The 137274-nt window shown below is 37.2% G+C and overlaps 21 protein-coding genes across 36 annotated transcripts; 8 read left to right on the forward strand and 13 right to left on the reverse strand.

The window, feature by feature from the left end:
• The first annotated feature begins 4423 nt into the window (after positions 1 to 4423).
• On the forward strand, positions 4424 to 11235 carry ARF6 (auxin response factor 6). The gene is made up of 14 exons (XM_021978546.2): positions 4424 to 5593; positions 6181 to 6293; positions 6506 to 6604; positions 6680 to 6736; positions 6819 to 6974; positions 7138 to 7222; positions 7479 to 7569; positions 7842 to 8006; positions 8087 to 8209; positions 8365 to 8437; positions 8594 to 8741; positions 8871 to 10000; positions 10156 to 10346; positions 10822 to 11235. The coding sequence occupies exons 1-14, from the start codon at positions 5551 to 5553 to the stop codon at positions 11015 to 11017; spliced, it is 2670 nt and encodes an 889-aa protein (XP_021834238.1). The 5' UTR covers positions 4424 to 5550; the 3' UTR covers positions 11018 to 11235.
• Positions 11236 to 14218: 2983 nt separating this feature from the next.
• Positions 14219 to 17696, reverse strand: LOC110774030 (Remorin family protein). 3 transcript variants are annotated; one of them, XM_021978553.2, is made up of 7 exons: positions 17440 to 17696; positions 16574 to 16742; positions 15743 to 16429; positions 15134 to 15569; positions 14888 to 14969; positions 14751 to 14795; positions 14477 to 14618 (listed from the first exon to the last, which is right to left on the reverse strand). In XM_021978553.2, exons 1-6 carry the CDS (start codon positions 17467 to 17469, stop codon positions 14793 to 14795), a joined length of 1407 nt encoding a protein of 468 aa, XP_021834245.1. In that variant the 5' UTR covers positions 17470 to 17696; the 3' UTR covers positions 14477 to 14618; positions 14751 to 14792. The 3 variants fall into 3 exon arrangements, with proteins under 3 accessions (XP_021834244.1, XP_088108044.1, XP_021834245.1); XM_021978552.2 differs by lacking the exon at positions 14751 to 14795 and having other exon boundaries at positions 14219 to 14618; positions 17440 to 17694; XM_088251918.1 differs by lacking the exons at positions 14751 to 14795; positions 17440 to 17696 and adding an exon at positions 17164 to 17321 and having other exon boundaries at positions 14219 to 14618.
• A 5819-nt stretch (positions 17697 to 23515) lies between these two features.
• On the reverse strand, positions 23516 to 25466 carry LOC110774037 (uncharacterized). The gene is made up of 3 exons (XM_021978560.2): positions 24984 to 25466; positions 24836 to 24901; positions 23516 to 24246 (listed from the first exon to the last, which is right to left on the reverse strand). The coding sequence occupies exons 1-3, from the start codon at positions 25155 to 25157 to the stop codon at positions 23725 to 23727; spliced, it is 762 nt and encodes a 253-aa protein (XP_021834252.1). The 5' UTR covers positions 25158 to 25466; the 3' UTR covers positions 23516 to 23724.
• An 894-nt stretch (positions 25467 to 26360) lies between these two features.
• LOC110774034 (Metallo-hydrolase/oxidoreductase superfamily protein) lies at positions 26361 to 30842 on the reverse strand. Of its 2 annotated transcripts, none has more exons than XM_021978558.2 (10): positions 30518 to 30842; positions 30293 to 30428; positions 29943 to 30070; positions 29378 to 29525; positions 29183 to 29288; positions 28476 to 28534; positions 27659 to 27694; positions 27473 to 27582; positions 27214 to 27275; positions 26361 to 26653 (listed from the first exon to the last, which is right to left on the reverse strand). In XM_021978558.2, the coding sequence occupies exons 1-9, from the start codon at positions 30679 to 30681 to the stop codon at positions 27218 to 27220; spliced, it is 945 nt and encodes a 314-aa protein (XP_021834250.1). In that variant the 5' UTR covers positions 30682 to 30842; the 3' UTR covers positions 26361 to 26653; positions 27214 to 27217. The 2 variants fall into 2 exon arrangements, with proteins under 2 accessions (XP_021834250.1, XP_021834249.1); XM_021978557.2 differs by having other exon boundaries at positions 26361 to 26702.
• A 1447-nt stretch (positions 30843 to 32289) lies between these two features.
• Positions 32290 to 36308, forward strand: LOC110774027 (Tetratricopeptide repeat (TPR)-like superfamily protein). The gene is made up of 3 exons (XM_021978547.2): positions 32290 to 35001; positions 35148 to 35215; positions 35837 to 36308. The coding sequence occupies exon 1, from the start codon at positions 32435 to 32437 to the stop codon at positions 34904 to 34906; it is 2472 nt and encodes an 823-aa protein (XP_021834239.2). The 5' UTR covers positions 32290 to 32434; the 3' UTR covers positions 34907 to 35001; positions 35148 to 35215; positions 35837 to 36308.
• Positions 36309 to 39597: 3289 nt separating this feature from the next.
• Positions 39598 to 42859, forward strand: LOC110774001 (Chaperone DnaJ-domain superfamily protein). 2 transcript variants are annotated; one of them, XM_088251920.1, is made up of 7 exons: positions 39598 to 40385; positions 41014 to 41555; positions 41640 to 41716; positions 41820 to 41894; positions 42089 to 42178; positions 42298 to 42474; positions 42599 to 42859. In XM_088251920.1, exons 1-7 carry the CDS (start codon positions 39907 to 39909, stop codon positions 42641 to 42643), a joined length of 1485 nt encoding a protein of 494 aa, XP_088108046.1. In that variant the 5' UTR covers positions 39598 to 39906; the 3' UTR covers positions 42644 to 42859. The 2 variants fall into 2 exon arrangements, with proteins under 2 accessions (XP_088108046.1, XP_021834211.2); XM_021978519.2 differs by having other exon boundaries at positions 39599 to 40385; positions 40993 to 41555.
• A 69-nt stretch (positions 42860 to 42928) lies between these two features.
• On the reverse strand, positions 42929 to 50301 carry GPS1 (geranyl diphosphate synthase 1). Its single transcript, XM_021978556.2, has 12 exons — positions 49867 to 50301; positions 49690 to 49785; positions 49245 to 49325; positions 49032 to 49103; positions 47400 to 47528; positions 46889 to 46975; positions 46185 to 46256; positions 45547 to 45632; positions 44592 to 44724; positions 44201 to 44290; positions 43637 to 43735; positions 42929 to 43457 (listed from the first exon to the last, which is right to left on the reverse strand). Exons 1-12 carry the CDS (start codon positions 50008 to 50010, stop codon positions 43278 to 43280), a joined length of 1269 nt encoding a protein of 422 aa, XP_021834248.2. The 5' UTR covers positions 50011 to 50301; the 3' UTR covers positions 42929 to 43277.
• A 468-nt stretch (positions 50302 to 50769) lies between these two features.
• Positions 50770 to 52116, reverse strand: LOC110774036 (Mitochondrial transcription termination factor family protein). Its single transcript, XM_021978559.2, has one exon. The coding sequence runs from the start codon at positions 51859 to 51861 to the stop codon at positions 50929 to 50931; it is 933 nt and encodes a 310-aa protein (XP_021834251.1). The 5' UTR covers positions 51862 to 52116; the 3' UTR covers positions 50770 to 50928.
• Positions 52117 to 52428: 312 nt separating this feature from the next.
• Positions 52429 to 58562, reverse strand: LOC110774024 (IAP-like protein 1). Of its 3 annotated transcripts, none has more exons than XM_021978544.2 (8): positions 58402 to 58562; positions 57727 to 57994; positions 57150 to 57273; positions 56165 to 56511; positions 54286 to 56062; positions 53707 to 53960; positions 53402 to 53503; positions 52429 to 52752 (listed from the first exon to the last, which is right to left on the reverse strand). In XM_021978544.2, the coding sequence occupies exons 1-7, from the start codon at positions 58455 to 58457 to the stop codon at positions 53432 to 53434; spliced, it is 2898 nt and encodes a 965-aa protein (XP_021834236.1). In that variant the 5' UTR covers positions 58458 to 58562; the 3' UTR covers positions 52429 to 52752; positions 53402 to 53431. The 3 variants fall into 3 exon arrangements, with proteins under 3 accessions (XP_021834236.1, XP_021834235.1, XP_021834237.1); XM_021978543.2 differs by having other exon boundaries at positions 52429 to 52758; XM_021978545.2 differs by having other exon boundaries at positions 52429 to 52876.
• A 587-nt stretch (positions 58563 to 59149) lies between these two features.
• On the reverse strand, positions 59150 to 65038 carry CIPK23 (CBL-interacting protein kinase 23). Its single transcript, XM_021978555.2, has 15 exons — positions 64180 to 65038; positions 63085 to 63147; positions 62653 to 62724; positions 62447 to 62554; positions 62234 to 62314; positions 61931 to 61984; positions 61736 to 61861; positions 61529 to 61618; positions 61295 to 61414; positions 61084 to 61209; positions 60808 to 60924; positions 60591 to 60647; positions 60422 to 60496; positions 59720 to 59798; positions 59150 to 59606 (listed from the first exon to the last, which is right to left on the reverse strand). The coding sequence occupies exons 1-15, from the start codon at positions 64357 to 64359 to the stop codon at positions 59578 to 59580; spliced, it is 1377 nt and encodes a 458-aa protein (XP_021834247.2). The 5' UTR covers positions 64360 to 65038; the 3' UTR covers positions 59150 to 59577.
• A 1735-nt stretch (positions 65039 to 66773) lies between these two features.
• Positions 66774 to 71172, forward strand: RH1 (RNA helicase 1). The gene is made up of 9 exons (XM_021978554.2): positions 66774 to 67021; positions 67144 to 67378; positions 67480 to 67734; positions 67951 to 68102; positions 68302 to 68479; positions 68878 to 69065; positions 69662 to 69866; positions 70474 to 70579; positions 70835 to 71172. Exons 1-9 carry the CDS (start codon positions 66903 to 66905, stop codon positions 70924 to 70926), a joined length of 1530 nt encoding a protein of 509 aa, XP_021834246.2. The 5' UTR covers positions 66774 to 66902; the 3' UTR covers positions 70927 to 71172.
• Positions 71173 to 72483: 1311 nt separating this feature from the next.
• Positions 72484 to 73194, reverse strand: LOC148295262 (galactosyltransferase family protein). The gene has a single exon (XM_088251921.1). It carries the CDS (start codon positions 73074 to 73076, stop codon positions 72780 to 72782), a length of 297 nt encoding a protein of 98 aa, XP_088108047.1. The 5' UTR covers positions 73077 to 73194; the 3' UTR covers positions 72484 to 72779.
• An 11730-nt stretch (positions 73195 to 84924) lies between these two features.
• Positions 84925 to 90387, reverse strand: LOC110774045 (LEM3 (ligand-effect modulator 3) family protein / CDC50 family protein). Of its 3 annotated transcripts, XR_015835165.1 has the most exons (10): positions 90247 to 90387; positions 89673 to 90024; positions 88887 to 88948; positions 88722 to 88796; positions 88498 to 88614; positions 87647 to 87717; positions 86545 to 86842; positions 85700 to 85989; positions 85458 to 85526; positions 84925 to 85320 (listed from the first exon to the last, which is right to left on the reverse strand). XR_015835165.1 is itself a non-coding variant. In XM_088251771.1 (8 exons), exons 2-8 carry the CDS (start codon positions 89746 to 89748, stop codon positions 85696 to 85698), a joined length of 993 nt encoding a protein of 330 aa, XP_088107897.1. In that variant the 5' UTR covers positions 89749 to 90024; positions 90247 to 90387. The 3 variants fall into 3 exon arrangements, 1 of the variants encoding a protein (XP_088107897.1); XR_015835166.1 differs by lacking the exon at positions 88887 to 88948; XM_088251771.1 differs by lacking the exons at positions 84925 to 85320; positions 85458 to 85526 and having other exon boundaries at positions 85696 to 85989.
• Positions 90388 to 90664: 277 nt separating this feature from the next.
• LOC110774044 (pentatricopeptide repeat-containing protein At1g11290, chloroplastic-like) lies at positions 90665 to 92866 on the forward strand. The gene has a single exon (XM_021978567.2). It carries the CDS (start codon positions 90665 to 90667, stop codon positions 92753 to 92755), a length of 2091 nt encoding a protein of 696 aa, XP_021834259.2. The 3' UTR covers positions 92756 to 92866.
• A 362-nt stretch (positions 92867 to 93228) lies between these two features.
• LOC110774088 (Transducin/WD40 repeat-like superfamily protein) lies at positions 93229 to 95711 on the reverse strand. Its single transcript, XM_021978618.2, has 3 exons — positions 94977 to 95711; positions 94256 to 94553; positions 93229 to 93542 (listed from the first exon to the last, which is right to left on the reverse strand). Exons 1-3 carry the CDS (start codon positions 95631 to 95633, stop codon positions 93472 to 93474), a joined length of 1026 nt encoding a protein of 341 aa, XP_021834310.2. The 5' UTR covers positions 95634 to 95711; the 3' UTR covers positions 93229 to 93471.
• A 1094-nt stretch (positions 95712 to 96805) lies between these two features.
• On the forward strand, positions 96806 to 98650 carry LOC110774020 (uncharacterized). The gene is made up of 3 exons (XM_021978537.2): positions 96806 to 97162; positions 97654 to 97766; positions 98289 to 98650. The coding sequence occupies exons 1-3, from the start codon at positions 97036 to 97038 to the stop codon at positions 98367 to 98369; spliced, it is 321 nt and encodes a 106-aa protein (XP_021834229.1). The 5' UTR covers positions 96806 to 97035; the 3' UTR covers positions 98370 to 98650.
• A 373-nt stretch (positions 98651 to 99023) lies between these two features.
• LOC110774019 (endoplasmic reticulum oxidoreductin-1-like) lies at positions 99024 to 103542 on the reverse strand. Its single transcript, XM_021978536.2, has 10 exons — positions 103132 to 103542; positions 102621 to 102752; positions 102120 to 102375; positions 101781 to 101891; positions 101408 to 101526; positions 100886 to 100990; positions 100522 to 100724; positions 100304 to 100427; positions 99587 to 99765; positions 99024 to 99497 (listed from the first exon to the last, which is right to left on the reverse strand). Exons 1-10 carry the CDS (start codon positions 103276 to 103278, stop codon positions 99494 to 99496), a joined length of 1380 nt encoding a protein of 459 aa, XP_021834228.1. The 5' UTR covers positions 103279 to 103542; the 3' UTR covers positions 99024 to 99493.
• A 1686-nt stretch (positions 103543 to 105228) lies between these two features.
• On the reverse strand, positions 105229 to 106616 carry LOC148295263 (glutaredoxin-C9-like). Its single transcript, XM_088252694.1, has 2 exons — positions 106071 to 106616; positions 105229 to 105967 (listed from the first exon to the last, which is right to left on the reverse strand). Exon 2 carries the CDS (start codon positions 105909 to 105911, stop codon positions 105483 to 105485), a length of 429 nt encoding a protein of 142 aa, XP_088108820.1. The 5' UTR covers positions 105912 to 105967; positions 106071 to 106616; the 3' UTR covers positions 105229 to 105482.
• Positions 106617 to 110353: 3737 nt separating this feature from the next.
• On the forward strand, positions 110354 to 113869 carry INT2 (inositol transporter 2). The gene is made up of 6 exons (XM_021978497.2): positions 110354 to 110803; positions 110964 to 111034; positions 111600 to 111935; positions 112026 to 112133; positions 112420 to 113022; positions 113135 to 113869. The coding sequence occupies exons 1-6, from the start codon at positions 110671 to 110673 to the stop codon at positions 113615 to 113617; spliced, it is 1734 nt and encodes a 577-aa protein (XP_021834189.1). The 5' UTR covers positions 110354 to 110670; the 3' UTR covers positions 113618 to 113869.
• A 7054-nt stretch (positions 113870 to 120923) lies between these two features.
• LOC110774069 (transcription factor TCP2) lies at positions 120924 to 129427 on the forward strand. 8 transcript variants are annotated; one of them, XM_021978596.2, is made up of 4 exons: positions 120924 to 121254; positions 121594 to 121761; positions 122241 to 124237; positions 129159 to 129427. In XM_021978596.2, exon 3 carries the CDS (start codon positions 122713 to 122715, stop codon positions 124189 to 124191), a length of 1479 nt encoding a protein of 492 aa, XP_021834288.1. In that variant the 5' UTR covers positions 120924 to 121254; positions 121594 to 121761; positions 122241 to 122712; the 3' UTR covers positions 124192 to 124237; positions 129159 to 129427. The 8 variants fall into 8 exon arrangements, with proteins under 8 accessions (XP_021834288.1, XP_088107806.1, XP_021834287.1 ...); XM_088251680.1 differs by having other exon boundaries at positions 121594 to 121695; XM_021978595.2 differs by having other exon boundaries at positions 121607 to 121761.
• A 2938-nt stretch (positions 129428 to 132365) lies between these two features.
• LOC110774052 (F-box protein At5g46170) lies at positions 132366 to 134964 on the reverse strand. Its single transcript, XM_088251531.1, has 2 exons — positions 133459 to 134964; positions 132366 to 132789 (listed from the first exon to the last, which is right to left on the reverse strand). Exon 1 carries the CDS (start codon positions 134685 to 134687, stop codon positions 133479 to 133481), a length of 1209 nt encoding a protein of 402 aa, XP_088107657.1. The 5' UTR covers positions 134688 to 134964; the 3' UTR covers positions 132366 to 132789; positions 133459 to 133478.
• Positions 134965 to 137274: the final 2310 nt, after the last annotated feature.

The following is a 137274-nucleotide window of genomic DNA, read 5'->3' on the forward strand; positions in this document are numbered from 1 at the left end:
CACTTTTAGTCATTGTAGAAGTACTCCCAAACAGGCCCTTAAAGTGATTATATAGAGAAGCACGGGGTAGGTAGTTCTCCCAATAAATGATTATGATCCTCCCAAAATCACTCCCAAATTATTCGCTTTTGTTACAAAATAACAAAAATGATTTTGCACCTATGTAGGTATAATCCGAGAGTTTATGCATGTAATAATCTTGTGAAATAAAGGTGAATTAGTTTATTTATTTATAAATAAATCATATTTTATATTTGTCACATCTTGGGCTTCATTGGACATATATAGGGAACATATACTTTTTGAATATTCGGATGAAATTAGAAAATTTTCAAGAACAAACTCTCTCCGCAAAGGAAAAAGTTGCTTAATTTTCTTTTTGCTCATAATTTGAGAGGATGAAACAAAAAGAAAAACTTGGGCACCTTGGTTTTCTTTATTAAATTGCGTGCTTCATTGGATATCAAAAGCTAAACATGATTTGATTAGGAATATGATTACAACTTGACAGGGACGGGATTATTCTCCACTTCAGCTACAATTCAAATCCATATCATTTTGAAAGAGTATATATGTTATGTTAGTGTGATTTGGTCTAAACCTTTTGCATTTACAGCTACTCGGCAGTACCATCTCTTTTAAGCAAAATGCCACCCTTTTGTGATTTTTTATTATAATAATTTCCCGCTTCTAATCACAAATAATAATGAAACTATATATATATATATATTTTGTATAATGAAATTAAAGTGAATGATATCGCGAGAATCCTCCAATACCACATAAATGCATCAGGTAAAGACAAGGCAAAACGAACTAGTCTATGAGCGCCTAATTCGCCTCTCGAAAAACAAAACCAATAGATGTACCATTCATTTGAAATATTTTTGTAGTTAGCTCTCACTCTCACATGGGGCAAGTGGAGCAGTTTAGGTATGTATACTTATCATGAGAGACTAACTTAATGGCGAATGGTCAAATTTGCGTTATGTTGGGTGGAAGATGAACATGTATATAGATTTTGACATTCTCTCAGATATTTCAAGCTGCAGTAACGCATTAATTGAACACCGTTTGATATTGTTTTGTTTTTCAAAGGTGTCGGTTGTGTGTCAAGGGTTAAACTTTTGCTAGCTGCTTCTTGGCTGGCTCCTAATCTCCTGGAAGTATATGTATATATAGATATGCATGGCCCATTGCATGCATCCAAAGCTCGTACACTCTCCCTCTCAAGTTTTGTACTTTTTCCAGATGAAATCGGATTAGATATATAATGGACCTGTTTATATGCCAAACTGAAAATGATGGGAATTTAATTGAAAATCTGAGGTGCCGACTTTCTGACGCTATATGAAAACCTATTTCTATTTTTTTATTATATATTTCTCAAGAGAAGAGATGAAAGGTTTTAATTTCAGATTCAGATTTTTTTTCCAGAAATAAAATCACGTTTTATGCATGCAATTGGAAATTTACATGGAACAATGAGTTTGAATGCGTGAATAAAACCAACATCCTTTCAAATCATACAAGAGAAAGAAGACATGCCATGTTCCTTGAACACAAAGGTCTCCCTCTTCTGCCAAAATCTGCATATATAGATGGCCTTGGCTTTGGTTTCTTTGCCAAAATTAGAACAATGGTGGCTTGAGTTGTAAGTGAAAATGAAAGATTTAAAGGGCACATCTTATCCTTCCATGAAGCTACAAATGCTCACATGTATACTAAAGAATCTGTAGTTTTTTGAAGGCGATGTTTTAACGTATCCTATGTACAGCAAAACATCACTTATTTTGTAATTCAAATGGTTAATAACAGTTATTTATGTATTCGAAGTTTCGTATTTAATTCTTCATCTCCAATATCGTTTGTTTTTAGTGATTTATGATGTGGCCAGTTTCTGTTCAATTTTTTTTGTTAGTGGAACTTTCTGTTCAAATTGATATCATTCTTTTTACGTATTGACTTTTCTTTTGACAAATGGAGTCATCAAATTAACACTAGGGAAAAAAAAATTCCTATTTTACAGGTATTATTGCCGTGTGAAATACCATGATATTGATATATCCTTAATACATGGGATGTGGGGTCAGTGGATTCGGGTCGGGTCAAACTGGTGTGCCGGACTCATAGGTTAATATCCGATGTATATGTTTTGGCATAATATAACAAATACAAGCAAGCAAGTCTAAAGTGTTCTATAGATGCAGGAGTTTCATCCTCTTTTTATCGAATATGAGTCCTCACTAGAGAGTAGAGAGGTAGGTCACGCTCTAAATTATCGAATATGAGTCCTCACTGGAGTGACTGGATCGAGTCGAATGTTAGCTGAATTTTTATCGAGTCTCGAGTTAAAATGCCAAATCATAAGCTCTAACTAGAAAGATCCAAAGATCTTACACGCGCATATAAAATGTATACAATATGATGATAAATTTATAAAGGCCTTCATAAGGCTAATATTTTGACATTGTTTTTTTGAGTCATATGCACTTTAAATTGAATATTTTATAATTTGTATGCACTCACATAAGGAGTGTACGAATTTAAAAAAGAACGAGTTACGCATTTTAATTAATTAAGAAATTTTATTTATTTATTTATTTAGTAGTATTTAATGGGTTTATCCTTTGAAATCTGAAATTATAAATTTGGAGATGAAAAGGAAGACAATGTCGACCAAAAATAAAAGAAATAAAAACGAAAGGAAGACAAGGCAATGATAGATTTATCCTATTCTGTGACAACCATTTCATAGCGAAGATCGATTTTACAATTTTGCCACTAACGTCTCCTGTAGCTGTAGTAGTAATAATGTAATAACGTGTGGGGTAAGTTATTGTCTGTGGTAGAGTTCACGGTACGGATGACAGTGACCAATAGGAAACGCAATAGTTTTTCCGTCACGTCTCATCATAATCCCACTGGACCCATTTTCTGCCCAGTGAAAGGTTAGGATTCGTCCTTTTCCCTTCTGTTTATGTACGCGATTCCCTCAGTTATCCGTACGATCATCAGATTCCGTTAAACACCCCCAAAATGGATCGGAATTACGAAGCTGAACCAAGGCACGTGAGTCATGCATGCATGCTCTTTAATAATTACCTTTTTTTTAAAATACCCTTTTTGTTGTTCAGAAATTATAACAAAAATTAATTTAAGGATGAACTACACTTTGCACCCATATGATTTAAGGCTTAAAGAGTTTAGTCTTTGATTCCACCAAAATAAATAAATAGAGTTTAGCTCCCGTATGTCAAAGCTATAAACGCTCATTCGTTTGACTTTCGACGTAACACTTGTGTATAATATGATCATATTAAAACTTATTATCAACCACGTTAAAAGAAGGGATTTGCCAACGAGGTCTATAGTTTAGTAGAAAACGATCTTATGTTCTCTTATTTATCTTTTCAGTGCTTTCGTGTAATTTTTTTCTCTTTTTTAATTAACATTTTTTGTCTTATAGCCGAGCCCATAGAATTAGAATGGGAGTGAGATTAAAGTCAAAGACGAAGACCATGAATGAGGAAGCGCCAAACATTCCCTTCTTGTAAATTCTAAACCAACATCTCCTCTAGCCTTGTAGACCTTATTTTAAAGAGAGTCACAAACGATCATAGATACCTGCCCACTCCACTTGGTCCACTATAGTTCGAGACGTAATCTCCCATTGTTATGATTTTCTTACTAAACATCTCTCGTATATTTCCTAAAAGCCTTTAGGAATTTTTCATAATCACATTATATGTAAGGCGAATAAAAGCACAATACATAATAAGATCGTCTATACAAGTACAATACATAATAAGATCTATCTATTTACGTCGTCGTCGCTTAATAAGATCGTCTATACAAGTACAATACATAATAAGATCTATCTATTTACGTTGTCGTCGCTTAATGTCGCACTCTATAATGGCGGTAGATGCCATATTCACTGTTTTCCAACAGGAATAATTTTTTTTTTATCGAAGAGTAAGATGTCATGAAATGCATGGACTTTCACATACTAGGGCTAGGCCTATAATTGCAATTTTTTGTTATTGCATTCACTTTGCAGCCAAAGTCGAAGTTTGGTCGTAGACATAATATGGGCACAAATTAAATTAAGCACTTAAAAATATAATGTGAAGATGGAATCCGTGTTGGCCCATCTCGACCAACTTGCAAGTTGAAAAGCCACAGCTATCAGCTATGAGCCTATCACCATACTTTAAGTGTATAGTGCTATCTAATCAATCCATGCAAGTTAAAACAATTTCAAACTGTTTTCTCCATGCTTCAACATTTTCCACTCTCTCTGCTTTTCAAGGGTATTTCTGCAAAAACCATCACCATCGTGCCCATTTTTATTTCATTGCATAAATCACCGCTAGCTGGGAAAAATAAAAATAAAAGAAAGGGTAACCCACCATCAATCAAAAGGAACAAAGAAAAATTTGCAAAACCTTCTCTCTCAAAAAATCTGACACTTTCTCTCTCATACTGTCTCTAAAGTCTTTCTTTAATTACTTGTTCCCATGGTATAAAAAAGACAGCCAAAAATAATGGCGGTTGTGCTTTGATTGATTGGGGCAGAGCTGAGAGAGAAAAGAGAGAGAGGTAAAGCAATAGTGGCAAAGCCAGCAAGCACTAGTAGTGTACTAGAACAATCACCACCACCGCATACCAGACCGAGAAACCTTGTGTTTCCATCCATTACTGGAAAACTGGAAACCAAACCCAACTTTCGGATTCTATTATATGCATATATTCTTTCTTGAAGAGTATCTGTTTCTGTTATCTGGTAGGCTGTTTATGCAGAGTGATCATCACGTAGCTTTCAATTTGCTCTCAGAATAATGCATAGGCTGTGTGCTTGTGTCTTACTTTCTTTTGGGTTCCTTATGGTCTGAGATCTGGTCCTTTCTGGTTTTCATTGGTGGCACAAGCTTTGGTGTTCTGAGGCTGAGATCTGGTGCTTCTGTTAGCACTATTGGGTCTTTAGGCTCGTGGTTTTTGTTGGGTTGTTGCTGTAAATGCTTGGTTTTTGAGATTGAGCTATCTAGGGAGTGTAAAGCTTTGACTATGAAGCTTTGTGCTAGAGGTGGGAGTAAGTGAGTCTCAAATGTTGAGGTTGGTTTGTTAAAAGATTGTGGCATGAAGACTTTAATTAAAGATTGGACATTTTGGGGGGTGTGGTTGAGGTTGACCAAGTGCGAATGAGGCTGAAATTGATTGTGTTTTGTAGTGAAACCGGTTTCGGTTGAAGTTACAGAAGTGGGGGTATTGAGGGTTCTTATGGTTATCTTTGCATGAATATGAAGCTTCATGCTTTAGTAGTTTCCTGACAAATTTGTGCATGAAGTTTGTTTCTTTTGGGGGTTTGAAGGGATTTTGGCTGGTGAAGATATGATTTTGTGCAGTAAAAAGAAGGGAGCTGAAGAAAACGACTGTCCAGCACTTTGGGTGAATTTTGGTGTTAAATTATTGTGATTGAGAGTGGGCTTGAATCGTTATTTGTGCGCTCAAATTTGAGGCTTTCGACGTTTTTGAATCTCTGCATAGATGAGGCTCTCATCTGCTGGTTTTAGTCCTCAATCCCAGGAAGGTATGTTGAATGTTGCTTGCAGAATTCTTCTGTGTGTATTTTTCTTCTCTTTTGTCAGGATGTTAAAATGAGTTATATGGTTAATATGTTGTATGAATTAGGATTTGGGATGTTGATAACCCAAATTAGCCAGATAATTCCAGTTAGTTGTGTTAAGCTATCATCTCTCTCTCTCTCTCTCTCTCTCTCTCTCCCCCTCTCTCTCTTCTACTTCTCCTTTGCTCCTGGAGACCAAAATTTCATCAAGCTTAATATATACTGTTCCGTATCTTCTCTTTCCTCCATTTTCTCAGCTGGCAGTGGCTTAATTTGGATTACTTTATCAGTTTCTGTCTTTTTCTTATGCTTGGGGTTTAATTTATATCATGTCACAATCATCATAAACTTAAAAAATTAGTGTGAAATTTGGTCGTTTACCATGAGTTCCAGAAGGTCGTACTGATGAAAAATTTATTTCCCTCTTGGTGAGGCCCTTGAATGCCATTTAAACATTCTTTAGATTCTCTATTTTGGTGGCTTTATAATCATATTCTGAAACCAAGTCTTGTTCTTTATGGGTATTTATATTGCTGAATTGAATTTTGCAGGGGAGAAGAGAGTTTTGAATTCTGAACTTTGGCATGCTTGTGCGGGTCCTCTTGTTTCTTTACCGGCTGTTGGGAGCCGTGTAGTTTATTTTCCCCAAGGTCACAGTGAACAGGTTTGTGTAATAATTTCGTCTGTTCTGCTTTGCAATAACAGGTTGAAGCAGATTTATTTACATATCGCCAATTTACCTTAGCGAAAGGATGAATTTGTTTGTCCAATTTTTTGGCAACAAATGTCATATTTTGTGAGATCAGTCTTCTGTAAATGTAATATATTTTTTTGTTCTTTTTCCTCCTATGCAAACTGAAGTGCTTCATAATGTAGGTTGCTGCATCAACCAACAAGGAAGTGGATGCCCATATCCCCAACTACCCAAGCTTACCTCCACAACTTATCTGTCAACTCCACAATGTGACAATGCATGTAAGGCTTGCTTATAATTTGGTTTTGAAAATTCCTATATGCAGGTTTCTAAAGGTTAAATATTGTTAACTTCAGGCCGATGTTGAAACTGATGAAGTATATGCACAGATGACCTTGCAACCGCTAAGTCTGGTATGCCACTTTGCCTTAACTGGCTTTTGGAGTTATTGGTCTTGTTGATTGCTCTCATTGTAAATAACCTTCATCTCTGCAGCAAGAGCAAAAGGATGGGTACCTCCCAGCAGGGTTGGGCAACCCAAACAAACAGCCAACAAATTATTTTTGTAAAACCTTGACAGCCAGTGACACAAGTACCCATGGTGGTTTCTCTGTTCCTCGTCGGGCAGCTGAAAAAGTTTTTCCTCCTTTGGTAAATTCTCTAATTACTACGTGGATTATGGCCATCAATTTTAAGCTAATTGCTGTAGTTTGTGCAATAGTTCTGGCACTTGGTTCCTGTCTACACATTATAGAATTTTCCCTGGTTTTATTATCTCCTTTTTGTTTCTGAGTTCATGAACTTTGACATGCAGGATTTCGCCCAACAACCGCCAGCGCAAGAGTTAATTGCGAGGGATCTTCATGATAATGAATGGAAGTTTAGACACATTTTTCGTGGTGAGTATTCTAAGTATTTTTCATTAAAAATGAAGAAAGTTTTCAATTTCCCTTCAAAATCTTGAATGAGTGAAGTAGACAGTGAGAATCAAGTTTGATTTGAGATGAGTATGAGTTTACACCTCATTAAACATTTGTTGATGCTCTCCAGCCATTCTGCTGGTTTTCCAACTTGAATAATGGAACTACCATGTTGACAGGGCTTTCATTCTATAATATGCATATTGGAACGGTTGTTGACTTTTTTATATTTCAGGCCAGCCCAAAAGGCACCTCCTTACAACAGGGTGGAGTGTGTTTGTGAGTGCTAAAAGACTTGTTGCTGGAGATTCAGTTCTTTTCATCTGGTAGGCTGTTCACTTATTCTCTGCTGTATATCTTTCTCGGCTGGCACGATCCAGTGTTCTGCTTTTGTCTAGGCATTTTTGAGTTATTAGATTTTTTCTTCTCTGTGTTTCTCCCTCTACTCAAACTATCTTGCTGCAATGGATGGTATTTCTATGACATGAAAAACCTTAACTTTTTATCTTGGCTTGTCATATTTAGCTGAGCATATGATTCACCTTAAGTTATGTGATGTTTTGCCATGCTCATTGTACTTGTTTTTTGCCTGCTTCAGGAATGAAAAGAATCAACTACTCCTTGGTATCCGGAGAGCTAACCGACCACAAACTGTGATGCCTTCATCAGTTTTATCAAGTGACAGCATGCACTTGGGACTTCTTGCTGCCGCAGCTCATGCAGCTGCAACAAATAGTCGTTTCACCATATTTTATAATCCAAGGTATGAGTCTGTGCAGACTGATGATATCAAATCTTTTGGGTTCATTGCTTCCCTTAATATTTACAGCACCTTTCATGTAGGGCTAGCCCATCAGAGTTCGTTATTCCCCTGACCAAGTACATCAAAGCAGTCTATCATACTTGCATTTCTGTTGGGATGCGTTTTCGAATGTTGTTCGAAACAGAAGAATCAAGTGTCCGCCGGTAGGGAATTATCTATATAATCTATATAAATAGAATAATTCAAAATAACAAGATGGGATTTCAATATATTAAAGACTGCTGTCATCCTTGATATGAATTTCATTGTAGAAGTTATAAATGTTATTTATTGATAGCTGATGATTCTATGTTATCAGCTACATGGGAACAATAACTGGCATAAGTGACCTAGATCCTCGGTGGCCTAATTCACATTGGCGCTCAGTCAAGGTTTGTTGAGATTAATTTCATATCTATGTATAACTTTGCTAGATAGATTAACTGTAAAGTGACTATTTAGTTTGATAGATGTAGTTCTTTTCAGGATATTACCTAATATCTTTTATAACTTTGCTGGAAATTTATGATTTTTTTCACTCAATTCAGGTGGGTTGGGATGAATCCACGGCTGGGGAGAGGCAGCCAAGAGTTTCACTGTGGGAGATTGAGCCATTAACAACATTCCCCATGTATCCATCTCCGTTCCCCCTTAGGCTTAAGCGACCATGGCCTCCTGGACTACCCTCTTTCCATGGTATGCTCATTTGCTGCTACATCTAGGGCTAGTTTCAGCTCCTCTAGTTTATACCTACTTGCATTGAGGCACTACGAAAATCTTTTAATAATGTATTTTCCTCTCTACTTGCCTCCTTTGTTCTCTCAGGTATCAGGGATGATGATCTTGGCATGAATTCTCAACTTATGTGGCTTCGAGGAGATAATGGGGACCGCGGAATCCAATCTCTGAACTTTCCTGGCATTGGGGTCACACCATATATGCAGCCAAGGCTTGATGCCTCCATGATTGGCTTGCAAACAGACATGTACCAAGCTATGGCTGCTGCTGCACTTCAAGAGATGAGGGCAGTGGATCCTTCCAGACCGCTTCCTACATCCCTTCTGCAGTTCCAGCAAACCCAAAACCTACCTAGCAGGTCTACTGCCTTGATGCATCCCCATATGGTGCAAGAATCTCAATCTCAACAAGCCTTTCTCCAAAGTGTTCAGGAAAACCATCGTCAGTCACAGCCCCAGACTCAAACTCAGTCACACCTTCTTCAGCAGCAACTGCAGCATCAGAATTCTTTCAGTAACCAACAGCAGCTAGTTGATCATCAGCAGATTCCAAGTGCTGTCTCTGCCATGACTCAGTTTTCTTCTGCCTCTCAATCCCAGTCACCGTCTTTGCAAGTCGCCACCTCACTATGCCAGCAACAGAGTTTTTCTGATTCTAATGGGAACCCTGCAACCAGCACCATTTTATCTCCCTTGCACAGTCTCATGGGTTCATTTCCACAGGATGAACCATCCCACCTTCTCAACCTGCCTAGAACCAATCAATTAATATCATCTGGCGCATGGCCATCTAAGCGGGCTGCAATTGAACCTCTTCTTTCTTCTGGAGTTTCTCAATGTGTTCTGCCCCATGTGGAACAGTTGGGACCTCCCCAGACTACTATATCTCAGAATTCTATTTCGTTGCCGCCGTTTCCTGGGAGAGAGTGCTCAATAGACCAAGAAGGGAGCACTGATCCTCAAAGCCATCTTTTATTTGGTGTCAATATAGAGTCCTCATCTCTTCTAATGCAGAATGGGATGTCAAACCTTAGAGGAGTTGGCAGCGATAGTGACTCTACAACCATGCATTTTCCTCCAAATTACTTGAGTACTACAGGCACTGATTTTTCACTTAATCCAGCAGTTACGCCTTCCAGTTGCATTGATGAATCAGGTTTCCTGCAGTCTCCAGAAAATGTGGGCCATGGAAACCCACTGAACAATAATTTTGTTAAGGTAAGTTGCAGTGGTCTTTTTAAGTTTTGTCTCTTTGATATCTTTTGGTTTATTTAGTTTTGTGAGGAGTTTTTCAATTATAAGTGATCTGATAGTGGCCTTAAGCAGTCTGTCTTCATTATCGTCCTTTAAACAAACTCCATAATTATTTGCAGGTTTACAAGTCAGGGTCTTTCGGGAGGTCACTGGATATTACCAAGTTCAGCAGCTACCATGAGCTGCGCGGTGAGCTTGCTCATATGTTTGGCCTTGAAGGCGAGTTGGAGGACCCTGTGAGATCAGGCTGGCAGCTTGTATTTGTTGACCGGGAGAATGATGTTCTTCTCCTCGGGGATGACCCCTGGCCGTGAGTTCCCACTTCTATTACTATTTTTTGGTTGAAAACTTGGGCATATTCTCCTAGCTATGAATTGTAGGATGCTTGTCTTAAAATTGGTGATCTAGTCTGAACTTTGAAAGACTTAATACAAGAGTTTGTATTGCTATAAGTTGTGAAGAGTTAAGACTAAGGGTTGTAGAGAAAACTTTTTAGTATTTGTCTTTGTTTTATTATTCTGCTAAGAAAGAAAGACTTATTTCCGTGTTGCTTGGCATTTGCAAATACGACACTCCCCACAAGACCACAGTTAGCTTTCACGTTATCTAGGACTGTGTAGCCAATGACTTGCATCTACTTAGGCTCGATTGAAACATTGACCACTTGACAGTGAAACTTTCTGGCACATCATAAAAAACCCAAATTGTTTGTCTTTATTTTGGAATTTGCAATTTAATTCGGTTATTAGCTGTCTCTTGATTCATTGTTTTTATGCTGATACCAGGGAGTTTGTAAATAGTGTGTGGTGTATCAAAATACTCTCACCACATGAAGTGCAGCAAATGGGAAAACGAGGCCTAGACCTTCTAAAGTCAGTCCCAACTCAGAGGCTCTCAAACAATAGCTGTGACGACTATGGAAGCCGGCAGGACTCAAGAAATTTGAGTGGGATAACATCCGTGGGGTCACTCGAGTATTGAACTTCTTAACCGGTTAATATACCGTTCTCTCTTATGTAATATTTGCATCTCCTCCAACCCTTTTTAGAGTGGGAAGGGATGCCTAATACTTAGCTCAAAACCTTAGTTTATATATAAGCTAATACTGTAATTAAGTGATACATATATATTTTTTGTTATTTCCTTCTGTCGAAATACTACAATACATATATGTATCAGGTTATTAATGTTTGCGAAAATAGCCTTAACAAGCATATTGCAGTATGTTTCAGATAAAGTCTACATAATTTTGAGACGTGAAGTACTGGAAAATGTTATAGTTTACTTTGACCCTTTCTTGATTCTGACAGTACTTCTAAGACTTAAATGCCATGTGAGGGTCTATATTACCAGCTAGGCGTGGAAAGCAACTCTCTTTGCTTCCATTAATTTGACAGCCTTGTTGGGTTCGAAAGTTATGTGGAAGACAAACGTATGAAGCCCCACGTTTGCTTTCAATTACTCATCTTTTTTTCCTTTTTTTTTTCTTTGAATGTCCCTCTCTGATTGTATGTGAGCCGTGAAAAGTACCATGTCTGCATGTTTAAGTTTGCTTCATTTTGTTGTAACTTCTTCCTCATGTTCGTATCTACACATGATCCATCCACATGTGCATTCAAAAATCGAATATCATGACTACTTTTCGTAATGTTTTCTTTTTCTCCACAATTATTTGAGGACCCATGTGATGTCGGTATTGCATGTTGTCCTAGAGTGTTGTTTTTCTAAATTTTTTTTATTTTTATGCACATTGTTCTTACTTGAGTTAAAAGTCCCTTGCAAACTCTTTGCTTTCTCAAATCTTACAAATTGGGATGGAGTATCATTTCCAATTCTTTAATCACGTTGGGTGAGGAAGAGCAGAATAACTTGCGTGAAAAGCTATGCCCAGTCAATTATGATGTCAGGTCAAAAATTGTCATGCGTGATATATCGTGATTGACCGAAAATAACAAAACAGTGCTATTTCCGTTCTACGCAAGTGTTTCTCGAAAAAGAGAGGCAAAGTCATAGTTGAGCACTCTCTTTTTTTCAGTGCGGGACTGGACTGGATGGTCAGTGGTCACTGTGTAAAGGTAAAATAGATATGAAAGGTTTGGGCTTTTTGATGCATGTTGTGGGGTTGTCTGTGTGTAGTGTGCAGAGACGGGATTTCTTGAGGGATGGAATGGTGACAAAGGTAGGGCACACCATCAACAATAATGGGAGAGGACCAATAAAAGGTAGGTTGGTTGGCAATGTAGACAAGCCCCTACAATTCAAACTCACTTTATATTATGGGGCAGGGACTTTTTTCTTGATCTGACATTGTAATAATTTGTATGACTACTCTTTTTACATGACCCCATGCTCTGTCATCCACAGTATGACCAAATCAAAGTCCCCATCTTCTTCAACACAGACAAGATGAGCTCCACTTTTCTTGTGTCGACCTGAATTGAACCTCAGTCCAACTTGTGGAGGAAGAAATTAATACCAATACTTCTATGCACTATGATTTGAATATCTTTTATAGGAGTTTTTTTTTATCTCTTCTAATATTATGGTAATGCCAAGTTTTCATAGAGGCATGATCCTGATAGTTTCATGATCACAGGGAGACTGTTTGTTATTGGTGCCTAATTCATGATTATGGATACATTATTGTGTGACGGAAACACCACATGATAGTATGTCGATATGATGTTACAATACAAGTCTACCCAAATGACATAATATATACAATTATTAAAACAATATACTTGGTTAGGGTTCATATCTTAATTCATAACACTGCGTAAAGTACGCGCCAACGTGTTACTGTGAAACAAAATTTCCCTTTTATAATTTGTAGGGATTATCCTCTCATGGAATTGGGCATCCCTTGGTCCACATGGTGGTATGAACTGAAAGCCAATTTTTGCTCCTGCAAACATAAACAGAACTCACAAAAAGTAAGTTTCTGCCGTTAATACCAAATTTGTAATTTCCGATTCAAAATCAATAATGTAGGTGGGTTTTGTAGACCCACAGTTTATGCAGGGAAGTATTCTTAAATTTAGTTGAAAACATGTTTCAAAAAGTGAATGCTTACTGGATGTTTGGCATGTTTGCAGCATGCCTAGAGGTGTCTAGGTTATGTGGCCTGGCCTGGGCCATTGGGGGTGACAAATATAAAAAGAGGTCTTTCAAGTTAAGGTACCCAATTTAAAAAGAGCTCCAACACTAGGGGTGTGCACAAGCATGTGGAGTTTAATTAAATATTACACAAAGGTAAACCCTATGTCATATGAGGTGGGAATAATTATTGCATATAAAGTCGGATTAACAAGAATCAGAAGAAACAGTGTGAGAAAAAAGAAAGAGATGTGCATGAATGAATTTCAAGTGGAAATGGGCACCAAAGGGCTTAGGACTTGCAAGATCAAGAATACTTTTTTTATTTTTGGGCTGCCTTTCAATGCTCTTTATGTCCAGAGACTAACCCAATCTGATGGTGGTGGGCTGAACATGAGCTAAACTAACCTTGAAGAATTCAAAGCTACAAACACACTAGCCAATCTAGTGACAAAAACAATCATTCCCAGAAATGGTGATGATAAATTTAGGGCACTGTTGATATTGATAACCATTTCAATTTTAGTTTTTATTTTTTGTGTTAAGAGTATAGAGGAAAAAGAAGAAGAATGGAAGTGAGAATGAGAGTGAAGATGAGATTGAGAGAGAAGATGAAAGGGGAGGGATGAGAGGAAGGATGAAGGAGTGACAAATTGAAAACAAAAACTAAAAACTGAAATTCATTTGAAATTATTTTCACTTTTGTTCCTCCTCCCTCCCCTCTTCCCCTCTCATCCTCACTCCCATTCTCACTCTTATTTTCCTCTATACTCTAGCACAAAAAATTGAAATTGAAATAATTATCAAACGGGCTTAACTTCATGTTGGTTTCTCTCTCTCAACTCTTTGATCACTCTCCTGTTTCTCCTTTGTCTCCTCTTTCTCTTCGTATTAAAGAAAAAAACATATTTAACCGAATCCACATATCAAATTATAGGCTAAAATTTTCATTGCAAGTATTGTCATTCACTCAACTTATACTATTTATTATCTTCTCCCCAACACAAACCACCCCCCCCCCCCCCCCCCCAAAAAAAAAATCTCTGTCAGAAAGTAGGGAAGAGAGCTTAGAAGGCGTGCAAACAATGATGGAAGATATATGCATCTTTTGAAAAATTCACTTCATGTAACAAGTAACACACTGTGGTTGCTCTGTAGATACAAATTTGATTAGCATACACAACAGCACTCCTTGAAGCATGGTGTGTCCCGAACACATACAAGAGGTCACTTCCGTTGCATGAAAAAGCAATGTCTTCTGCTCTGTATGTTCTCTGGTTTATGACAACCAACCACAACAAATGTAATGAGATGATGGCATTCGTCCAGTCTGGCGGATGTATTCTGCTTGAGCCGCGGTTTTTTCTGCGTTTTGATTTTTCTTGGCTTCAGCTGCTGCTCGTTTCTCTTCGGATCTTTGCCTAGCTAATGCTATCTTCTTTACCATCTTGGATTGAGCTTGTGATCTCATTTGTTCAACTTGGGCCTAACAAGAGGTCCTCTTAAATTAGTTATGACATATAAAAGTTTCCATCTACACAACCCTCCATATTATAAAAACATATCTTTGGAAAGTATGAAACACAATTAACAGAGAGGTCAAGCAAGAATAATTTACAAGACTGTTCCAATCGCCGGATAAAGAATTAATAAGTGGAGCTCACTGCACCAGTTACATTACACAATTAAACAGGAACAATGGTAAAGGTTCCAGAGTTAAAGATAGAACAATTGTGCTGAGTAAAGATGCAATACCTCTATTCTCTGCATCTCTGCTTCTAGTTTTGCCTTCTGCTGAGATTCCCATGCTTGGATTTTGATTTCATCACGCTTATATCTGAGAAATATTAGCATTCTCTAGTTATGTTAGGATGGTAGAACATATGTACATGGTTTATACTTATAGTACAAAATCAAAACAGTTCTCTATTAGGAAGAAAAGGAAAAAGTGATCCAATCGAATTTCTCAAAGTATGTGGGTTATTGGGTTAAAGAAGAAACCTTGCAGTATGTCTAGATTTCTCAACTTCCTCCCATGCAGCTGCACGTTTTTCAAATTCAACCCGCTCAAGTTTCGCCATATCAATTTTTTCGGCAGCAGATTTTTTCTCCTGCTCATCTTTACTTGCCCATGCAGCAATGTTCATCTTACCAAGCTGAACACCTAGTTCTACAATCTCCCTCCTTGTCTTGAGCTTTAATTCTTCTTCTGACAATTGTTTCTTGTTGTTTTCAACTTGTGGTTGTGCTTCCCCATCAGTGGTAGGTGTGGGAGCTGGTGCACCACTTCGAGGAGTTGACGGGATTGAAGAAGTTGGACTGCGGAGCGGGGTTGTTGCCCCTTCAGGAGTAGCAGTCCTTGAAGGCTCTTGACTTGGGATAGGTGTCATTTCTGTTCCCATATCTCTCATTGAGACTGATCTTATGGCAGCAGTGCCTGCATAAACAGAAAAACAAAAGGTTAAATTCCTGTGTCTCTGCTTGCACATTGAACATGTTATTGTAAATTTCCCATGAATCCTTCACCCTGTAACTCTGCTAAAGAAAGACAAATCTTATATCAAATAACAAAGTAACAATGTGAAGTTATTAAAGCGAATGAAAGTGAACCTGTATTATTTTCGACAGTACTCTTCGAACAGGGAAAATTCCTGTGGCCCACTTCCATTAAATCTTTACTTTGTGAGGACGCATCAATCAAAGCATTCCCACAAGCTTGACCTGAACTCGATTGAGGCACAGAAGGAACAAAAGAGAATTTATCGAATCCAATATGTGATGCAGGCTGACAGAAATCGACCCGCTTTGTGTCTGCTACTCTTCCATTTAGCTTATAATCATAATTAGCAGACTCGGGAGCCACCCTCACCATATTTGTCACAGGCAACCGAATTGTTTGGTTTTGTAAAGCACTCTTTCTAGGAAAATTAGCTTGTACAATTTGCTTATTCATTATCCATTTCTCAGCATCATTCCACTTAGACGGCATAGTTCTTGAGAGTGCTCTTGAAATGTGCTTATGTACTGACTTCTCCCCTTTATGAAATTCAAAACTGGATGAACTAGCATTACTATCATAGTCAAGATTTTCATCTTCCATTACTCTCATGGGATGAATAGCACTCGAACTACCACTGTCACCCTTTGTACATTGTTGCAATCTAACACGAACGGCATCACCATTTTCTCGTGGCAATGACTCCTTCATTTGGCAAGAAGTTTGATCACTTTCTCTCAGGTCCAATGCCGGTTCACTAGACAAATTTGTAGACAGAACTTCTAAACTGGAAGATGCAACTGGACAGCATAACACTTAATGAGTAAACAGTTTAGACAACATACGCCTGAGAAATGCACATAAAACCTATTCAACAGATGCTCTAGGGTTCTGATGGCAAACAAAGTTAATTACTATCAAAACAAATAAGAAGAGAGACCGACCTTCCTCGTCTCCATTCATGGGGTCTAACAAGCTGTTTTTGAAAAACTCGGAATCATCAAGCTTGGAAGGAGAAGTTCTTGAGGAGTTACTGTTTGATCCATCCTTCTTTCTATGATGGTGAGGCCCCATGAGCTTCATCCTCAGCTTACTAGGGGAAATAATACCAGTCTGGAAAGGAAAAGAAAAAGGAGACAGAAAACATTATTACCCTTCAGCCCACTACTAAAAATAGATGGTAAAAGTTACAATCTTTGTGAAAGAATCAACTGATAAAGCAAACTCTATTAATCATATCACTTCATTCATTCTAAATCATCTCAATTTCGAACCAAACATCAAAATGGTATCATGATTTTGAGTTTTTCTTTTTCTTTCTAAAATCAACAATCTCTGAAAACAGTATAAAGGCCATAATCAAGTCTGATAAACATTTCACAATCTATTCTTCAAATCACCCTAATTCTTAATGTCAAGTTCTTTTCTGTTCCCGCTAGATTCATACTGTCAAGTTAAACCTCTCTGAACACAATAAACACAGGAAAAACAAAAACAAAAATATCTAATTAATAAATGATAGAAATAGAATTACCTACTAATTAAATATTTTAATGAAGAAGCAAAGGGGAAACCAAATTTAAGTAAGGACAGTGGAGGATGAAACCAGTCAAAATTCATGGTTTTTGTGTGCATTTTCTCATTTCCCCACCACCCCATTTTTAGAAACAACCACCACACCCAAAAAAAAATCATTCAGGAAAAAAAAAAAAAACAACCACCCCATAACCAAAGAGAAAACAGAACATGAAATAAAAAAGGGGAGCATGGGTCTTTGTTTTTCTTTCATGCACAAAAGTTAGCAACTAACCTGAACTTTGTGTATCCTCTCGTACTCCATTAGATCTCTCCCTAACTCTGTCTCTCTCTGTTTCTCTCTCTGCCTCTGTGTCTGTCTGTCTGTCTCTCTCTAAGAAGTTTCTTTTTTTCTCTACAATATTATCATATTGAGAGGAGTAACAAGAAGGAAAGCGAGACCTTTAAAATGGGTGGAAACATGAGTCTCAGTCTTCTCTCTCTCTCTCTCTCTCTCTCTCTCTCTCGCTGTGTGTATTTTGACTGTTTTTGTAGGCAGACAAAGACAGGCGAGTTTCACAGTTCCTTCTTATTAACTTGGATGATCTTTTGTTTAGTTGAGCTCCCCTGCAACACAAGCCGTGCTGTACTTATTTCTGATCTTGGCACGTCATCACTGGGACCCACGTATGGTGGGCCTCATATGACGTGGCAAAATCTGCAGCGGGTAACTTCCATTCTTTGCCGACCTCTTTAAATGGTGGTTAGCGGGCTTTTCCACCGGACCAAAACGAGTAATTGCCGATTTTGCCCTTTTTGTTTTTTTTACTCTCTAAAATAATTTAAATTTTTGTGTTCTATTTTTTCTTTGATTGTTTTTTACCAAGAGGACAAAGGTAAGCATGGAAATGATTAAAGGCAGAGAGGGTTTTGAACAGTGGCAATGATGAAAAGTAGAATTTCAATTTTCTCCACATAGTTACTGTGGAAAGCAAATGGGCCAGACTCAATCAATCACAAAAAATTACCATTATGTTTAGTGGCCAATCTAATCACCTAATTAGTGGCCCCCTAATTTTGCTTTAGTTTATCATAAATCAAGCTTTCCCTTAATGGATTATCACCTTGATATTTGGACTGATTGTCTATTTGAACTTTCGATGGTCCCCACCTTCCTCCCAATTATTCCACCTCTGAAGTTTGAACAAAACCAAATTATATTAATAATGCATTTGCAAATCAATTCTCCCAATTGCTCTGTTTCATTTCATGCGAAATTTGAAATTGGTTGATGAACCTAACCAAGGGCAGGCAGCCAATTAAACAAGTTGGTGATTTGAATCTAGAGGCAAATTGTGTAACTAAACTCAGTCTAAGTCAAAATAGTAAGTATGATTTTCTTTTAAAAAAGGGTGGAATCTTTGCAAGAACAAACTTACGTAATCGTAATAGACTATAGATTGTTTATAATCAAGTATTAAACTCATTACAAAAGATATTATTCAATTAAATAAAGACGACTACCACTAAACCAATTGCTAGATTATAAAACAATGGGTATCATCGGTTTTGCATAATGTGCTAAAAATCAATCACGGTTTATGTTATCCTAAACAAAATCACATAATTAAGTTAGGAACTAGTTACTTCTTACATTAATTTTCAGTAACCCTTTGGAAAGCTTCATGGGACACTCTACTAATATGGTGAAAGGTTACGTTTTTTCTTATTGAATGATCATGTGAACAATCTCTGCGCGTTGTCTTTTTCTTTAGCCCAAAAAGGATCTTAAGTTCATATTTGTGTGTGTTCTTCCCCTTGATATATACCAAATAAAAAAGGAAATTATCAATTAATAATCACGGGAATATATTTTGGATGGTTGTTTGTTGCTTCCTTCTTCTTCTTCCTCCTTCCATCAAGATCATGTGTGTATTTAGCAGAAGATTTTCTGCACATATGATGTGAGACTCTGCCACTTTTCTTAAAATCATATCATACATCATTAATATTATAGATAAATAAATAAATAAATAAATAAACTTGTATCTTTTATTTATAAATAAATACCTAATTGGTGGGAAATAAAAAAAGAAATGGCTCCCCCCATAACAGCGGCATAATACCAGTGGACATAGTTGATATAAAAAGAAATGAAAGAAGAAGAATGCCAAAGGGCGATTAGTTGAAGAGATGTGATTGGAGGAACATGAAAAATGAATTTGTGTAAGAAAAAGAATGAACATTATTCCTGAGGGTGAAGGTGAGGTCAGCAGTCAAAGTGTCAAAGATACTTTTGGCAAACACATGCTCCAGTCTAATGCAGACTCATTTTTATATATTAATGTGAATGTGAGTGATTGCGCATTGAATAGTGTCCAGTCGGAGTCAGATGGGTCATTGCATTGGGGGTTGTCTTGTGGGGTTCAGAATTCTATAAGCTTGTCTTATAAATTAATGGTGATAATGACTACCCTTTATTTTGCCTTCACCCTCCTAAGAGCATCTCCAACCGATATGTCAAAAGTGCCACATAGATATTTAACGGCTAGAAATAACATCTCACATCACTCCAACCAAATTGTCAAAGCTGATGTGGAATGAAGGTTGGAGGTTCAGCTGTTATTTTTGACAGCCCAAAAGCAAGATGTCAAATGAATATTTTATTATTTTTTAAAGACAACTGGCTGTAACTTTCATTTATTATTTTCCTTTCTTATTTTTTTTCCTTTTTCCTCTTTCCAATTTATTTCCTACGATGAACAATTGTTTTTAAACACACAACCATTTCCTCCTATCGTACATGTAATTTTTGTTTATCACCTCCTTCGTTTCATTTTCTTCAAAAAGCTATATATATATATATATACATAAATAAAAGAACTTGTGCTCAAACACAGTTCTTCTTTTATACCAAAAAAAATTCTTTTCCTTTACAGACTACAGTGAATTGTGAAGAACCCCAACATGTCTCATCATTTTTCCAATTCATCTTCTGATTCGACAGATGAGCATTTTTGGAATCTTGTTGATTCAGAGTCTGATGAAGAACTAGAAATGTTGGAAGTGGTTCCTTTGCAAAAGGAACAAGAGAATTAGTCTCACAGTATTATGTTATTTCAAGTTTTAGTTGCATATGTATTGTTTTAAATTTTAGTTTATTAAATCAGAAGTGTATTTGGTTTTAATTTGGACTCTGAGAAAACGTTGGTCCATATCCATTTGTTTGTTCTTGTTGTGATCAGATCATTGCTCTATCATATACAACATTAAGAGTTTGTTTCATTTACGTTTGATTAGTCTCGACTCATCTCAGTCCATATTAAAATCTAATTTCTTTAAAAAAACAATATAATACAAAACAAAACAAATTATAAAATATTACCGTTGCATATCACTTTGAATCGTTTCATTTATGCTTGCACAAGTGAACTAATTTGTTGCTATTTTTATTTTCTTTCAAGGTCATGCATGCATTGTTTCAATACAGATGCATTGTTTATTTTCTTTTCTTTTTAATTAAAAATATAAAAATTATATTCTAAGAAGTAGTAAATAAATCAACATTGAAATGTAATAAAATAATAATTTAATTTGACATATCGGGTGGAGTGTAAAACTATATAAGATGTCAAATTGCCACATCAGCCATCAAATTTAAATTTGATGTTTGGTATTTGACATCTCCCTTGGAGATGCTCTAAAGGAGCGAGCGAGACTTTCATGTAATGGGAATATCGCTTTTTGCTATCTCAGTTAATAGCGCAATGATATCACCGGAAAAAGTAAAATAGTGTTATTCCCGTTACAAGAAAGTTTTTTCCTACCCTTAAACCCTATTCCTTGGGCCATTAATTTACCTAATTCTTGACTTTACCTACACATACATAACAAATCACTTAAAAGAGACTGGTTTGAAACCCTCCTCTGATCGATTAGAGTAATTTCTACAATTGCTTGTATACAAAAATATTTAAACAACATATTTATTAACTAAAAAATTATACTAATATCTATGTAAATAGGACTTCGAATCCCAACACTCTTGGTTTTCCCCCTCACTATATATAACCCTACTACTCCATCAACAAAATACATTAACATTATCCCCTAGGAGGCAAAGTAAGGGGGTCCCCCCCCATCTTTTGTTTTTGTTTCTATAATCCTTGTGGTCCTACACTTACGATTCTTCAATTTATTAAGAAAAGAATTTGAGCCCCAAAAACATTCTTCAAGCAGAACTTGAAATGTGGATGTGTGAATTTACATTTGCAATGGATCCATTGGATTGTGACTTGTAGCCCTACTCATCACATGCTGTGTTTTCCTTGTCAAATGGTCCAAATGCATAATCAATCCATGGATGAAATGTGAGCACTTGGCTCTTCCAAATGTTTGAAAAATTGACTGAAATGTTGCTTCATTAGCCTACTTCTCTGACCACATTCTCCACATGGCAGAGATAAGAGAAGTCGGCTAACCACCCCGTTTTGCTCTTTTTTTCTTGTGTTCATCATGTTTGTTTACGCCTCATTCGTTGGGTGGCAAATCATGGGAGTATTTGTGCTTTTAATATTTCATTAAAACGTGTTTACCTTCAACTCTTTTTTTATATATTTATATATATTTTTATTTGTAGTAATATGTACATGTATTTTCTTATGTTGATTGTTTATGATTTCCCTTCTTATGATATGTGATGCTTATATTGGATGAGATTCTCTAAAATTTACATGAATTGTGATTGTTGATGCATCGTGAGTTTTATAATTTTCATAATACACAAACAGCTGACAATCACTCATGCACGTATAGATAATTATCACTTCAATTTACACTCAAACGGATGACGGATTGTAGGATCATAGGGTGAACCCACAATTAGGCCTAGGAAACACAACTCGCTATCAATGCACTGATGAGAGGTTTTGTTCTGTAAAAGCTTAGGATCAATGGTATAGGTAGAGGACCTAGCAAAAGTAAATTATATTCCATATTGTATAGGCAAAAAGACTGAAGTAGTAGTCAATTTTAAATTGTGCCCTAGTTTCCTTTCCTTTAGTCACATAATTCAAACTTTTACCAACTTTTGGCTGTAGAACTTGTAGACCAGGGTAAAGACCTAGCAAAAGCACCCACATGGCTGTCCACGGAAAACTACATCAGCATCAATACTTGCACATATTGCGGCATCAAAAGAGATTTAAATACAACAAAAAGAAGAACAAACTAGGCAGAGGGAGAGGGAGTGTGTTAGGCCTTTTGGGGCAGAGGATACTAAGTTTGTTTTGACCCTATATGAAATGAATCAAAAGGGCACAATGACCTTTTGCCTTTCTGATTTATGGGTCCCTTAAGCTTGCCGCTTTGCCTCTAATCTTTGAAATTTTTAATAGCTTTTGTTTTCATGTGAAGCACTTTTTTTAAAAGCTAATTCTTATTCGATCCCCTTATTATTATTTTTTTTTTCCCTCAACACAAGGATAAGGTTGGTTTAGCTTTGATTTTCAGTCATTAGTTTATGGTTTACAACTTGTTTTAAGGAACTTAAAGTTGGATGCATTTCATTGCAGGCCATTAGTTTCTTAAAGAGAGATAGAGATAGAGATAGAGATAGAGAAAGCAAAGGGATATATACCTAACAAAGGTGATTTGTCTTGGAAAGTTTGACAATTTGTTTGGTTATAATTTTCTTCGAGAGATTTTAAGCCAATAGGGTCATAAAATCATTGAAAAGTCATGCAATATTGGCCTGCACTTTTGACTATCCCAAACTGTAAGGGGCATCAAATGTTAAAATATGACACAAGCAATATGCATGCCGGCATCAAACCAAGCTTTAGTTTAGTGGATGCCTTTAGATTGGCTGGCTAGCTACCCACTACTTAATTGGGTCCTTAAAACAATTTCCATATTGATGTCGAATTGTCTGCAAAACAATGCAGAATTTGCTGGCAAATTTTTTGTTTTTTGTTTTTTTTTCATACCGGCGATATTAGAGAGGAGGGTTCGAACACAAGGCCAAAGTTTTCCCTTGTTTATATTCTAATCTTAACGAATCAATGCATTCACAAACTTTGTCATATTTTTATTACTTGCCTTGCAAGTTAAAGAAAAAAGATTTTGTAACAATGGTATATATTATTTATAAATATGGGAGATTCACTATTATACCCAATATAGGAGCCCGAATTATAAAAATACCCTATATGAAATAGACTTTAGAAACACACACAAAGTCCATTTACAACATAACAAAAAGGCTTTTAACTTCTTTTAAATTACAAAACTGCCATTGATTTCTTAAAACAAACCCAACCCCAAAACCTCATCATAAAAAAACCCAAAACACTCAATAAGGCATCAAAGTAATTTAATAATCAAAATTAAATTCAATAGGCCAGTTGTCATTTTTTGGGTTTGTTTATAGAAATTAAATGGTGTAGGGTTTGTCTATATTATTAGTGCTAAGAATGGGTATATGACTAAATATCTTTATAAATAAATATCGATGGGTTTACAAAAAAACTATGATATGATCAGTGGCCAGCTAGTACTCAAATTAATTAATTAAGTACGATCATAATATGGAAGTGCTTTGCATGAGCTGCCCTTCTTCTTTGCTTTCTCCTCCAGCTGTTTGTTCCAACATTTGATGAGGAGGATAGAAGAACTGAAACTTGAGATCATTGTCACCACTAACATACACCACTCGAAAGATGTCGTACTTCATCTCAATTGACACGCTTTCGAGATAGGGCAGCATTGCTTTTCTCTGGTCTGAATTTAGAATCCATGAGTAACAATGTTGCAGAGACTTCCACACAAAAAGAGAAGCAATTCTTGGCTTGGTTTGGCATTTCAAGCAAACACCGGCAGCCACGCCTTCCATCTTCTGGAAACCGGACTTGAACATCGCTAAGCATGCGTAAGAGACGTTTTTCATGTTGCCGCCATTGACAACCGCTGTGCTCATTGACACTGTGTCGCCTCTGCAAAATTTTGCAGCACAAGACCCGTCTCTTGATTCTCCGGCGTACGCGTCAAAGAAGGAGTGTTCGAGTAAGATAGCCATGCCCGACATGGTCGTTAACATTGAGAGCTGAATGGGAAGAAAAATCACTGGCTATGAGAAACATGGGGGAAAAAAGTTATTTGCAATGAATGGTTTTGATGACTTTCAAAATTGTGACATGATCAAAAGCGTTTCGTAGCTTGTTGGATTTCAACAACGCACTCGTTGGCAATCCAGCAGGCATGAAGAAATGTGCACACAAATGCACACACATTACTTTATATGCATATTAAGAGGGAACAATTTTATAGAGGAATGCAAGATAGAAGCACTAAAATCCTAACCCTAATTTCTGGCTATTAGATATTTTAAACTTTGTTCTTGATGGAACTGACTTTGGATTAATTCCTCAAGTTCAATTAGTAAGTCCAAGTTTAATAAAACAAGTTTTTGGAGTAAAATCCATTGATTGCTTAGTTGGTTTGCTCCATCTCCAAGTAATATGCATATGTCAAGATTAAAACGACACCGTAATGGCATACACATATGACACATCATACATATACATGGAGCAGAGCAAGCAAGCTACCTTTTTTGTCTTGAAAAAAAAGAAAAAAAAAAGAACTGGAAAAGAATTTATAAGAGCAAGATATGAGTAGCTAGTAACTGGACTTACAAGGCTTGCAGTCAATGAGTCCTTGTTTTCACAAGATCTCTTCAGCCATGCTCCAAACCATATGATCTGAATATCAAGGGGAAACCAACCAGATTAGTTTCAAATTATTGAGATGAAATTAATTTTAAAAAAATTGTTTTAAACATACCATATTTCCATGGATGCTCTGCAAGATGGAGCTTTGTACACAGCCAAGAGACTCAGTGCACAAAGAGAATTGTTTGAGGGCATTAAGAAGGTCATCAACCAGCACAACAGTTGGTCTGAACACAAAGATACTTATGTCCAAATTCCTGTTGTTGAAAGGCACAAAGCATGCCATAAATTAATCTCTCTCTTTTTTTTTTTCTCCTCTAACTTTCTCTGTGTGTATGTGTGTTTGGTTGGCAAGAAAATAATCAAAAGCAGAAAACTAGAAACTTCGACGAGAAAGTGTGGGAAAGTTACGGGCCTTATTAAGTAAAGGGTGGTTGGAAAGCTTGAAAAATGAAACTTGATCGACGGGTCATTGCAGTTTGCCTGGTCTTCTTCTTTTGGCTTGTGTTGAAGCAGTGAAAGGGAGACATCAAAGAAAACAAAATATAAAAGACTTGGAATTTGGTCTTGTGCATGCTTTGACTCTTTCTAGATGGGTGGAGTTGTTGAATTTACGTTCTAAATTTAACTATAAAAACATTAAAAAATGCATGGAATATGTTTTCGAATTCTCTTTTTATATCAAGTATTATTGAGAAATATAATTAGAAATGGGTGTTGTCGGGTCAAGACTTTCCAGGACCTTGTAGTTGGAAAAACTAGTGAGCTGCTTATGTTCTTTGACCAATATTTTTTATGGATACAAGCAAGCGATATTATATTTTAAGAAACTTAATAAAACCTATATTTCATGAAATTTTTTAAATTAATGTTCTTTAACATATTACACACAGGTGGCACGTTCTGATTGGACAATGAAAATGAGTCATGATGGCAATGTCAGCACTGAAATCCGAAGAAATTTGATTACTTCGAGAATTTTGGCAGTCACAAAAACAATGGGTTTGACTGGTCAACCAGAAGGATGCCTTCTAAAAAGGGACAAGTCTCTGTCTAATCTCTCTACCGTCCCAGAGATTCCTGAAATTTCGTCATCAAAGCGCCATGCTTCCACAGCTCCAACGAAGTCTACTTCGCATGGCATGTTTTGGCTTTTACTCATGGGCATAGAATGGCCATATAATGATGGTTAATAGAAGCTTTTGCCTAAAACATAATTATAATTTGGCTCAAGCTTCGAAACCTTATACTAATAGTGTTCAATTATTGTTCCTCGTGAGGCTTACCAAATCCGTTTATCAAATTTATACACCGCAATTATCACATCATTCAAATTATTACCAATTAGCTCTTAATTTACCAATTAGCTCTTAATTTAGTGCGACGTTTTATTCCATCGATGAAAGATGTCATACATTCAAATTCCTCTCCCTCCATTGTTGTTACAAAGAAGAAGTAACTACAGAATTCCAGGGATTGAACACTTAACTGAGTGGAAAAAAAAGAAAAGAAATATTTAATGCAAGTGTTTCCAAGAGCTCCACTTGCTCTAACATAGCTTTAAATTTTGAGGTGCCTCCAAATTTATATCCATTCTCTTCAATAACTATGATTCATCAATCACCGGGTAAGAAAATTACAATGCTCACCATCATAATTCTAGTGTTTCGAGCATAAATTTCCTAATCCTTGTAAAATTATTTTACCTCTTCAGTCACTGCAACGATAAGGTGAGCTTCAAGAATATTGCATCTGCTTCCTCCCATCAACATGGGATGGAAACTGTATATAGTACATAATATATATCATTTTAAAACACACCTACATTAACCTGCATGTATAACATCGAAAAACATGAGCAGTTTTGTTTATCTTACAACTCTATTGATATTTGCAAAGATAACACGAGACACAAATATTATTTTAATTCATTAGTTCAAACGACTTTAATGCTGTTCAATTCGAATCCCACTGTTATGACTTCTCATTTCACATCACTTCAAAACTCAAAGATGCATGTGGTCTCAGTTGGAGGGAGGTTGAGGAAAGGATTCAACGAGGAACATCACTCCATCGATGAAAATGGATGTACAATTTTGCTAGGTTAAGAGGGAGCAGATATACAGAAAGGAGAACAGAAAAGAAAGAACAAAATAAAGGAAACAAATGAAACGAAATTGTCATATTATATGCTTTAAATAAGTTATAATGAGAACCAGATGTTTCATTGTCCATTTAATTAAGTTCTCAGTATTCTTTGCAGTTCAAATTTGTACTTGCATTAATACCAAAATTCACAAATTGCCCGACTAATTGAAAGAGTTCTAAGAATGAAAGCAAACCTTATCAAAGGTCTATGGGGATTCTCAAACCATCATGCGCAAGCTGCACTGGTATCCCTTCCCTATATTCAAACAACAGAAATGCTGAAAGCATAAGTTTCTTAAGTCGTGATATTTCTCACCTATACAGAAAGTGCATTACAAAAGTAGTACCATTGTTCAATTTAGTCCTAACTCTAAACTAAAGCTAGAAGATCAATGCCACAGAACACTGGGACCGCTATCCAATTGAATAAAGGAAAGTGATCATAATTCTTACTTCTCAGACCATTCTGTAAGAAATTTATTGTCCTTGTGATGATCAAATTGATGAGTCATTCCAATTAACAAGGCTTGTTTTGGACAAATCCTCTTCACAGCTTCAAGAGTCTGCAAACATTACAGTTCACAAACATGAACATTTGGCTATAAGAAATGCAGATGTTTTTTAGTGCAAAAAACAAACCTGCGGGAGGCAAAGGTGAACATTATGGGATCCAGTCTGCAATGAAACAAAAGGCAAAGCAGATTATGAAGAATATGCCTTGAGAATAATAGGAAATGCAAGACGAGCTAAGCTCCAAAAATGAAAGGACGAACATGAGTTAGCAGAGTTTGAAATCACAATTTCCGCTAACATGCATGAATGCAGATTGATGTGTGAATAAAAATATACAATTATATTTTAGAATGACACTGTACGAAATTACCTAAAAGGTCAACATAAATGGAAAAACATCAATTGGGGGATGCCATGGCAGGATCCTTGACTTAGGGGCTGCCCAAATAGAGAAAGCAAGATGGTGGGGTTGGTGGCGGAAGGAGTGAGTGGATGAAAAGCAGGAGAGTTGCAATGGATAAGTAACAGAGTGAAATGAAAGATATAGTTTTCCCAATAAAATTTCCAAAAGAGAATGTAGAACTGACTGACAAAAAAAAAATCTGACTAGAACCAAGCACTGTGAGTTTGTGCACATGTGTCTATGCTTGTGCTCAGGAGAGTTGCGATGGATAAGTAACAGAATGAAATGAAAGATATAGTTTTCCCTATAAAATTTCCAAAAGAGAATGTAGAACTGACTGACAAAAAAAAAAATCTGACTAGAACCAAGCACTGTGAGTTTGTGCACATGTGTCTATGCTTGCGCTTGTACATTTGCATCTGTTGAGAGACATTATTTTACTTGCATGGCATGCATATTATCCCAAATGCAATCTCCATGCCTACAAGGGTCAGTATAACTGTACAAATGACGGTGTGTGAAAACAGACTTTCTACTGACCTTGTATAGAGTGTCCAAGATAAGAAGATCCAACTGCCCAGCTCCATCTTTTGAAATAACTGCAAAATTAGGCCAGAATATAAATTCAAATGTATGTTTTTTTTTTCTTCAAATAAACACAGAGAATGCCGTGAAAATGACAGAGCACATCAATATTTACACGTGAGAAAAACAATGGTGAACTACATAGGGTGTTCACACCACGAGATGTTTTGGGAAGACCTTTTATGTCAAAAACTGATTGTCCCTACTACAGGCTGAGAAAGTTTCTACGAAATGCTTCTCCATAAGGAACAATCCCCGTAGCCAATGAACTGATTCACTTAATAAAACATTTTTATTATTAAAGGTGATAGATATACCTGTCATCATTATCTCTGCATAAATTAATGGATTCATCGCAAAAGTACAAACTAAAATGGAAGGGATAAAATGACCCAGAATATTCATACTCTCCTTTGTAAAGGGTTTCTCCCAGTGCTTTATTGGTGAAGTTGGGAGTAGAAAGGGCAAAACCAACTCAGATAATAGGACGATGTTCTAAGGGATCCTAAACATCTTATCTTCAAATACTCTAACAGAGTTCAGATTTCTCTTAATCATGATTGAGATGATTAAGGGTACATAACTAATTAAGGTATAAACTTCGATGTGCACTGATAGTATAAGGAATATCCCTAAAGTACAAGGAACTAATCAACACTCACCATGTTCTGTGCTTGCAGGAAAGCGAGAAACATCAGATATGTAAGCTATTCTACATCTTTCACCAAACAGAAAACCCAAACAGACATAATCTTCCCCGTGCATCACCTACATTTGAGGAATAGCAATAAGAAACTAGAAGATAAACAAGGAATAGGATATTCATGTCTGACTATAAAGGGTTTGGCGAGAATAACTGGCAAAGGAATAAATTGTAGGCCAGATGCAACAAACGATGTTTCACAGTTCTCCTCAATTATCCTCCAGTCAAGCTGTGCTACTCGTCTCAGTTCTTTTCCTTCCTCAACTTTTTTCTTCACCAAGTAAGAAAATTTCTCTGAAATGCTATTCAAGGTACAACAAGCATAATAAGGTGAACTGCAATTTAGACATAAAAACTGAATGACAAAAAAAAAAAATCAGATAAAATGCCTAGAGTAGTCTTCTCATGAGTAACATCTAAAATTTTCATTTTATGATGTGAATCCTAAGTTTTGAGTCTGCATTCATGTAAGCAGACTAAGGCTCATGTTGCCATGACCAATCTATAATGGTGGAAAATTTTACATTCATACATCCAAAAAAATTGGTTCTAGGAACTATTTCCATGAAAACAGATGGAGCAACAAGATACCAAGAGCACATCAAAGAATCATATGGTCATAAGTATCACAATTATATCTAAATAAAACAAAAAAGCAAACGGAGTTGACGTTGGTCAAAACGATTGAACAGAACAATATCCAAGTTCACCCAAAGTACCTCTCCAGTGCATACTGAGTTAGGTAGATGGGAGTAGGGTCAATGTCATTTGTGGGACTAAATGGTTGAACGGCACGTATATCATCCAGACCAAGAACTGCATCAGCGTGTTCATGAGTCAAAATAATCTGCAGTTGATACAAAAATTAGTTCTTATACAGTCCCAGCATTAACAAGCTTTCAAATACAAAACGAAACGTATGATGTTGATAAAAAAGTGGGAACTCTTTTACAACTATCCAATCCATAAAATAAACATGCATTCGTCAAAAACATTGAAGCCCAAACGTTCTGAAAATAATAACTAGCCATACACGCGAGAGACAAAAATGTGCATAAAGAAAACTCACAGAATCAATTCTAGGAATCTTATAGCGAGTGAACCATCGAATCACTTGCTCCCTGAACGTCTTTCCAACATCAATCAATATATAACTGTGCTTTCCATCACTTGAGCAATAATCAATCAAAAGCGATGTATTGCACCTGCAAACACAAATCACTCAAATGTTCATTTTCCTCAACATTCTCGGCAAACAAACAAGTACACAATGACAGATCTGAACTTCAATTACCGGTAATTAGGGTTTTGGTCCGGGGGGATGGTGAGCGCCTGAGGGCATACGTCGCAGGGATTGGAGGGCTGGATCAGGCACATTGCGTTGGGGACGGCGCTCGAGCACCCAGTCCCGAGGAAGATCAGCGCCGATCGACCGCCATTGTGGTCCTCGGCCGCCATTGGAGAGTCTAAGTCGGAAGAAGAGGGTTTCAGTTTTTCAGAGAGAGAGGAGAGAGGTGGCGCAAAGGAAGGGGAATATTTGGTCTGCACATGCCCGGGAAATGTAACGGTTTTATCGGTTGGGCATCTATCTACCTGGCGTAGAATTATTAGCTTTTAGGCATAGGGACGGATCGGTTCAGAATTTTAAAGGGCTCTCTGTTAACCAAACCAAAAATTTCAGTAGACTATTTTCTCTTCCGTTAATCAAACTAAAGACTTCGATTGACTTTGGATCGGTTAACTTAATATTCGGTTCGGATTGATTCGGTACGCCAATAGTACCGTGATAAAAACATACTAATAAAAATACAATTTATAATACTTTCACCTAACATAAGTTCTTGAACAAATACACCAAATTATCCTTGTAAAATATAAAAATCCAATAGTCTAATTAATCTAAGTACGAAATCAAATAACTTAGTCAATATATCATTTATTATGTACTCAAGATGTACTGAAAGCCACTTGCTCTTTCATTTGGGAATCTACTTCTACACTATTAAACAGATTATAAAAATAGAAAAGGGAACACAAATGAATGCAAAAGATCATGCGTCTTGAGCCACTACAATTAGAGTGTTCTTATGTAACCGATTTTGACATTTGGTACATGTTGGGTTCTTTAGTTTTTAATGTTGAATCCAATCATATAAAGAATATAAAATTTGGATTAACAGTTGGAAAGCTACAAGTCAAAAATGGGACAAAGGTCGAAATTGGAAAACAAAGGAAGTTCATAAATTCTTCTCTGAACTAAAAGTGCTACAGTACCGGGTGATAAAGAAGCGATACAATGGTGATAAAGTAGTGATACAAAGGTGATACATGAGTGATACAAAATGCTGATTGTGTTTACCTTTGATTTCTTATTTTGTATTTAAATAATAAAATAAGTATAAATATTGGATCAGTACAGGTTTCAATCGAATTAGGGATATTGTTACTCGTTAACTAAACCAAACATTTCAGTACGAATCGGATTAGAATAATTAAAATTAAAAAATAATTATTTAACTAAACCGTCCATACGGTACGATCAATATACGGATAATTTGGATGAGATGCCCACCCCTAATTGGCAGAACTTGACTGAAGAATCTTATTAAGCTTTAATAAATAAATAGGCTTTCTAATTTCTACGTTTTTCCATTTTTGTTCTTAATTTTCTGCTAATGATTGTTCTTCATGCTCTCAAATTATTCCTTACAATTCAAAATTTCGCACTGAACTTTACTTCATGTCCTATTTTACCATTTCCCGTCTACTCTATTTACAAAATCGTTAAGTTGATGACGTAATAAATTAAAGAATTTGAGTTAAGTGCGAAGATTTGAGTTGCAAATAATAAATTGAGACCGATATTCGAGCCCATTGAAAAACAGTAATCAAGCCTATAAAAAAATAGGGACCATAATCAAGAGGAAAAAAAAAAAAGGCCCGAAAGAACATGGCTGACATTGTTGTGGACCGGCTTGGCTTGGGACTGTTATGCATCGCGAGCCCGCGCCTTTTTATACTTTCAGCCCGTAACGTATGAATACGTCGTCGTTTCGTACCTGCTCGCCGTTTTCCTGTTTCATTTCTTTTCTCCTCTTCTTCACAGTTCCTACCTAGTTCGTACAAACATTTTCTAGTCACATTCGCTGGTGGAATTGTTCATCTCAGATTGGTTTTCTTTATTCATCTTTTGTTTGGAATAGTAACTGCAATGTTCTTTGGTCGTAGTTGTTACCTTAGAATCGGAAAAGCAATTGCCTTTGAACCCACCAGCCATCTTTTTGAGCACCCATTAACCTGTGTGGAGCTTGCTGCATTTTTCTCATCATTTTCTTCAACAAGCTCTGACCCCAGTTCTGATTTTGACTCTAAAATCAAAGCTCGTTCTGTTGAAAGTGATGATTTTGATGCTACCAGTAATGGGTATGATGGAGTTGGGAAATTGGGTGCTCCAGATTTGGGGGACTGGAGTTTCTTAGGAAGTACGAAGAATGATTGCGAAGATGATCAAAGCTCTAAATTTGATATCTTTGATGACATTGAAGAGCCTGATGGTGAAGAAGAAAAGGATAGTGATGACGACGACGACGATTTAATGGTGTTGGGTTCGTCGAATAGGGTTAATGAACAAAAGGAAAATTTTGTTAGAGTTGAAGGAGATGAAGATGAGTTTAGGCACCCATTGGTGAGAGAGGTTTGCAGGTTACTTGAGCTTAGGTCAGGCTGGAACCCAAAGCTTGAAGGACAATTAAGGAACTTGTTAAGAAGCCTGAAGGCAAGGCAAGTTTGTGCTGTGTTGAGGTCTCAGGCTGATGAGAGAGTTGCTCTGGAATTTTTCTATTGGGCTGATAGGCAGTGGAGGTATAAACATTACCCAGTTGTGTACCATGCAATGCTTGAGGTGCTTAGCAAGACTAAGTTGTGCCAAGGGGCTAAGAGGGTTCTTCGGCTCATGGCCCGCAGGGGAATTGAGCGTAGCCCTGAAGCTTTTGGCTATGTGATGGTTTCGTATAGCCGGGCCAGCAAGTTGAGGCATGCCATGCGTGTGTTGACGTTGATGCAGAAAGCTGGGGTTGAGCTTAATGTGTCAATATGTAACACTGCAATTCACGCATTGGTGATGGGGAATAAGTTGGAGAAGGCGTTGAGGGTCTTGGAAAGGATGCAACTTGTTGGAATTGCACCAAATGTTGTCACTTATAATTGTTTGATAAAGGGGTATTGTGAGGTGCATCGTGTTGAAGATGCATTGGAGCTGATTGATGAAATGCCAAGCAGAGGGTGCCCTCCGGATAAAGTTAGTTACTATACTGTGATGGGTTTCCTTTGTAAGGAGAAGAGGGTCAAAGAAGTGAGGGAATTGGTTGAGAAGATGACCAAGGATGGTGGATTATTACCAGACCAGGTTACTTATAATAATCTTGTCCATATGCTTTCTAAGCATGGTTATGGAGATGAGGCTGTTGAGTTTTTAAGGGAAGCTGAAGAGAAGGGATTTCGGTTCGATAAGGTTGGGTATAGTGCAATAGTACATTCGTTCTGTAAGGATGGTAGGATTGACATGGCAAAAGAAATTGTGAATGAAATGTTCTCAAAAGGTTGCACACCAGATGTTGTAACATATACTGCTGTTCTCAATGGGTATTGCCGGCTTGGGAAGGTGGATCAAGCTAAAAAGATGCTTCAGCACATGTACAAGCATGGTTGCAAGCCAAATACCGTATCATATACGGCCTTATTAAACGGGCTTTGTCGTAGTCAGAACTCATTAGAGGCAAGAGAGATGATGAACATGAGCGAGGAAGAATGGTGGACACCAAATGCCATCACTTATAGTGTGCTGATGCATGGACTCCGTAGGGAAGGGAAACTGGTTGAGGCCTGTTATATGGTCAGAGAAATGGTTAATAAGGGTTTTCTCCCTAACCCAGTTGAAATTAATTTACTAATTCAGTCTCTCTGCCGAGAAGGGAAGATAAATGAGGCTAAACGTTTCATGGAGGAGTGTCTAAACAAGGGGTGTGCTGTTAATGTTGTCAATTTTACAACTGTTATTCATGGATATTGTCAAAAGGATGACTTGGAAACTGCTTTGTCATTGCTTGATGACATGTATCTCAGCAACAAACATCCAGACGCAATCACTTATACGACAGTGATCAATGCGTTGGGAAAGAAAGGTAGAATACAAGAGGCAACCAAACTTATGATTGAGATGCTGGGTAAGGGATTGGATCCTACTCCAGTCACATACAGGACAGTCATCCACTGGTATTGTCAAACGGGTAGGGTGGACGATTTAGTAAAATTATTGGAGAAGATGTTCTTAAGGCAAAATTGCAAAACAGCATATAATCAAGTGATTGAGAAGCTTTGTAGTTTTGGGAAGCTTGAGGAGGCTGATAAACTACTGGGTAAGGTGTTGAGAACAGCTTCAAGAGTTGATGCTAAGACATGCCATGTTCTTATGGATAGTTATTTGAGAAAAGGGACTCCTCTATCAGCATACAAAGTGGCTTCTCGAATGTTCAATCGGAATCTGATTCCTGATTTGAAGTTATGTGAGAAGGTGACCAAGAGACTGATGTCAGAAGGAAACTCCAAAGAGGCAGACAACCTTATGTTACGGTTTGTTGAGCGTGGATGCCTATCACACCAACATCAGGAACATTTGCAAAGCTAACAAGAACTGTTCTGAGCTCAGACTGCAAAGAGTATCATTTTTCTCCACTCAGCATTCTCTGCTGTTGAGATTCTGTCTTCCAGGGCTTTAATATGGTAAGGCCTTATTCTTCTTTATTGATTTCCCCTTTATATTTTTTCTTTGTGTTTTCCTAGCTTTCTGCTCTATTCGGAGAATGTATTTATCTGTTAGTTGTAGATTCAGAAAATGCACATCTGATAGATTTGGTATTTGTCTACAGATGAGGAGGTAACATTTACAACGTCGGATCTTCACCTGAATATTTGTTTAGACGGGAACATTTACCTAGTAAGATTTCTTCAGTTTCTATAAAGTTTCCTTTAAATAAAGAAATTTCATTTTGTAAGCATATGGTAGAAAGTGGTTCAAATCCAGGCAAAGGTGGATTAGGGGTTTAAGGACATGATAGTTCTTCTCTACCCTGTGTTGTGTGTAGTCCAGCTATTCGACCCAAAAGGAAAATGTAAATGATTTCTTTACAGAAAACAACAGAAGAAAAAACCGGAAAAAAGAGTGATGTTAAAGAACAAGTGATAGAGACTAAGGGCTCAGATAGGGAATCATGTACTTGACCCCTACTGCGTTAACTTCCATGCCAAGGGTGAGGTAGAGGTGATTGTTTCCGGTAAGCTGAACCCTCAAATTTGTCCGTTGTAAGTACGTTGAAAGCATATTGATTCCCTTTCTGCATTTAGAATTGAGAAGACCGACATGAATGCATGGTTGAGAGGGTGTTTTCAGCTGCAAGGAGTCACAGAGGGTCAGGTTACAGTCCAGAGTTTCCAATCTGTAGTTAATTCCTTAGGTCATATGAAATGCAAAGAACAGCAATCCGATATTTTCCTTCGCTTCATAACTCTTTAGTTTTTCTATTAACATCAAGTATGCAATTCCTTTTTTTGTGTGCAGGCGATGCGCATATACTTCGTAGTGGAACCCGACAGTGGAATAAGAGACTTGGTACTGCAATTACATCATTATGCACATGTTCGGGAGCGCACGTTTGACAACAGCAGCTGTGCCATCATATAGAGGAATCTGTTTCTGGTTATCTCAGAGGCTTGCTTTCGAAGATCCCGCTTTTTTGAGCTTTCAGTTCATGGTTTCAGGAGACTGTTTCGTTAACTCGTAAGTTCGTAACAGATTCCAGCACCTAGTTAGATAGCAATTGGAAGAGTTTTGGTCCTAGTCTTTCCAATGTGTACATGATAATCCTAACCCCCACCACTCTTTCTTCAGTATGTAAAAGGAAACAAATAATTGTCAGCCAAAATGTTGTTGAGTGGCCTTCCTAATTTCGTTTCTGCTCATTTGTTGCTTAGTGGAATTATCATCAATTCTACAAAAAAGAAGAAGACAGAAAGCATGGTTTTTCTGCAAATTGTTGAAGGTCCCCTCTACACGTGATCCACTTGACAACTTTAATATTGTCTCCTCCATTATTGATCATATCTCATATGCAAACCAAAATGTATAGTACTTTAAAATATTTATCTGAGAGTTAATCATGGAACCAAAAATAGGGTTTGCTCATCGAGGCCTGGCCATCTCATAATTGAATATCCACATTCAACACAGGTTGGAAAGATGAAAAGGTGGAAGCAATCTTCGTGTAGGAATATATATGCTGTGGGGGGCTTTACTTTTGCATTGAGGAGATAAAAAGGGCGTCTTTATGTTGAGAGCCACACCACACCACACCACACCACACATGGAACTTCCTAGCATGTCTGCTTCATGGCCAACCTATCCCACTGCCAAATATTCTACTGTTGTGGGGGTTGGGTCAGTTGGCCAATGTCTAATGTAGTTTAGAATATCGCATTGTAAAAAATAAAAAAATCTATTGTTGCATGCATATTTGCTGCTTAATATCAACGTTCATATTAATCTGTCACTAATCTTAGCTTAATATCATCATTCATATTAACTTGTGACTAATCTTTGTTTACCCAAGTTAAATTAGTGTTTGAAGCACCTGATGAATCTTGTGTGGAACTAAAACACCAGCTCTGCATTTAGTTCCTTCTTGTTGGAAGCATATGCTCGATCTCGTCTTTTGGATCTTTCACAAATGCAAGAACTTGAATTTGATTAATGAAAAGGCCATATATTACATGCCCAAAAAGGGTTGAAATAGTATTAGCATCAGTGTAGCATTTGTTCTTTTCAATCTTTACTGAGGCAACATTAATCATTTAACTGGTTTGGCTTAATTCACAGCCTGAACTTAGATTGAAGCTGCCTTGGATAGGAGAAGACAATGTGGTCAAACCAAAAAGCTGCTTTAATGCTAAAATAAATAGCCCAAAGAAGTGATGCATGCAGAACTTAGAGACACCAAACAGCAAGACCAGCGTGTGTGATCAATCAAGCTGATACATATGGAAAGCTCCATTTACACTTCGTCTCTGGGTTATGTTTTTGGACCACATCACAAAAACAGCAGGCAAAGTCTGTGAGGAATTATATTTGATTATGTTTATTATTATTGAAAAGTCTCAAGTTGCCACTAGCAATATGGGATTTGCTCTCTTTATTGGCACCGCCAGGTTCTGCTTTCTCGTGGCATCAATTATTATGCCTCTCTCTCTCTCTCTCTCTCTCTGCACTGAGGTTTAGCTTTGCTTGAAAGAATGATGATTATTAGCAGCACAAGTGTTGTAAAGTAGAGAGGTGTAGGCATAAAGCCTTTTCTTATCAATCAACTTGTGCCAAGCAATGTCCCCTTTTGAGGTATCAGCCATCCTTTCCCTCACCTACCCTCCTAACACTTTGTCAGTAAATTGTTAAATTACTGTTCCACCATACCATCTAAACAGTACCATATACAGAACAGAAGCAATCATGATATATGTATATATAATAACCATTTAATTGAGTAGTCAAATGGTTTCGGATTCAAGTATCTAATTGAGAGGTCAATGATTTCGGATTCAAGTGATTTTTTGCGAAAATAATCTTTGAAGGAATATCTAAAAACTAAACGATTTAGATCATTGAAATACAATGCACGGTTCAAGACATCCCTTACCTTTGCTTGGGAAACCTTTAATAAGAAATTTAAGAGAAAAAAATTGCATGTATGAAAAGCTCAGACAGACATTTTATAAGCTTGTCAGAAATAGTTGGAGACAAAAGCTTTTCCCCAATTTATTTTTGATAGCTGACTTTTCCTCAGATATTATACAATATTTGGCTTTGTCTGGTTTTCTTCGTTATGATTATCTTAATAAAGTAAATTAAAAGATAGGTTACTACATATAGTTAATCTGTTCTTAATTATATAGTATTTCAGGTAACTAATATGCCTCTGCTTCCTCAAACACAACATGTAAAACAGACAAAACTTACAATATTATTTGAAATGGTAAACCAGAGAGTAAAATGAATGTGGGATGTATCTGATAAATCTTAGAGTACAATATTCCAAGAGATAACAAAAATACAAATGAAACAGCACCAAATAACTTCTGATCTAAATGATTTTTTACACGGAACTTATGAAGGATAACTTAAATTATAGACGATTCTGATCGTTGAAATATATTGTTAAATAGTTCTAAAGAGGAAGTGTGCACTTTTCTTACCATAGAACACGCTTAACATAAAAAAAAAAACCCTCACTTTCAAAGATATATATATTAAATGTTTTAATTCTTTTCAAAATTACCAAACAAAATTCATGTATGAGGCCAAAAGTCTCATATCAGAAAGATTCTCAAGCTAATGAAATCAATTCGCAGGAAATGTACACCATCAATCAAACGAACCAAAGATATATTAATTTGAAGTGCTATGCAAAAAGGTGCTATGCAAAAAGGGGAAAGAGGTAAAAGAAACATGAAAGTGCTTTTCATGATTTGCTTTCCCTCAATTATTCCCTTCCACTGTGACTGATATTTTTTTAAATCAAACATGACAACAAATCTTTGATGTTGAACAAATTTCATTAACACTATAAATTCGATCAACTTTATCCAAGACAACAAATCCTAGATGTTGAACAAATACATACTCACCCACACTTTCTGCTTTAATTTTCTGTTTGAATACATTTCTCCTTCCCTTCCCCTACTGAGTGGTAAATAGCATCAACCTTTTTTCTAGGAAAACAATAGTCTTTAGGGTTCTTTTTTGGCTGATAAAATCTGATATGATTGGATTTGTTCACTCTTCTCACACCGAATTGAGACTTTCAAAATGTACTTTTGGGACTTCGGCGCATGATCTACAATATGGCATGTTTATTTTCAAGTTTGTGCTTTTGACTCAAAAGTAAATATTGTCTTCGGGGGGAGATTCTCTGATAAGTATTTAAGTTAATGATTGGATCACATCTAAGAGACTACCAAAACATTTGATGAATGCAATCCAACGGCCAAGAATAGAAATATGTAACCAATTATTAACATAAAATACTTATTGGAGAATCCCCGTCTGGAGGAAGCCCATTTTTCTGATATGTAAATAAATTTTTGTTACATGATTTGAGCAAAGATAATTCATTTGATACCAATTAGAGGGTAGAGAAAGAACAAAAATAGTGATCCAACAAACCCAAAATCATCCAAATCCAAAAAGAAAGGTTGGTGCGCAAGCAGTAAAAGATGATCTAGCATGATATTTGTGGGGACAAAGGAATGAAACAAAACCCCATCATACAACGTATTAACCAACTAAACCCATCTTTTCCAGGTAACAAAGTCTTCACCTTTCACACATTACATTCCATCCATCATCAACATTTCAATCATCCTAAAACCCCAATAATCAATAAAGAAGTTAAGAGGGGCCAAGCCAACCCCCATTACAGAGAAAAAAAAAACAGAGAAAAAAAGTCGATAGCTTTCTGTCAAAGTTCCTTTTGTTCATATGATCCCTTCTTCTTCTATATATAATTAAACAACACTTTAAACTACACTCTCTTAGTTTCTTTCACTGTGTAATTAAAATTCTCCGGTTGGTTGGCTGCAAATATGGATGAGTCGTGGCGCATGCGCATGGGATTAATGCCGGCCCTCCCGCGGCGGCGCTCTGCCGAGCACGTCTCTACGCGTTCGGTATTTGCTGCCGCGGATGACTGCCAGACGCTCGATCCGGAAGATTTTGCTGACGTTTTTGGGGGACCGCCGCGGAGCGTCCTCCCGCGCGAATTCTCCGGCCGCACAACTTCCTTCTACGAGGAGATTTTCCGGCCGCCGGAGTTTGGTTTACCGGCGGATAAGAGCGGCCGGAGCTTGCCGGCTTTCAGGATTCCGGGGAGGAGCGAGGGGTTCTATAGCGATATCTTTGGATCGGACGACGACGGCGGCCAGCGGAGGTCGAGAGAGCGATCCAGGCCGAACTCGAAGGCGAAATCCAACTCGTCGTCGGTGCTGAGCTCGGAGGAGCTTAGCCCTCTCCGCCCGATCATCGGAGATGACGTGGCATTGTCCTCCTTCGCTTCAAAGCTCAGGTAGTGTGACTTGATCATTTCGCGGTATGCCCAACCGTTTTTTTACAGCAGTTAATTTTCTTAACGATTTTACCCTTGTCGTTGCTTTATATTTGCTTCTATTCTGCCTTGGATTGGCTTAAGTTCTGGGTATAGTGAGGGAAAACTGATGGTGGGTGTCTGTTTTCGTTCTTGTCCGTGATAGGGGTATAGCGGGAACTTTAAAAAAATCGTTTTATTCTTTTCTATTTTTCTGTTTTTTTCCTCCATAGATTTCATTCTAATATTTTGAAAAACTAGTTTTTTTTTGGGATTTATTGAGTTCTTTTATGCTTCGGATTTATTGGGTTGACACTAAAATAATTTGATCAGATAAATCCGTGCGAATATAGTCTTGTTTTTTAAAATTAATTAGTTAGTATTCAAATTCGAAATCTCTTCCAACATATAAGTTAAATTATGTTCATAACACTAGTGTGTTGAAATGAAGATGAGTTGGGTTCTTATTTATTTGGAGTTGACAGCCTGGATCTAACCAAAAGGCCAAAACTTTATCCAATTGGTTTGAAAAATTTAGCAAACCAACTATTATGAGTTCCTCAAGTCAACACATTCTTGATTGCTACAGACCACTAAATGTACCATGTAGATGGAACTCATCGACTATGCTGCCTACCAAACAAGAAAATTCGAAGAAACAAGGCACAGCTCTGCATTGCAATCGCACGTCTTTCACTGAAAACCAAGTTATGGAAAATGCACATGATGAAAGTTTTAGAAGCTCCTATTTTGGGTTTACAAGAAAGGTCTTGTCCCCAGAAACCATTAGTCTCGAACCCAATTCGTATCGAAGCGTCAAGCTATCTGTGGATGATCTAGAGCTCAATTCCCCATCCTCAGCAGTCTCTTCACTCTGTCAAGAACATGAGGCCAAATTTGGGATTCGGGATCGTGTTTTTGATTATGAAAAAGAAGTAATGCGAGCAGTAGAACGAGAAGAAGACGATGAAGTGATGAGCTCTTATGTGATTGAGATAAATTCTGAGCATAGGGAGGGTACATGTGAAGCAGGTGGTATTGAAGAAGCAATTGCTTGGGCCAAAGAGAAGTTTCAAACACACAGTAATTCTGAGAAAGAAGGGAGCTTGACCCAACGGGAGAATGAGCAGTCTGTTGAAATGGATCAAGAAGGTGATCATTTGTTACTTTCTAAACTGAAACTTCATGAAGATAAACATAAGAGTAGATGTAATTTGTGTGTTTGATATGATTCAGGTAGGCCTAATAATGTGGATGAATACTCAGATCATCAGCAGAGAGATGAACTTCATGAAATGACTCAATCTCCAGAGGTAAAGTATTTATGGTTTATTTTGAAGGGGCATGTAGCAACATTAAGTGTTAACAAGGTCAAGGGTTCAATGACATCTCACTTCCAATCTACATGTTTTGCAGGAAGAAGAAGAAGAAGAAGAAGAAGAAGAAAGAACGTGGGTTGCTGAAGATGAAAACCAACATTCAGAAAAAGAGGTAAGTCCTTTTACAATCGATTCTGCATAAATGTGTCATGTTAGTTCAAGTACATCAGTCTAAATAATCAACATTAACTTTATACTTCTCTGAAATATTTGAGCTACTATACGAGCAAACGAATTCTTCCCTTCTTCATAAGATGTGGATTGAGGAACAAAAATTTGATCAATATGCTGTGTCTAAAATGCCAGATTGAAATGGAGCTTTTGGATGAAGACATAAGGCTATGGTCAACTGGCAGAGAATCCAACATTCGTTTGCTGCTTTCAACACTACATCATGTAATTAAGATCTTGGGATTTAAGTAGTTTTTCCTCTTTCAATACTATTTTTCAAATCTCCAAAGTCAAATTAATGTTAATTACATGGTGGTGTGTTTGTTTGGTGTTGACTTAATCAGATTCTATGGGCTGATAGTGGATGGTATGCAATTCCTTTGACAAGCCTAATAGAAAGTTCACAGGTCAAGAAAGCCTACCAGAAAGCAAGGCTCTGTCTCCACCCAGACAAACTGCAACAAAGAGGAGCAACACTTTCTCAAAAGCACCTTGCTGAAAAGGCCTTCTCCATCCTCCAGGTAAATATATACATATATAGTTAACCTTTATAAGAACTTAAAGAAGAAATTATAAAGAATTAAAACAAAAATAACTCCAAGAAATGATGATGATGAGTAATGAAGTGATGCTATGTGATTGTAGGATGCATGGGCTCTGTTCATCTCCCAAGATGTGTTCATTATTTAGTGGATCATCTGAACTCCCTTGGAACTCAGTTTTGGCTTGAAGGTTGCAATTGAAGAACCAGCAAGTTTTAAGTATGCAAAATGTTCAAACTTTGCAATATTCATGAAGAATCTCTGCACCATGGACATGGGTGAAATGTAAATTAGTGCATGTCTTCATGAAGAATGTACATTTTTCGATTAACTGCGCTTGGTATTTTATCTGTATATTTTTGTTGGGAGTGTTTAAACAAAAATTTTGGTATTTATTTGTTAATACAAGTAAGCTCAAATAAGACTCGAGAAAGCATCCCAACACAGCCTTTCAGAGACGAAATTTACTGCTAGCTTCATTCTTAAAGCAGAGTAAATGCGATCCCAGGCACATCATTTTATCAGAATCTGGGAGAATTATGTGTGATATCCTTACTCTCCACAGAGTTTAATTTACATAACGAGGGATAAAGGAAAATTTTACAGAAAAAAGAATTGCAAAATGTAGTCCTCTAAAAAAATTTTGAAAAACAAAAATAGGGGAAGAATTGAAAGAATACGATGAAAACAACGGAATATTGTCCCTCATCCTTAATAGGGACAATGACCAATTAATTGAGCTTCAACACATTATTATGTCATTATGGTGCATATCTTCTCCATCACTTGGTTCTTGTAATGACCATGTGGGTGAGATCTAGGAGCGCCCTCCTTGACCTTCTGACATCTTCGTCTTCACTCTCGGGCAGAGATTCGATTGCTGATGCGGCAAGGTTTGCATGTTTTGTGGCTAGCTCCCTTGTCCTATGTATCCCATTGCTCCTACCAAGGTAGTCAAGAGCCTGTGTTTCCCAGAAATATATCATGAACTCAACAATAAGAATTGAATTTAATAAAATTAAGGCGCAAGTATACAACTTGGGAATTTCAAATATAAGGTAGTAGGCCATTGGCAGAAGGAAAGATTATTTAAAAGAAAAGCCAGACTTTCAGGACTTGCCAGTGGATTACACAAACTTACAAGTTCAATATTTGCAGGGTTGTCAAAGCCCTGTTTGACAACTGCACGCAACTGAGGAAACTCTTCCATGGCAAACAATATTGGAGCGGTTATGATGCCCTACAAAATCATTATATAGTTTCACATAATTATGACAAAACCAGGTATCTGAAACATGAAAGCTCAAAACAAAGCAGCATGGAAAATGATAGTTGACAACTTCTCTCATTTTGCTATGAATAAAAAAGTGGAAGTTTACTTCAACACGCTAAACGAAAAAATGCTTGCCCTGAAATATAAATTTTCTTAAGGTCAAGCATACCATACATTCTGACAGAAAAAAGCAAGCTTGTTGAGCATTCCAAAATTGAAAAGAAAAAGAATGAAAACCAATACTGTTTTCACTAATTAGCACAACTCAAACCATTCTTAAGGCTGACAGACACAGCAACAATTTCAAGCTAAGCTAGCAAACTTAGCCATTAGAGGCACCTAGTAGCTCAGTAACGAGTAAGAAAGCGAGATAGATAGACAAATCTCATTTGTTCAAACAAGGAAATCTCACACAACCAATCAAATACTTACATGACGGATGTCAGATAAAGAGCCCTTTCCAAGAGAAGCTGATGTACCCGTGAAATCAAGAACATCATCAATCAATTGAAATGCCAATCCCTGAGGGGCAAAAAAAGAGTCAGCTTGACATGCATACGCAAACAAACACAAATCGACCCATCCATCCATCCATACATATTTTCTGATGGTTATTATGCCCATGCATGCACCATCAGAAAATATCCTTGATTTGAGCTCTAGAAGGAAACTTTGATCTAGTTTTGATTATTTTTAGTATTTCTCCATGTATGCTTCTGTTTGGAGGAACTGGCCAGTAAACTCATAAAAGATCTTAGATCTTAGAACTTAGCTTGCTCCTCAAGAAAATAAATTGGGAAAGGAGTTTCAAAGGTTCACAAACCAGATTTTTTCCATACTCAAAAGCCAACATTGCAACTTCTGCTGTATGCCCAGCAAGAATGGCAATTGCCTTGCAACTGTTTGAAATCAATGATGCAGTCTTGAAATACGACTTTTGTATATAATATTCCATGCTGCAGTCAATATCAAATTTTATCATTATTAGCAACGTCTAAATCTTAATGAAACATAAATCAAGAAACATCATCAGAAAATATATATATATATATATAACATGAACAAGGATAAATTGAAACTACGTGTATGCTTAATTGCTTGCACTCATAGATAATGGAACATTGAGTACTTTGGTAATGGAAAATTGTTTCTCACTCTTCAGCTCTCCCTACACAGCACACCTCGTTGTAATAACCCCCCCCCCAACTTTCTTTTCTTCTCTTCATAACCCCAATTGTCTACCCTTTTCTTACCCAATGAAAATCATAAAACCCCACATACTACCAACACCCCTACGTCGTCAAATGGTCCTCCAGAACAGGCTGAAAGTCCCTAAATTAAAGCTGTTGCAAGAAAATTCAAACAACATGAAATTATCATACCAACCCCCCTCTCCTTTCTTTTTCCTTGAGAATTAAGTATTAATTGAAAAAGAAAAAGAGGGGCACACAAATTAGAGTGCCCCATGGCATTTTTCAACAAATTTCTTAACGTTAAAAAAAAGGTCTAAAGAAGCAGTCTACAAGATATAGCAAGCCAACTCCAAACCTTATGAACGCCTACAGATATACTTTTACGAACCAGTAGTTTAATAATTCAAAAGCAAATTATGAGCGGAATAGGATTGTAACTGACAATGGAAAAAAGGGAACAAAGATCAAGAAGTCAATGCATCATAATCACTACTTGGTCTAAACATCTACTCACATCACCTACCGAGCAAATAGCGAAAAGCAAACAAAATGTATTTATATGATAGAAGCAGCAGAGCAGTGTACCTACAACGTTGATCGGATGTAGTAGTCATTTGCATGGTTTCACCTGTCACAAGATGCTCTACAACTGTTGAAAGTAATGATACAACCTGCAAATGCACAAAAAATATGCAGATAATATTTTAAAAAACTAATGTGAACACACATCCCTGTATCTGTGTTGCTTGGACTAGGCACTTTGGTCCATACCCATCTCGATACAACCCAATATAATAATGGATAGGCATCCTCGTCTTTGAATTGCCAGACTAATTTTTATGAAAAGTAATAAGATGGGCTCTGAGGTGGACCAGGTACATTATGGACCCTGGCAATCTACCATTTGACTGTGAGCTCCATATCTCTGTCATTTAGGTACTTACAAACTTCCCCTCGCAGCCCCACCCCACCCACCAGAAAAACTTTGTAGCTGTAGGTTAATAAGCATCAAGATCCTGGCTTAAAGTTAATTGACATTCTTTACGACATGGGGATGAAATACAACTACTCTAAGAATGGAGTGCCAGCACAGCATATCGAATTTTTTGACCATTTGTGGCAGAGTTCCCTATACAAGAAACAAGACGAGCCAGAGTCCATGTAATATAGCCCCGCGTGTTATTGCTCATTTCAGTGCATTAGTACATAATAATACAGCGTACCTCTGTGTTCCTTAGAGAGGCAAGTGCGACACAAGCTCGGGAAAGCAGGAAATCCCCTGCTAAAACAGCTAACTGCATTCAATGATGGAAAGAAGAGCAACTATCATATCATGCAAAACCTTTCCATAACTGTGTAATTCCCAGCACAGAATCATTAATAAGAAGGGAAACAAAAAGAAAGAGATATCATGATATATTGTAGCACTCAATCGCATATGGAATATTAAAATGTCCAATACTTCGCAAGAATTAATACTAGATGTCATTTAGCAGGAAAGGGGATCATCAGCAGCCATATACAGGCCACAAACTAAACTCTAATAGAAACAGAGATATCAGTTGACTAGCAGTGTAAAAGACAAGGGCATGGTAAGAGTCCCAGGATTACACACTTCTGCCAAGGTCAAGTATTTATCAAACTGAGGAAGGTGCATATCATGGTCTAAGTCGTTGGACTAAAATCTAACCGTTAATAAGAAACATGATACTTTCCCTATGTAAATACTTAATGTTATGCATGTGGACGCTCTTACATGTATATATAATTATAACAATATAAACTCTCCAATACTCCAGTAAACACCTCCATCCCTATACTTATAATCAAAATTTTGAAGAGAGAAGAATAGAGGCATTACAATAAATTATGTTCTTATAAGTGAAAAACAGGAAACTTGATCAATTTTAGTGAACCAAAAGTACACCTTATTTCCCATTACACAATTTAATGAACCAACACCTCTTCTTGTATCTGCATCATCCAATACATCATCATGTAGAAGACTTGCCACCTGACAAATGAAACTAATTACATTAGAAGCTTTTTTAGGCTTGAAGTCTTAAGAGCACTATCATATCCTCATTGTGCACAACTTACTCTTGAAGCATTATAATACATACTGCATTCCTATTAAGGTAACTAGAAACTTCATAGATATAGGAGTTGAGTTATATTATTGTAGATAAGTTGGAGGGATGAAAAGGTTAGATGATAAATTTATAATTAGAGCACTAGCTTTGGGGGAAAAAGTCTTGTTATTTGTGCACGTCCACCTCAATGTGGGGCTTAGAACAAGCCATTAGAAAACAGTTTTGGAAGGACACAAATGAATTGGCCTCTTATTAGTGCATTGCAGAGATATTATTCCAGTTTTATGTAGCATATATCAAAATAAAAGCAACAGTAGTAGGATCATCAGCAAAGATAATACTAACATGAATCATCTCTGTGACTTCTGCGATACACTGCTGTCTTGCACGCAGTTCCGTTGACAAAGCCTCTCTCAACTGTGTAGGAGGTTCAGGTACTGTGACATTCAGAGCTGTTGACATTAGCAATAGGACCTGCATATAGCATAAAATTGTTGAGTAACTTTTAGACTTTATGGCAATCATTATTCTGGAAAACCTAAGGTAGGGATTAAGTGTTTGCATGTTAGACACAGAGATAGTAGTAACTAAGTGCATAGGGTATCAGCCCTATGTTTAAGTAAAGTAACTTTAAAATTTAAAAAAATAACTGAACAGAGATTAGTAGTATTTAAGTGCATAAAGTTTTAGCCTAATGTTTAAGTATTAGATAGACCATTGGCACATGTTGATTCTTTGACTTGCAGTCAAAGTTACAACAATAATATATAAATGTAAATAAGATTTTGGGTTAAAGGTTTACGGTTTGGACGTGTTTCAGGGTAAATTTTAGAAACACCCCTGTGGCCAGGCCTAATTATATTGAACCCCAAGTGGTTTTTTTATTTTTCTTTTGTTAACACTTACACACACCTTGCAGTTTGCTTCATATTTAACATGTTAATTTTAAGGAAAACCATTACTTGCACACTAAATATTTGCCCCTTCTCCTTAGAATATAAGATTTTACTCAGCCAAAAAAAAAAATCAAGAAAAAACGACGTTGGATCAAAATACTTTATGTATCCTAATCATTCTTCAAAACTTTTACCTAATTTTGAGCAAAAGACAACTTCCCTCTCCTAATCCTTCTTCAAAATTTTGAACAAATGTGAGCAAACACATCTCCTACAAGGTCATGATTGAAACTGTACCTGTACCATCAAACAGATTCCCTTGTTTTCCTCTTGAATGGCGCTATTGCCACCCTCAAACTACTCACCCCACCCACCTTTTAAGATAAATTTTAATTACAATTTTATCCTCCTGCAAATTACCTAAAAGGACATGTTTGAGATTCTAAATAATAACAATAATGATTGTGCTTCATAGTAGCTGCCATCGGTGCAACACCCTCTGCCTGCATGTAGGGGTGCTGCCATGGACAATAGCAACCATGGCTGCATGGTTGCTGCCATCAAAAGCTAGCAAACGACGAGACAGAGCATTAGGATTAAGGGTACTTTAGTAATATTGGTGAAGTAGGATGAATAAAAACAATTTTCCTCAAACTGTTGTGAGGGGTGGGAAAAGCAAGGGAGTGGCTGAACATAGGCTTCACTTTTCCCGCTTTATTAAACTACAGGGGATACAAGCATAACAAAAGAAAAACTAGAGGTAACCATGTATATAGGTCTAGCCAGAAGGGGTGTGTAAGGTAAGTAAGAGATAACCTTTCAACTTGAGGCGTGAGCCTCAAGTCACTTACGGCTAGATAGAGCAATGAACTCAAGAGTTTAAAAAGATTTGTGATAGTATTACATATAAAACCAAGGACACTGCATATAAAAATAAGCCATATATCTGTTCAACCGGTATTTCGTAACAATAGGTGACATGAACTTAGAGACAGAAGATAAATTGCATCCAGGTATAGAACATCTTGATATTCAGTGAAACAGAGAAAGTCAAACAATTGATTAGTACTAGTGCTATTACCGTGGGACGAAACCTCTTTCCCTCCACCCCCATTTTAAAGAAGTACTCAGCAGCAGAGGCAAGCTTAGGGACCTGAAAAGAAAGAAGATCAGTTATGATCTATGATATTAAATTTGAATCTTATGAAACCATTAATATCAACTTTCCCTTTCAAACATATACATCCTTAGCGTAATATTAATTAAAGCCAAAGGAGAAAGAAATTACATATACCTCAGCAACTACCATGTCCCGCAACCTGTCAGCAATAAGTGATAGCTCATCGGAAACAAGGGAGAATGGGTCAAGTGGTTCCTGTAAGGCAGTTTCTAAGCATCTTAATTGAATGTACAAAACAAAGATCTTTTACAAAAAAACAAAAACACAAAAACAAAACTCTCTAAGAGAAAGGGGCATAAGCCAATTTAGCATCGAAAAGTTAAAATTAATCTTCTTTGTAATTGTACCACAAACAACAATACATCATTCATACATTCCATCCAGACGCTGATCACATACCCTAACTACTTAAACTTTTGCATAATCAACCAGGAATCAAGGAAAAAAATGTTTCTTTTGAACACTTGGGAACTCATAGCTTTCACACTTGGCATTGAACGAACAAATGGGTATGTAGCAACCAAAAGAAAAGTAAAAATATTAATACCCAACACCTCACCTCAACTATGGAGCTGCTTTGATGGTGAATTTGGTGCCTATAGCCATGGAAAACAGGCGGCAATCCCCAAGAAAAGAAATCTCTGCAACCCAAAATCTACTAACATACACTAATTAAAGCAGTGAAATATATATAGCACTTAAACAATAAATCTAAAGCTTTATGGATCCAAATTACCTTCTGGGTCGATTCACTTAGAGACTGAGAATAAATGCTGGAGACAAATAATTGATGTGCGTCCATACGACGAGAGAGCAAACACCGACACAACCCATTGAAGCTGTTTCTTCCAATCCGAGAAAATCCCCGAGAAAATAACATTTTTTTGCTTCCCCAATGAAATTATAAACGATTCAAAAGGACGAGTTGCCGATAGCGAGAGAGCAAGAGAGAGATTACAGTGTGTGTGTTGAGGGGTTTTGGGGAGAGGTCGGTCAAAGTGGAAGAACGTAATCGACTTTGAGTTTATGTGTAAGCGCCACAACCATGTGACAACGGCCAAACAGAGCCATGTAATAAAACGCGCACTCTCACTTTCTAATTTCTATTAAGGGTTAGTTTAGATTTGCTAATTCGACGCTCCCATTTTTATTTATTTATTTATTTCAATCATTGAGTTTTCTGAAGGTTTAGCTGCTAATACAGGAGAAATTTGCAATCTTTTTCAAAGGGTTGTTTGGGTTTCATATCCATATAATAAGAAACAAATAGTTAAGACATTTTCCTTTGAACTTTCCTTTGAACTCTGAAACTTTAATTTAGACAGTTTCTTGGCCCTGTCAATATTTTTATATTTTTTTTATTGAATTTATTGTTGGATATTGACTTTTATTCTTTTTTGTTTTTTTAATTATTTACATTTTGATAGACTATTATTTTACGTATAACTAGGGTTTAAGGACTCATTGGTGTAGTGGTTTGGAGTAATTGCTCCTCAAGCAAGGTCCTAGGTTCAAATTCTAGTGTCCATATTGTGTGTGTGAGTTTAGTATATTATCGCCCCTCCCTCTCACTAAGAAAGGTTTAAAAAACCCAAAAAAGCTCAAGTAAACTAGCAAAATGAAATAGCCACTTGGAACCTTTGGCCAACAAAATTATTCACAGACAGCTTTAAAAATTATCCAAACTGTGCAAATACACAATCTAAGATGACCTTGTAAAACAAAATAAAAAAGTAGACAGTCAGAAGATTTGCAAGGAGAGAAAAAAGAGAGCACAAATTGGCAGAGCTGGCTCATCTCATCCACCCCCAAATTCCCCCAGCAACTCCCTGAACTCATCATCAGTGCTCTTGAGCATCAATGGCAGAGGCACTTCCACTCCCCTCTGCACAACCTCCATGTGCCTTGGCTTTATCCTCTTCTCCAGGCTGAAAGCAAAGTACTGAGGAAATTGCTTCAGCTCCTCCAACTTCTTCCCCATGTCCACAGAAAAGTATTCAAACTTTGGCTTGAAGTTATTCTCAATGCTGAAAGTTAGCAGTCCAGGACACCTCAGCACCATCCCAACAGCCTCATCTCTTGGGAAACCTAAGCTCTGCAAAAACTCCAGTTTGGGGATTAGGGTTTTCTCCACACTTGAAACCAGTAGCACAGAGTCATGGTAAGCCAGGGCATCCAGGTTCTTGAACCCAAGTCTCTGAAGATAAAACAGAGCTGGCTTGAGCTGGTCTATTACACTGCAAGCAAGCAATCTGGGGCACTTGTTGATGACCTTTCTGAAGCTGTGTTCTGGGACTTTGAGGTCTTCTGAGAGGAAGATGAAAACTGGGTTGAGGTCACTTTTGATGCTGGAGGTGAGAATGTTGGGGCACATTCCAAAGATCTTGGGCAGGTCCTTTTGGTGGATGCCTTTGGATTGGAGGAAGGAGATTATGGAGTGGATGGAGTGAAGAGAGGCTGTGTGGAGAGAAGGGTTTTGGGAGAGTGCCTTGCCTGCATCAACTCCCATGATTTCAAGGCATAGGATTTTCTCTTTGAATTGGAGGGAGAGTTTGGTGTGGGTGGGTGTGTAGAGAGGGTGCTTTTGGAGGAGGCTTTTGGGTTTTGCAGGCAATTGGGTGTTTGTGCTTGTGTTTAATGCCTGGGAATTGGAGGCAGTAGATGATGATGATGGAGGATTATGAGAAGAGAAGCACAGAGATGACTGCAAAGCTGCTGCTGCTAATGGCATGGTTTTTGGAGGGGAGAGAGAGAAGGGAGGAGATGGCCTTCTTTTGGAAATATCATCATCTGAGTGGTTTTAAAGGTATGGGACAGTGAGGCACACCTGGCAATTTGCTTGAATATGATTGGTTGAGTTTGGATTTCATAGATTGTTTGGGATTAAATCCAGACCAAAGCAATTTATGCTGCATCCAGTAAACTTACAAATTTGCCTTTCCCTTTCAAAAGTCACAATATCAGTGGAAACAATACTCGGGGCCTTGGATTTAAGAATAGCTTTTCATTGCAGATCATGTTCTTCCTTCCCCTTGCTTCTTTTTATATGTCATCTTTTCTATTAGGAGGGAGCTAATATGAAGCTTGTATAGCAACAAATTTTTTAATTACCGCTAGTTTTAAACAGAAAAATACATGTTAAATTTGTGATGACATATGTACATAAATCTAATTCCCCGTAGAGAGAATGGTTATTAAAAGTACAAGATTTGCAAAATAATAATAATTTTTTGAACTTAAATGAACACATTAGGACAAAGAGGGAACAAATATTTAGTCTGTCAAGCAGAAACCCATATTTGCAGTCTAAGATGATATAACATTAAAGCAAGTTGCGGGGGATTACAATTGTTCAAACATGTCCAGATCCGATTGGTCCATCACATCACTAATTTTCTAAGTAATAGTAAACCAAAAAAAAAAAAAAATTCTTGAACAAAAATACAGACAAGGAAGTTAACTCTGCATGAAAATGCGTCTAAAGTTTCATACCAAAAAATGCATCTAAGATTCCTGCTTTTATATAAATTACACCACCATAAGGAGGGGCAAAGGGGGTGCGGCTCCAGTTGCAACTAGTGAAACTTGCTCTTCAAGTTCCTTACGACTTTGAGCGAGGTTTCTGATCCTACGAAGAATGCATAAATGAGTATCATTAAAATAAATAGCGCCACGCCATCGAAAAAGATTGTTTGCTTCCCATGATGATATATACAAGGTGCACAACAGACAGTTTAACTGGGACTCTGTAATGCATCAGTAAAAGTCAGACAAGGCATGGCTGATGCTCATGGAACTGTAATTGCTTTATATTATAGAAGCTGAAATCCAACTGCTAAAATGATGACATCAAATGGCTTGGTTTCAAACAAGAGAAAGACAACGTGGCCCAAATAAGTTTAGCTAGTCTTCTTGTACCCAATGGACATGTTATTGATAACTGAAATACGTTTGATTTCAAAGAGATAAAATAATGTCCTACTACCAATGTATATCCAATCATGTAACTACCAAGACTGAAAATTGCAAAATTATCATACTTAGCAATTAGCAACAACAGAAGTTGAGTTTCCTACCCATCATATTCACACGGAGCATAAACAATCTAGAGCTTCTCGTGGGTGCATGTGCATATGTATGTGTGTGGGTGGGTGGTAGTCTTAATCATTTGATTGAACTGTAACTTCTTGACAGAAGATAAAACCAGGTGTTTCCTAATCATCAGTCTTTTCAAGAGTATTAAAAGAGCTTCATTCTAGTGAAACACTTACATGTAATTGGAAGTACCTTCACTGCTCATCTCAATGTTGCCCCTGGCTTCGACTCATAGAGTGGTGTCGAAGGAGCTTCTGGCCAGGGTTTTGGTGTTCATCCTGTAAGTAGAAATGCAATCAATGCATATGGTGCAACAAGAAGATATTGTTCAAATGGTAAGGGGAAAAGAGAAGCTGGTTAAACTATAAATGTTGGATCAGAGGATGCACACACTTAAGTATAAATGTTGGATCTACAACACCAAACCAAAGTATAAATGTGGGATCTACAACACCAAAGTATAAATATAAAAGAAATAAACCTTGTATAAAGATGCTGCTGACTCGGACTGTCCTGTCTGAATTGCAGCCTGCCCCAGAGAACGCAAAGCATCAAGCGCATCTAAGGTCAGCTGCCAGCCACAAAGTGCAACAACATCAGCACTGGTACCAGGGCCACATCCACTACTGCCAGCAGCAGCAACATTCCCATTGACCCAGGGGCAGAACTGGTTGTGATGGCCAATTGGATCAAATTCCATAGGTTCTTCATAATTGCTCTCACCTTTTGGAGGTCCTGAATAACCAAATAGAGTTAACATAACACCAATCAAAAAGCATAAAAATATATATAAATGACTAAATCCTTTTTAACATATATTTAAGATGTTAAACTGTCTGTCACAAATATCTTAAGCAGTAAGCATCACTTTTCAACTTCAATAACAAAAGTCAATGAAGAAAAGGTATTGCTCTAAAAATCTTAATCATTCACCACCCCTAAAAGTAAACATAAGAAAGAATAGAAGAAACTGTCTTCATATTCATACAAAGTTTCTTTAGAAGAATTGGGAGGTGAGATATGATACAGGAACATAACTGCCCAAAATATAGATTTTTACCTATCCCATTGGCAACTGCATATTCTGATTCTTGGTACACACAATTGTTCGTAAATGAAGATTTGCCAGCATTTTTGACCTCCTTTTTGGTTGTTCTATAATTGGAGTAAACGTTAGCATTGCATGAAAGAGAAGGGCGGGCATTGTTCTCTAACTTGCAGCTTCGACTAATCTTTTCACCACTTTCCACAGATTCAGCCTTAGTAGACCCATCAACCTTTGAGCCACTATCAGCCCTCCCTACAGATCGAGATAGCATCTCCTGGCTATCACCGTGTGGATCTTCCCTATTTATTTCATCAGGAACAATTTCATCCATCAGTCCAGGATCTGGGGCAGATTCGCCTGTCTGGCCCTGATTTTCAGCATCTTCTGTTCTGGGCTCCACATCACCAACTACACTATCTGCTCTATGGACAGATACATCAGCCCCATGAATCTCAGCTTCATGACTAGCACACATTCCAACACTTCCTCCACTAATCCCGAAACTAAACCCATCCCGCGCCTGAGCAGTCACGGTTTCTGTGTTGAAAATTTCTTCCCCATCATTTGTACTACTAACACCCATTTCCCCAGGAATCACATCAGCAACAGGTTGGAAACCAATGCTCTGCTGAGCTTGATTACTATTATTCAATTCTGATGTATCATTCATGTCCAGATTTCCATATGTACTAGAAGTGGGGAAATGAGCATCATAATGAACATCATCAACATCTCCCGGGTAATTTTCAACACTTTCCATAGAGTCATCATCCGTACCGTGACAGATTGTATCCATTGCAATAACTGACGACGCACGTGCTGAATCCCTATTCGAATGGATTCCTGCAAATTGATCACTACCTTGCTGAAACGAAGCAACTCTATTACCATCAGCATAAATTTCAAGACCCATTGAATAACTCGGACCAGCACCAGATGAACAATGTGTATCGAAAATATCTGAATCACGAGCACGTTTTGAAGGCCCAGCTGAATATTGTCCACCATCAGTAACTTCATCACCATCACGATCAATGACAGTTCCTTCAACACTATCAGCCTGCTGCGTCCTTAAATGTGGCCTATCAACAGAGCTGCCACCTTTTTCCAAACTCCGTTTACGAGAGCTGGGACCCCTTGATTCATATGAAGCTGCACGGTCACCAACCTCACTGCCTGCAGGTTGCCCAATCATCAGATCCCTTCCCATATCTACATCGTGAATGTTTCCGGACATTTCTGTTCTGCCGAATTGGTTAAAAGTGAAACCACCTCCCATTGTGAGATTCAAATCAACATCTGATTTTGGAATCAAACTCCCCCCAGTTGTTGTTGCTACCTCATCACGGTCTTCAGTCTGTTCTTTCTCTGCATCATCAGCAGCAACCCAACCACTAATCCCGCTGGCTGCACTTGCCCCACGTGTCAATCCCATTTTCTTGCTTGTGTCAGGAATATCAATGTTGTTGGGAGTAAATCGTGCAGGGCGAGGAATGGTTAAGAAATCCAAAATTCTAACTGTAGCACCACATAAGCTGCAATCTAGTAAAGGTGACCTGAGATCACCTCTAGATTCCTTAACTAACACTTTACTCTTTCCAGCATCCTTTCTAGCAGAAGCAGAAACTGCTTTCCTGCTTGATCCAGGTTCCTGAGAAAGATGGACCTGGGCATAAGCAGGCCCAATAGAATATCCATTTCTAGCTGATTGGGCTGAATGTTCTTCACAGTCCTGAATATTCAAAAGCCATCTCGGTTCCCATCCACAAAGACTTATAAGCCTCTGAGCCTGATAAAGGAAAGGAACTGGGTTAGAAGAACATATAATTGAGTAGTACGTAATTGACCAAGTCAACAAATCACAAGCAGGAAGTTCATAAATAAATCTTACACGAGAATATAAATAGATTGCTCCATCTCGGGAGCTTTCCAGTTCTGGTATACTTTCTGGTTTAAAATCTACTTCCCCTCCCATAAGATTCTGTGACTGGGACAGAAAGCGATCAACCTGTGGACCCCGAGAAACCCACATTTGCTCAACTGCAGATGCAGCTACTTTAGGTAGAGAGTGGAATTGCAAAAGTCCATCACATCTATCCTTATATCCCCCAATTAAGGCAGACTGAGGGGTAGGAGGGAATTGCACCAGGCTTTCTGGGCAGCTGTTTCCTCTCCAAGGACAAGCAACTTTGTGACCAGAATCCAGCTGCTTGACAAAGACTTCTGCTGCCTTTTGAACTTCACATTGAAATGAAAAGGAAAGAACAAAAAAAAGATTAAAAAACAGGAACAGACAAAGTTATTGTATTCTTAACTAATTTTTTTATCAGAAGGAAAATAGGAAGGCAAATAACTTATTCTAAAACTGAAGATTTGCATTATTAAAATATATTTTATAAGAAACAATAATTCTATTATCAAGTGAAAAGAGAAGTACATAGCATGGTGGGCAAGAAGTCCAACAGGAAAACCCAACTAAAAATAGACAAGACCACACTAATCCAAACAACACTTAGCCCCAAACAGCATACATTGGATCAAACCACAGGGGACATCCTTCAAACGCTTAGACAAGGTCACAGGGAAGCCAAACTTGAAGCAAGGAATTCAACTCTGTCCCACAGTTTGGACTACAGCAACTTCCAGTTAGATGGTAATTTTGCAACCATCAAATATAGATATCGTAGTAGAATAAACAACCACTTGAAACCAAAATAACATAATGCATTAACAATATAAGAAGTCGCATTCTTAGCGGAATGTTTCAATTTTTTCTTACAATAAATGCAGAGCATGTAGGTTTATAAACATATACTTTAAACGACAATGCTTTAAAATCAAATAACTAGAAAGCCCTTAAGACAGCAGTAGCTAACCTTCATCAAGAGTCCAAGATGGCAATAAAGAAAAACCCATGGATGCACTGCATGATTCGCATGCAATCTTATCAACATCAACATTCACCCAACCTCTCCGAGCACATGCCAATGAACTGATGACCTGCAGGCAATGACAAAAGCAACAGTTAGATGCTTTGAAACATATAAAATGTCAAAAAGCTTCATTTGAGTAACATTATAAAAGAAACTCATAATTTGAGCTACAAATCACAATAACCTGTTGAATATAAAAATATCACCATGCATTTCATCTTTCTATATAAATCCCTTGATAAGACAATCCTATTGCAAAAAAAAAAAAACACAAAAACAAAAGAAAAGGTATTTCATTTCGATAACATATAGCTAAAATATAAAAAAAGTACAGAATCATTATATATTCATACAATAGGTATATGTTTATGTGTATGTATGCATGCACGCATTTATGCATCTAAATGACTTTATAATGGAAGCATCAGTGTTGCAAAGTTTACCATTACAACTCAAATAAGTACAGAAAGACTTCAGATTTAAAATGTTTGTTTATGGAAATAAAAGCTAAAGTGAAAACCTTGGGCTTTGCAAACCAATTTGAAGGCTTAAAGGTAGCTAAGCGACGCAGTAAGTCCCCTCTTTCCCAAGGTCTACATGACAGTCTTGATGATCCAAAAACAGAACTACCCCCACCACCACCACCAGCAGCACTCGTGCTCAAAGACGTCATTGGGGGTTGTGAACCAACACAAGATATAGATGCTCCTTTGGAGCCTTGTCCATGAATAGACCCATCTACACTCCCCACATTTGCCGGAACAGTCGGTGAAGATGCCCCCGCCGAACTAATAAACGCAGAAATGAAACATATATAAGGAAAATCGAATTAACAATAATACATGTAATAAATTGTAACTGAGTAGAGTGTAATTCTTTCACCTAGAAAAGAACAAAAGCTTAATCTAAATTAAGCTGAAAAAACATGTAACACTTGGTAATTTAGCTGAAATTCATGCACTCCACTTTCACAGCAACCAAACAGAAGCGTAAATTGACCAATTCACCACAGAAATAACCAAAACCCTAACACTAACAACACAAATTGGTACACCACACTCACAGCTCGAACCAACAGCAAGCAAATGCAAAACCCTAATTAGATCAGCAAGAGAAATCGAAAGAAAACGAAGACCGAAAAGCCTTGTGAACAGGGAGATAGAGAGAGAAGAGAGCAAGGGGAGGGATAGGGTACCTGGCAGCAGGAGTAGGATCAATGGTCCCTCCGGAGCTGATGACCTCCTCTCTCATGGTCGTTGATTTTCCCCACAATTTTTTTCGAAAGCAGAGAATGGGAGAGTGCGTACTGGCAGCTAGTTTTATAGCGAGTACAGAATGCGTGGCGCGTAAATAATACTCACTATGTTTTTTTTTCTCTGGGCAAATCTGGGTTGGGTTTTACGGGTCCGACTGATATGTATGTTGGGCGGGGCGGGTTCGGTTTGAAATTTCGTTGGTTGGACCTCACTACTGGACAATGGGACTAGACGAGCCTGGTTGGCCTTGGACAATTATTTTATATAAAACTTGTATATTGATTTATTAGTATCTTACCTAAAACTTGACAATATGATTTTTATTGATATTTTTTATACAAGAGAATTTTTAATATATATATATATGTTTGCATTGCATTCAACGGTTGAATTTGGAATTTACCAACAAAGCAAATCATGCGACTTGATGGGATTTAATGCTTCCCAAATTACTGGACAAAAAATAAATGTTGAAATCACCAAAACCATTCTGAAAATTTTGAATCTCAAGTGATGTGTGTATATCTTTTTTTCTTTGTGTTTTGGTGTTGATGTGTTTATATTTCACTTTGTAAGATAACTATTTTGAAGTGCCAATAACAGCTCCATACTCCTTTATCGATCACAAGATATTACGAAAACATACCCTAAAACATAAGTCGACTACTCTTTATTTTGCACCCCAAGTTGAAACCAAAAGTAAATACAACTTGCATGTATTATTATACAGATGTAATAAACATAGAAAGAGGGGGACAGAGAGAGGATGAACATCTGTTTGATTACATATTTTCCCTGTGGAATGTGTTTGTATTTGTAGAGAGAAATTAGATTTCACGTTTTATTTTGTTCTCTCTCAAAGGATACAACAACAACTAACAAGTATACATTCAATTCCCAACCCAAACTGCACCAAGTATCTAACAAATGACTTCTGAATGACAGGTTCACTCAAAGCAAATACCCCAAGTACTTTTTATAGATAATTCTGCAAGCCATACTATCTGTATTCATTTAACAACTGACATCTGATGAGGTTCACTCAAAAATTTTGAATGAAAAAACAGAACATTGCGACGAAACCCATCAGTATGTTCTGTCAAGGAAGCCAATCATCAAGATGGCAGAGCACGGGCACTGGCACCTGCAGGAGAAAAGGTGTCTGAGGGTCTTGCTTTCAAAGTGGTTATTAGGAAAGTAGAGCAAGACACTCTGATTAATCCTTTGAGTTTCTACAGATTAGGAAGTGAGACTTACCATCTTCTGCTTCCTTCCTTGAATCATCTCCTGATTTCCAAACAATATCTTTCAGCCCCGTCGACAGGTTCTTGTAGAACTGTAAATTCAAGAAAGTCGAGTGAAAACATGCAAATGAAAAAAATTGACAACAGAAAACAATAATAAAAAGGATTTGTTCATGCTCTGTTGTAATTGGAGTTTTAAACGTTGTGTAAGCAGCAGCTAGATGGGCAATAAACCTAACGTGGTAGGGGACTAATAATACATGTCCGATACTTGAGCGGCGCTCTACATCTTCTTACTTTTACTTGAAAAATCAAAGAAAAGAAAAAACATGCATGGCCAAACATGATAAGTCTGGCCTGTCTGGCTCAACCTGGTAAAACTCAATCTGGTGACTTTCTAGGCCGATGGGTATACCAAACTCAGATTGAAAATAACTCTCACCTCTATATCCAGCCCACATCATGTGGCCATATGAGGATTAATCCTCTTATTTAAATCAGCATAAGATTCCCTTGCCATTTGCTGCTTGCTATGTAATAAAGCAAGCAGGGTGCCGACCCAGCTTTAGCCCACCAACTGCTAGCAATTAAATTTTGCAAGCAACAGGTGTAGCCCAGAGGCTATTATTTGTGAAGAGCCCATAATCGCTCCTAATTAGATGAATATACAATACTTATTAGATGCCATGATTGCATCAACATTGCAATAACATACATTGTGAAATTCCAGAGTGTCTCCCCCAGACTTGCGGAGCTCAACCATGTAGAGTGACGGGGCCACCTCAAAAATCTGGAAAAGAAAGTTAGTTTGTATCCCATTTGTCAAAAGGGGCGTCAACTCAACAGGAAAAAAAGTGAAAGGTCTGAAAATGAAAGAGGCATACCTCTGTTGCAACAGATAAATGACCCTTACGTCCAGTTTTTTCACCTTGAAGCTTCAACTGAGATGGATAAAATGAAATGAGGTTGTGTTACATATAGATGCATTTTCCTCGGCTTTAAATTATGTTACCAGGAAAAGATAAAAAGGAAAAGAGAAACGGAAACTCATATCACATCATGCAGAGAGAGAGAGGGAGAGAGAGAGAGCAGTCATTGTACCTTGAAGTTATTTTTCTTTACACCAAAACCCAAAGGCCCTGCAGCTTCCTCAATTTTCGAAATTATCTCATTAGCAGGACGTTTGGATGTGAATCTTGTTTCTCTTTTAACAAGTTCCTGGTTAGTTAAGGAAATGTCAGCTGTCTTCTTAAACTTTACGCAAGCAGAACCAAAGAGGAAAAGATAAGACTTGCTAATAATGCAAACAGAGAAACTACAATGTGAAATATAACAATTACAATTTTACTTTTTTTTATTAAAAAAAATGGACCATACCATTTTTTTCTCAAAAAGACTATTGAGATTCAGGCCCTGGGATGTAGAGATAAGCTCAAAGGCATTCATCGTGACAGGCGCCACATTTCGTTCTTCTCGCCTCTCCACTACAAGGTTTTGAGATTCCTGTGCTTGGGAAGAATATAGTAGATAGTCAAGCCCTGGTATCATAAATCAAAGTAAATCATAATACATAATGTCTCACTCTTACCCCTGATTCATTGAATATAGAATCCACATCATCAAGACTGACATCAACTTGTTCAAAACTAGGTGGCTTATATCCTTTCTTAAACCACTCATTCTCAATGACCTCAGCAATTGTAATTCTCTGTTTCACGAAATTAGCTTGTATAGTAAGTGTAACATATAAATAATAGTACAAAAAACAAATTGAAACACCTGGAAACAGGAAAATTCTATATTATAAGGGAAAAGGTCATACTGCCAAGGGGTTAGGATCCAATATTCTCTTAATTAGCTTCTTTGCATTTGAGGAGAACCATGGAGGACATGTGAAGTCGGCCTTGAATATCTGGTGGTCACATAAAAACCATAGATGTAAAACAAGGATAACAGTGCCAGAGGATGACAAAGCAAAGTAAATTTAAAGAGGAAGAATTAATAGGTGGGAGAGAAGAGAGAGATTCACCTTTTTGTATAATGCCATGAGGTTGGAATCTTCAAAAGGCAAATAGCCAGCCATTAAGACAAAAAGAATCACACCACAAGACCATAAATCGGCTTTTGCTCCATCATACCCTTTGTTGTTTATCACCTAGAAAAAGAGTGTCATTAAGTGGAACAGGGTAATAAGAGAAAGAAATAACTGATTAAGCTAACATACCTCAGGGGCAACGTAATTTGGTGTCCCACATGTTGTGTGAAGCAATCCATCTTCCTAAATGAAAGGGATAAGATAATCACTCACATATTCTGTAACAAATAAATGCAAAACTGCCTAATTATTCACCACGGTATATTATGACTATAATTTCGTCCAAAAAAAAAAGTATATTATGACTATAAGTGTGAGATAGGTATTGTCAAAACAGAATAAGATTCAGGAAGCCATCCAGTCCTCACTATCAAATTTTGAAGGGATTTAAAGAGTTTACTTTTGCTTAAGGCATTAAGTCATAATACTCACTCGAACTTGCTGAGGTAGTGCACTCAGTCCAAAATCTGAAACTTTCAGAATCCCATTAACATCCAGCAGCAAATTCTCAGGCTGTAATTTACAACCACAACAGTTTAGTCTTACATGGTAGAATAGCTCATCACACACACACACACACACACACATATATATATATATATATATATATATATATATATCAAAGGGGGAAATCATAATTCCTACCTTTAGGTCTCTATGAAAAACACCTCTGCTATGACAGTAATCCACAGCATTTATAAGCTGCTGAAAATAATTTCTTGCTTCATCTTCTTTCAATCTTCCTTTACTTGCCTGGCAATTGAAAATAGCACAAAGATTCTCATTATATATAATATATCATCAGACGTAAATAGAAAGTCCAGAAAGAATTGAAATAAGCACTGTCTTACAATTTTGTCAAACAGTTCTCCACCAGTCACAAATTCCAAAACGATGTATATTTTTGTCTTGCTAGCCATCACCTATACCATAAATACAGCAGGAAGTCACTTCCAAAGACCAAATAAAACAGAAGAGAGAGAGAGAGAGAGAGAGAGAGAGAGAGAGAGAGAGAGATAAATGGGACAATAAAGAAACACTAGATTATAAATATAATGGTTTAAAACAAATCCCAGTTTTAAAACTCTGCATGGGAAAAACTGCACCACCTCCTCGTACATGTTTGTTTTGATAATGATTAAAAACATGTACAAGTATATGCCGAACATGTATTTTATCCCAGATAGTGATTAAGAAAACAACAAACTTCTAAACTATTTTCTAAGAATACAAATAGAAAACATTAGGAATCCAAAAGCAATATAAGATGAGCTTTGTCTAACCTCATACATACGGATGACATTCGGATGTCTTATTAATTTCATCGTTGATATTTCTCGTTTGATCTGCAAAAGGAGAGGACATAACAACAATTAATACTCATTCAATTTTATAAATCAAAATGAGAACAAAAATGACCATGAAAATAATATTATTACTTTTGTTTCTTAAATTAGCTTTATAAGTATAGATGTTAAAGATATCAAAAAGGCAAGGTGAGGGTAACAAAAGCATATCTGTCAAGTCAGACCATGTGATTGGCTTGTTTCTTATTGGTTGGAATTAATCTCAACTAAACCTTTATTCCAAAAATCATTGGAGTTGGTACATCTACTAACAGGGTATGCTGATAGCAAACTGACATCGATTCAATTTCAGATGTTAGTCAAGTTTAGCTGGGTTTTCCAACATCCCACAAACTAAGAACCTCCAAAGGCAACTCACATGATAGTTGCAATGAAATGCTCACATTCCATTTCTTCTTCCTTTATTTTTCCACAAGTATATGCTTTACGAAATATCTAATATAAAACAACTGCAGTAGAGGTTATATTAAGTAAATTGTGGAACTTAAATATGTTTAAGAAAAATCATAATCTCCCTAATTCAACTTTGATTGTGAATCTTTAAATCTCTCTTCGTTTCTCATAAGTTAACTTGGAAATTAGAAATAGAGAACTTTTTTAAAACTATATAAAATTCTTCAGTGTCAAGAAAGTCAATAAATTTCTTCTAAATACACAAATTTCTCCAAAGTCAAAGAGTCAATAAAACAGTTATAATCAAACAGTAACATGATTCGGGTCAGAAAACGACAAACTCAATCCAGTCGTGCATGTCAATCTTTCCGAAGTTGACTCTTTTTTTTCCTCACTTCTTCTCCTTTTTTTTTGTCATAAGTTCATAACCCTCACTTCTTCTCCTTGTTATTAACATAGCAAATAAAACTAAATAATAAAAAATTCATTTTCCCTTGATTCTTCCTCCATTTTCTCACCAACCAAACAGCGGATTATCCAACATTACAATCTCCAGATCATTAAATTAACAGGAAACACAAAGGGAAATTAGTAAAAATGATTAAAAAAAAATTTAACCTGGCCGATCATCTTGTGCTTGAGGACCTTTTCCTTGTCGAGTATTTTAATGGCGAAGTTCTCACTAGTCTCGACGTTGCGAGCGAACTTGACCTTGGCGAAATTGCCCTCCCCAAGGGTCCGACCCAACTCGTACCTCCCGACCCGGGTCCTGCTGCCGGTCGCCGACCTCGACGCCATCTCCAATCTCTTTCACTCTTTCTCCCCCCTCTATCTCTAGAATCTTCCAAATCGTTCCTCTCAAACTTTCCTTTCCAAATTTTAATACAGCGTTCCCTCTACCTCTTCTTCTTGCAAGGCTGCCAAACCTGACACTTCGTCACTCTCATTCTTCCTTTTTATGTTTTGATCCAAAAAAAACAAACACAAAGCCCTAATTCTCTGAGCCAATCAATCCCCAAATCGAGGTTCAAACTGGGAAAGAAGAAGCCTTTAAGCCAACACCGAAGCACGAGGTTGAAGAATCGTTGACCGTTCGATCCGACAAGAACCCCATCAATTCGGATCCCTAATTATGAATCAAACGGATGCTGATGATGATGGCGGTGATGCATGCACAAAACTGAAAACTTGGTTTTGGAGCGAAAATCAGAAATGGGTTGATTGGGCAGCGACCCGATGGAGAGATTGAATCAGGGCCGTCGATCTGATCTCTGATCTTTGCGTTTGTTGTTTTTGGTAAGAAATGGGGAACAATGGCAGGCTTCAAATTGAATGTATCGAATATTTTGGGCGATGATTGGGGGGATGGAGAGGTGATGGGCTTGGATTTTGTATTGGTTTCTTCGTGTCTATACGAGGAAGGCTCTATCTGAGGAAATTTTATAATTTACTTTTTGGAGGTTCGGGAGGCTGAGAAGTTGGAATTCCCTGCTTTGCAGCCCAAATGTTCTCTACTTCATCTCTCTTTGGTCTTATAAAGTATCGGCTGTGATGTGCCATATAGCATGCGTGGTCTCACTTTTTTTTTCCTTTTTTTTTTCCAAATAAAAAAACACAATAGATTGCATTTATAATTTAAGCACAAATATATTGCATTTATAATTTAAGCACAAAATCCATCAGTCACAAGAGCCACTGCAAATACATAGCGTAGTAATCACGAAAGGTTAATCCAAATAAACAAAATTCCACCGACTCCACAAATAGCCATAAAGAGCCAATCATGTGTGGTCTCAATTTTTTAAATTAGTTTGTTCAATCATGCGTACCAATCTCACTATTTTAATTCAATTTGTTCAATTATATATCAACACTAATTATGGTAGCAATTAAATTTTATTTTTTTTCCCTCATCTTTCTTCTTATCCACTTCTTTTTTTATTATGTTATTTGTTAATTGTCGTTTGTTCAATGAATAAGTAAACATATCAAGATTTTAATATTACTTTTATGTGAATTATTGATTGATCATTATTTTTTATTCATCACTTCCCTTTTTGCACACGCTTCCGCGCCTTCTAGAGGCTTTTAAAAAAAAATATATATATTATTTTAAAATTAAAAAGATGATGGGTAGTTGTGTTCCATAAAAATAGGATCCATTATCTAATTTTTCTTTCAATTTAAATTTTTTAAATATGAAAAAGTATGAATTTACCATATTATCCTCATTTAATTAATAATTTCAATTATTAATGTTTGCATTAACCAATGGTATTTCTGGTATTTTAAATGTTTCACCATTCTCTGCATTTTGCTTTATATATACTAGCCTCTACGCGCTTGCGAGAGGCTTTTTTTAAAAATAAAAATATATATTTTTTAGAATTAAAAAATATAATGGGTAGTTGTGTTCCATAAAAAGAGGATTCATTATCTGATTTTTCTTTTCATTTTAAATTTTTTTAATATGAAAAAGTGTGAATTTACCATATTATCCTCATTTAATTAATAATTTCAATTCTTAATGTTTGCATTAACCAAGGGTATTCTTTGGTATTTTGAATATTTCACCATTATCTGCATTTTGGTTTATATATATAGATTTAATTAATAATTTTAATTCTTAATATTTGCAATAACCAAGGGTATTTTCTGGTATTTTGAATGTTTCACCATTCTCTGTCTTTTGCTTTATATATATAGAAGATGACACAAGCGTTATTTTTATGTGAATTTTCGATTGATCATTATATTTAATGCATCATAACGCAAGCATGAAACAAACATGGCACAACACAACGCAAAATGAGATCAAACTAGAAACAACCTATTATGCATTATGCGACAATGTCCGTTTTTGGGCTTCCTTTTCGGCATTGAGTTTCCCTTTAGTCCCTTACTTCCGTTTTATTCTCTCTTTTGTTATCAACTAGTTCTTAGTTTAGTGATAATTTTTATTTCCGATATTGGACGAGATCGAATCCTTCCCGTTGATGAAGACAAGAAACCAATTGGGTTATGAATTTTGGGCTGGCTGAAAGCCTGAAAAACTACTACCTCAACCTTTTGTTTTTAGTCAAACCCAAACTTTTAACATTGCGTTTCTGGTCCAGGCCTCTAATGCATTGGGCTTCGTTCAAGTTCAAATGTAAATTCCCATTCTAGTCCCTACCTCACATTTTTTTGGCCAACTAGTCCCTGTCTCTGAAACTTGTTTCTAAAACCCTAGTGGGAGCCATTGATGAAAGGGTTTTAGTTCAGGCAAAGAAAACTAAAACCCTGAAGCTGGTTCTTAAAAATTTGAAGCAAGCATCAAAAGCTGTTCATAATTGTTAAAAATGGCTGCAGAAGAAGATAAACAAAAGAGCATACCAGTTCTGCCATGGATGCGAAGCCCAATTGATGTCAGTTCCTTTGACGAATGCCCTCTTACTCTCCTTCCTTGCCTTGACCCCAGGTAACCAAACCAATCCAGTTTAACAAAATTAGCTTTGTGAAAATTACCCAATTGGCAAAATGTTCCATTTCATATTCTACTTTGTGTTATAGAAATACTCACTTCATTTTACTGTGGATTAGGCTGAAGGTGGCTTTGGAGAACATGGAAATCTCTTCACTTTTCCCAGTTCAGCTTGCAGTTTGGCAAGAGACTATTGGCCCTGGATCTTTTGAGCGTGATTTATGTATTAATTCTCCAACTGGAAGTGGGAAGACTTTAGCTTATGCTTTGCCCATTGTACAAATGTTGTCAACTCGCTCTGTTAAATGTCTACGCGCTCTGGTGGTGTTGCCTACTCGTGATTTAGCCTTGCAGGTTTCATGACTTCTTATAAAAACTAATGTTATGAAAGCTTTGTATGGGCCTTTGGGTGTGATATTAACTAAATCAATGATTTTCATGTGTTATTGGATTAGGTTAAAGAAGTTTTTTCTGCAATTGCACCTGCTGTAGGATTATCTGTTGGTCTTGCAGTTGGTCAATCTTCTATAGCTGATGAAATTTCAGAACTTATCAATAGACCTAAGCTTCAGTTGGGTGTCTCTTTTGACCCAGAAGATTTTTTACCTGAGTTACAAAGCTCGGTGGATATATTGGTGGCTACCCCTGGAAGGCTAATGGACCATATCAATAACACTAAAGGATTTACGCTTGAGCATCTCTGTTATCTTGTAAGTAGGAGATTATGGTACTGCAATTTTCATTCATATGTTGTGACACTGGAATTACAGATATTTCTTATGCTACAGTATATCTTTTTCCAAACTGAAACCTTTGATGAGGCCTGTTATATTTAAAAAATGGTTTCCGAATATGTATATGTTTGATGTGAGTTGAAACAACTTTTTCATAATCTCTTATAAGGCAAAGCATATGATGGTTTATAGGTTGTTGATGAAACAGATCGATTGCTCAGGGAGGCATACCAGTCTTGGCTACCCACTGTGCTTCAAATCACTCGTGCTAAAGATGAAAGTTTCCTTCCTTGTGCTCAAACTTTTCTACCGTCCCCATTTTCCTTGAAAACCATAAGGAGATCGTGAGTTCTATGTGCATTTTCTCTTCCCTTGGAAATGTTTATGTTACAGAACTGCATCTTTGTCTTGTGGCTTGTGACAAGCATGGTTTCATACTGACAGTACTGACACATAATTGAGCAATGGTACTGCTCTTTCATAAATGAAACTATAGTTATGACATTTGCCATGTTTTTTAATGTTATCTCAAATTTGTTGCAGTGGTCTTGAGAGGGGGTTTAAGGGTAAACCTTACCCCAGGCTTGTGAAAATGGTTCTTTCTGCCACACTAACCCAGGATCCAAGCAAGCTTTCTCAGCTTGATCTGCATCATCCTTTATTCTTGACGACTGGTCAAAAGCGTTATCAGCTTCCAGAAAAACTACAATCCTATAAACTGGTATTTCATCATAACTCTATTGGCAAACACGAGTCCTTGTGAGAATGGCACTGTTTCGGTTATGCACGGAAGTAATAATGCTTTTTACCTATTTAGTATTTAGGATAAATAGATTAGTGACCTATTTGATGGGATGACAAATGTCTAAGCCTCTATCTAAAATGGTACTTTGCAAACCCTAGTTGTGTTTTCCTTGCAAGTGTGGGATGATGGCAAGGGTAAGAATATCTTTCTATATGGTAGTTGAGTTCTGATTTTACACTAGATTGATTTAGTTTCTTTCGGTAGCGTAACTAAAATAGAAAATCTAGGCATTAAATTTTTATAAATTCTAAAATACATGTCTAAATAGAACTCAGTGCCCTCTCCTAATTTTATATTCCATTTCTTGTCTACAGTTTTGCGAATCAAAATACAAACCACTGTATTTGGTTGCGCTCTTGCAAAGCTTAGGAGAAGAGAAGTGCATCGTTTTCACATCATCTGTGGAGTCAACTCATCGTCTATGCACCTTATTGAACTCTTTTGATAATTTGCCTTTCAAGATCAAGGAGTATTCAGGCCTTCAACGGCAATCTGTACGAAGGTAATTTCTGGGCTTTCACTTGTCGTATGTATGTAAATTTAAGGGATACGATAAACAGCAGTCTCTGTCTCTCTACAAATTAGGAGTGTCCTGATGTAGTTAGGTTGTGTTCTCTACAAATAACACAAAGATGTGGACACACATCTAAAGTTGGGATAAATCTGATAAACGGCATTCTGGAATCTGTTTGGGTGTAGTGTCTGTGTTTGTTTATACAAACATGATATTACTATATTTTTAAGAGTGTTGATTTAGACTGTGATAGAAACAAACTTTAGGGTCAGTTCAATCCATGGTTTGTGTGGCACAAGCTACTGTCCTGAATGTCAAATCACCTTCCATGAAGAAATTTACTTGAGCCTCAAGGAGGAGACTACTCTTTTTTCATGCCGACTCTCATAGGCCAAGAGCCTAAGGCTAGTTCTCCTTGCTAAGTATTGCTATCCATATAAACATTTCTTATCTGCATCTAAGAAACATGTCCTAGCTTTGATATTTTCATTCCCAGTAGATGGCTGTAACTTGTCACAGCATATGGTTATTAGGTTATTTATAAACTGTTGACAAGATTGTGACAATGACCTTTCTCACGGCAGCAAGACACTGAAGGCATTCCGGAAAGGAGATATTCAAGTACTTGTTTCATCTGATGCAATGACTCGTGGAATGGATGTTGAAGGAGTGAGGAATGTCATTAATTATGATATGCCTGCATACATAAAGACATATATACATCGAGCAGGTCGGACAGCAAGAGCAGGCCAAACTGGTTGTTGCTTCACATTGTTGCGTGAAGACGAGGTATGTGTTGTCTTCTTAGCCTCCAGACCAACGCACATTCTAGGTGACCCATATGCATCTTTGTTTTTTTTTCTTTTCTCTTAATTTAGTATTTCCTTCAAATTTTCTATGTCCAAGGGTGCAACTTGGATGGGCCACATGGTCATTGTCAATTAGCTGTGAGCTTGTCGTATAAAGTAGATATTTGGTTTGAGTTTGGGACAACTTTATCTCATCCTACTTCAGCTGAGTTCTATTCATAAACTGGAATTGTATTTACTTAATTTGTCCCACATAATTGTCAATTTTCGGATGTACAAATATATTTTACCTATCAATTTGATGCAGGTTTGAGCTCAAAGGAAAAATGAAATTTAGGTGTTAATCATCATTAAGAATTGGAATGAAAGTCATTTAGATGTTGGAGTGAAAGTCATTAGGTGTTTTTTTCTTGCCAGAACAAAGTCATTAGGTGTTAATCATGTTAAGAATTGGAAAAAGGAAAAAAACAATAGAAGAAAAGATTGAAGAAAAAAGAATATGCTCTGTTCAGATTAAGCTTAAATGTCATTAATTTGAACTCACTCATAAATTATTGGGATACTTGTAATTTTCTGTTTTATGCCAGGTTAAGCGATTCAACAAGCTGTTACGCAAAGCTGAGAATAACTCTTGCTCCAAGTACTCTGTTCCTTCCAGTTACATTGAACCGCTCCACTCTGTCTATGAATCTGGTAATTGCTTGGCTTATTTATATGTCTAATCATAGGTTAATTACACTTTGTGGTTTTTGGTAAAAAAAAACACACTGATTTTGGTGAATTTACATTTTGATCCTTGATTTGTAAATGTTTGCCGTCCATGAAATTTACCCGTTGTTTGAGCCTCGTCAGCTAGACCAATTGGAATGACTTTAGATGCTTCAGTAGCACTGGCTCTGGTTTTTTTTTCTTTCCCTTTTTTATATTTTTTTTCCCTCAATGTGACAGCACTGGAGAAATTGAAGGAGACGGTTGAAATGGAAACCTCCAGGAAGAGAAAAACTGGCTTCAAGTCTTCCTTGAGTGGTGAAAGGAAATGAAACACGGCGGCCTCCAAAAGAAAATGATTAGTGAAGCAAGTTTTGTGGGCACTGCCTGAGAGTTCGAATTTGTGGTTAATGAAAAGCAAGTTCGAGTGGCTAAAAGTAATGACGTTAGAGTTGGTGCAAACTGAAGGAAGTCCTGGAATTTAAGATTTTTTGTTATTAATGGAAGTCCTGGAATATAAGATGAGGGAATGCTTTGTAAGCTTTAGTATATCCAATATACACAGAATTTTACGTCCACCTTCTTGTGATCTTTTCTTTATGTGGGTTTCTAGTTTTGTACTGCATAACCAACAATAGCTAACAAGAATCGACAATAACCTGGAATTGGAGTGAAAACGTAGCGTCACGAAAATCAAGATCTATCAAGAGGCCCATGGGTTTGCTTCTTTGGAGGAGTCAAAGAGGCAAGTGAGGTGGGCACGAAGGGGGGCATTCTGGGGATGTCTTTCATCAGCCAGCACCTTCAACAGCCAGTGATCCCAAATACTTAGTCATATTCAAGAATTTAAAAGAAGCTTTAGAAGGTGTAGTGCATTAACATGAACCTAAGAATTACAGTTTGATTTAAAAGACACAGGTGGTTTTGGAAATGTCACAAAGGCTAGCTTGTCAAATCAAGGATGATGAAGCCGATGGATCCTAGACGGATGAAAAAATTGTTTACACCTTCAATCATAAATGAAGCTTCTATAAGAAAGGCTTTGTATAAATAAAATTCATACTATTGTTCTTATTATTAATTACTAAGAATTTGAACAAAAAAACAAATCCATTAGATATAAATGATAGAAAAATCATTAGTTACATAAATTGATTATTTATTGAATTTAATCAATGAATTGGCTGTAAAATCAACATCAAATTTCAAAGACTTTTTGTACTTCTAGAACACGAATATGACAGACTTCATTCAAAGGATCAATTAACAAATTTAAGATTTTTATTCGATACAGTTAGAACTATTCCAAACAATAAAACAATAAATAAAAAATCCTTTGGAATAAAAGAAATTAATTTAAAAAAAAGGTCTTTGGAAACATGGAGGAAAAGGAGGCCTTTAAGGAGAATAACGTTGAAGATTTGACAAATCTTCAAGAACATACTCCAGGAGTTGGACATTAATTATGGTGAATCATAAGAGTTTACCGTCTGAAGCAAGCTTAAAAACATATATTAAAAATAACAGTATCTAAATATTGCGTCTTTCTTTTAGTTTTCTCCAATGTCTTAATTTCGTATAAACGCAAGATTTCTTTACCTAGATAGAGTTTTTTTTTCAGATGCCTTCACGTCGGCGGTTCTCCAATATAATATCTTGAATATATATCTAAATTATTCATACACTAAAATATAAAATATAAAAAATAAGTTTATTATGACAGACTTATTGACGATCACTTGACATTTCACATTTTAAAGTGACGATGAATAATATTGCACAACATTATTTGACTTATAGGCGCAGGTAATGGCCACTCAAAGATGTTGGATAATAATTAAGATTTGCCAAAGCATATATATATATATATTGATCCTCAATTCCAGAAGTAAGTAATAAGAGGAGCATATTAATATGAACTATATAATATTTTGTGACTTTACAGCATAAAGTTACATAATGCATGTCTCATATTTCATATCTCATCAGCTCAGCTGGTTTGGTCATCTCACTAATTCTTCATGGCCATGTTAGTTGAACCAAAACAAGAAAATGACAGAATATAAACAGGGCCTCAAAAAGGTGGCTGCAACTCAAATATATATATGTCGCAAAATAACGCCTTCAAGGCTATAGAGCAAGCTTTCGGCTTTTATTTGCTTGATCATCTCTTCGAGGCTCAGTTTCAGTGACTGAGCATCGAAAAAGCCCGATGAACCTCCTTGAGAAAGTATTTGGACTCAGCACCAGCAGCTGCAGCACCAGAAGCAGCAGAAGCAAAGCTAGGTGGTGATGATGTGGAACAAGCACGGCTCTTGAATGATGATGAACTGATGAGAGAATCATTTGAGGTATTAGCATATTCCCTCTCCTCCTCATTGATTGTATCCAGCACCTTTGAGGTTCTGTGCCTCATGACACTCACAAATTGTGGTGGTGCCACCTCTGTAATGAACCTTGCTAGCCGTGAATTTGCCATCATTCCAAGGAAAAACTAAATAAATTTAGAACTTTAGAAGTGAAAAAGTAGCTAAGAGATGAAAACCCAAGAGAGAAATGAAGCTTGTAGATAATGGTTTGCTTGTCAAATTTGAACGCATGAACACAGCTTATTTATAGATAAAAATTCAGAACCCAAATTTATTAGCTAGGCTTAAACTCAGCCACTAGTCACAGTCCAAGAATGTTAAATCATGTTTTAATATCTAGTGCCGCCTCTTGCTTTTGACATTAATTGGGGTGGCCTGCCGTGGGACCCGCGCAATGGTAGGTGTCAATGCTTGGATGGAGATCAGATATCTCTTGCAGATTTGCTTTGTGTTGGGGACGATGGCTTCCAAAATTGCACTTTTACCAGCTGAACTGGGAGTAGCCATTGGCCTTGCCACGTGTTAGTTCATGAAGCTACTTATCGGCAGATTGATGCTGACAAAAACTTTCTTGGGGACCTTTCTTTGATCCGAGAAAATATGGTCCTCCATTTGGTTGGCTCAAATTGAATTAGGATGAAATGTTAGGAAAATATCCTAATCATGGTTTTACTAGTACGCATGTACGTACCGTGTTTTTCAGGCTGACAATGACTTTGATAATCAGTTTAGTTAGCCCATCAAATTATGTGATTGCAATTAAGCTTAACGATTAATTAGTCTATAGTTGTGTTAAAAGTTTGAACCCGGCTATTACAACTGCGACGGCATTTGTAATTAATCGGCTTTGTTTGTTGGTGAGGCTGCATCTAGATGGATTATTTGTCAAATAATCAGCTTTGAAATTATGTTTGTTTCGAGAAGCATTAATTGGCAAAAGAATGTAGAAATTCTTGTACACAGCTTATTGTCGGAATGTGGGACCCATATGTGAGCTCTTACATATGAGTCTCAAGTTCATGATAAGGGTAAAATATTCGGTATAGTCTTCTTACTCAAAACTTGCTCGACAAAATGACCTAATTTGTTTGCTAGCACTTGAGTGATTTCAAACTATTGATAAAGTATTCGGCTCATATTAGAAATCGCCAATATGAGTCTGCATCTCGAATTTTTGTTCAAACAGTGAGCGATTCACCCTAGCACAACTCCCGATTACTTTTATTGCAAGTGAACATTTTGGATGGGTTATATATCATTGGGCATGTAATGAATAGAAGCTTGATTATCACCTTGGCTAGACTTCCCAGCTACCCAATGATCCAAAATTAAATGCTAACCTATCCCAATGATCCTAAAGTGAGTTGCAAAATAAAAGAGAGGCATACAGATCAATTTATATATGGTCCTACAAATCACATGCTAGAAAGTGTAATTAGGAAGAAATTGAAATTTCAAAGGATATGGATGCCAAAACATTTGGCCCCATCATCATCATCTTCATTCAGCTGGTTTTGTCTTAGTCAACATAACTACATTTGTCTGCTTTTGCTTTCTTCCTGGGTGAATTAATTGCTTCTTATCCGAGGCATGAACAGTCAAGCTTGGAGAAAAGTGTTAATGGTCCAAATTCACCCTAATTTCCACGCGCTATCCTTTTTCGTCTACATCAGACATTCCCATATTCAGGGGTCTTTTCTTTCTGGTTCCTTCCACCTATTTTCTCCAGACTTGGCATTTGCCAAAGAGATCATGATAAAACAGAGAATTGATGACCTAAGAATACATGAATTACATCGTAAAATATAGAAAGAAATAGAGGGAAAAAAAGGATTAGTATTGTTCCAATCTGCCTTAATACGGATCAACTTTGAGAAGCCATCATTGATTTGTTAATTATGATAACGGATCTTGTTAGCATCCAGTTATATGAAATGGATTAGCTTAGCAAACCACATAATGTGATACATTATGTGTTAACTACCAACTGATGATCATAATAATGGTTGTAATAAGTTGATAGATCGATATCTTATCTATCATATAATGTTTTTAAAATGTGATATCCATCCGTGCAAGAGAGAAGAGCTTCTCTGCACTTGGGATATCGATGCCAGTTTCACATCGCAAAATGACTATTGCTACGTCACACACATGGCTAGCCGCCATCATCCAAGAATGCAATTGCTCATCACGTACGTTTCTGCCGTATGAAGTAGGGCACCAATAAATGCAAAAAGCTATAGTAAGTTCAAGAAAATTTTCTTTTCCAGTGACAATGAGTTGAAGAAACTTGTAAGTAATGCATATGTTGGTCTATAGTAAAGTCTGTTTCACCCCAAGAAAAAGTCTGTTTGAGACCCAAATTCCAAAACCACGGAAAGAAAAGGGCAACAATCTGTCATGGTCCACCTTACCCAATTGTCAAATGAGACCCCAAATATTTGGATAAAAAGAGACCCAATTGAGTAGCTCCAAGATTTGCATTTAATTCATAAAGTAGTATAGTATTCACAGGTTCATCTCCTTGTCAACAAGGTTCTGGCAGCAATGCCTCTGTTTTTCCATCATTTACATGGAAAATTCCCAAAATGATATTTTGACAAGACAGAAAAAGAAAATAAAAGAAACATACAGGAACATGCATGCATGCATACGCCTGCAGAATTAATTAATTTTCTTATTCTGGAATTAGAAAATTATTTCTTCAAATAAAGTTGTAGTTGAAGCTGCCCTCAGTCATACGGGGCGGCAGAAAGATAATGATATATAGGTCCCTACCAGCACGACCTTTATCTAAAAAGTTCACATACCCAAAAACCCAACTCATATTTCCTGATATTTTGCTACATTCATTCTCATATTTTTCATACTCTCAGACCCTCTATATAAATCGACCACAGCATACCAAATTCCTCACATATAGCTGCCTTTCCTCATCACCCAAAATGGCTAACTCTACAGAAACAGCTTTGGAAGGCCTCCCACGGCTTCCAATCATCAGCCAAGCTTCCAAGGCTGAAACCTCCCCACTGACCCCGTTGTCTGCAGTTGCACCCTCTCGCTTTCTTCCACTACTTAAACATTCTAGGGTGCAAGTTCATATGCCTTTGGACACAATCCATGAGGAAGAACCAGCGGACGATGTTAATATTATTGTTGAGAATAATCCTGAGATATACTATTCTCTCCCTCAGGCTTCTTCACCGGCATCATCGCTCTTGTCGTCGCCGTCGGCATACTTCCTGCAAGTGATGAACAAACCTTTGTCGTCGTACAATCGCACTAGTTCAATTGCATGCCATGGCCAGTACTGTGCTTCGGGAAGAAATCAATATAGACCCATAATTAGCTAATTAATGCTTCCTTTTTATGAAGTGTTTAATTAGGTTTGTTAATGTTAAATATGCTTTCCATATTTATGCATGGAAGCCAAAGTGTATGCTTTCCATGTTTATCATTTTGGTACCTCGCTAGAAGCCTTTTTCTCATTGTAAACTGGTAGTTCTAGTTGTATAATGTATATTACAAATTAAGTCCCGTTTGATAACCATTTCAATTTTAGTTTTTCATTTTTATTTTTCATTTTTTGTGCTAGAATATAGAGAAAAAAGAGGGAGAATGAAAGTGAGAATGAGGGTGAAGATGAGATTGAGAAGGAAAATGAGAGGGGGGATAGGAGGAAAGAGTAACAAAAGTGAAAACAAAAACTAAAAACTGAAATCTATTTGAAATTGTTTTCACTTTCAAATTTTTGTTTTTACTTTTGTTACTCATCTCTCGCATCCTCCCCATCTAATCCTCTCTCTCAATCTCGTCCTCACTCCTCTATACTATAGCATAAAAAGTGAAAATTAAAAATTAAAAATGAAATGGTTATCAAACGGGCATCAATTTATAATTTGTAATATTTCCTAAAGAATATTTTAAAATCTAGAAACTCGTTGAACCAAAATCTAGGATATCATGCACCAGCCACTTTGTGACCGCAAAACCTAAACACGCGGTTTTGTGTTACGCTGTTTTACCAAGTTGGTAATTACAGGCTTAGCTGTTGTGCGTTGTAACGTGCTTTTGCCATTTTGGGTTTCACTCCGCGTAAAACTGTAAAAATTCAAATCTATCCCTTCCTACATTCTCTCCAAACGTTGCTCATCCCATGACGTGGCCTCATCTCCACCGCTGATTAGCTGTAGCAAGGCCAGCCCACCACCCTATTTTTGCACCTCTAGTTCCATCTCAACCTTCACTCACTTCATCTATATATACAAGGCATCACAAACCCTTCTCTTCAACCCAATACCATTCATAATCATACAGTAATTTATAAATGATCAAGCACATCCATCTCTGATTTTATTTTTCCACATTGAGAGTTGATTTAGTGAGATATTCATTATGGGTTTGATGGCAAAGGAATTGAGGTACATGCACAATTGGGGCGAGGTGGCCCCAGCACTTGTTATACCTCACGAGAAGCCCTCCAATAATGTTTCGAAATTGGAGACCATTGCCGAAGAAGGATCCGAGAGCTTTGAGATTATGCCAAATCGAGTGGTGTTTCTCTTTCCAGTGTTTCTTTCCTTTATGACTTATTACTTCATGTTGTATAGACAGATTGTTTGATTTGTTCATGGGACGTTGATCTCATGAAAGACGCAAAATTGTATGTCGAGTAGATTGTATTTTGTAGACTAGAGTTGAGATGTTTTCTCCTCTACAAATACAATTGTACATTTTGCACATTATAAACCATTATTTCATTATTGTGGAAAATTTTCATATCTCCATTGCTCAATTCTTGCCGGCTGTGATTGAGAGTTATTCAATGAATTTGATGTGTTTTAACTTCAAGAGGGCCAAGCATAGCTCGGCTTGAATTAGAGAAAATTATCTAAGATTATTATGATCAAGATACATGATTAATTAAACATCTCGAGTTAAGAATTCTTCTTTCTTTAATATTTCTTTTATGCAATAAATATTAGAGTAAAGAAGAATTGAAATCAAGACCTCCTGTCTATGAATATAAATACTCTTAAACACTTCAGTTATACGACTCTTGTTTTAATAATTTATATTATTCCAAATTGTAAGCTTAAAAATGTGAAAACCTTTTGGTTTTGCCTGGTACATCCAGTTAGCTAATTGACTCACGTATATAATAATTTCAGTACTTTTCCGAGTTTCCTTTCTATTCTGTTTGGGCTTATTTTTCAAACGATAAAGAGAAAATACTAAAATCAAAGAAAAAAATGTCATGAAAGCCCTTTTTTTTTCGTTTTTGTTGAGAACCTAATTGTGTTTGTTTTCATTAAGTAAAATTGAGAACTTTGAATTTTGAACGTCGGCTATATATAAATATATGCGCTCTTTTTTTCAGCTATATTCTTTTTATTTTAAAAATATAAATAGTATAGCCGCGCGGCTATACTATTTATATTAAAAAAAGAATTATTCGCAGAAATTGTCCCTCAACTATACCCCAAGTTACATTTTGGTCACTCAACTCAAATATTAGTTGCAGAGGTCACTTAATTAGGTGTTTTGTTGCACCGCTAGTCCTACCGTCAAGTCTCTCTAATGGTAGGGACTAATGGTGCAACACAACACCTAATTGAGTAACCAAAATGTAACTCCAAGTATAGTTGATGGATCATTGCTACAAATAATCTTAATTGAAAAGTCACATTTTCCCATCAATAATCTAAGAGATGCTTGCCACGTCATCATTTTAAACAGAAAAAGTAACAGACTTGAAGGTAGGACTAACGGTGCAACAAAACACCTAATTGAGTGACCTCTGCAACTAATATTTGAGTTGAGTGACCAAAGTGTAACTTGGGGTATAGTTAAGGGACCATTGCTGCGAATAACCCGTAAAAAAATGAGGACCCGCCTAGCGCCTAGCGCCATTTCGCAACGTGTTAAAAGTAGTAGATCCGGTCGGCTATACTATTTTTTATAATAAAAACCGTTGTATAGCCGAGCGGCTGTACGCTTTTTATTTTTAAAAAACTCCGAGTATAGCCGGGCGGTGGTACTATTTATAATAAAAAAAAGGACCACCCGCTTGCCAACCCCTAGCGCCCGCTTTGCCACGTGTCAAACAAATACAGCATCACGGCTATACTCTGTAAGTATATCATATTTAATAGGCGTATAGCCGCATGGCGATACTATTTTTATTATTAAAAAAGCCTGGTATAGCCGCCCGGCTATACTATTTATATAAAAAAGGACCGCCAGCGCCAATTCGCCACGTGTAAAAATAGTATAGCCGCCCGGCGGTACGATTCATAATAAAAAAGGACCACCGCCTGGTTCTCAGCTCACGATTTGACACGTGTCAAAAATAGTATAGCCGCACGGCTATACGATTTTTTTAGAAATAAAAAACCCCGAGTATAGCCGCGCGGCCATACGACAAGTTTTTGCAGTTGCAAATGCTCTCTGGGATGCTTCCAGTCAAAGAATTATCACCTAAATCTATTTGTTGAAGATTTCTAAGGTTGCCTAGTTCTCACGGAATTGGACCCGAAGGAGCATTTTCATACAAGATAAGTTCAGAAAGTTGGGTGCAAAGTCCCAGATCAACTGGAATATGTCCAGTGAATGAATTCAAAGTTAAGTCAAGAACCTGGAGGCAAATGTTTCCAAGGAAGGGTGATATCTGGCCTTTGAGCTGCTTATCAACCAGAGGAATTGAAATGACATGATTTGTGGAAGGGTCACAGACAACACCAGACCAGTTGCAGTGATGTTTTGAATCTGATGTCCAATCTGCAAGTGTTCCATAAGGGTCACTGGTGATGGATTTCTTGAATGCCTTAGCCTCAACTTCAAGTTCAAAGCTTGGCTGAGCTGATAGAACAGTAAATAGAGCAGAAAAGACTAGGATTATGACCAAACTGAATCTTTGAGACAACATTTGTAATAGATAACGCCTTTTGTATAACTGAGGATGAAGCCTTTATATACAAAGCTTTAAGTTTAATTGATTAATGGACTCATTAATCATCAAATCCAATCTTCAAACAATGATGAAAGGAAGTTCTTTGCAGTATAATTTGACTTTGAACTCAACCCAACATCCACCAAGTATAAATATCCAGAAAAGCTAGTTGCTTGCCCACCCACCATGATGGCATTATATCAAAGAAAAATCTCAGAGATCTCAACTCAAATCAAAATTAAGTTGATAATATTCCTTTTCATTCTGCCACTTAAATACAGAGACTCTTGCTAGGCTTGTGATTGGGGACTGTACTGGCTGTAGGGAGTGTGAATTCTCCCTTCTCAACTCTGTAAAGTGTGCTATTCTGGTTTTTTGTGGTTAGTGGCCAAACGCGGTTTCAACCATACAGTGTGCCCATTATGCACAACTTGCAAATAAAAAACCAGAGTAATGAGTTGGCTTATCTTTGAAGTTGTTTTTGGTGTGCTGAAAAGATGAGCACAACAAGTAGAGTGTACAGAGAGTGGATTGAACATGGCAGAAAATGACATTGAATTGAAGATTGAGATTCTCTAAAGTCAAGCACGGCAGTCACAGCTTTGTCCTTTGGGGTCTTGTTGATAAGGAGGGTGTTGGGTTTTAGGATGAAAAGGTGAACAATAAAGTGATTTTATTTATTCCACAATAGATGGGTACAAGGCTTTATACAAGACTAGGCTTATTGGCCTTCAACAACTAGAAATTTTTACTAGGCTTATTGGCCTTTTTCACTCTTTGGTGGCTATTTGGCCTTTTCTCTCTCTTTCTTGCTTTTGTACAAAAGACATCATCTATTTATAGACTCAAGTTGCCGCCATTGTCCAAGTCGGTGGCTTGGCTTCTTCTCATAGCCACTACATTATAATATTATTACTTTATTACAAGATTTTTATTAAGAATTTTCTAGGAGCTTACAACAATTATTAAAGCTTAACTTTGGTAAACTTTTCTTGAGTTTTCTAATTTTTTCTAGATTTTTCTATATTCTTCAAGTGTGTATTAATTTTAACAGAGGGTAAGCATGCATGTTGCAAAATGTGCTGGTTTTTATTATATATATAATGCGTGCGGCTATACTCAGTTTTCCTCTATTTTTTTTTCAAAAATAGTATAGCCGTGAGGATATGCTCGTTTTAAAATTTTGTTTAAAAATTAGTACAGCCGCACGGCTTTACCTGTTTGACACGTAGCGCATGAGCGCTGGGTGGGTTTCTCTGTGTGTATAAATAGTATATACTATCGTTTTTTCCTAATTTTTTTAAAAACAGTATAGCCAACCGACTTTACGTTTGTGACACGTGGCACCTAGACGATGGGCGCGTCCTTTATATATATATATATAAATAATATAGCCGTACGACTATACTGTTTAAAAGGAATATTAAAATCCGGGAAATTTCGCCGGCATAAACTTGTGCCGACAAAATGTCGTCGGGAGAGGTTTTAAAAATAAAATAAAAATTCTTTACGTTTTTTTTTTCTCCTACTTATTTAATTTAATATGTGTAATTAAGTAATATCTTAGCTTTTTAAAATTAATTTAATTAGTAATTATATTTTAATTATTATTTAATATATAAAAATTAAAGAAAAAGTCTACAAAATAATTCATTTTTGTTTATTAAGTCTTTTTGTGAAATCCTTTGCGCATGTCTTAATTAAATTTCTCCACAGCCCAAGAGCCCTATTCATTACTATCAAGCCATTAATTGAGTCTCTATTTCCCACTTTTTATTTCTTACATTTCCAGATTTATTATCCATATAAAGATTTTAGCACTTTCACTTTTAATAATGTATTATACTCGTATGTACGTATTTCTCATGTTTAATAAACATGTTTTTTACAAAAAGTTCAATAAGACACACAAAATTCCCACATATTATTGAATAAAAATAATACATATTTTTTTCAAAGCGGTATTGCCGCACGGCTATACTAGTTTTTTCTTGTTTTTTCTGAACTGTTTAATTATAGCCGCAAGGCTTTACCTTTAAATATTTTTGTTTTGCAATGTCTTCTAGATTTATTTTTCAGCGATTTTTCCTGTGCACCGAGCACTTGTCAAATTCCAAATGGCTTTGAGAGTTCACACGCGGTTTCCCAAACATGTGGTTTTGTTGAAACTTACGACGTTGGAACACGTGAAATTTGCCAAATTTAGAAATTTCCATAGACTTCTTCAAACTCCATGCATTATGTGTCACCCCACGATTGATGCACCATGGTCATTTGCCAGCTACCACCTCATATAATCTCGCATTCGTCACCATTATATATACAGAACACTTCACCAATCTCTTCTCACAAACCAAAAATCTCCAACTAAGATCGTTCATATTTGTGTTAATTACAATTAGCTGAGTAATTAGAGCAGTAATATTATTATCTGATTAGAGAGATAATGATGGTGAAGGAGGTAAGCTACATGCACAACTGGGGGGAAGTTGCACCAACTCTGCTCATAACTCACCAGAAATCTTCAAAGTGTCCAAAGCTGGAAACCATTGTTGAAGAAGGACCAGGAAATATTATTGGGTCTCAAATTAGCATTGAAGTTGCACCGATTTCGAAGAGGGCCTTGTTTCTTCTTCCTGTGTTTGTTTCTTTTGTTTCTTATTTCTTGTTGTACAGACAATAGGCCAATTATCAGATGTAGGCGAATTGGAAAGGATACTGTACATGAAATAGTTTGAAAGATCGAGGGTAGATTCGTCTCTAAAGATATATATATGAACAGTGTATATGCTCATGGTATTCTTATTGGAAAATCAATGGCAGGTTCTTCGAATGTCTATTGACCTTTTGCATAGTTATTTTAAGTTCAGAGTTTCACTGGTATTCATACGTTGAAAACTCTGGGCCTGTTTAACAATATACGTTTCTTTGTTTTTTTTTTAATACAAACGATTTTCTACTTTAATCTAATCTAAACTACGAGGAAGGGAATTCGAACTCAAATGCATAGTGGGAAGCATATCTGCTGGCAACTTGGCTAAGCCCGTGTCTTCTTTGTATTTGGTTGTTGGTTTTTTTGTTTTCTGAATTATAGGTGGTGGAGAAGGAAAATATAATTTATAAATGAGAATGGAGGTGAGAGATATGAAAGGAATGGTTTTTGTTTTCATCAATCACCTGTTCTGGTTAATATGTGATGTTGCTCTAGTTACTAAATTCGAATTCATATCAAATCAAGCATTTTGTAAAAGCCTTGCTGAAATCAGAACTAGCTTCATCCTTTCCATCACAACTTCTTTTCTCTTTTCTTTTCATTTCTCCCCACCAAATCATAAGAACTTCGGGTAACCATGGAAATGGGAAATAGGAAAACCTCAGTTCTCCACAATTTTCTTCAACTTCAACCCCATTTAGGTTATAAAATGGTCATTTACAGATTCAACGTTAGGTTTCAAATATGAAAGCCTAAAATTTGTTACTTAAAATCAATCAAAGCGATTAACCAATTCAAGATTATAAATTTCGAGCGCGCTCTGAAACCATGCAATAAATGGGATCAAATTTGAAAAATATTGAGTGAAAATGTGTTCTCTCAACGCGTCATGTCTTAGAATAAATGTTCATCTAATATATCTGTTCTCTTTATTTATTCACCTAATTCCATATCCTTCTTGCGAGAATGGATTGTATTGTGAATTGCATGTAATGAGCATGGAGCTTAATTTGTGTCTCGGGTTTATTTGTCCCTTCATATATATAATTTCCCATTTGTGGTGGACTTTGGCAAATTAGTCTAGCTATGGTTTATATGCCTAGAGGGATCGATCAAGGGAAATTTATAATTTGTTTTTAGCATAATTTTTTCAACATCTATGTACCAAGTCTATTGGTATAAGAACCTCACCACGGCCGTTCATGATCGGACACCAGAAATATTTTGAAGGATCATATAATTTCGTTATGCATGTAGAGAGAGAAGAGAAGAGAAGATATGGTACCTTGTGAAAAGCCAATTAATTATATCAATTAATGGCACTAGTACAAAAAGTTCATAGGCTACAAATTCCACCTCACATTGTAACATTGTTTTTAGGTTTTCTTCCTAACACACACATTGATTACCTTGAGGTAACAAATGACATGAGCCATTCAAATTCTCCACATGCCTCTCTCATGCACCATGTCAAGCCACATCTATGTACAACATGATGTACATAAACCCAGTGAGGAGCAAAGGAAGAACATACAAAGACATCCCCTTTTGCCCACCTTCAAAGCTGCTTTCTGACCCCTCTTCAATTATGGTCTCTAGTTTTGTCAAAACCCTAGAAGATTTTCTCGAAAGGGATGCAGGTGCAACCTCTCCCCAATTTTGCATGCTTTTGAAACTCTTCCCCATTATCTCTCCAAAAAGAATGCTTGTGAAGATCCTTGCTAGTTCCTTCTTCTTCTTGATTCTAGGAGGAGGAGGAGGATGCAAGAAAGGGGAAGGAACTAGCAATCCAATGGTGTAGGGGCCCTTTGCTTTTAACTACGAAAGCTATGGGCTAGAGGCATAAGTTTTATAGGGCTCAAAGATGATAGGGTCCGAAAAATAGGGTAAGGAGGAAAGGCATTGGAAAGCTTGGTTAGGAATGTACACCAATCAGTTATGCAAAGTAAACCCATATTTGAACATGTCTCAAAACTAAATTTTGCATGAAGGTTGTTTTTAGCTGAAAGGATGCAAAATCCTCATAAAAATAGGATAAAAATTTCATCTTACATGCTGCTTTATATATCCTACTCCTATTTTATATATATATATATATATATATATATATATATATAAATAGACATCAGCATAATTGTGCATGGATCAGATAAGATAAGACATTAAGAATTGAATTGAGTCCCAAGATAGTAAAAGAAAAAAAAAGAGAAAAAAAATCCAGACCTAAACCCAATCTCATCCTAGCTAGTGACTGGGACTGATTTAGGAGGCCTACAGCTCAAACTGACTGTGATTGAAATTTATCAAGCACAAAGATTGCTTTAGATTATTGAAAATAGAAACCAAGCTCCATTCACCCCCATTTGAATACAAAGTTTCATCCAAACTAATTTTTCATCTTATAGTACAAGAATACAGAGAAAACCAGTCATCAATGACTGAACAAATTCTGTAGCATGTACAACATGTAACTAGCTCGAATGCTGTTTTTCTTCTATATTACACAAAAAAGAACCCCTTTCTCTTTTGCAAGTACATTTTGAAATCGCTCGACATTTTGATAATTCACGTGTAGGTGTTGAAGTTACATTAAATCCACACGATTCAAACTATTCATAAAGTATCATCACATCTTCTGCTGGAAACGCTCTGCTTGTTCCAAGGCAGATAAGGTCTTTCCCTATTGGGCCTGCAAACATAAACAAATCAAATAATGCAACAGACAAAGACAGCATAAAGTCTAAGAAACAGATTTGAAGATCTAGCCATTTAGCTTATCGGGGAAAGAATTAAGGCATGAAAAACAAATATGAATGAGGAACTAACCAAATCAGTATTGCAACCAGTGGCAGGGAAAATTTGAGAAGGCAACCCAGTTACGGCAATTAAAGAGTTCTAGAAAACAAAGCACTTTGTCAGCAAAATCTAAGACTGAAGTCAGTAATATTTGGAGGTAATTGACCCAAAAATAAAAACAATCTAGTACTATATGGGGTTTACATGTCAGATGTAGCAACAATGAAAATACACAGAAGATGGAGAAGTCAAGCATGATATATCACATTTACCTTGGATTTTTCATATGTAGCAACAAGAAGACAATAGAGATGAATATGGAAGTCGAACCAACAAAAGTATAGGCAAGCCCAAGGAAGTCATTCTTTCCTCCTAACCAGCTTGATGTTGAAAGGACAATCTTCTTTTTCCCACCAAAACTGTAAGTATTGTAGTTGTTCGTTAGATTGACTACTAGAACATCATCTGCATCCAAATCCTCTTCAATTCTACCATACAGCTTCCGGAAACTGGGGAGCGCAGCTGTCCGCATCCATACAATAAGATCTTCTTGATCGCTTAGCTAATTAAATAAAGAAAAATTACAGTTCATGAAAACTCCAGAAATATTGTACTTTCATAAGAACTTAGTTTTACTCCAAGGAAATTATAGAAAATTTGTAGCGGTAGACAAGGGAGGTTTTTTATTTTTATTTTAACAGCATCCTTTGCAAATGGCCCAGTTGGCCAGGTGAGACCCACCAGGAAGTAGAGCCTGATAAAAACTTTAGATATATTTCTAAAAACATATGCATATATATCACATATTATGTTGGTATAGGCACTGATTTTTGGGACTGGAAACATGGTATAACTTCTTTGACTTTGGTTATAGACGCAAAAATGGAGGCATTCTAATGTGTTTTGATATGCAACCATTTATTATCATTTTAATATCTCAAGTAAATAACGAAAAATGAAAGGTATATTTTTGACTAGACAGTACAAATCTTGGGCGACAACTTCAGGTGGAGTACTTGCATAAAGGTACCATGAACTATAAATGGTGGCATCATATCCAAAGGTGTAGTTGCACAGAGAGCAAATTAATAGATTGTTATACAGCTCTAATACTTACAGGAATTCTTGGATCTAGCTTTCCACCACCGATCAAGGTCCCATTCTGGAAATTAAAGGGATATACATGCTTCCCAAATTTGTGATCACGGTCACTCTTCCATGCTATGTTCTTCCTGTTGACTTTTAATTCAGTTCTTCCACGAATAAAAGTATAGGTATCATTAAACAAACTCCACGCTATCAAGCCACAAGGAACAGTTGGAAGACCATTCTTGGACTCCTCAGGTTTACAGGAGCTTGTGTCATTGAAACCCAATCCATGTAAAAGCTGCTGATCACTTCTACTTTTGACATACCTGAAAAATTGGGAATCAGCTTAGTAAAACTGTAAGGCTGGAGATCAAAACAAGTAACATCAAAGTTAACTTTTCTTGATTAATAGAATAAGGAACAATACTTGGTAAACATTTGGATTTACAGAATTTTCATGACAAACAAAAATAAAAAGAAAAAAGAAGAGAAAGGATCTTCAGGTATAAATCTTGTTATTTCAAAATCTGCACAACAAAGACACTATTGACCTTCTCCAAGTTTCCCTTTGAAATTTTCACCAAAAAACAAGAAAAAGAAAACTGAGACAGGTATTAAAGAAAAGGAAATTTTTGAACAAAAAATTTCTCCAAAATAATTTCCATTGGATTAGCAAAATATTCAATCTTGTCAATTATACCTATAATACTAACGATCCATATAGATCAGTAAATTTGAACATATTATTACAACGGTTCAAGGAGAGTGTAAGGTTTTACACCTAAATTTCTTTTTCCCCCACTGTGATATATCTTCAGGAAAGATTTTTCATAACGGTAAAGACGGAGCCAAAGGGATCTACAAAATAAAGATGTATGATGACTAAAGTATGAAGGCCAGGTAAACTACATATTATCCTGCAGTAGTTGTTTGAAAGAATTCAAAGCACTATAAGCTTATCATGAAGAATCTCATAGAAGAAGGCAACTGTTGGAAATATAGAAACCAAGTCATTTCAGAATAATGGAATAAAGAAAAACGTGAAGGAAAAAAAAGGCAGGAAGAAAGATAGATCAGAACAAGTGATGGATTCCTTGCTATGCCAAAAATAAAAACACAAGAGTTCTCACCGTCGGTGGTTTTGATAGTAGTTATCAAGCTGATAGTAGATATAAATTGGAGCTTTCATATGCTTGTAAACCTTCAAAAAGAGACGAATATGTAAAAAAATTGAAAAACAACATGATTGAATAAAAACAACACAGTCAAACCAATGCATGATAAGTTTCAAATAAAAAGTATTTAATAAAGAAATGTTCCTAAAGTGAATACATACACAGACCAATCTGTGGAAGCTTTTGGTTTATTGGAAACTACACAAACTACTGGAATCAGAGCCTCTGAATTTAGGAAAATATTTGGGAAGGCATGTGCCAAGACCTCAGGGAATAGCTTATAAAACTGTGCAATAATTCCAATTTATTATGGAAGAATTCAAAGTCAACACAATTGAATAAGTAGCCGTGGGTTTTGCAGCATATTAAGATTTAACCAATCTTAAAAGAAACTTGAATAATGAAACTACAACAGCTTAGCAGAAATGCATCAGTTTCTTACATCACGGGATATTGGATAATAAACAAAAGAAAAAAAGTTTGTCCACTCACCGGGTAGCAAGCAATTATTGCATTAATTCTCTCCTTTCCTAGATTTGATTTCTTAAAAATGCCTACCACCAGCTCCTCATCTACGGTTCTACTACACAATGTTATTTTATGGCCTTGCCTCTTAAAACAACCCTAACAGATCAAGCTCCGTAGAATCAATTATTGACGATGATGATGAACATTATCTAGATTAATGGACAATATGTAGTTTCATATTCTGTGACAACCTTAAATGAAGCAGACAAGAAATCCAATCAACAAGTCGCAAGGAATGTCATAGTTAAAGGTCTAGACAAGAACAAAGAAAAGATTACCTTCAAGTACCGAGAACAGTTTTTGGAGATTAAGTTATCTTTGATGTAGGCCACCTTATTGCTCTTGTATGCCTCCGGGACACACTCTGTATCATATTGGTCCACAATTTCTACAACCTATGAATCCAATGTCAAACAAATGGTTACACACAGATTCATGTTCCACTATAAGTACGGGTGCAGCTGAAAACAAGAACCAATGAACAACAGAGACAAGATATTACGTTCTGGGAGGCATGAAGTGTAATAAGCCCAACAGGTATGAAAATGGCACCAACCAATAAAAATGTAGTAATCACCTGCAGAGAAGATAGTCCATATCACAAAGCACATATACAAAGTGAATAACATACTACAGAAGAAGTTGCTTATGATATTTAATAACTCACCCATGCTGGTGTGAGGACAGGTTTACAAGCGGGGAGGCTCTGCTGTGCAAACTGATAGAAAGCTATAAAACCACCATAAACATAACCATTTTGTGTGAACAAGAATAAAGTGCAAAGTCTTCTTTCTTTTCAAATAAGACTCATGCTAAAAGCAAATTAAGAATTGGCGGATTGTATGGCTCCATGCCATTAACGTTGAACAATTGTTCCAAATGTCAAAAAGGTCAAAGAAGGCATGCATAGATAAAATTAGATGAGTCACGCATTTGCTTAAAGCATATGCATATGTGCAACCAGACTTTAAGGCCTTTTCAGGTTAGCCTCTTCCCAAAAGCCATGACAACAATTTGATCTTAAACTGCATTCTACTTTCTCCTTCCCTACTTTCAATGATCATGCCTTTTCAAGCTTTTGAGTTAATTTCTCCTTCTTCATGTGGAATTTGATAACATATTCTTAGATTTAACTCTTGTTGACAAAAGTACAAAGTCTTATCTTTTATGAACCTTTTCCCTGGAAAAAAAAAATCATCCGAGGCATTAGCCTCCAGCTGAACTGCTAGATATAGTTGACAAAAGTACAATGTCTTATCTCTTAAGATATCACAAATCAATAAATCAATGTATTTGTGACTCGATTAGAGGGAACATGGTTAATGACCACTCACGCCAATTTTTTAACAATCTGTGCTACAGAACCACATGAAAAGAACCTAAATAAAGTTTCAGAGCAGCATCTAAGGCAACCAAGTCATGACTAGGAATGGGAAGGACCAGAAAAACATACCTCTCTGCCGCCTGGATTGTAGTGGAATTGATTGAGCACCCCTAGAAACTGTTGAGGCACTTCCATCCACTTCCATCAAATTCAATCTTCAACACTACACCTCCAACAACGCACTAACTTTAACCAGCACTATGTTCCAAGGATAAACCGCCAGAAGTGAAACCTTTATTTTGTTATATGTATATGTCCCCGTCGAGAACGAGCCTCAACTTCCCATTGTATATATCAAATTAATCTTTTAATTAAGCAACTGAATTGCCAACCGCACTAACCAAAGCAATTAGTTAGCTAACCAATCTAAATAGCAGGATGAAGCTCAATTGCTTTAAGGGTTTTAGTTTTCCCCTGTTTCCTACATGAAGAAAAAATATTATGCATCAATTTCTGCTCTTTTATTTTCCAACATTTTCTCAGCAACCAAACACCCGATATGTTCAATCAAGAATCAAATTGGGAACATAAAATTAAAATGAAGCAGAAGAGATTGTTGCAGAAAAATGGTGGAATCTAAAGGAACATGGAAGAAGACGAAGAAAAGCAAATAATAATTGAGAGAAGGGAGATCTGGAATTACCTGTAGAATTTGAAGTGAAAAATTGAGTGTTGGGTTTACTGGGAATTGAGAGAAATACGAGGGAAGACGAAAGAGATTGCTTGGCGCTGAGACAAGCTCAAATCTTTCATCGGTGTTGTCCAATATGCTTAGCTTTAGAGGACAGCAACTCCAGAAATAACGGAAAGTTCTGTTTAGCTCTCCCTCCTCTATTTCGACACTGAAATAAATTCTCTCTCTCTCTCTCTCTGTTTGGTTTACCCTTGAAAAAGTGATTTTTCTTGGTTTCAAAAGGAAAAAAAGTGTCTGGAAAAAAGAAAAAAAAAAGTGATTTTTCTATTCTACTATGCCAGCAATGATGCCTCCACTAAACAACTAAAGCCCCAATTTTTATGTGAACTCGTCACCAAGATGTTGATTGGGGTCACTTCTGCCTAACATGCTTCCCTCCCAACGGTCAAGACATGTTCTCCACAACCCCTTCCTTCTCAAATTTCTACACTTTCCCGCGACCCAAACAAGACCATTGAACACAATCTCTTCCCTCTTGAACCTCTGCAACGATCCCAAAAAACTCCAGCAAATCCACGCCAGGTTCGTCCTTTATGGTCTGCACCAAAACCCAACACTCTCATCCAAACTCATCGACTGCTATGCCAACCTTGGCGCCCTCAGTCTTTCCCAACAAGTCTTCAACTCTATCAGTGACCGAAGTTCCCTTCTGTATAATACAATCCTAAGAAAGTTGTCAGAGTTTGGTGAATTTGAGAGAGCCCTTTTGGTTTACAATGAAATGGTCATGAAATCAATGTACCCAGAGGGAAATACTTACCCTTTTGTTTTGAAGTCATGTTCTTGCTGTTCAGATGCTAGAAATGGGGCAAAGATTCACGGGCATGTGGTGAAATTGGGTTTTGATTCATATGATCTGGTGGGTGCTGCTTTGGTTGATATGTATAGAAGCTATGGTAATTTTGAAAATGAGGGAAAGCAATGGAATTCTCTGACTTCTGAGGGTTCACAAAGCGGAAAAGCAATGGAGAAATTTGAACCTGATTCAGTTACTGTGATTAACTTGCTGAGGTCAAGCGTGGATTTGAACTCATTGCAGGTGGGAAAGGCTGTTCATTGTTTGGTTGTTGTGAGCAATTTGTGTGTGGATTTGTCTGTGAATACTGCATTGTTGTCTATGTATGCCAAGTTAGGTGATTTAGAATATGCCAAATTGGTATTTGAAGAAATGCCTGAGAAGGACTCTGTTGTTTGGAATATAATGATATCAGCTTATTCTCGAATTGGGTACCCTAAGGAATCACTGGAGCTACTAAGATGCATGGGAAGTTCTGGCATTAGAGCTGATTTATTTACTGCAATCCCAGCAATTTCTTCAATTACACAGTTAAGAGCTACTGATTGGGGCAAACAAATGCATGCTCATGTGATAAGAAATGGTTCAGATTATCAAGTGTCCGTTCATAATTCTCTGATTGACATGTACTGTGGATGTGATTGTCTGAATTCGGCTCGAAAGGTTTTTGATGTTGTGACAAACAAGACTGTTGTTTCATGGAGTGCAATGATTAAAGGATATGTCAATCATGATCAATCACTTGATGCTCTTTCTCTCTTCTCCAAGATGAAATCTGAGGGAATCAGTGTCGATTTCATTACAGTTATTAACATCTTGCCTGCTTGTGTGAATCTAGGGGCACTAGAGAACGTAAAATACCTTCATGGGTACTCGGTGAAACTTAGCCTCAACTCACTTTCATCTGTTAATACGGCATTTCTAGTCAGCTATGCAAAATGTGGATGCATAGAGATGGCCTGGAAGCTTTTTGATGAAGAGAATATCAATGATAAAGATCAAGTCACATGGAACTCTATGATTGGTGCGTATGCTAAGCATGGAGACTGGTGTCGATCTTTTGAGTTGTACAACCAAATGAAGGAACTGAGATTGAAACCAGATCAAGTAACCTTTCTTGGAGTACTGACAGCCTGCGTAAACGCAGGTCTTGTTCAAGAAGGGAAGGTGTGTTTCAAGGAGATGGTTGAAACATATAATTGTCGACCAAGCCAGGAACACTATGCTTGCATGGTGGATCTACTAGGGCGTGCTGGGCATGTCAATGAAGCCAGAGAACTTGTAAAATCTATGCCTTTCAAACCTGATGCTCGGGTTTGGGGCCCTTTGTTAAGTGCTTGTAAGTTGCATTCAGAGCCTGGGGTTGCAGAGTTTGCTGCTGAGAAGCTTATAACCATGGAACCGAAAAATGCTGGAAATTACATATTGCTTGCCAACATATATGCTGCAGCTGGAAAGTGGGATGGAGTTGCTAAGATGAGGAGTTTCCTCAGGGATAGAGGACTAAAGAAAACTCCCGGCTGTAGCTGGGTAGAGATAAATGGATGTCTACATGAGTTCCGAGTAGCGGATCGATCTAATCCAAGATCAGATGGTATATATGCCATATTAAGAAACCTGCAGTGGGAAATCAAGGATGCAAGAGACAGAGATGGAGTATAGAAATACTGTTTCATTTTTGACAATTTTATTCATTGAACATATTGATTTTTTTTTTATTTTTTTTGTGTAAATGGATTTCCAAGAGCCACATATTAGCCCTGAACCCAGAAGAGTAACAAAAGGTCAAAAGAGAAAAACCAGTTTATAGAGCATTTGATTAACGACTACCTAGGACTAAAAAACTTCACCCGGTATGAGAACTACGATTTTAGAGAGGAAAATAAAAGGAAAGCAAAAGATGCATTTGGGAAGGTATAGTAACGCATTAATGCGCTAATGTTTCGCTTTGCATGCAACTGCATCTTGAACAAATTGAAGTTTTAAGGAAGATCTACATTCACTTCCATTATTCCATACAATTTACTCAAAAATATTGGATTATCTTTGGAAATGTGTGCGACTACATTTGAACACATTGAAGTTTCGAAGGGAGATCTGCATTCGCTTTCATACAATTTACTCAAAACTCTGGATTACACAAGGGAATCTCTTTACCAGAAAATTTGAAAAGAATCCAGAGATACAAAGAGGCCCAGAATTAACCAATACTTAACTAACATTGATACAAACAAGTTCTACGACAAAATTGATAAGTTGGAAGTTCCCTTTACTGTTTATCAGCAATTGAAGAATCTCTCAGGCACACACATATAAAGCCTTTACAAAGACTGTGAAGCCAATTTTTGTTGGGTCAGACATTTTGATTTGGTTATAACTTATACGCCTTCTGTTGCTGCATCATGCTCCTCTTTGTTATCGCTTCTTCCAATCTGTGGCCGTTTGAAAGCTGTACAAGAAGGAAAAAGAAAACAATAAGACAACTAACGATCAGTTGACACAAGAATTACAGAACATTCCTATAGTCATAATTGCATGTTCATATGGCAGCATCAGGACAGGTATATTGGAACATCAAGATAGGTACTACAGCTCACCAACACAATATAAAGCTGATCTTGAGATTGTACAAAAATAAGACCAATAGTTTCTTTTAGTTTTGAACTTTTAACATGCAAATCCAACAGGCCTAGTGTCATCATAATAGATTCCTATCAGAGTGTTAGAATTGGATATTCATATTTTACCTTTAGCATTTATCAGGTAAAGGGTTGGAGCACATACTAAGGCTAGGCTAAAGGCAACATGTATAGTAGGACCATATAGATGGAGTGTATATAAGAGTCAAATTTTGGCTATAGTCAGATCCTTCTTTATACCTTCAATCAACACACCAAGTCAACAACAAAAAGTCAAAGCCATTCATCCAGAAATTCCACTGGTTAAGTGTGTAGAATTCGTATGGCATAACATATTTACTGCCAAGTTATATGATAATCTTATCCTACAAGATTCATGCCAATACAAGCTTATAGCGACAACGACTAATGAAATGATGGGAGAAAAAGAAAACTCTAGAACAAGACTACTTACAATTCATTAAGGGGAAAACATGCTATCCAACAACAAAAAATCAAGCCATCACACACTGGTAAATCTTACATTTAAGAGATGATCCAGCCAGACAAGTAAGCCTTGATTTTGTATTAGCCTCGGCCAATGGATTTGGCTTCTCCTTAACAGCCCTGCGAACATCCCAAAGGCGTATAACTCCATCTGATGAGGCAGATGCTACAAGATATGGGTCATCATCGGCTACAGCACCAGCTTTGCTTGTAAGCACAACAATTCCTTTCACACGAGCAGGGTGTGCATCCTCAATGCGATATGCAACCTTCCCACTGTTTGTGTCCCATGCTGTAATACAGCGGTCCTCACCACCAGTATATAAAACTCCGTTCTATCAAAAATTAAAATGTAATATTTAGGGAAACTTGAATAACCTTTCTAACAAACTGCTTTAGTATGAGACAAGAAAGATTGTGAATTGCATAGTCAGAAAGATTTTAGCAAAAAGAGAACTGTGAATTGCCAGTAGAGCTATCACAAAAAATGCAAATGGAGAAATGCCTTTTATCAATGGTTTAATATTCCCCCCAACACAAGTAACCTCAGATATATGGCAGACATATATAGCTTTGTGCAGTGTAAATAATTACAGATAGATGTAAAGAAGGCAATATTGGGATTCTTACACACAACTAAAGTAAATAAGTGTAAGACAATGTACTCACATGATGATGTGCAGACTGAAAAATGCAAAAAGGAGGCAAAATGGAAAGAAAAAAAAAACCAATACAGACAGAATGCCCAAGAAACTAACCTCGCCGGGCTCGACGCATAGAACTCGCTTTGAATTCTCCAACTCGCAAAGCAACCGAGCATCCTCAGCCTCATGAACCATAACCTTGTCTTCCATAGCCATATAGAACTTATCCCCAGAACCATCGTAGGTCACCAAGCTAGCCTCCTTCCCCAACCTGCAATAGAAGCTCCTCCTACCCCTCACCAAGTTGATCATCGACAAGCACTCGTCTTTTCCAACGGTCAAAGCCAACTTCCCAGAAGGGTGCAACGACACGTCGTTGATGGCCTTCCTGTGGGGCTTAAGGCTCTTGAGGAGGACAAAGGGGTCGGCCTCGTAGATGCAAAACGACCCGTCGGCGGCGGCGGAGACGAGGTTGAGAGGAAATGAGAGATGGGGAGGGGTGAAGAAGGAGAGGGAGGTGACGGTGGCGGAGTGGTCGTGGAGAGAGCCCAGGGAGGTGGCGGACGACATGTCGTAGAGGTGGATGGTGTCATCGGAGCCACCGGAGGCCGCGGCAGAGCCAGCGGTGGCAACTGTGGTGATGGAGGAGAGGTGGGAGGGGTAGGAGAAGAGTGGGGTTAGGGTTAGGGATTGAGAATCAGGGTTGGGTTTTAGGGATTTGAGCTTGAAGCCCCATATGAATTTCTCGTATGAGCCTGCTATTAGACTCATGGTGATGGTGGTGGCGTTGCGATTGCTTGCTGTGTCTGTGAGGGTTTTAGGCAAACAAGAAGGGTTTTTACATTGAACTATAATTTCCCTTTTTTCTTTTTTTTTTCTTTTAGTAACAATTGAATTATCAAATTTGTAAATGACCAAAAAGCCATTCTTTTGAATTTTTATTTTATTTTTTATAACTCATAATAAAGTCCAAGAATTGGTATGTCATGAACAAAATGTTATATGTGATACTCCAATTGTTATCATATTTAATACATGAAGACTATAATGAGGGATTATAGTAAGGTTGCCGACTCTTTTCGGATTGTTCTTGTCACTCAACATCGTCATGTGATAAAAACTACTCTACTGTAGTGGCATGTTTACTAATCCGCAATTGGATTATGAGGAATTGAATTGAGGATTAATTGAATTGAGGAGGAGTTGAATTGAGGAGAATTAAATTCTAGATTCCTAATGAAGTTGTTTACTAAACCATATGGATTAAGGGGAGTTAGATTCTGGATTCCTATTGAAGTTGTTTACTAAACCATATGGAATTGAGTTATGAGTGGTACTAATTACTAAAATGTCCTCATTGTTAGGTTAAAGTAGATGGCAGATTTGGAATTTTGAAAATTGTGTGAGGATATAATGGGTAAAAAAGATGAATTCCTAATGGGTGAATTTTTCAGGAATTAGAATACCACATCCCACCAAAGAATTGAATTCATAATTTTGTGTGGGCCCCACTTACTTTTCAATTCCATGATGTGAAGTAAACGCAGGAATTCTCCATAAGTGGAATTCAATTTCTGATGAGAATTCTAATTCCTAATTAGTAAACATACCATAGGAGTGGAGTGGCCAACAGAGGGAGACCGGGCTAGGTTGGGAGTTGATTTTTTTTCCATTTTTTATTTCTATTTCAAATATTTAGTTCATTATTTAAGATAAAAATAATTTAAAGGAACTATAATCTGAAAAAGATTGTGGGTGTCCAGAGATGTTGTACAATCTTCAATAATTGGGACATGCCTAGGCAAATGGGTTGCTCAAACACAGTCAACCGAAACTAGCAAAAAGCCCAAAGGACACAGAGCCTAAACGAAAACCAGAGCACGACTAAAGCTGAGCACAGGCCCAACCAAACACAATTACATCGACTTCAGCGGGAAGAAGGAAGGCAAGAGGAAAGCGTAAACCGTAACACATGTACAGGAAAATATACAAAATTCCCCAAAACACTTGTTCATGGTGTGAAGTGGTAGAGGGTGGTTCCTTTGCCGTACAATGTTGTCGAGTTGTTCCTAAGTCACAGAAGTTATATATACTCGGGTAAGAGCTAATCAAAACAATTGCTGATTAGTGATTTCCCCTCAGAGGATTCTGGGAGTTCCGAGAAACAACCTCAATGGATCAAGAAGAACAAGAACAACAAGAGGGAGAACAAGTTGAAGCTCCTCCTTCTGATGCGACCCCTCAGCAACCCTCCTCCTCTCAGGCCGACCCTCCTGCTCCCCCATTCGATCCCAGTCGAAGTACTTATCTCTATCTCTCTCTCGCTCTTGTATTTTTCTTGTTTGGGGTTTTTTTTTCTTTCTGAAATTGCAAGTGTGATTAGGTTTTTAAGATTCTTTTTATGTTTCAATTTGTATTTTTCCCATCTGGGTTTATTGAAAGATGTGGAATTTCACAATTGAAGTTGATTTTCTAAGGAAAGTGCTTGACTTTTTAATTGGGAAGTTGTCACATTGTTAAAATCTAAGGCTTAGATATTTGGTGTCTGTTAAATTTTCTCTCGGGCTCAAATTCTTGTTCCTTTTTTCTTGATACATCGGCTCAGTGATTGCAAATCCTGTGTAACTACATGCGGGTAAAAGTAATCTATTCTCTGTCGGAAGTAGGAAACAAAAGATAAATTCTTGTTTTCTTTTTCATATTTCACTTGAATTTATGGCTGATAACAATTGGATTTATTATAGTGAACCTCTGCCATGACTCTAACCTTTTGTCATATTCTTTTTTGAAGTGATTGGCATCATTAAAAGAAAGGCCTTGATAAAGGAGTTAGCTGCTGTATACCATGCGGAATGCCTTGCATACTGTCAAGAGCTCTTGGAACTTCAAAGAAAATGTGATGAGGTCAGATATGGTGCCCTCTTGTTTCTCATACTAATTTGATCAAGTGTTGTTTCCCATTCACATGACTTGGTGGATCTCTTAGGTCTTAGCGTTGATAAAGCACAAACGTTGTTATGCCCTTGAAAAAATTTATTAGTCTTTGTCAATCTTCTGGTTCATAATTTTTAAACAACTGTGAGCAGGAGTGACCTATATCTGAAGGTCCAGAATCTAAAAGGTTATTTGGCTTGAAAATTAGACTGGATGGTCATAAGGTCTGGTTCTGGCTGGTCATTCGCATTGTTACTTTTATTGTACTTATGAAAATAAAATGCCGTCATATGGTTTAGTTGGATAATATGGTTGAAAGGCACCCACTTTAGTTTTTCTTGTCAATTGAAAAAATTCATGGTTGTATGCCGTGAATCCATGATTAAGCACTTGCACTGCTGTATATGATGATTGCTGGTTTTAAGTTCTACAGAATGATGACATGCCTTTTGATTGGTTCTCACCATTGGTGGATTTTAAATATGCTTGCAGCCATTTATTGACTTGAAACCTCCAGAGGACTTGAAGAAGGAGACAATGCGACCCCCCAAGCGGCTAAAGAAAACCCGCTAGCTGCTGATACTGTTGCGTGCAGCTTACAGTCGAATCTGCACAGAAAACTCCCTTGGAGTGTACTTGCTATGTAGTTCCTGACTTTCAACTTGTTTGAGCACAACACAACATACCCACATTTTCCTCATCAATATGATATATTATGTAAATTTTGAATGATGCACAAAGTGCCCGGTTATTGCGGTTCACTATGGTTGCACAACTAGTAGTTTGTAAAAATTGGTAACCGAAAGGGAGCTTCCTTTGCCTAATTATGTAGCTTTGCTTCATTTGTGGGTTTACTAGCTGATCAGTGGTATTGACAATATGTTTAGCCCCTTCTATAATCGTATATCTTGAGAGTTATTGCCAAAGCACCTATCAGACCCCTAGCAAGTAGCATAAAATAGGCAGACAGATCCGTTGGGTAGCAAGAAATGTGTTTTAGTGATCTACCTTGTACGATCGTATTTAATCAGTGCAACCACCATGAATTCAGATTTAACAAAATACTATCTGTCAAAATGCATCCTATTTGTGCAAATTAGGTTGCATTGTTGGCTGAAGAAAGATAGGGCATCAATAGTGGTTTGCTTGCTGGATACAAAAAAGGCTGACAGATCATGTCATAGCAGATTGAACAATTTTAAACACACATTACTTTACCCATGGAAACAAAAAGAACTAAATTCAGCTGGCGCTACTGGCGCTATTGGCCCTTGATCATATAGAAAATCTTACATCACAAGGTTTTCAATGAATGATGCATAAAACAATTTCATTACCCTCACAAGAAAGAAGAGCCAAGTGAAACAAGAAAGATTGGATTGGACTTCGACAAACTCATTCTGCTACAAGTGAAGTCGAAGTCCTTGGCCACCAAATTTTACTATAAACTTTCAGCAAACCTTTTGTGAAACGACAAAAGTGTCGTGCTAATGTTATATGAAAAGTTCAAAATTCAATGAAGTACAAAATTTACAATGTTCGCATCTGTTGAGGTTCTTGTACGCATCTCTGTATCTAGCCATCTACTTGTTACATGCCTCTGTCCTTCCATGGGTCAATCTTTTGAAAACCCAAACTGGGTTTCTTAAGTTATTTTTAGAAGTGTGCTGTTTTGAGGTATCACCGATTAGTTCTCCTTACCTGCAAGTGAGGTAATCAGCTTAATAACAGCAATAATCAAAGTGCTACAGCAGAAGAGAGATTAAACATATTAACAGCAAGTTGCATACCTAGGTTTTAAAGATGCCCACATCCTTTGTATGGGGCAACTAGGGGCGGTGGGTGGAGAAATCTGCCCTTCTACTAGCCTTTCAGTTGAGGGTCCCATTTCATTAACAAACTTGAGAGATTCTGAGAGTCGATTGAGTAGGTTCATCAAGGCAATCACTTCATTCCGTTGCAAGTGCAGCTGAAGAGCAATACAATATAGACTTCAGTCGAAATAAAAGGTATGTCGGACACTCAATTACACCTACAAATGATGTAATCACAAATGACAAAGAACATATGGATGTGCATGCATGACTCACAGAGTAAAGATCAGACTGTCCATTCCAAAAAAAATAAAAAACTATTGATGGGAAGTTTGTACATGCTATGTCATTTAACAAAGTAGGAAATGATGTCGACATTGCTTGCAGAGAGTTCCATAATTAGTTTCATAATTAGAACCTTTTACCATATGCAATAACTAACAATTGTTCAAAATCTTTGTCAGAAAAATATTTAGATACATATGTATATATATATATTTGTTCAAAATCTTTGTCAAAATAGTTCAAAATTTTGGTATCTACTTTTGTCTGTTATTATCTTAAGTACATGTCTCTAAATCAAAGATAAAGAAGGGTCCATAAGCAATTTTTTGAGACCTGACTAAATAACATTGCAAAACGTGTTTCTTCACCTGAAAGCCATATAAAATTAGCTTTTAAAGAGATGCTTACAGTCTGATCAGTGTTTTGTTGACCATCAACAGAGAAGAGGATCTTAAGTGCTGTGCCAAGACCAAGGACCTGAAGCTTCCCCCAAAGTCGACATTTCTCACATCCGACACAATCCATCAGTGCACTACAATGACAATGCAAACAGTTAAATCATAGTCACATAAAAATGATACTTATGAACCATTATTAATATCAAGACACTAAGCCCAAAAAATAACCTTATGTTTCTAAACTGATTTTGTATTTTCTGCTTCAGTTCAGGTCCACGTTGTCCTTTCCACAACTTAGCTTCGTCAAATGGGACTGGGCATGCAGCTTGTAGATTGGGATTATAGAGTAGCTGTCGGACCAAGGATTGCGTCTTCAGATCCTCATTAAGATTACCAGTGTCATATTCAGCATGTTCCAAGTAATCTGCAGCCTAAATACATTTGAACAAGATTGATATTATTATCTCAGCAAGATAAACAATATCAAAAGTAACAATATACAAAAAGTGAAAACTACCGTTAGTATGCTCAGTATGCCTACAAGTAAGCAAAACATAATGCTTTGAAAAGAATTTAAGCTTATTAGACTCACCTTTGTCACAGCTCGGAGAACGAAGAGAAACGTGAAGTACAAGTTTCTGACACGATCTGGGTATCTTAGGACCCGATCATACATCAATGGGAGATTTGAACCCCACTGAAAAAGAAATTTTAGAAAGAAGAAAATAAAGTTAGATCTTAAAGTAAAGGCATGTAAATGATAAGTCTAGTGAAAGACTATGGTTGCCTTCATGATGCATCTAATAACGAAACAGCCAAGATTGCCAACTTTTTATTTAAAGAAATTCATTGCTGAGATAATGGCAGTGATGGTTAGCACTATAGACTTATTTAAATTCTGAACAGCTGACCTAATATAAAAGAAAGTCACATATGCTAACAAAGTTCCAGGCATCATAAAGAGGGATTTTCCATTGATATTTCTTATCAAGATCCACGGGTATAAAATATATGGGGCATGGGTACAGTATGAAATCTTTCAGAAATCAGGGAAACTGTCTGTTTTCTGTGTAAAATACAAGTCTTAAAGGAAATGATGAATCAGAACATGTACCATTTGTGTAGTTTCATCAAGGAGATAATCAGAAGCTATGTGGACTGAAATAGAGGAATGAAGACCAGATATCAACTTGTACAGAATTCTTTCTTCAGCGCATAACTCTTCAGATGGATCTGGAGAAGAAGTTGAAAGTGAACACAACATTCACATAATAAGGACTAGTAATTCAGGTGGAATCTTGTCTTAGATACAATGAAACATGCAGTGTAACTGCCCCAAAAATTTGTAAGAAGAAGTGTTTATACTGAAAGATTTCTCAAAGGAGGAATTGCTAACTTGTACTTTTCAAATTAAGCACACGAGTCAATTGAGGAAAATATGCAACCATTTTCACTAGCATTGGGGCACAGAGAGAGTAAAAGCTTACATTTGGGACAGTTCTCTGCGTAGACAGCATCCCATATCCTTCTAGCTGATGGACCAGTGTAGCCAGTATACCGTTCAGGATTCAGTTGAAGATTCACATATGTCATCTCAGCTGCAAATATAAATGTGCTACCAATCATTGCAAGTTCAATAAACTATTCTAATCATTCAAATCGTGAATCATCAAGTGTGTTCTTTACACCAAAGTAATTCAAATTGCATTATACAAACTAAAATTTTCAAAGAAAATACAACTGGCAGGAGGCTTTCAACTGCAAACATAACTTATCATATAAGAACCGGAACTGGTAAGCTGAGAAGGAAAAGCAAGGATACGTACCATTGTCTGTCTCATCGTCATTCGTCCAGGGATTGTCTGTTTCTGTCCAGCCTCTGAATGCCTTTTTATCCAGTGTACGGTCAACAGCTGCTTCAGGCTTTCCCTCTTGACAAACAAGATCATCCAATGGAAGGCCATGATGGGGCTTCTTGAATGATTCTGGGAACTCACTATCTGGGCATTCACATACACTACAATCTCGCAGACGGCACATACCATCATCAGGCCAGAAAGGGCAGTCGCACCATAACTTAACCTAAAACAAATTTTATCAACCATGCTTCAGAAAAATCAGATGCACTGCAGAACAACAGAGTAGTAAAATAATAATACATTTCAAGAATGACATACAGCAGCAAAGTTCACAACAGATTAAAACATCATTTATCAGTCTGATTCACATATGTCCCTAACTAATTAATCATAATAAAATTAGAATAGTATATTTCATTCTTTCTTAACAAGCATACAAATCTAGCCAACTTATAGAAATCATCTAACCTTGAAATACCGAAAGAACGGAGTTTTAACGAGCTCTTGGAGTGATGGATGCAAAACTTCCTTGTTAATATGGTCCACGGTCTCATAATCACAACAACAATCCTCCACTATCCCACTATACTTATGTGTTTCCTGCACAGTTTATGAGGGGGGAAATCAAGCAGCAGAAAAATCATAATCCCAATTACAAAAAGAAAAAAAAATTAAAAGTCTTTCTAATATCCAGTCCCATTTTACATAATTCAAACAATACATCATTTCCATTTCATGAATTAAGAAGCTTCGCATTCGTCTGAATAATGCAAAGCAGGATTTCAATTTAACACAATTCCAATTATCCCAAATTCAACAATGTGCCATCTTAGTCACAATGACCTGAAATTGAAAGTTCAAAAATTCCATACCATAAATAAACACACGATCAAGTTTCAAAATTTAAACCTCCCGTGTTCCACAGGACGTCATTTCTCTACTTTCTCGGTAACCAAACAGAACATCCAAGAAAGCGTACCTGAGTGCAGTTACAAGGCTTAATAGAGCGTCCGAAGAATGAGATTTTAGGAGCAGTTCTCGATGTCATGGCCACGGCAACAAAGACAGCGATCAGCGCTCCGACGGCCCAACCCCATCGCTTTGTTTTACCCTTTTGCCCAGCCATTACTGCAACAAATGGTACACAAAAACCTTAAAACTCTCGAAAACCCACCCTGCTTGGTTCCGGAGAAAATGAGAAGGAAAAGTCTGAGTCTTGTGATCTCTGTAACTTAGCTGGTAAGGAAATGTATTTATACAGGAGGTAAATTACAGTGGATTTAGTTTTAATTGGAAAGATCAAAGAGGTAATTAAAAGTTTTAGGCGTTGTTTTGTGGGGTTTGATGGTTTTTGCGTGAGAATTGGTTTGATTTGCAGCGTAACGATGGGCGAAAGGAAAATTCCGAGAAAATCAACGGCCGACTATGGGCAGGTGGGAAAAGTCATAGAAAATCCGCGGCATTGGTAAATGGGCTCAGTATTTTGGGCTCTATGAGATGGGCCGGTCAGCTGAAATTGAGCCCAATATTCGGCTGAGCTGGTTCAAAAGCCCAAATTTGCATATATGCCTGGTTACCATTTCAAGTTGGAGATGAGCTCTTTTTAGGTTTTTGTTGGTTCAGGGAAATTAGGGGAGGGAGGGAGGACTGAACTCTTCTTGTAAATGTGGAGTAAAGTGTTCTACCACTAGAGTTATGAGCGTTGATGTTCAGTTGGTTTAAGCCCACACAACCCACTCCAAATCCCACCGCCAGCCCGCCCCTCCAACTCTAGTCTTGAGCCCTTCAAGGTCCAGCCCATTCCATTTGAATATAAAAGATGTATGTGATGAGTAATGCTACACACACCAACTATTTTCTCAATTCTCTCACATAAATCAAGCCCTATATGGATAGTGTATGATCTTATCATCTCGTGAGTTTCACGTAATGTGAGAGAGACAATTGGGAAATTCGTTAGTTCCTCGAACATTTTCCTTTGAAACTTTAAGATGTATTGTTTTCCTTTCTGTTTTTACTTGAAATTAAACAAGAAAGTGCAATAGGGTGTTTCAATGGAGTAAATTAATGTTCTTGGAAATGTTTCAACTTTCAGAGAATGAAAATGAAAAGTACATTATCTGTGAATGAAAGTAGATAGTCATATAGTAGGTAGTGGCTAGTCAAAGAGTCAAATGAGAAGAAGATCAGTTCTGAAAGTGGTCAATCCCAATGGATATGAAGGTCAGGAAAACAAAAATGTTGGGGATTCTTGAGGCCTCACATGTACTCTGTTTCAGGAAATGGCAACACATCATGGTCAAAATTTTCATATCTTCTGATTTCCTTTCCACAACCAACCATTTTCATTTCACATAAAACAAAATTAAACAAAATAATTCAACAAAATAAAACAAAACATTGAAAGCTCGCTCTCTCTCTCTCTCTCTCTCTCTCTCTCTCTCATCACATTTGCGGCAGAGCCACTTTCTTTCTCTCTCTTACTCATATTGTCTGCTCTTTTCTGAGATAGAATAAACCATTATTAAACCATAGTAAAAGCACATGCTTTTTATTCAACCAGAAAAACAAAAACAAACAAAAAAACCTCTTATTTATTTATTTATTTAACTATTTACTTTTGGTAAATGAAAAAGAAAGTAATTGAAGAAAATAGAAAGAAAAAGAAAAAGCAGAGTTTGGGTCAAATGCTTATGATTTTCTTTCAAAGATACCGTTAGCAAATATGTAAGCCTGAGAGAGAACTGCAGGCAGTTGCAGTATTCGCATGGCATGCATGCCCTCTCCAGTATTTCAGTACGGCTAAGTCCGGTGGGTCCAGCTGACGTTTCACCCCCTTTGAATTTATTCCATATATCGTCGATCGATATACCATATTTCCGGCGACATGCAGTTCAGGTACTATCTTATATATGTACATGTTTTTCCTCTCCAGAACATAACAATATCATAAAATTAATTAAACACAAATATAAAAATAAAAAATTTGTGCGTATGTAACATCAATTTATTATAACAAGAAATTATAAGGAAAGAGGTTGTAGCTCGAATTCCTCGTTCTCTAATATGGCGTGTATTAAAAAACAAGAAATTAATATAGAGAGAAATATTATTGCAACATATATAATCTTGGTTGTAATACTAATTAACTGTCAGATATTGATATTAAGTTGCTCGGCTACATATAGTCTGTACAACCACCGTACTGCTCAGACTATATATGTAATAAGCCTAGAAATTAATAAAACCTAATAATTAAATACTTTTAAGATGATGACATGACGATCATGGCGGTGATGATGATGATGATGATGATGATGATGTTGATGATCAGAGCCAGAGAGCACCGGAGTCTTTGAGGAGTGGGACGAGAGTGCCATTGATGTGGCAACCCATGAGCCCTTGCACGCCACCTAAGAACTTCCCTCCCACGAACACGGCCGGTATCGGCTGCTGGCCGTCTGCCGCCAGCTCGTACAGGACGGCCTGTATGTCGGCCCCCGCCAAGTGCTCGTCAAGCTCGATGATGGAGGGGCCGACCCCAAGGCTGAAGAGGAGGCGTTTGGCCACGGTGCACATGCAGCAGCCGCTCATGCTGAACACCACCACCGCGTTGCACGCCCCCAGCTGCCTCACCATCTCGTAAGGGCTCATCATCGCCCCCATGATATTGTTCTCCGCCAGCTTCCCCGCTCCTGACTCAGCAGCCATGGTGATGGGGTCCATTGGAATCCCTGCTGATTTCTTTGCCACCTGCATTGCTGGTATGATATTTTTTTTTTCTTTTCCTTGAGAGAGAAGGAAAAAGATAGGGCCTGAGAAGCAAGAAAACAAAGTAAAAGGCAGAAACTTTAGAAATGTGTGGTAAGAAGTTAGAACAAAAAAGATGAGAAAGAGCTGTGTATTATTATGTTGCACCTTGGAAAACGAGGAAAAATAAGAGGGCGTAGTAATAATTTTAAGCTGTACTAATTTCTTCTTCTTCCTCTTCCTCTTCCTCTTCAAGTGTACGTTTCCACCTTAAAATTTAAAAGGTTTTAAGGGCAGGGCTGCAGCTAGCAGGGCACTTGATCCCAATAAAACACAGAGAGAGAGAGAGAGAGAGAGAGAGAGAGAGAGAGAGAGAGAGAGAGAGGGATTTGGGCAAAATGGAAGGGTGGGTTTTAAAGGGTTTTACATACCAATGCCATGCATGATTGATCATCCACCGTACACGCGTCCAGTCAAACAAAACCCACAAGGCGTATGCATTTCGATGATCATTTTCTTATAAACTGTATGTTACAGGGTGGGGGGGCCACTGAGAGAAACAGAAGAAAGAGAGAAAGGAAAAATATCCCAACAGAAATTAAAAGTTTGCTTGGTCACACAAAAATACTTTGGGTTGGGAGGAGGCAAGCTGCACAGAGAGAAAGAGAGAGACTGAGAGACTGAGAGACTGAGAGAGCAAAGAAAAGAGAAGAAAAGTGACCAAATTAATTGTAATTGTAATTGTAAATGTAAATGTAAAAGGCATGGGATTTGGATGGGGGGGGGGGGGGGGGGGGGGACAAAGAGCAGAAGGAGGATATATAGAGTAGGAGCATTGCTGCATTTTGCTTACTCACACTCTGTTTGTCATGTCTTTAAAGTTTGAACGCGTGAGCCTCGTACGGCTTTTTCAACGTCGACTAGTTTTTGTAGCCTTTGAAGCTATTTATAAATTCAATAAAACAAGATAATTATTGTGCTTGCTTATATCCATTGGCTGTCAGATTCAATTATGAATTCCATAAAGCCTGTCAATGTCCAAATTGTGCTAAACAGGGGAGTTAATTGATCATAAATTTGCCTATCAAAAAGGCATGCGTAGGATAGGAGTGTTGAATAAGTATACTTCATAATTACAGAGCTTGCATGTGATTAATAATAAGTCCTCTGCGCATCTAAAGAGAAAAGCCTAATCATGAGTTAAGAAGATTGCTTCAGAAGGACTAGGCCATGGTGTCCTTATATGAGACCCAATATCTGCTTCACCAGGGCCGAGATGACAGAGAGACTGCAACGAGGGGCTTACAATGAGAGGGTGAGTTGGGCGGCCGAATTGAACCGCTCAACAATAGGCCCCTCATTAGACCAAACATCATGTGACAGGGTTGGAGAAAATGTAGCCCTCCTGCCCAGCTCTGGCTCTCGACTCACAAGCCCAGATGAAGGCCATGAGCAACAAATTAGCTCAATTATGGTGACATCACCATGAATGAATGGGTTAGCAGAAGATTAAATATATACTTTTATCATAAATTATAGACAACTATTTACGCATAATTTACATTATGTACCTCAGAAATTATAATACAAACCCAACATTGTGTTACATACAAATGGAACTGAAAGCCTATAAATTTAAGGACAAAACCCAAAAGAAAATAAACCCATCTTGGAGAAGAGAAACATTCACCCTATATATATTAGCTTCAAGATATTGGAATGTTGATCAATGTGGTCCTCACATTCCCAACCATGCAAGCTAAAAACTGCAAAATAGGCCTGAAACAAGCTTCTATTGGGCTCCTAACATAAGCGTACCAGCGTGAACCTGATGTCACATTGCCCCTAAGCCTCCCCCAGAAGCTCACAATGAAGTTTTGGTTTCGACTGCTGGCCAGTATTGCAGCTGACTGCACATATGCTGAGGCTGCACGCTTCACCAGCTGGTTTCGAATCGTGATGTTCGAAGGGTCGAATTCAAAGTCACTCTCCTCCGGGATTGTGGTGCTGTGTTGTGGCGAGTTCAATATGATATCCTTCAAGCTTGTGTATCGATGTTCATCTTCGATTTCGGGGTCAGGCCTGCAGTTTGATGATGAATTTCTGCGCAGTATTAATGCAGGTAGGTTTTTTATGAGTTGGAGTTCTGTATCCATTATAATTACAAGGCATGAGAGTTTGATGATGGTGTTTTGTGTGTAACAAATGTGAGCATTTTGGATAAAAGCCCAATGAAAGTACTTAAAATCATGTGACTAGAAGGAGGTTTTTAGGTTAATTGGTTTTGGTTGCTAGCTGTTGTGATGGAGGGAAAATGCAACAGTTCGTATTTTTGTTCATTGGTTATAATCTGAGAGAGAAGAGAGAGGAAGTTTTTGGATTGGTAGATTTTAGGAGCTCCATTTTATACGGCTTTCCCTTGATATATAAAGATTGGTTTTATTTAACTTGCAGACGGTTTGTAATCGATGGTGCTAAATTTATGTTTCTTGCAAGTTTGTCATCTTTGTGAAAGAACACACACTCTCTCTCTCTCTCTCTATATATATATATAAGATTTGGACAGATAATATCCTCAACTTGTTGTAATTTGGGATGCATGGGATAGATTTAGAGCACACATTTCATTATTGGAGACTTGGACAAATTTCTAACATGAATTTAATTCGACACTCCACATATGATGAATAAAAATTATATTTTGCTTGGAATTTGGGAGTGTTTTCGGAAGGGTTAAAGGCGTTTTTTGATGCATTTAGTAGAAAAATTTTAAAGTGTTTATGCGTCATAAAAACACTTTATGGAGAAGTATATGCTAATTTCTTATGAATATTTAAAGGTTTTTATAATAAAGCACTTTTGCTAGAATTGCATATGAGCATAAGTGCATCCTAGAAAAGCAATCCCGAACATAATAACAACTTAGTGCATAACAACATTCATATACTTGGACAAGCATATTGGAGTTGTACTTATTAATTTGGGCTTGAATTTCACCTTTGGATTCTCAATCAACAAATGCCTACGGCCTTGTCTTCACAGTTCTCTTCACTTGGGTTTTTGGGCCACTTTCCGTTGATCAATAGGATAAGGGTTACAATGAGGGAGTTCAATCCAACAGTCTAATAATAACTATGCACTAAATCAGACGACTATTAAAAATCCCCTCGTCACTATAACCCATCCTTCTAAGTTCTAACCTCCATGATAAGGTAAGTAAGGTAAGTAGTACAATTTACAATTCGATCTAATTCAATCTAATCGTGTGGAACAAAATGAGGCCAAATTAGGATAAATGAATTTAAAATAATAAAAAATGGGACAAGTGGAAAAGACTATTTTTGTGCTTGTTTACAGCTATCTTATCCTCAAAGTATTTCATATTAGAATTCATGATAATCGTTCATATTAAACAATTGACAGTATGATTAGTTAATCAATCACATGAGTTCATGCATGAAAAAGAGATTAAGAAACAAACAAACAACAGCTTTGCCAAGCTGAAAATACCAAATGGGGAACAGGTTGTGACACGAAAGCTAACAATTTTTAATTTCGTAGCCATGACTGTGTTAGGATGTTCAAATTTTGAACATAATCTAAACAAAAAGCATGCTCACTCTTTTGCCAAGCAGTAGCAGAGAGAGATATTTAAGTAAAAAGAGACTCGAGTGGAGTGAGGAAAAGCTAGCTGGAAGTCTCAATCTGTGTGTTGCTATAAAAATTCCTACTCATCGTATTGCAGAGAGTCCTCTTGTTTTGGTGTTGGTGTGACGTACACGTATACTGATCAAATATTCGATATGCATCAAAAAATTATGCGTCGTAGTCAATCTTGTAGAATTTTCTTATGAGGATGAGTAGCACTGAACTTTCAACTCTTAAATTTTCGTAAAAATAGAGTGCATGATAACATTTTTGAAGTGTCAATAACAGCTCCATGAAACACACAATCAAGTGATATAAAATGTATATGTTTCGTATGCTAATTGGGCACCTATTGATTAGTCTGATCTCATGCTAAAGAAACCCTTTCAAAACAGGCAAAGTGGCAATAGTTTGTTGCATTGCATGCATGTCAGTCGGTTCAGAGGAGTTGAGAGCCTATCCATTTTGGCGTTCCACTTGTCAATGACTTGATGTTGCATGCACTTTGATAACTTGGCAAGTTTTTTTTAATATATTTTTTGCATCTTTTTAAGGGGGACAACCCTTTAGGACAACACGAATTTAATGAATTTTATGAGTGTACAGTACCTAATACTCACCAAAAATATGAGACTCTATTAGCACTTACAATCAATCTCTCAGAAAAAAATATATTTAAAAAAATGTATGGGATCAATGTTAGAAGGTATATTGGTGTATAAAGAAAATTCCTTTTTTTTTTCTTGATGTGTTTGACATTGTATGAATTTTGTTGAGTTAAAATGGGTTTTTTTTGTTTTTTCTCCTTTCATGAACAGATTTCAAATTCAAATTCTCCCTTATTTATAATTAATTGGGTAATTTTATCCATCCATCTCTCTCTCTCTCTCTGTCCAACAGAAAAACAAACATAAATTCACTGCCTTTCGCTGCCTCACTCCCTCCTCAGTTTTCTCTCCTAGCTTCCATCTTCTTGGAAAACCCAAACTTAGTTTTTTCTTTCACTTTCTCTCAAACCAATCAGCCAGCCCTTCTATGGCTACCTAGTACACCTCTCTCTCATAGAAAAGGAGAGAAAGGTTAAGTCTTTGGCTCTGTGTTTTCTTTTTCTTGTAAAGAAATGGAAGGAGTACATGTAGAGTCAGATGCATCAGCCTTCAGAGACTGTTTCTCTTTGGCTTGGAAAAACCCGTATGTACTTCGTCTAGCTTTCTCTGCTGGAATTGGTGGCCTTCTCTTTGGCTATGACACAGGTCAAAACTCAAATACTCAAATGCTCAAATGCTCTGCTCTGCTCTCTCTCTCTCTCTCTCTCTCTCTCTCTCTCTCTCTCTCTCTCTCTCATATGCCATTATGTTGTGTCTCAGTGACTCACTGTGAATTAACTGTGGGTAAATTGGTGAACATATGCAGGGGTGATATCAGGAGCTCTTCTTTACATCAGAGATGACTTCAAATCTGTGGATAGAAAGACTGTCTTGCAGGTGAGGTGAAAGTGAAACACACACAGCACATAATCCAAGCTTTCTTTCTTGTGTTGTGTTCCTTATCTTCTTCTTCTTCCCACTTCAATCATCTGTTGTTCTCCTTGTAATTTTCTTGTGCTGGTCGACAAAAATAATACACCTCAGCACAGATTGAATAAATTATTATGTTTAATCCATTTTAAATGTGTAAGTTTGTAACAGTCCAAAAGATGCTTCAGCCTGACACATGCTGGCTTGAGCTTCAATTTGACCAACAAACAAAAACCCAATTGGTTCCACCGCTACAATTAAGTACATAAAGCCAAAGATGGGCCCAACAAACCTTGGGCAATCCACAAAAATTTAAAAAAAGACTAATAAATTTCATCTGAAAATTAGCTACCTTGTTAACTGTTAATAAGATGTGTGAAAATTTAGCCAACTTGTTAAGAGCAAATGGGATTTGTTCATGTTTCTATGTCATTCTTTCAATGTAACCATGCCACTAAGTTGCAGAAACCAACTTTCAATTTAAAGTAGTAAAGATGTTCATTCAATATGCATGGTGTTGTCAAATAAATAGGAGAGTATAGTGAGCATGGCGGTGGCTGGAGCCATCATTGGTGCTGCAATAGGGGGATGGTTGAATGACAGGTTTGGAAGAAGAACTGCAATTCTTATAGCAGATTTCTTATTCTTCATTGGTGCTGTGGTCATGGCCTCTGCTCCTAACCCAGCCCTTCTCATTGTTGGTCGGGTTTTCGTTGGACTTGGTGTTGGCATGGCATCAATGACAGCTCCTCTGTACATCTCAGAAGCTTCTCCTGCGAAAATCCGAGGTGCCCTTGTTAGTACCAACGGGTTTCTCATTACTGGCGGCCAGTTCCTGTCTTACCTCATCAACTTGGCCTTCACCAAGGTAAGCAAGGGTGTTATTCTTCATGCTTAATTGGTTTATTCAGTGGCTTCTTAGCACTTAAACTTTAAATTGTGGATGTTTTTTGTTTAGGCCCCCGGGACATGGCGGTGGATGCTTGGTGTTGCAGGAATTCCAGCTTTGCTTCAGTTCATCCTAATGCTGCTTCTTCCAGAATCTCCTCGTTGGCTGTTCCGCAAGGTTCTATTTTTGCACTATAAGCCTAGTAATTTTAGTCTTTTGTGTTTCCCTGAAATAGTTACTTAAGAATACGTATATGTAGCAGAGTTTCCATTGATCTTAATCATTAAGTGTTAAGATTATGCATATATAAGCACTCCATATCAAGTATATCAAAAGGTTACACACATGTTCTTAAGACAATGAAGACTTGATGATAAGGGCTTGAACACTTACATATTTATATATTTATACACACATTTGGTTTAGGTTTATCGTATTGAACACTTGTCTTTCTTACTAACAGGGGAGGGAAGAAGAAGCCAAAACCATACTGAGGAGAATATACTCAGCTGATGAGGTTGAAGCAGAGATCCAAGCTTTAAAGGAGTCCGTAGAAACTGAGATCCGAGAAATAGGTTCTTCAAACAAAATTAGCATTATCGAACTCCTCAGAACGAAAACAGCGAGAAGAGGACTTATTGCTGGTGTTGGCCTTCAGGTCTTCCAGCAGTTTGTGGGCATAAATACAGTAATGTATTACAGTCCCACTATAGTTCAGTTGGCAGGGATTGCATCCAATCAAACTGCATTGCTTCTCTCACTTGTAACTGCTGGTCTCAATACCTTGGGCTCCATTGTGAGCATATACTTCATTGACAGGACTGGCAGAAAGAAGCTTCTCATCGTCAGTTTATGTGGAGTTATTATCTCACTTGGCCTTTTATCAGCGGTTTTCCATGAGACTACTTCCCATTCTCCTCTTGTTAGCCCAATCGAAACGTCTCACTTCACAAACTACACCTGCCCGGATTATAGTTCAGCCAGAAACTCTGCAGCTTGGGACTGCATGAAGTGTTTGAAGTCTTCCTCTCCAGATTGCGGATTTTGTGCTTCAAAAGCTGACAAGGTAATTCACATTTTCCCTATACATTGGTCGTTTTCCAGGATTTTTTCTTTCGTTGTTTTATCTTGCTATGGTCACACACATCATCTTCATCGTTATCGTTGATATCTTGCAGCTACTTCCTGGAGCTTGTCTGATCTCAAATGACACAACAAAGGATACCTGCCATGCAGAACACAGGTTGTGGTACACAAGAGGATGTCCAAGCAAATACGGTTGGCTTGCACTAACTGGCTTGGCACTTTACATCATATTTTTCTCTCCTGGCATGGGCACCGTCCCGTGGATTGTCAATTCTGAGATCTATCCTTTAAGGTATCGCGGAGTTTGCGGAGGGATAGCAGCTACTGCAAACTGGATCTCAAACCTCATTGTTGCTCAGTCCTTCCTGTCTCTAACCCAGGCAATTGGAACTTCTTGGACATTCCTGATATTCGGGCTCATTTCTGTTTTAGCCTTGATCTTTGTCCTCATTTATGTACCAGAAACAAAGGGGCTTCCAATTGAAGAGGTTGAGAAGATGCTGGAACTTAGAGCTTTGCACTTCAAGTTCTGGGAGAAAAGGCCTAAGACGTTAGAAAAAAGCCAAGCTTTGTGAAAATAGAAACTTGTGCATTAAATAGGGAAGCATGGAAATTGGGCAATAGAATCTCCAAGAGAGCAAACTAAATTATAACCTGTATTGAGTTCAAACAACCAAAAGAAACTCCAGCTTTGATGGAAGAAGGCTATGCCTAAATTTACTTGTTCTCATTGAATCTGGATTTGGACTCGTTTAAATTCTGACTTGTTCTCATCATACAGAGGCATCAATGATAAGAAACTATCAGAATAGTCTGCTTCATTGGAATCTCCTATGATACTGTTGTGCTTGGAGTCAGTAATGTATTAAGTCCGGAGACCCAAGCTTCCATTATGAATGAACAATGTACTAGTTGGACGATGTGAAATGGCGTTATGCACCGAACAAAAACCGACGCCTATACTATGTTAATGTCTAAGCACCTTTAATAACCAATCCTCATGTTAAACTTTTCAGTTCAGCTTGTCCTGAACCTCTTATAGAGGAAGAACACTAAAACGTTGATTTATTTCCAAATCACATATTTGCTAAGTTTGCAGCTATTTTCCTAACACTGAAAATAGTCTTGATCCGTCTCAACTAACACTAAGCAGCTATATTGACAAAAAAAAAAACACTAAACAGCTATGCGAACGCAGTCTATCCTGGTGGAAAAGGGCCTTGATTTATAGACATGTGATCTCAAGTTCGAACCCCCATGGCACCTTGGTAGTGTGTTTGAAAACCCCTAGCCTTTTGTAGTTTAGACTATTGCTTATATATATATATATTTATATTTATAAAAAAAACTAAACAGCTAGACAAAAAGATTAATGTTGGGTGTTCACCAAAAAGGTGATCCTTTCTACCAAAATATCCGATTTGGGCGGTTCCTGCCCAACCTGACTAATAACCCCAATAAGACTGAAAAATAAAAGAGATAAGGGGCCCAATTTGGGTTCACTTTGGCGCCAAAATTTCACAATCCGATTATGGTAAAATATAATATAATCACGAAGTTTTGGTGGTTCGTCCAACAATTTGTTGTAATCATGAGGTTGGTGAATTTGTTGATAACTAATTGATTATCTCTAGCCTTTTAAGTGGGAGCTTAACCTACGGAAAAGGATGGTTACCTATTTCAAACGTATTTTTTAATTGCTATTATTGCATGCAATGAAAATAATGTATATAACTAAGAAAATATTATCTCATGAGACAATCAGACATATTATGTTTGTTAATCGAATCGAACTGTCAATCATAAGAATTTTGTGAACGTAATTAAACAATTAATAAAAGTTAAAATATTGAGATTTAAAAACAGAATTCATAAAAATAAGAAACAAAAAAATAGGTGGACATAAAAGGGTAAGGATTGGGGTCAGATTTTGTATGAGCAGAAAATCTTAACGAATTATGGAAATCTAACCCGCCATTTTCCACAACAAGAGAGAAAACACAACGTGGAAGTAAAAATGTGAAGAGTCAACCTGTACTTTTTAGGTCAGATTGAACTAGAGCTTGTTAGCTTGCCTGAAAAGGATTGTTTACAGCCAACAAGAGTTGGTTGAGTTGGTAAAGTCCTTCGACTGTGTGTAGTTCCCGTTGTCACTAATCCTCATTGGTGCACAATATGTAATTTCCTACATAAATTCATATTGATGGTAGGTAGACGTTGGATGCCATGCGTAAGTTTTTTCGACTCGAGGTTGTGAGTTTGCTTTGGCTGGCGATGATGGTGAGAGTAGCCAATCTCTCCCTAAATTTTTTTTATAAAAAAAAAAAAAAAAAATTGTATATAAAAAGGATTGTTTTACAGCTATACGCTACCTCAGTTGAATATGATTTATGCATCTCTGTCATTTGAGTGTTTGACTTGTCATGGGTCATGATTTTGAAAGCAAAGGAAACCAAGTTCTAATCAGGCAGGCAGCCAAATGCATGGTCCATTTTTGACCGCACGAAAGCAGAAAAAAAAAAAACCCCTGAGCCTGTGGAAAAAATAGTCAAACTTCTAGGCTTGGATTTCATATCTCTCTATCAAACTCAAAATATCTAGCTAGAGAGATGTAATATTTATTTATTTATTTCTAGCTTGCTATAAGAGTAAACCGACCACTTGTAGCTTTCACTTGCTAATCACATCTCTTTCTGTATTTGGAAACCCCTTCTGGAATTTCAATTTCATTATAAAATATATGTTTTTCTTTTTCTTCTCGTGCTGTCAACAAGTTCGATTCATCTGGTCACATGTAAGGAGACGTGTTAAGAATATAATGATCAAAATATCGCCTTGTTAGTCCTAAACGGAAAGTGCATGTAAATTACGGTAGCTTTTGATCAATTGCTCTCAAAGGAAAACAAGATTAAATTGAGATATGATATTTAATCTGCCATAAAAAGAAGCACATCCAGTACGATGGCCAGAGGGGATATAATTAGGATTTAGAGGAGTGAGAATATAAATATAATGTTAAATTAATGAGTGAGCTTGTGCGTGTACATCATTGAGCATGTTTGTTAAGACTGAGATTAGCAGATAATCCATCCAAGCTTGGCGCATGCCCCATCAAAACTAAAAGAAGCTTTTTTGTTTTCTTTTTCTCGGGGCTTCGGATTGGCCGATGAGCCCTCTAGTGCAGCACAAGCAAACATGGCTGTTTATTTATTTATCCAGTGAAATTATTATAATTACAAAAGGAGTTTATTAATTCGAGAAATATGCCGATTTGAAAATGATATATCGAGAAACCAACATTAATCCAATATATATGATTTCAGAAGTATATTCAATGAAATGTCCGTTTGAACTTTGACCCCTAATTTTTCATTAATTAGTTGCCTTGAGTGTTGCTGACACAAGATTCTCTTTTTTCCTTTTTCATGTTTGTAGTATATCATTAACAATATTGGAATATTGGATTGATCCGGACTTTTTGGTGTGCTCTGAAATGGTCATGTGTTTGTGAGTTTTCCTCTCTCCTCCTTCTTAACTTTGGCAATAACAGAAATGATGTTACTAAATAAATAATACTACAGTCACTCGCAATGCATGTTTGGCTTAATTCTAAATGAATAATGCTATAGTTACTCATTACTCGCCGACGCATGTTTTATTAACATACTAATAATTGTCCCCCCAAAAAAAATCTAAATGAATAGTGCTACAGTTACTCGTTCACGCATATTGAAGTAAATTATAATTGTTAATCTGCTACCGGTTCGAAATTACCCACCCGCGTACGGACATGAATCTCAATAATTTAGATTATAAGAGAATGATATCATGAAGAACGGGTCAGAAATTATATTGTGAGATTATGTTATCATGCTATTGATTTGAAAGGAGGAGTTTTCTTTTCTGCTATCACAAATAATTGATATTCCGAACAGAAAAAAGTGAAGAAAAAAAAAGAGGCTACGAAACAAATGGAGTAAAGGTAAAACAAGTACAAGGAAAGAAAGAAAAGAAAAACAGAAGTTGAAGGAAGGAAAGGATGGATGTGCTGTGCTTCACGAAGACCGTGACACGTGCTCTGGTCTCTGTTCCTCATCCACTCATCGATAACTCACCCAACGCATTGATGCATTACACACTTCCCTCTTCCCTCTCCTTTCCCTTCCCTTTAAACCACGACACGTGCCCCTGCCTCCTCCCTCTCTCGAGCGTGTCACAAAGTCTCTGTCACACACACACACAACACAAACCAACTTGGCTTTTAAGCTTCACATCTGCCTTGATCAACTCAAAATTAACCCACTTTTCTGCATCTCCCACTCACTACCTTATACCTTTTAACTAATTAATTACTTAATTAACATTATTAACTAATAGTACATGTAATTGGTTTTTGTTTAGTGATTAGTACTAAATAAATTGCGTGTTTCTTACTTTGTTCTTTTTATAAAAGCGATACTGGAAAAGTGTGAGTTCTAACTCAGGATTTCATATGCAAAGATAACGGTTCTTAACCAGTCGAGCTACAAGTTTGTTGCTCTTTGTCCTTTTATTATATGTCTTTTATGTTATTATTATAGTCTTATTCATAAACGATAAAGGAATTGTTTTGTACTGCAGAAAGTGGGTTCTTTTCTTTCTTTGGGGGAAGATTAAACAAATGTTGGCTTCTTTTTACCCGGCAAGTGATTTAGCATGGAACTTCGAGAACACGCCCTTTTAATTAATCAAGCTTTTCTGCAGTTAATTAATCTAAACATGTACATCTAATTTCGTTTTTTGGTAATTACTGTCGGAGACTATGCATACTGCTCTGATTTTTTTTGGATAACCAACAAAACCTACCATTTTCCCTTATTATTATTATAATTTTCCTTCATGTTTTTAATTTGTAAAGCTGTCTGACGTTAACAAAAGAATATGATTCCGTTTTAATCTCATGGGAAATTAATTAAAGAAATAGTTTTGTTGCTTAGTTCATTTTTCTCTACACTACTGCCACTACTAGCTACGATGGCAATGCCACGAATTATGATTTTCCATACATTACACTGTACCCCTCCGCTTATTTAGTAACATTAATTTGGAATTAAACTTTTTGTTATTTTTTTAAAAAAGGTTGTAAATGTTACATATGCGCCATGGATGTCCGTGACTATTGCTCGCATAGATATTGCAAGCTAGGTTATTCATAGCAATATGCTATCGGAGCATTACATATGTGATCTTTAAAATGTTTTTTTTTTCTTTTTCCAAAAGTGTTCATGTAATGTCATGAAAATGAAAATTTGTATTTACTGATTACATTGTTAATCACATTTTCAATAGATCTGTTCGTATTTCACACATGTGAATGGATCCGGCCTAGTTAGGGATTGCAAGGGCAAAAGATTTACTTCAGCTAACACACACAAAAAAAAAACCACAAACACATTGTGTTTATGTAAAAGACTCAACCTTGTAGTGCCATGAAAATGAAATATTATATATATATATATATAACTGTAATATGGGTTTAATAAAAAACATGGCCACCATACAAATCCAGTGTGGTATCTTTCTTATCCTTACTTACCAATACGAAATGTGGCATGCTTAAATATAGTCAAGTTATATAAGTCCAGAGAAAGGGACAGTTTTGACTTTAACTTTGAAAGATAAATCCACAGGTCAAAATCAAGAGAGATGTTCTCTTATGCTTATAATAATGAATCCAATTTATACAAATCCAAGTATTCTGGTTTTCAAATTTCAATATAAAGATCAAGCCATACAAGACACTACGTAATACAAAACTTACTCAAATTTTTATTTAACAAAATCACACACACTAATAGAAAAAGGCCCTCCTTATCTCTTCCAATTTTGGCGCACGTTGCCTTGAGCGTTGCTCTCATTATCTAAATTAAACCAGCATTTATGCAACAGTATTATAACAAGAACTCTAATCACGCTCTGGCACTTACAATTTACATCGCGATACTGACATCGCGATAAACGCATAAAAGATGATGACACATATAATACAATATTTATAATCTTCCACATAAATTAGTGGCCTACAAGGGATTTGTACTATATTAGTACTTATGTCATCAATTCCCTTGTTACACCAAAATACATGTAACTAAATTATAATATGGTATATTCTTTTTATTTAATGCCCCTGAGGTGCACCATAAATCAATTCATAAAGGGAGTGAACAAATAATTGCTTTCTCCTGTTTTGCGACAATTTTTTATTTTTTATTTTTTATTTTCCAGCAAAGTGATCATGCATTACATAGTGGGGTTTTCAGTTGTTGCTGCTGCTGCTGCATCCATGGCCCATCAAATGCTGCCACCTTTGTATATAATTACATTATACAATATTGTATTATATATTGAGGAAAGAGACACATCATGACATGACCCGTACGGAGCAATAAGTTTCATCCCATTAATTAAATCTTAAATCCTTGCTTGAACATAATAATAAAATATAAACCACCCCCACAAAACACTCTTTTTCTTAAAGTCTGATTGAGAAGTTGGGTCGGGAGGAGGAGGATGAGTAGAGTGAGTTCTCAACTCGACATTTGCACATTTGGGTGGTGACAAACTCCTTTATTTCTTTTTCACATCATTAGTTTTGGGGAGACTTTGCTTTACGGTGGCTCTCCTTTTTGTCATCCTTGCCATTAACCCTCTTGCTTAACTTACAATTACAAAGTTTACCATTTCCTAATCAATTCCGGTTCCTTTTACTGTGTGTTGCTCATTCAGTCACCACTACTGTGCTGCTGTGATTCAAGGTAGGTTAGCTGTTGTCAAATTATGCAGATCACAGTCACACAGTGCATATCTAAGAAAGTAGCTGGGTAAGAGACAACAAATCAATCCACAATTCATCAAATATATCAACGGCAGATCTTTTTTGTGGACATTATTTAGTTGAGCAGGCAGACTTGCTTTGCTTCTAATTAGATGACAGCTAATGTCAGTGGTAGCTGAAAACTAAGGCAGTACATATATTTATATATATATATATATATATAAGTATAAAGCAGTGGTATCTGATTTAGGGGTCAGAAAACCATCTAGATTTTCTTGCTTTATTTAATTAGGGGGGATCTAAAGTAGTCTGATTTCACTTGATGGGTTTTCAGCTTTTTTGGTAGAATAGATCTTTGCAGCCTAAATTTGTACAGTTTACTCCTAACATGGGCTGCACTTCAATAATGGGAACCCATGTTCTCTTCCCCGGACATTATTAACGTGTGAATGCTATGTATTTTTCATTATTCCTTCTTATTTTTCTACCTGTTTACAGTAGTATCTTGTAAAACTACGTGTTTGCAAGATACATTTTGCTCCTTTATAAATTAGTTATCAAACACATACTTTTTTATTCATTTGTTCCTTTACCTAACTTCATGTCATGTTTATTTTTCTCTATTTCCCACTAATTAAATTCCATATTTCGACTAATTAATCGAATTATTCGCAAGCATTTCGGCTGTTGAAGTTATTCAACATCAAGCTCAATGAAATATGTAGCAAAAGGAAAAAAATAAAAAAACTAAAAGCTTGATGGAAATATCGATGTTCTGAGAAATACGAAAATATTAATACAAATGGTTATGTAGGGTGGAAGGGAACATTTGACCTAAATTAGTTCAAAGCTCCTCATTCCTCTAAATGATGGAAATTACAAATTTTATATTTAGTAGCCCTTTTCTAGTTTTCTTGTCGGAATTAAGATATGGTCGACCAAGAAAATCAAGTAAATTAACAATTGAATAAAGGTCAAGGGCAATAGAGTAAAAACGAAGAGAACGAGGGGCAAAAAGGAGATAAGAGAGTATATCTATAAAGTGGAGAGAACGGCGCTGTGTGCTGTCCTTTCCCGATAAGCCCGGTAATTTGCTCAAATGGGGAAGATAGCAAACCAACTCTCTCTCTCTCTTTCTCTCTCCTCCTTCACTTCTTCCTCTTCACTGTTCATCACTTCAACTACTTAACCCTTTAAAAACCCAACTTTTCTTTTTTCAGTTTTCAGTTTTTGAACCTCTCCCTCCACTCCGCATCAATTTCCCACTTTCCATTTCCCAATTTTTTTTTTTTTCTGGTTATTTTCTTACCCGCCAAACACACCAACAACCCTAACACCCTCCCTCCCTCCTCCCAACCCATCTCCAATTCTAAGCTCACAAGCACACGTGTAGCTTCTGTGAGTCTTTTTGTCACTCAATTTTTCATCTTTATGCAAAACAAATCTCAAAATTTTCAACTTTTTTGTTTATGGGTTCTTTGTTTAGGTTAGTTAAGGGTGCTTTCTGATCTTTACCGGAAGCCAGGAGTTGTGTGTAAAAAAAAAGCCTGGTTCTTTGTTTAGGTTGAATTTTACAGCTTTAATTCTAGTTATTATTATGACCTATATTTGTAAATTTGTAAATTTGTAATTAGCATGGGGGGGTTGGGAGATTTTGGAGGTTGGGGAAGGGGAGGCAATGGGAAGGGTTTTGTTTTAATTGATGTTTTTGCAGCAAAGGAACTGATCCCATCAAAGTTTTAATGCGCAGATCTGTGAGCTTTGGATGGTCAAATCTCAAATGCTTATGAATCTGCAGACAAAAGAATCACACTGCTCTACGTTTGTTTGGCTGTACTTGTAAGTTGTAACAATCAGAGCTTTTGACACCTGTACCAAATCAAAACCCACACAACATTGTTCAAGGTTTGAATTTTTTCCCCATATTTTAAACCAACACTGTTGCTGTTGGTGTGTTATTGCTTAATATATATAGAGTGGAGCACGAATATGTCCTGGCATATATAGGGAGGAAGCAGAAGCTGTTTACTGCTTCTGCTTTTGTGCTTCAGCTTGAATCTGAAGCAGAAAAGAGCTCACATACATCAGAGGTTTATGGGGGAGAGGGAAGGGGGAGGATAGGTCTTTTTTTCTCTTCTTTTTTCTGTTTCTACTTTGGTTATATTTAAAGCTCATCTTCTTTAAAACCCTTTTGTTAGGTTTAGGCATTGAGCTCTGAGTCTGTGACTCTGTTTTTGTTGTACAATTAAAAAGGGCTTTTACTTCTGTATTTTATGATATATATATATATATATTAGGTACTTATCTTCTTTGTTGTCATTTTTAAATTAAGAAGAAAAAAATGGGAAAGGAAATTTGACTGTTTTGCTTTGTTGGGTTTGCAGGGCTGAGAGGCTGAGACTCTGAAGACTAAATTGTGCAGGCTTTGGTTTGCTGCTTTTTTTTTTTTTGGACGAATTGGTTTGCTGCTTGCTTTTGAAAGCACTCTGCAAAACTGCAAAAAGCTTTAGACGAGAGAGAGAGAGAGAGAGCCCCCTGACTTGGACCGTGATATATCACCAGCGTAAAAAAGGCCTTTTTATCACAACACAGCCAAAGTACCCTCTCTGAATTATCGTCATCAATGCATAGGACACAGCAGCCCCACCTGCACTACTCTCATCACACCACCACATCCTCTTTCTCTCTCTAAAATACTACTTACTCAGTCTCCCAAATTCAACCCCTCTTCTCTCTCTCTCTCTCTCTATAGATATTACTAGAGAGCAGCTGGTGGTTGCAAAGCAAAAAAAAAAAATACAAGAAAGTCCCCAAATTGAATGAGTCTTTGTTTGAGAAAGGCATGAAAGTACTGATATGGAGGTGGAGGAGATTCAAGCCCAAGCCTGTAAGTTCCCAAGAATTGGAAATGGCAGCAGCAGAGCCACTAACCCAGCTGCCGACGACGAAGATCAAGACCCATCGTGCCTAGACCTCAAGAGGGCTGCCACTGCGGACGCCGGCAACCGCCTCCGCGGGTGGCACCACTCCCGCATCATCCGCGTCTCGAGGGCCTCCGGCGGCAAAGATCGGCACAGCAAGGTGTGGACTTCAAAGGGGCTCAGAGACCGGAGGGTACGGTTGTCTGTAACCACAGCCATTCAGTTCTATGATCTTCAAGATCGGCTGGGTTACGACCAACCCAGCAAAGCAGTGGAGTGGCTGATCAAAGCTGCCGCTGACGCCATAGCTGAGCTTCCATCTCTCAACAATTCCTTCCCTGACACTCCCAAGCAGCTCAGCGATGAGAAGAGGGCGAGTTGCGAGCATGGGTTTGATTCAGCTGAGGTTGAGCTCGAGGGGCACGGCCATGGCGACCCCAATTATCATCAGAACCAGAACCAGACTCAGAACCACAGCCAGCACCTTTCTCTGTCCAAATCTGCTTGTTCTAGTAATTCCGAGACCAGCAAGGGATCCGGGCTGTCTCTCTCCCGGTCCGAGATCCGGGTCAAGGCCCGTGAGCGTGCCCGGGAGAGAACAGCCAAGGATAAGGAGAAGGAGAGCAACGAGTCAGCTTCACACATTGCTCACCACCACCAGCAAAACAGCAGCAACATGAACAACTCCATTTCTCAAAGCGCTTCGTTCACCGAGCTTCTCACTGGTGGCATCGGTACCAACAGCAGCAACAACAACAACAGTCCAACCGCAGCTGCTCATCAGCAGCAGAACCACGGCGGCGGCGGCGAGCCCATTTTGTTCCACAAGGCAGCAGCGGCAGGAGGAGGACCGATGGATTACTTCAGTTCCGGACTTCTCGGGCTGTCCTCGTCGACCCGAACCCACCACACGTCCGGGTTCTCGAGTCAAATCCATTTGGGGATAAACTCCATTCCGCAGACAATGTCGGTTGTGTCCCCGTTCAGCGTGTCCGGGGATCATCATCACAACCACAACCCGGAGCTTCAGCATTTCTCCTTTGTTCCCGACCACCTCATCCCCGTTACGACGTCGTCGCAGCCGGGCAATGGCGGTGACTACAATCTCAACTTTTCGATCTCTTCTTCCGGCGGCCTTGCTGGTTTCAATAGGGGGACCCTTCAGTCCAATTCTTCCTCATCACCGTCTCTTTTGCCTCACCACCTTCAGAGGTTTTCTCCCATAGACGGATCATCCAATGTACCCTTCTTCATCGGAGCCGCGGCGGCTCCAACCATGGAGAACCACCATCACCACCACCACCACCATCAGCAGCACCAACAGCAGTTCCCAGCTGGGTTTGATCGCCGCTTGCAACATCCCTATGGCGACGGAAGCCGGCATTCAGACCACAAGGGAAAAGCAAAGAACTGATCTTGATCATGATCAGTCATTGGCAGCCCATCTAAGCTTCTTTCTGGTAACCGTCAACAGTCGTAATTTTTTTTTTCTTCCCAATAATATAATATTTTCTTAGTTGCTGCATTGTTTGCTTCTCTGTTTCTGTGCTTGTATTGTTTGGTTTCATAAACTTTGCCTGATATTTGAGTAGCTAGGATACAGTCTAGAGGTATAACCTAGCCAGCACATATGTTAATTTGTTTTGTTTTTAATTTTTCTGATTGCCTTTTTGGATTTACGTGTTTTGCATTGAACCTTTGTTTTGCTTTCTTGGTAATCATAAACAAGTGAGGCCATTGGGCCAAGCGTTTTATGGGTGTTACCTATAATATATTGTATGCCTCTGCTTTTGATTCCTGCATGGATTGGAGTGAATGGGGATCGGCTGGTTGTCTCCTCGTTTGTTCTCTTGTTGGTTCCCTTCTCTCTTAGCATCTCCTAAGTAATGAGTCCATTGCTGACAGGTGTTGCCCTGCACTTGGCCGGGCCATGTGTTTTTCACTCAGAGCCCCTTTTTCTGGTTAGCTTTAGGATCCTTAATTAGTTTGTTCTTTTCTGCCCTTCCAAGCTGCACCACATGGCAACTGCTCGGCGCACTGTCGGCCGTTACTTGTATATATATGTTTGCCTGGAGCCTGGAGTTGTTGCTTTTGTTAATTATCATGGAGATTCGACAGCTAAACTTTCAGCACTTTTGTTTGCTTGCCATGAGACCTAGCTTTGGTTCCTTTCCTTTGTACAGCCCATGCACGTATGCAGGCGCTGGATTTCTGTTTTAGAAAATTTTGTTATGGGATTAGTAAAGTTGCTTTAATCTATATGTATGCATTCTCATCTGTACGAGAAATATAAAAATGTCTATATATATTATGAAAAGGGAAAACAAGTTCCTATTTATGAAAAGGGTAGCGATTTTCATACTCTTGTTTTATCGGTTTGCACTCACCCTCTTATTTTTATGCTTTGATTACTTTGTTTACACAATTAACAAAGTAGAAAAATAAGAGGGAGAAATGCAAATGTATAAAATAGGTGTGTAAAAATCATCACCGGAGAAAAAAAGACAGTAAGAAATGGAGAAGAAATATGATATGAATAAGTATGAGTAAAAGAACTAAAATATCTTTGATCGCAGATGTTAATTTAGTTTCAGTTTTATTCAGTCTCAGCCCTTTCTACTTCTCATATGGCTCTTCTCTATTTATCTTTTCTTCTATGTCGTTTCCTTTTTTGTTTGCTTGAGAAAAAACAAAAACCAAAAATGTTATCAAACGAATCCTAAAATATATGAGAAATAGATAATTTACATATATATGAAGGCTTGAGATCACAATTTTTGAAGTGATTAATTAACAGTTAACATGAACTTATATTTACGTATAGGGTAATGCTAGACTTACTGCATTTATATACCATATTGTGTTAACATCACGTAATATAGTTGACAATGGTTTTTGTAGTGTAAAATTTTGATATAATTGAAGCTCCTCAAATGCTATACATATATATATACATATACTTTGGGTAGAAATATCATTTTTCTCCTGTAAGTGGGGCATTAGGGGAAGAAAGTAATGGATACAAAACTGACATTATTCTTGGTAATATATGTATCTATATATATTATATATTTTGACTGAATTGGTGGATTCGAATTTAGGACATATTTCAACATGGATCTCGAGCCTATGCATTTTGCATTGGTGCATTTACATGCATTTAAAAGAATGCAAATCATTAAATTAATCTAATTATTTTAGTAAGTCCACATCAACAAGCTTGTATTAAACTAAAAACTAATCAATTGCACCACATTATTTCCCTAGCAATGCAACCCTCCCGTCTTCCTTCCTCCCTCCCTCCTTCTCTCCTCTCTCTCCCTCCCTTACTCCCTAACCCACACTGCCAGCCATGGCTGCCACCTCCGTCTCCCTCCTGCACTCCCTCCCTCCCTCGATGAGAGGTGGGTACGGAGGTGGTGGCCATGGCTGGCAGTGTGGGGTAGGGTGTGGTTGCGGTTTGTTGGGGAAATAGTAATGTGCAACTAATTAGTTTCTAGTTTAATACAAGTTTGCTGATGTGGACTTATTAAAATCATTAGATTAATTTAATGCGCATTCTTTTAAATGCGTGTAAATGCAGAGGGTCGGGATCCTTCTAACATTGGAAAGAGAGCTAGTTCATCATTCTCTAAAGAATATTTTGAATTTATTAGTAATATGTTTAAGGGGTCATATGCTTAAGAATTGAGATCCATACTTGTACTCGGCAAGCCAAGAATATCGGCATTATATTGTACAATGGCCCCATTATATTATTTCCATGGTTTTATCTCAAATTGAAGAGATTCCGTATTTGAAAAATGGTGGCAGATCTGAATAACTGCCATTAATAGGAAGTTTACATAACAAGTAAGCTTCATGTAATCATTTGAGTCTTATAATGATGTAAAATATGATCATCCTTTTAATACAAAGCTGGCTATATAGTGGTTCTATGTTAGTATGGTAGCAAAAGCAATATTACAGTACAAATAATGGTCTATTGTCAAAAGAATTTAACATATTAAAGTGTTCAACTATCAATTTGAACCGCACATTCGACAAGTACCTACTTGTCAATTGTTTAGATTGAGACTTTGACAAGAGATCGTATACCCTTCCTTCTTCGTTTTCCCAGCTCCAAGTTTTGCTTCCAGTTCTTGCAAATCACCTTTTCAATGCTTGCTTGGTTATGTCTCACTCTTTAGACTTCCTTGAAAGCTTTAGCTATTGTTTTCCAGTATTCTAAAGTAGTACCTTTTTTAACTAATTGATTTGAATGTTTTGCTTTGTATTGGTTAATGTTGCAAATTCTTGTTTGAGATTCTCATCCTACCATGTTCTCCGTTTTGTTGGGACATGCTTCTTGAGGATGGAATTATCAGAACCTCGGAGTCACTTGTGGTGCCACTTAAACGTACCATGTGAGAGAGACCATAATACCACAATTAAAATATCTTTGGTGATGTGTGTGTCCTGTGAAAATCTAAAAATATAATATGTGAATATGTGTGTAACTACAAAGAATCGAGATGCTTAGTCATAGGTACTGATCGGAGTTCCTAGATGTTATTCTATTCTTCTTGTGTTGAATTGATTACAAGAAGGTACCAGATGAATCACTATAACTTGGTTTGTTTCACTTCACCCGCATTCTCACACTGACATAAGAATAACAATGATAACAGTGTTTCTCACAAAACAAACCCTTCACACTAGGAAGCCTCATAAGATGGCAGTTGGAAGAAAGAGATGAAGCATGTGTCTTCTTCTTTACCTTTCCTGCATTTCTTTCTTTTAATACTTGTATTAGTTTGGCTAGTTGAGTAATACAGGCATGTCAATATGAGGCAAATATTGCAGTTGTTCATTGCTTAAAAGGAAGGAAACAAATTTGTGAAAAACAGGGACAGGGTGAAGGTTATTTCATCCCTCCGGATTGAAGGATTAGGGCACGAGCAAAACAAATAATAAAGGATATAGGCCTCAATAAATGTTATAATTTTTCATATGGAACTGGTTATTCCTGAGTATATATGTAGTATGTCAGATGGTGAGATAAAAAAGACTTTAGACAAGTGCATGGGAGATTGTTGTATAGAATTGAACCGCAATTGAGGGTTTTGAGCCTTATATAAATAAGTACTTAATCCCTGGTTTAGTATTGTAGTAGATGCATGGCTTTCAGAGATAAGGGTAGGGGTAAAAGAAGCTTTGCATTGTTTGTGATATTTTTGAGGAAGTTAAACAGATTGTTCAAAGGTATGCTAGTGACACTGGTTTAAGTAGATCGAACAAGCTAAGCACAAATTTTACTATGGAGTTTACTATGATTTTTGTTTTTTGCATGGAAAAGAAACTCATGTGACCGAAGAAACTTGAACCCAAAAACTCACCCTCTAACCCATACTTGTGGGGAGAGGAAATGCGTGCCATCAGGCTTAAGGTGAAGTCAAGTTCATCAATAGGATTGAAGCTAGTCCTCCCACCCATATGCATTCTACATTGGTTTTTTCAGTCTCATTAAATTAGTGTTGTTTTAATGTCTAATGTCAAGTAGTTACAAGATTCTGCTTTTGCCATGGGAAGAGAGAGGATAAATTCATGCTGTCGATTTTGTGAACTCATAATACTGGGGATTAGACCAATGCTTGATATCTCTTAGGATTTTACTAGTGGCAGATCATGTTATTGGATACTTTGATCCTCTTAAGAGCTTCTCGGATACCTAGTCCAAGTGATCCTTGTATTGTTTGTGATTGCTGTATATGTTTGCCTTTAATAGTGTTGTGAACTTGTGAGATTTTAGGCCATGAAAGCTTCATATCAGTTGTGCAGCTTTTGATCTTTAAGTTTTCCAACCTATTGGAGTTGCTTGATGACAGTAAGATTGTAATAGCCTGCATAAAAATTCATCAACTTCTGTCAGGAAATTGTTTGAGTTAAAGGTGGCACCAACTTAACCTAGCTAGGGGAAGGGTCTCACTAAATCTCTAATGACAGTTATTTCTTGATGATTGCTTTTGTTAGTTAGACATGATATATAGGATGCTTATAGTATTTCCATGTTATAGCATGCAACATTCTCAAAAGAGTTTCTAAGTAACTGTGAATTAAGTGTCAATTTCCCTGTTATTTACACTGCTCAAATTAAGCATCATATCTGCCTGACTAACTTCTTCTGTCTATAAGGATCCTTATACCAAAAGTTATATGATGGAATTATGGAATATTGTATATTGTACAGGAAATGGAAATCCCTCATAATGATTGCTGTTATCATCATTAATATCAAAATCTTCATTCATTAACCAAGAAAACTTTATTGTTATGCGAAAACCTCCTTGTTCATTAGATTACTTCGTAATTGATCCATGTATCTCTTCTTCATTGTTGCAGGAAAGTGAAGCTAAAGAAGGAGTGGCAAGCTGTGAGTGAAGTGAATGCATGCATGCTTCCCCCGCATCGGATGATACTTATTATTACCCTTCTGAAATTGTTGGTATTTCTGCTTTAACCATTTTGATGTCATGCAGCTTCGATTTGCTATATTCGATCGGATATGTATTTATTTGTCTAGCTATGTGTGCAAAAGCATCGTCTCTGTTTTGAATGAAGATGTAACTGACAATTCGATTGCAGTTATTCTGTTCTCTTCTTTTGTTTCCTTTCTACAAGTGTTCTTTAATGTCTATCTATTCAATTATTTAAGTGGAGAGACCGTGTGACTCTATTTGGTTCCTGAAGCTGACATTTTGGACGGATAAGTTCGACTTGAAAGACCATGCTTGCATCTACCTGGCATGCTCATCTATATGTGCAAGCATATTCTTCGCAAATGTTTTTTTGTCCTTTCATACAAGCAATATTGGGGAGGGGGCAATTGAACCTAGAATCTCGGATACATGGATAAATGCTCTTAACCATTTGGGCTATAAGCCCCTTTCATTCTACGCCAATGCTGCCCAAAACATTATTCTTTTCATGGAGGTTTCTGAATTATCTTATTTCACACCTTAACCATTTTTAGTTAAAGGTTAAACATGGATATCTTGATTTTGTGAATTGGGGAAGACCGGATATGATCTAATTTCCACAACTTGTAGTTGGCCCTAAGTAATTTAATTGTAGGCGTTGTGGTATAACTAACTTTAAAATTTGAGAGTTTTTCCAACGAAGTTTTATGTTGGAACTTGAAACCCAAGTGAGAGTAGGCCCAAACGTTCCCGAGGCATGCAACTCAGGCTAAAAACATAATTATGGAAAACCTGTGAGTGAAAAGTATAGTTATTAGTTTATAGATATCCATATATGCAGTGCAGACCCAAAAAAGAAAAGAAAAGTTGACAGATTTTGTTGGATCTTTAAGAAAACAAAAAAGAAGATCCATTCCATATGTTAAGATTGGGAAGTTTTCAAGTTTCAACACCAGAAACATATCGAAATGCATTTTGTGCTTTTTCAGAAAGCTTCTTCAAAGTACTTTCCTTCTTTTGAGAGCATACATTCAAAGTAACTTTTGCTTTAATTCACACATACATACTAAAGTGCATGTCCAGAATGTGACCAAACGATAATGCCTAGATATATACGTATTATTCACACTTCATTTTGTAGCTTGTCAAAGAGCTCAAACTTCAAAATTCAAATTGCCCAAGAAGGCAAGAACCTCCTTAAAGAGAGTGCACCTGCGTATGGATTAGAATCGATTCGATCCATAAGCATGTAGAGCATCTCGAATGGGCTCTCTAAATGAGTTTATTAGTTAAAATTTAGACTAGAATTGAAAAACTATCAACTCCAACCATGCTTCCTATCCAACTCCTAAAACCGGGATACCTCTAGGCTCTAAATCTCTTTAGCAAAAATTAAACTTAAAAAAGGGTCATAATCAGAGACAACAAATAGAATGAATGAATGAATGTCAATCATTAAAATGAACAAACTCCCAACTGTTAACTGCACAAATCAAGGAACATGTGAAATGTCCCAAATTGGGGGAGTCATGGGCAATAATTGAAAATGAGGTTTGGGTTTTCTCCTCATTTTTATTATCCAACACTGCACCTCTTCTCCATGAATCACCTCTACAGTTTAAAATTTAATTGGTGACATACACAAATGGATGGCTTTCAATTAAAAAAAACCAAACAAAATAATCATTGCTAAAAAGAATTAAAATAATAGATCACATAGAACAAAGATGGAAGCTTCAAGCTCAAAGTCAATAGAGGGGGTTGATGGAGGCTTCAAGATTATAATAGATGAGCATGCAGCAGAGCTGCAGCAGGAGCTGTGTAAGATTTGAGTCCCAGTCCAGGCTTTACTTCACTTCGATTGTGACTTTGTGAGTCTACGAAGTTTTGACATCTCATGTGACCAAACAGATAAAGGCGGAACCACAACCAGCTCATTACTTGATTATTAATTAATTTGGTTTGGCCATTCAGAAGGAGCCAAAGAAAAAACAAAAAAACAAATGAAGAAAAACCAATGTGACTAATAAATGTTACCTAGAAACAGCCTAAAAACTCATTATTCCCGATTAAATCTCCTTTAGGTGGGTTGTTCTAGAAATGGGAAACAAATAGTAACGTTTCAACTAGGGCAATTTCTGAGTATTGATGAGATGCGGTACCATATAAATCAATTACTTACTCGTACGTGGGCAAATAGAAAGATTAAGTGGATGTGCCTTGATGTGCCTTGTGACTCTGTTCATAAGCGAATGACAATTTATGACTATTGATGAGATGCGGTACCATATAAATCAATGATAAAAAGTTACTTACTCGTACATGGGCGGCGAATAGAAAGACTAATATTAAGTTGATGTGCCTTGACGTGCCTTGTTGTGACTCTGTTCATAAGCGAATGACCGTAACACAGCTGATGCAGAGAATTACTAGTCGCTTCTTGAGTTATCTTGTCACCTTCAAATACAAAACTATGCATTATCTGGTGATGTCCGATGTGATTGATAAAAGTATTGGGTGGAAGACCAAATCGACCACCTCCTTCGTGTTTCTTTCAACCAATTGTTTTAACAAATAATAATAATAAAATCTTATATAACCAAACTTTTAGATCAACTAATGTCTCGAACCATTTTTACAATCTTAACGTTATCTCCAACTCCCAGCCTCCAAGGTCATTAAAGATGCGATTGAATACGCCTAGAACTTGGAATATATACCCAACGAAAATACAAAATTAATTGAAAAGAATCATAAGCTATGTTGGCCAACTGCTAGTTTCAACGAATATAAGAAGGAAACGAAACCATCTTTGTCATGCTTGGTTTAGCCTAATGACACAAAATTCAACCACTTGGAACTATTAATTGTTAATTGTTTTGGTATGATGAAAAGTCAAGATACCCATTAGACGTAAAGAAGAATCGCATTAACAATTTGTATTAAACAAACAAACAATTGTGAAGCTTTGATTTGACTGTCCAATTTCAACATGGAAGCAAAAGGAACTCAAAACACCAAACTCCACCAAAGTTTGGTGCAATTGTTACATGATAAATAGTAGACTAATGTTATGACTATATTGGATTCAGAAAAACTTGGAATGAAACTTGTTGCTTGCTAACTAGAGTGCTGAAATGAACTTTTGACATTACATCACATAACCATAACACTGTTGTACTTGTACCTACAATATTCACATACATGGAACAAAGATAAAAAGTAGATCACTACAACCCCAAAATCTTTATAACAGCAATCTTAGGTTGCATGTGAGCACTCACTCTTACAAGCATATGCCTGAAACAACAGCAACCGCCGGATGCATTTCGATCACCAGCTCAGGCATAGGGGGGAAGGATCTGTGGTGTATAATCAACAGAGCATTGCTTTCTTCTGCGTCAGTCCAATCCAGATTCTTCAATCGAGAGGCACTGCAGTCAACATAGCCCGGCCACCAATGAGGCAAAATTGTTCTCTCCCTCTTCCTCTCCACTTTCAAACTCACGCAATCCGCAATTTCCCCCATTTCCCTCCAAGGACTGTGTTTTACCCTGATAATTCCATGTCAAACTAAATCAGTACCAAACCATGATTGAGTAATTGCTTTAGAAGTAGGGAGGCATCACTAAGATAACCATGATTGAGGCATCACATTAAGTACCAATCCAAGATTGAGTAATTACACTAGAAATAGGCATTCACAAAGATTACCAACACAGAATAAGACCTTTAAGAAAACAATAAAACATAGAAAGTGTAGAAAACTCAAAACTGATGTAAAACAAATGCATTCACATGTGGAGAACAATAACTAATACCAATTGGGTTTAGCCCATCTCCTCTCATTCAAATGGCGTACCCAAAAATACTACTCTATAATTCATTCATATCCTTAGACATCAGATACCCAATGCAAGTTCTGTTTTCTCATTCTCCAAAACCCTAAACATGCAAATCAACCCATTTCCCTATAATCCCATTAACGTTAAATTTAGAGCGACAAGGAAGAAATTTCAAGATATTATCATATAAAAGACTCATCATACGAATAAGAGATCATCTAATTGTGAATGCCTTCCGGTTCTAATGCATAATAAGACATCTTCCCCCAAAATTCAAAGTCAACAATCATTAAATTGAAGCGAAAAAGATGAAAGGCCAAGTAATCACTGAATTCAATCAGAACGATTCATACATGAACACAAAGTTGCAAAATTTACCTGAGACACCCGAAATTGAATCAGAAGGAGTTCATCTCAAGACAGTAAGTGCGCCTCTTGATCAGCATCTTGGCCGCCGTCCCATACGGCTCTTCAAAGGCAGTTGAAACCCAAGACAGATCAGAAGAGACCTCCTTCTTCGAGGTCGCAGATTGCTCGCTGGGCCTTATAGCAACCAAAGTTGCACCCTTTAACACAACCCCATCAGGCAATTCCAAGTGGGGCGCGTACCAAAGCCTCATATTCAGGGCAGGCACCAGCGTCCTCTTCGACGCCGAAGAGGCCGACAATGGCTTCACCCTCAGCTCCTCCAGCTGGTCCCTGTTCATGTACAACACCCCCTGCCCATCAGCATCGGTCAGCACCAAGCTATCAAGCGTTTTGTGCTCGGAAATGATGGGTTGAAGCAGGTAGTGCCTGGCCGAGGCAGCGATCAACGAGCTTATCGTCCAGACCACCCTCAGCTTCAGGCCTCCGTTGGTGTAAAACGAGTCGGGTATGCTTCCGTTGTCGTCCGAAACGGCGCCGTTGGTGTTGGCGCAAAACCCATCTGACCCATTGTCCTGAACATCGGAAATTTTGGTGGGTCCCGGGTGGATGACCGAGGAGGCTCCGAGGATGACGCAGTTGTCTAAGGTGGAGCCAAAATCGGCCCTCCATTTGAGCAAAACGCCGTCATCGATGCCGAGCTCGCCGCTGGGGAGCTCGATCCGGAGGAAGCGAATCTCATTGAAGTTCTTAAGGACTTGAGTCGGGGAGTGGTGTGTGACACCGGATTGGTCGAAGCTGCTGCTGTCAGCGGCGGATGAGTCGGGGTCGTCGACGGCGAGGGCGGAGTGGGACCCATTTGTGGATCGTCTTGAGGGGCCCAGGAACTGGCCGAGGGCCTGGAGAGGCTTGACAATGCCGCCGAGGACGAGGCGGAAGAGGGCGGAGAAGGGAGTCCGGGACTTGTCGGAGGAAGATGAGGAGGAGGCGGAGGAGGGGGAAGATTCGTCGTCGGAGATAACGCAGTCGACGCGGACGACGACGTTTTCGACTTGGGGGACGAGGGAGTGGAAGCGGCGCGAAACGACACAGCATCGGCCTAGGGCCTTGACGTCGCCGATCTTGTTGAAGACTAGGAGGAGGAGGGAGTCCGGGAGGCGATCGAAGAGGTCGTCGTCTATGTAAGAGGGCTCTGGGTAGACTCGGGAAGAGAAGGTCAGATCTGAGCGCAGAGACGACATCGTTTCGATTTGGGGACTAGTGGGTTTGTGGGTTTGAGATGGAGGAAGGAGAAGATCAGATTAGGGCTGAGGTGGGTAGATCTGAGAGGGGGAGAAATGGCATGGCAGAGTTCAGAGAGGGTCTCGAAGGGGAGAGAGAGAGAGAGATGAGATAGAGAGAGAAAGGGGAAATGGGAAATGGTTGGAGGAGGAGATATATCCACGCACGCTTATGGGTTATAGGCTTGTTGTTTCTGTCATTTTAGGATCCGCACAGAGACAGAGAGAGAGAGAGAGAGAGAGAGAGATTATATGAAATGGAAATGGAAATGGAAATGATAATTTGAGAGATTGACAGAGGTGGGCACAGCTCAATGTCTGCGTCTGTAAATTTTATTCTTACTTTTGTCTTCAACTTTGCTCTGCCTTTTTCTTTTTTTCATTCTAACTTGATTCTTTTCCTTGTTTGCTATTTCTATTTCAGCTTGGAAAATAAATTTTAAATGGAATCAATCTTTTTAGCTTTTTTTTTAAATTAAAATATTTACTTAGCCGTATATACGTCTTTTTCTCCAAGGTATTGTGGAGGCGTATCTCTCAAAATATTAAATTGAAATTTGATGACTTACGTGATAATTTAACGGCTCCTCGAAGATACTCTAATGCTCGTTTAGAAATTTAGAATAACAATAATAAATTCCAAGTTCCAATTTGTTTTTAAGGTGAGGAAAGTAAGATGGTGGTGGATAGGTAGGGCTATCTGCAAAATGTGGTCGGGTAAAGACGTAAAAAGCCGCAACAAAGGGCCGCAAAGTATTTAGGTCAAGTTGGGTTGGCTTCGGCTTAGCGCTCTCTGCCCCGATTTTATTTCCTTTTTCTTTTTTTATCTATCTTATTTTATGCTTTCAAATTGCTTTTACTTTCTTTTAAAACGAATTTAATTACTATTTTGTACCTGAAATGACGTTTTGGGCTGAACTATAATCCCAGAAAAGAAAGAGGATGATAAGTTTGATTCAGATGAAAGCAAAGTATGGAAACGGGACCCACCTCCTGTTCTTTCCCATTAATTTGGGGCCACATCGAAATTATTTTTTCTTTTAGTAAATATTAAGAGATGTTCCCACACTTGAAGAAGTGGGATTAATTCCCACTCGGAATTCGGCTTGTCTCTGACCACAAAGTATATTTATAGTCTTTAATTTGGCTAGTAAAATACAATATAGAGTATGTCGTACAAAGACGTTCCTCAAATAATCATACAAATTGAGGTTTTTTTTGGGATAATTAAGCGTATAATTTGAATGTGTATCAATGATTTTTTAGACTTGAGTTGAAGATCCACATAAGAATGAGTTAGGAAACAAAGAATACCAATAATGTGATCAAGTATAGCTGTTATTTGAAGGATAAAATGTCAGAAAATAATAAGTTGGTGATGATGACTAAATCGATGGACCTCAACAAAACAAATCAAATCCGAATCATGCATACAAATTTTTAAGATGAATAAAATCCAATTATATTACTCATAATTTCAGAATTACACACGTAATGCCAAAGCAAATACCTTATAATTAATTAATTAATTAATTAATTACTCGATCATTGCCTCGGAAGCCCAAATAAAATGCAGTTTGTATCCCATCCAGGTGTCACATAAGCATGTGCAATTAAATTTAAGCATAAAAATAAAATATAAAATAAAAAACATATATATCCAATAAAAGAAAATCACACGCACGTTGTGGGCCTTGTGACATGCCATGTGTTCTTAAAAACGTTTCCATAGTTTCAAGCAAGCATATGATGCCGTGGCGTCCGTACTAGTTTGATGGTACAAATTACAAACATAAAAATTTACCTAATTCATTTACCACCCCCCAATTCCATGTCAAATTCAATGTTTTGGTCAAATTCAAAATTTACCTAATTGATTTCGAATTGATAACGACTTGGATGGTTATGTTTGATGGTGATTTTATTTAAATACATAAGTTTTTTCAGTAGGCGTGCGTTTAATCCATAACGTCGAATATTTATGATGAAATCAAATTATTTCATTTTTGAATGGAGATGGTATTCTTATCTTAGCTATACTTAACCTATAATCTAAGTGGAAAATAAAAAATCCAGAGGACCATGAATGAACCTTTTGCTTTCTTGGTAAAAGTCACTATTTTATTTTGAATTTGGAAATGTAGTTTACAAATAGAAGTCACCTAAAATTCAAAAATCTTTAGAGCACATTTATTATATATATATTTCAAAATTTTATTTATTTATTTATATTTAACATGATGTAGGGTAGGGCAAGAAAATATTCCTTTTAATCATAGGGTTAATTTGTCATGTAGGAGGAAGCTAAGCAAAATAAGAGAGCTTTGAAAGCAACTTTGGAACTTCATAATGGAAAAGAGAGAAGCCAAAACCATATATCCTTCTCTTTGTCAATTGTAGCCCATGATATCAGAAGGAGACAAGCTGTCCTTTTAATGCCCTTCACACCACCCACTCATTAGAGCCATGAGATAAGAGAAAGAAGAGACTGTAAAAACATAGAGGCATGCAGATGGGCCTGGGAAATTGAATTAAATTCATGACACAA

The sequence above is a fragment of the Prunus avium genome, chromosome 4 (genome assembly GCF_965620075.1).
Source record: "Prunus avium chromosome 4, drPruAviu1.hap1.1, whole genome shotgun sequence".
NCBI classification, from domain to species: Eukaryota; Viridiplantae; Streptophyta; class Magnoliopsida; order Rosales; family Rosaceae; genus Prunus; species Prunus avium.

Coding starts and splice junctions, on each gene's coding strand:
- ARF6 (XM_021978546.2), top strand. CDS start 5,551: ATGAGGCTCTCATCTGCTGGTTTTAGTCCTCAATCCCAGGAAG. Junction 8,210..8,364: donor GAAGAATCAAGTGTCCGCCG/GTAGGGAATTAT, acceptor CTATGTTATCAG/CTACATGGGAACAATAACTG. Junction 10,347..10,821: donor CTCGGGGATGACCCCTGGCC/GTGAGTTCCCAC, acceptor TGCTGATACCAG/GGAGTTTGTAAATAGTGTGT.
- LOC110774030 (XM_021978552.2), bottom strand. CDS start 17,469: ATGGAGTACGAGAGGATACACAAAGTTCAG. Junction 15,570..15,742: donor TACTGTCGAAAATAATACAG/GTTCACTTTCAT, acceptor CTGTTTATGCAG/GCACTGCTGCCATAAGATCA. Junction 14,619..14,887: donor CAGAGATGCAGAGAATAGAG/GTATTGCATCTT, acceptor ACCTCTTGTTAG/GCCCAAGTTGAACAAATGAG.
- LOC110774037 (XM_021978560.2), bottom strand. CDS start 25,157: ATGGCATGCTTTGTGCCTTTCAACAACAGGAATTTGGACATAAGTATC. Junction 24,902..24,983: donor AGAGCATCCATGGAAATATG/GTATGTTTAAAA, acceptor CTTGATATTCAG/ATCATATGGTTTGGAGCATG. Junction 24,247..24,835: donor ACTCATTGACTGCAAGCCTT/GTAAGTCCAGTT, acceptor CTTCCCATTCAG/CTCTCAATGTTAACGACCAT.
- LOC110774034 (XM_021978558.2), bottom strand. CDS start 30,681: ATGGCGGCCGAGGACCACAATGGCGGTCGATCGGCGCTGATCTTCCTC. Junction 30,429..30,517: donor GACCAAAACCCTAATTACCG/GTAATTGAAGTT, acceptor TTGTGTTTGCAG/GTGCAATACATCGCTTTTGA. Junction 27,276..27,472: donor CTTACAGAATGGTCTGAGAA/GTAAGAATTATG, acceptor GTTTGAATATAG/GGAAGGGATACCAGTGCAGC.
- LOC110774027 (XM_021978547.2), top strand. CDS start 32,435: ATGTTCTTTGGTCGTAGTTGTTACCTTAGAATCGGAAAAGCAATTGCC.
- LOC110774001 (XM_021978519.2), top strand. CDS start 39,907: ATGGATGAGTCGTGGCGCATGCGCATGGGATTAATGCCGGCCCTCCCG. Junction 40,386..40,992: donor TCCTTCGCTTCAAAGCTCAG/GTAGTGTGACTT, acceptor TGATTGCTACAG/ACCACTAAATGTACCATGTA. Junction 42,179..42,297: donor TGCTTTCAACACTACATCAT/GTAATTAAGATC, acceptor TGACTTAATCAG/ATTCTATGGGCTGATAGTGG.
- GPS1 (XM_021978556.2), bottom strand. CDS start 50,010: ATGTTATTTTCTCGGGGATTTTCTCGGATTGGAAGAAACAGCTTCAAT. Junction 46,976..47,399: donor AAGTCACAGAGATGATTCAT/GTTAGTATTATC, acceptor TTCATTTGTCAG/GTGGCAAGTCTTCTACATGA. Junction 44,725..45,546: donor ACATCCGATCAACGTTGTAG/GTACACTGCTCT, acceptor TATTGACTGCAG/CATGGAATATTATATACAAA.
- LOC110774036 (XM_021978559.2), bottom strand. CDS start 51,861: ATGCCATTAGCAGCAGCAGCTTTGCAGTCATCTCTGTGCTTCTCTTCT.
- LOC110774024 (XM_021978544.2), bottom strand. CDS start 58,457: ATGAGAGAGGAGGTCATCAGCTCCGGAGGGACCATTGATCCTACTCCT. Junction 53,961..54,285: donor TGCAGTTGCCAATGGGATAG/GTAAAAATCTAT, acceptor TTGGTTATTCAG/GACCTCCAAAAGGTGAGAGC. Junction 53,504..53,706: donor CAGCAGCATCTTTATACAAG/GTTTATTTCTTT, acceptor TTCTACTTACAG/GATGAACACCAAAACCCTGG.
- CIPK23 (XM_021978555.2), bottom strand. CDS start 64,359: ATGGCGTCGAGGTCGGCGACCGGCAGCAGGACCCGGGTCGGGAGGTAC. Junction 61,619..61,735: donor TCATGGCATTATACAAAAAG/GTGAATCTCTCT, acceptor TGTGACCACCAG/ATATTCAAGGCCGACTTCAC. Junction 60,925..61,083: donor GTCTTTTTGAGAAAAAAATG/GTATGGTCCATT, acceptor TTAACTAACCAG/GAACTTGTTAAAAGAGAAAC.
- RH1 (XM_021978554.2), top strand. CDS start 66,903: ATGGCTGCAGAAGAAGATAAACAAAAGAGCATACCAGTTCTGCCATGG. Junction 67,379..67,479: donor CTCGTGATTTAGCCTTGCAG/GTTTCATGACTT, acceptor TTATTGGATTAG/GTTAAAGAAGTTTTTTCTGC. Junction 68,480..68,877: donor AACTACAATCCTATAAACTG/GTATTTCATCAT, acceptor TCTTGTCTACAG/TTTTGCGAATCAAAATACAA.
- LOC148295262 (XM_088251921.1), bottom strand. CDS start 73,076: ATGATGGCAAATTCACGGCTAGCAAGGTTCATTACAGAGGTGGCACCA.
- LOC110774045 (XM_088251771.1), bottom strand. CDS start 89,748: ATGGAAGTGGATGGAAGTGCCTCAACAGTTTCTAGGGGTGCTCAATCA. Junction 86,843..87,646: donor TACTATCAAAACCACCGACG/GTGAGAACTCTT, acceptor CCAATTTTTCAG/GTATGTCAAAAGTAGAAGTG. Junction 85,990..86,544: donor AGCTAGATCCAAGAATTCCT/GTAAGTATTAGA, acceptor TTATTTAATTAG/CTAAGCGATCAAGAAGATCT.
- LOC110774044 (XM_021978567.2), top strand. CDS start 90,665: ATGCTTCCCTCCCAACGGTCAAGACATGTTCTCCACAACCCCTTCCTT.
- LOC110774088 (XM_021978618.2), bottom strand. CDS start 95,633: ATGAGTCTAATAGCAGGCTCATACGAGAAATTCATATGGGGCTTCAAG. Junction 94,554..94,976: donor TATGCGTCGAGCCCGGCGAG/GTTAGTTTCTTG, acceptor AATTTTTGATAG/AACGGAGTTTTATATACTGG. Junction 93,543..94,255: donor GGCTGGATCATCTCTTAAAT/GTAAGATTTACC, acceptor CTTCTTGTACAG/CTTTCAAACGGCCACAGATT.
- LOC110774020 (XM_021978537.2), top strand. CDS start 97,036: ATGGATCAAGAAGAACAAGAACAACAAGAGGGAGAACAAGTTGAAGCT. Junction 97,163..97,653: donor CCCATTCGATCCCAGTCGAA/GTACTTATCTCT, acceptor TCTTTTTTGAAG/TGATTGGCATCATTAAAAGA. Junction 97,767..98,288: donor TTCAAAGAAAATGTGATGAG/GTCAGATATGGT, acceptor ATATGCTTGCAG/CCATTTATTGACTTGAAACC.
- LOC110774019 (XM_021978536.2), bottom strand. CDS start 103,278: ATGGCTGGGCAAAAGGGTAAAACAAAGCGATGGGGTTGGGCCGTCGGA. Junction 100,725..100,885: donor TTCTCCGAGCTGTGACAAAG/GTGAGTCTAATA, acceptor AAATGTATTTAG/GCTGCAGATTACTTGGAACA. Junction 100,428..100,521: donor AATCAGTTTAGAAACATAAG/GTTATTTTTTGG, acceptor TTGTCATTGTAG/TGCACTGATGGATTGTGTCG.
- LOC148295263 (XM_088252694.1), bottom strand. CDS start 105,911: ATGCAGGTGGCAAAGAAATCAGCAGGGATTCCAATGGACCCCATCACC.
- INT2 (XM_021978497.2), top strand. CDS start 110,671: ATGGAAGGAGTACATGTAGAGTCAGATGCATCAGCCTTCAGAGACTGT. Junction 110,804..110,963: donor TCTCTTTGGCTATGACACAG/GTCAAAACTCAA, acceptor GAACATATGCAG/GGGTGATATCAGGAGCTCTT. Junction 112,134..112,419: donor CTCGTTGGCTGTTCCGCAAG/GTTCTATTTTTG, acceptor TCTTACTAACAG/GGGAGGGAAGAAGAAGCCAA.
- LOC110774069 (XM_021978596.2), top strand. CDS start 122,713: ATGGAGGTGGAGGAGATTCAAGCCCAAGCCTGTAAGTTCCCAAGAATT.
- LOC110774052 (XM_088251531.1), bottom strand. CDS start 134,687: ATGTCGTCTCTGCGCTCAGATCTGACCTTCTCTTCCCGAGTCTACCCA.